General features: G+C 53.6%; 3 protein-coding genes and 1 pseudogene across 9 annotated transcripts; 2 read left to right on the forward strand and 2 right to left on the reverse strand.

Moving 5' to 3' along the window:
• The first annotated feature begins 10,011 nt into the window (after window positions 1-10,011).
• On the forward strand, window positions 10,012-27,525 carry MFGE8 (milk fat globule EGF and factor V/VIII domain containing). Of its 6 annotated transcripts, none has more exons than XM_036355697.1 (9): window positions 10,012-10,196; window positions 12,961-13,083; window positions 13,551-13,685; window positions 16,268-16,497; window positions 17,387-17,542; window positions 19,013-19,157; window positions 23,824-24,011; window positions 26,394-26,549; window positions 26,726-27,525. In XM_036355697.1, exons 1-9 carry the CDS (start codon window positions 10,124-10,126, stop codon window positions 26,864-26,866), a joined length of 1,347 nt encoding a protein of 448 aa, XP_036211590.1. In that variant the 5' UTR covers window positions 10,012-10,123; the 3' UTR covers window positions 26,867-27,525. The 6 variants fall into 6 exon arrangements, with proteins under 6 accessions (XP_036211590.1, XP_036211591.1, XP_036211595.1 ...); XM_036355698.1 differs by having other exon boundaries at window positions 23,827-24,011; XM_036355701.1 differs by having other exon boundaries at window positions 10,014-10,196; window positions 16,316-16,497; window positions 23,827-24,011.
• Window positions 27,526-29,647: 2,122 nt separating this feature from the next.
• Window positions 29,648-38,074, forward strand: HAPLN3 (hyaluronan and proteoglycan link protein 3). 2 transcript variants are annotated; one of them, XM_036355833.1, is made up of 5 exons: window positions 29,648-30,250; window positions 32,052-32,202; window positions 33,423-33,791; window positions 35,392-35,694; window positions 37,561-38,074. In XM_036355833.1, the coding sequence occupies exons 2-5, from the start codon at window positions 32,082-32,084 to the stop codon at window positions 37,848-37,850; spliced, it is 1,083 nt and encodes a 360-aa protein (XP_036211726.1). In that variant the 5' UTR covers window positions 29,648-30,250; window positions 32,052-32,081; the 3' UTR covers window positions 37,851-38,074. The 2 variants fall into 2 exon arrangements, with proteins under 2 accessions (XP_036211726.1, XP_036211727.1); XM_036355834.1 differs by lacking the exon at window positions 29,648-30,250 and adding an exon at window positions 31,788-31,842.
• Window positions 38,075-40,337: 2,263 nt separating this feature from the next.
• Window positions 40,338-71,863, reverse strand: ACAN (aggrecan). Its single transcript, XM_036355819.1, has 12 exons — window positions 71,492-71,863; window positions 69,891-70,065; window positions 68,758-68,885; window positions 67,864-68,157; window positions 58,386-58,411; window positions 53,140-53,230; window positions 48,908-49,021; window positions 44,636-44,794; window positions 43,893-43,975; window positions 42,746-42,890; window positions 41,398-41,580; window positions 40,338-40,514 (listed from the first exon to the last, which is right to left on the reverse strand). Exons 1-12 carry the CDS (start codon window positions 71,775-71,777, stop codon window positions 40,438-40,440), a joined length of 1,761 nt encoding a protein of 586 aa, XP_036211712.1. The 5' UTR covers window positions 71,778-71,863; the 3' UTR covers window positions 40,338-40,437.
• Window positions 71,864-113,245: 41,382 nt separating this feature from the next.
• LOC118679297 lies at window positions 113,246-113,336 on the reverse strand (annotated as a pseudogene).
• Between the last annotated feature and the right edge of the window lie 27,403 nt (window positions 113,337-140,739).

Here is a 140,739-nt window from a genome sequence, read left to right on the forward strand (position 1 = left end):
AGGAGCACCCCATTCCCACGGCCTGGGAGGATTTTCACGTTTATCTACCTATCTGTATGCATCAACTTGCTTCCACATCTCAACTCTACATCCCCAAACACAAAGATCCCGCGAGAATGTCCGCTCCCCCTCCCCCAGCTACACAGGGGCCGAGAAGGAAGAAGACCGCTCGCAGCTAAGAATTGCTAAGAATTTGATCGGGCCTTTAGAAGTGGTCATTTCAAAGCTTCCGCCAGTTCTGTGTGTGTGTGTGTGTGTGTGTGTGTGTGTGTGTGTGTGGCTGAGAGTAGCAGCCTTGAAGGGTCTGGCTGGTTGGGACCCTGTCTGGTGCCTGGCAGGCCTTGGGGCTGGAGGAGCAGGGTGTGAAGTATGAACTCTGTATCTGATTCAGCAACGCTGAGCTGGGTTATTGGAGAAATGAGGCTTTTCTGCAAGTCAGGAACCTTGCTGGGGAGACTTGGAAGAGTCTGGACTTGGTGTGCCAAAGCTCCCTGGCCAAAGACCAGCACTGTCTGGCGGAAGCCCCCAGGGCAAGCATGTCAAACTCACAGCCCGCGGGCCACATGCTTATTTGGCCCGTGTTAGCCTTTGAGTTTGACATGCTTGCCCCAGAGCGTTAATCAGCATTCTAGATTCTAGAAAGACAACTATGGACTCTAGAAACAAAATTCTTAAAAAAAAAACCCAAATACCTTTGCCCGGCCGGTGTGGCTCAGTGGTTGCGTGTCGACCTAAGGAGGCTAAAAAGCTAATTCCAATGTAACCCTGATATTTGGGAGGCTAGCTTTCAGAATCCATGCCAGCCAGCCCAGTGTACATTCTTGATAACCTGCAATTAAGTCATTACTTCTTTTCCAGAAACTGGTCTTGCAGAACCTGTTGCGAGGCCATGAAACTGTGGACAAAGGGAGGGTTATTAACGCTGGCGCCAGGCCAAACCATCAGATATGGCCTGGAGACCCCCAACACCTGGGGGCTTTCTTGCAAGGCCGGAAAAAAGGATCAAAAGCATAATCCATATTTGCGGGACAAAGACCACAGGGAGATATAAAGAGAAGCCCCCTGCATGTTACTTTACTCAGATATGGAAAGCTTTTCCCTGAGTCCACTGGTGCATTAAACAGTGTCCCTCCTTTTCTTTAAAAGCGTCGCTTGGTTTTTCTTTGGTCTTCCGCAACAGACATGTGAACCAAGGGGGTCACAATTTGATTCCCGGTCAGGGCACATGCCTGGGTTGCAGGCTGGATCCCCAGTAGGAGGCGTGCAGGAGGCAGCCGATCAGTGATTCTCATCATTGATCTTCCTATCTCTCTCGCCCTCTCCCTTCCTCTCGGAAATCAATAAAAATGTATTAAAAGAGGGGGTAGGAGATCAACTGAAGGACTTGTATGCATGCATATAAGCATAACCAATGGACATAAGACACTGGGGGGTAGGGGAGGCCAGGGGATTGTCAAGGGCGGGGGGGAAAAAAAAAAGGACACATATGTAATACCCTTTGTAATACTTTAAGCAATAAAAAAAAAGAAAAAGAAAAAAAATGTATTAAAAGAAAAAGAGAAGACAAATATCTTTGACCTGTGGATGTGCTGAGGAAGGAGTGGATTCTGGCTGAAGGCCCCTGTCCCAGGGAATTCCTCTGCTGAGGTTGGTAGAACCTTGGACAGCACAGCGGGGAGCAAGGCTGGGAAAGGAGATGTTAATGTTAAAAACTATTGAAACCTGTAAAGAATTTTTGTGAGTTTATTTGAGCCAAACTGACGACCTATGCTGGGAAGCAGAAGCTCAATGGATTGAGATAATGCTCCGGAGAATGGTGGGTTACATCTGTATTTGTACACTGCAATCAAAGGAAAGGGACTTAGGTGGGTTACATGAAATCCATGTTATGCCCAGAATTCAAGATCCCCAAGAAACCATGCCAGGAGTCAGTCCGATGCAAAAGCAGAAGGTCCTTTATTGAGTTAGCTAACCCGACCCGGGCCTCCAGTCGATGCAGCGACCGGAAACCGAGTGAGACCCATGTGAAAATCCGGGCTTTCATAGTGAGGGGAGGGGAGCTGGCTGTGGCCCTGCCGATTGGCCAGGCGCAAGTCGGGTCTTGTTACACAGGATGTGGTCATCTCTATGGCGCGCACATCCCTTGCTTGTCATTGGTTAGTTCAAAGAAATCCTGGGCGTGGCCAGCAGGGGCCTGGGCTCGGGAAGAAGGCACTTTTCTGAGCACATGGCCTCTGCCCCAACATGGAGGATCCAGGGTAAGATGGAGGGCGTAGCCCTCGCCCTTTCAATCCACTAGTGATAGATTAAGGAAGTGGGAGAAAGCAAAGGGGGGGGAGGAACCCCTGGGATAGGATAAAAAGGGAAATGATGGACATATGCTTCTTTTACAAAGATGGATAGAGGATAGTTTAACATAATTAACAATTGATAACAATAACCATGAGGGAATGTCAGGTGCCCTTTGTTGGGCCCTGTGGGGTCCGGAAAAAGGGAAGTTACAAGTTACCCAGACATTTTTCAGATATGTTATCTTAGAGGCAAAAAGACAATGGGCTCAGTAAAGGTCTAAATCAGCCGTGGGCAAACTACGGCCCGCGGGCCGGATCCAGCCCGTTTGAAATGAATAAAACTAAAAAAAAAAAAGACCATACCCTTTTATGTAATGATGTTTACTTTGAATTTATATTAGTTCACACAAACACTCCATCCATGCTTTTGTTCCGGCCCTCTGGTCCAGTTTAAGAACCCATTGTGGCCCTCGAGTCAAAAAGTTTGCCCACCCCTGGTCTAAATTGATCTTTGTCGGTAAATACTGGCCTAGGACATGACTACCCACTACAACCTGTTTGTAGTTAAATATTTAATTTTCAGACCATCCGTTGTGGTGACTTTAGGTCTCTGAGTTTGCAAGACCGCCATGCAGGCCTCCCCTGAGCTGGTCAGGTCAGCATGTGGCCCCTTTTGTCCACAGAGACACCCCCAAGGGTCCTGTGAGAAGGGTTTCATGTCTTAGGGTCAAAAGGTTGGGAATGCTAGGTGAGGTCATTAGGGGCTCCAGGCCCTGCTGAGAAGATTTAGTACAAACCATTGTTAGGAAGGAAAAAAACACACCATTTCCTCTACCCTCTTGGGTTCTGTATCTGAGCGCCTGTGAATTACATTTACAAAAGACAGATTAACAAGAGAGTAGACTTGATTTACACACAGGCTTGCTCAATGATGACTAACTCCAAGTTGGGGTGAGAATTAGGGGCTTGTCTGTCTAATTTAGCCGGGGAAAGGGAAGGGAAATAAAAAGCTTCTATGGGCCCTGGCCGGTGTGGCTCACTGGATAGAGCCTCGGCCTGCGGACTGAAGGGTCCCGGGTTCGATTCCGGTCAAGGGTACGAACCTCGGTTGCAGGCTCCTCGCTGGCCTCGGCCCTGGTCGGGGCTCCTGCAGGAGGCAACCAATCGATGTGTTTCCCTCTTGTCCCTCTTTCTCTTTCTACTCTCCCTAAATAACAATGAAAAAATATCCTGGGGTGAGGATTAAAACAAAAAAAAGCTGTCTCTCTCCTTCAGGGCCATGAAACTAAGGACCAGATGTATAGTAGGGTGACACTCACTCCCTTTCCTGGGAGTAGACCGCCCCCCCAAAGAGGGAATTGATGGTGGTCCTAATTTCTCAGAAGTTTCTGTTTGTGGTCAGATAGGCAAGTTTCCAGAGGCTTTTTTTTGTATCTGTTGAATCTCAAATGTCTCCAGCTTAAAATCTTCTTTATACCAACTCTAGGCTTCTTTTTTTTTTTTTAATATATTTTATTGATTTTTTACAGAGAGGAAGGGAGAGGGATAGAGAGTTAGAAACATCAATGAGAGAGAAACATGGACCAGCTGCCTCCTGCACACTCCCCACTGGGGATGTGCCCGCAACCAAGGGACATGCCCCTGACCGGAATCAAACCCGGGACCCTCGAGTCCGCAGGCCGACGCTCTATCCACTGAGCCAAACCGGTCAGGGCCAACTCTGGGCTTCGAAATGGGTCATCACACCACACAGTTTGGCAGATGCTCAGTGAATTTTTTTTTAAAAGATATTTTTATTGATTTCAGAGAAGAAGGGAGAGGGAGAGAGAGAGATAGAAACATCAATAATGAGAGAGAATCATGGATCGGCTGCCTCCGGCACGCCCCACACCGGGGATCAAGCCCGCAACCTGGGCATGTGCCCTTGATGGGATTCGAACCTGGGACCCTTCAGTCCTCAGGCCAGCGCTCTATCCACTGAGCCACAGCGTCTAGGGCCCTCCTAGCTTCTTACTACCCTGCCTCACGTCCAGCTGAGGGATGAGAAGAGGGGAGGAATTGGAGAGGCTGGTGCTGGCGATGGTGGTGCCGATGGGGTTAGCCCAGGGGTGGGCAAACTTTTTGACTCGAGGGCCACAATGGGTTCTTAAACTGGACCGGAGGGCCGGAACAAAAGCATGGATGGAGTGTTTGTGTGAACTAATATAAATTCAAAGTAAACATCATGACCTAAAAGGGTACGGTCTTTTTTTTTTTTTTTTTTTAGTTTTATTCATTTCAAAAGGGCCGATCCGGCCCGCGGGCCGTAGTTTGCCCACGGCTGGGTTAGCCACTGACCAGCTCTCCTGGCCTGGATTTTACTGACACCTCGCCCGCCACCCTGCCCAGCCTGGGCCCTTGTCCCAGGCCTTCCTGAATTCCACTTCCAGGAAAGGACTTGATGTTCTTCTGGCAATGGCCTTGCTCTGGTCTCAGGCGTGAGATGATGAGGTGTCCAGATGTCCAGCTGGCCCAGTTAGAAAGGCTTTGATCAGGGCCCTATAAAAATAGATCTTTCTAAGGCCTTTCTTTCACTTCCTCTCTACTCAGCAGAGCGAGTACCCATCCAACCCAGGTGTGGGCGTGTTTCTTGTCCGCAGCAGATGCAGGCTGCTAGAACCGTTCTGGGCCAGCGAGGCCACTCCCCTTGGTGCCATTAACCCCCTGGGAAGGAAGAAAGGAGACAGACTCTGAAGGAAGAAAATAAAGGTCCTTGCCTGGCCGTTGTGGCTCAGTGGTTGAGCGTCTAACTATGAACCAGGTAGTCACGGTTCGATTCCCAGTCAGGGCATATGTTAGGGTCACTGAAGGAGGGACACAGGAGGCCAAAAGGGGTAAAGAATTATGCATTTATCAGGTCACCTGGAAAACCAGATGGGCTGAGCCCCAAAATGGCACCAGCCCCCAAAGAAGGGGAGTCAGAGGTTTTTAAAGGACTCTAGGCAGGCTTTTTTTCTTTTAAAAAAAATATATTTTATTGATTTTTTACAGAGAGGAAGGGAGAGGGATAGAGAGTTAGAAACATCAATCAGCTGCCTCCTGCACTCTCCCTCCTGGGGATGTGCCCGGAACCAAGGTACATGCCCTTGACTGGAATCGAACCTGGGACCCTTGAGTCCCCAGGCTGACGCTCTTTCCACTGAGCCAAACCGGTTAGGGCAAGGGTCCTCAAACTATGGCCCGCGGGCCACATGCGGCCCGCCGAAAACATTTATTTTTTTACTTCAAAATAAGATATATGCAGTGTGCATAGGAATTTGTTCATAGCTTTTTTTTTTAACTATAGTCCGGCCCTCCAACGGGCTGAGGGACAGTGAACTGACCCCCTGTTTAAAAAGTTTGAGGACCCCTTGGTTAGGGCTCTAGGCGGACTTTTGCTGGGCGGAGAATTCTCTGTGCAGGTCTGGATCCTGGGAAGGTACAGAGGGGAGAGATAATGGCCTTAGCAATTGGAATGTGGTCTAAGTGAAGGGGAATGTCCTTTGTGAAGTGGTCTAAGGGTCAGTTCCCAGGGGAGGGGTATTGATTCAATTATTTGATCAGACCTAACACCGGGTGGCAGGCTCAATCCTCCGTAGGGGGCGTGCAGGAGGCAGCCGATCAAGGATTCTCTCTCATCATGGATGTTTCTATTTCTCTCTCCCTCTCCCTTTCTTTCTAAAATCAATAAAAATATATTTAAAAAAAAAATAAAAAGAAGCCCTAGCCAGTTTTGCTCAGTGGATAGAGCATCGGCCTGCTGACTGAAGGGTCCTGGGTTCAATTCCAGTGAAGGGCACATGCCCGGGTTGCGGGCTCGATCCCAGTAGGGGGTGTGCAGGAGGCAGCCGATCAATGATTTTCTCTTATCATTGATGTTTCTCTCTCTCCCTCTCCCTTCCTCTCTGAAATCAATAAAAAATATATTTTAAAAAAGTAAAAAGTAGGTCTACCTGGTTTGGCTCAGTGGATAGAGTGTGGGCCTGAAGGGTCCTGGGTTCGATTCCAGTGAAGGGCACATGCCCGGGTTGCGGGCTCCATCCCAGTAGGGGGTGTTCAGGAGGCAGCCGATCAATGATTTTCTCTTATCATTGATGTTTCTGTCTCTCTCTCTCTCTCCCCCTCTCCCTTCCGCTCTGAAATCAATAAAAAAAATATATTTTAAAAAAAGTAAAAAGTAAATAAAAAGAAAAGGAAGGAGCCTGAGGAGCAGCTGGGCAGGGGTCATCAGACAGGTAAGACGTGAGGCGGGGGCTTGGATCCAGCTCTAATTCTTGTGCAGCAGCCGGTGGGTGAGAAGATTTGTCTGGAGGCCGCTCAGCTGTGAAGAGGGGACCTTTGGCTGGTTCTGAGTGTCCGGCTTCAGGCGTCAGAGGAGAGGAGATTAGGGTGGGGTAGTCGCCAGAGACATCAGGGAGGACAGTGGTTAATTGAAGCCCCAGACGAAGCAAGAAAATTCCCATAAAGGAACCTCAGAATGCCACCCACCTTTCTGGTTTCAGCGAGAAAACACGTTTGCGTTTTTGAAACTGAGAGTGTATTTATTCCCCAGCACTAGCCCCTGGCCCTTGGCCTTTGGCTTGGCAACAAAAGAGGGTTGTTCGGTCCCTGGGCAGGGATGTTTGCTCACAGAGCATGAGTGCGCCGAGCAGCGGCTTTGGGAAGGAGGGTGTGCGTTTGCAGGCCGCGAGTGTCAAGGCCGTGAGTGTGGGGCCGCTGTGCTATTCTGCTCAAGCTCATGTGATGTTTGCGCTCCCAAATGCTGGAGAGCAGAGGGGGAGGGGCGGCCCGGCAGCCTTTTCTCTCCTCTTTACATTGATGGAGTTGGACAGTGTTGACCAATAATTGTAAACCAGCCTCTTAGAGATCGTTTTTTTTTAAATATATATTTTATTGATTTTTTTTTACAGAGAGGAAGGGAGAGGGATAGAGAGATAGAAACATCAATGAGAGAGAAACATTGATCAGCTGCCTCCTGTACACCTCCTACTGAGGATGTGCCCGCAACCAAGGTACATGCCCTTGACCGGAATTGAACCTGGGACCTTTCAGTCTGCAGGCCGACGCTCTATCCACTGAGCCAAACCGGTTAGGGCAAGATAGGTTTTTTTTTAAAAAAAAAAAAAGAATATTTTTTTATTGATTTCAGAGAGGAAGAGAAAGATAGAAACATCAATGATGAGAGAGAACCATGGATCAGCTGCCTCCTGCAGGTCCCCTACTGGGGATGGAGCCCACAACCCAGGCATGTGCCCTTGACCGGAATCGAACCCGGGACCCTTCAGTCCGCAGGCCGACGCTCTATCCACTGAGCCAAACCGGCCAGGGCTGGAATGGTTCTTTCTACCACGCTGCACTCTGAGGACACTGGTGAAAGGCTTCCATCTCCAGAAGTGAAATTGCAAGTAGAGTTATTTTTGTTGTCCAGCCCCGAGACTCTTTTCCGGTTGGCTGTTGGCTGTATTCCATAAAATGCTTGATTTCATGAACTCTGAGCAGGTGCTAGCAAACACTACACATTTGCGTATAGCTGGCTGCAGCCAGCACATCTATATTTTCTGTGTTAATTGCCAGAGTGGCCGTGTAAGCATATTCTAGAAGGGGGATAAAACCAGTCACTGTAACAAGATGCAAATCAAACACATTTTTTTTTTAAATAATTTTATTTTATTTTTTTATTGATTTCAGAGAGGAAGGGAGAGGAAGAGAGAGAGATAGAAACATCAATGATAAGAGAGAATCATTGATCGGCTGCCTCCTGCACGCCCCCTACTGGGGACCAAGCCCGCAACCCAGGCGTGTACCCCAGACCGGAATCGAACCTGGGACCTCTCAGTCCGCAGGCCGACGCTCTATCCACTGAGCCAAACCAGCCAGGGCCAAACACATTCTTAAAAAAAACCCAAAACATATATATATATTGATTTCAGAGAGGAAGGGAGAGGGAGAGAGTTAGAAACAGTGATGAGAATCATTGATCAGCTGCCTCTTGCACGCCCCCTACTGGGGATCGAGCCCACAACCCGGGCATGTGCCCTTGACCGAAATCGAACCCTCGAACCCGGGACCTTTCAGTCCGCAGGTCCGATGCTCTATCCATTGAGCCAAACCAGCTAGGTCTCCAACACATTCTTTTTTTTTATATATATATATATATAACATCGATCAGCTGCCTCCTGCACATCCCCCAATGGGGAAGTGCCCGCAACCCAGGTACATGCCCTTGACCGGAATGGAACCAGGGACCTTTCAGTCCGCAGGCCCCATGCTCTATCCATTGAGCCAAACCAGCTAGGTCTCCAACACATTCTTGTCCTCATCCTCGGCTTGGCCTACAAGTCTGGTGCGGAGTAAAAAATCACGGCAAACTGCTAGTACCTGGCAAATTTTGTCCTGGACACGAATGGTGCGATCACAGGCAATGGCCATCATTTCGCAGCAGCTTAGCTTTCGAAGCATTTTCTCACTGTGGGAAGAAGAGCTACTGAGTAGATGTTTCCTCACCCATCTTTTCATTCCTCTTCTACAGATGCTCTTCAGGGATGCAAATGCATCGGAAACGGCCTGCGGGCGGCACTGCGGGGACGGGAGGCCTGGTGCGTGGCGCCTCGCAGCAGCCAGGTGCCCGCGAGCCGAGCCGGGAGCGTGCGGGGTGGCGGGGTGGGGGTGGGGGGGCGGGGGGGATGGGGGGGCGGGCGCCCGTGGCGCTCGGGGCAGCCTTAGGAGAGGGGCGAGGGGACGGCCGTTGGGGCCGGTTCGCCGTAGGCAGGCGGCCGTGGAGGCAGCGCAGCGACCGCTCGTGTTTTCCTGGCGTGGAGGGGTGGGGTGTGGGGAGAGGGGAGGGGGGCGCAAGGGGAGGGGAAGGGCGGTTGGGAGAGGGCCGCCGCCTATCAACTCCATGTCAAAGGATGCTGCTAGGATGTGCTGTTTCCTTTGAATACACATCATGTGAGTTTGTTGTTTTTTTTTTTCTTTTTCGGATATATTTTTATTGACTTCAGAGAGGAAGGGAGAGGGAGACAGAGATGGAAACCTCAACGATGAGGGAGAATCATGGATGGGCTGCCTCCTGCACGCCCCCTACTGGGGACCCAGCCGACAACCGGGGCACCTGCCCCTGACCGGAACCCAACCGGGACCTTGCTCTATCCACTGAGCCACACCAGCCAGGGCCACCTGCGTAGGATGGATTCCTCCACGTGGAATTGCTAAGCCTCTTGGGCTCCGCGCCTGTCACTTTGACAGGGATTACCCGGTCGGGTCGCTCCCTGGGGAAGCTGAACCAATTGGCACGCCCTCCGACAATGCCTGCTGGGGCCTGTTCGCCACAGCCTCCTGCTGACAGGGGCTCCTCACCTCCTCCTTGCCATTGCCAATCTGATAAGTGAAGCTGGTATTCAGTGTGCTTGCAACTTTCCTTAGTATGATGCATAGGGTTTAGCTATTTAAGTCTAAAGTAAAAAAAAAAAATACAGCTAAAACCCAAACAACTCCATCTGCGCTCTGCCCTGTCCAGTCTATTTAGACGGGCGCCAGGTCACACCAACCCCAATCCAGAGGCCGGGCGGGCGTGGCCAGGCAGGAGGTGGGAGGCGAGGACCCCTGGGTTCCCGCCCCCCCCCATCCCGCCCTCACTCCCTGCTGCGGAGCCCCGCCCCGAGTCCGCCCCTGGCCGGCCGGGGCGGAGCTCGCGGGCCAGTGGGAGGTGCAGCGCTGCCTGATTTATTCCGGTCCTGGAGCAGGAGTGAGAGCCCGCGCTCTGTCTGCACGTCCCGATCTTCAGTCCCGCGCCGGGTCCCCCACTTGTGCGCACCATGCCCGGCCCCCGCCTGCTGGCCGCGCTCTGCGGCGCGCTGCTCTGCGCCTCCGGCCTCTTCGCCGGCTCCGGTGAGTGATCGCGCCGCCCTCGCCCCTCCTCTCCGCTCGGAAGTTCGGCGCGGCGCCCTCCCTCCACCTCCACTGTTGACAAACTTGGGCAGGGAGCCTTCGCGGGGCCGAGGGGCGTCCTCCCCCCGGCTGCGCCCCCGCTGGCGGCCGCGCTGCGCTCGGCCTCTCCCGCGGTCTCCGCACCGGGGAGTTTTGATCGGCGAGAGAGGCTGGGGCGCCGGGCGGTGGCTCGGGACACGGGGTGACAGCCCAGCCATCCCCGGGGAGGTGGCTGCAACATAACAAAGGAATCCGCTGTGGAGGGCCTCTCTTTCCCCATCTGTATCGTGAGGCCATTGCACCGTGACCGCCCTGCGCGCGCGCCTTGCCGCTGCAAGTTTCTCGGACTCCGGTCCTGATCAGTCTCCGGCCAACTAACTACCCTCCCGGGCAGCGAACTCCCTCCCAAGCCCTGGCCGCTGGTCCGATCCTTGGAGATTTCCGCCCGCGCGCGCGCGTGGCGTGGCGCGGCGCTCACCAGCGATAAGAGGAGGGAGGGCGGGGAAGTGGGTGGGATGCCAGGGCTCTAGGTGGGGCCCGGGAGAGGATTCCCAGGCTGGGGAAGGCCTCGGAAAAGGGCTGCGGCCGGCCAGGCTGGCTTCCTGTCCGGACTCCTTCCGTGGCCTTGGTGTGCTGTTGTATCTTCCCTGGTCCTCCTCCCCCGCCCAGGAGGCCTCCCTCCACCAGCCGGGCCTCCCGCAGGCGGGTCCTGGGATGCCCTATCCCCTTGGCGGCGGGGCCCCGCAGTCCTCCTCCTCCAGGACCCGGGAAAGGAGGTGGGTGGGCGACCCCTTCAGGCGCCCCCTCCATCACTTCCAGGACTGACTGATGCCAGAGGGTGGGCGGGTCACAGCGGAGGCCTGGCTTTGCCATCCGTGACAGTCTGACCCCTGACCCCGCGCCTGCAGCAAGAAGCCTTTGAGGGCATGCCAGGCTCCCACACACTGGGGAGAGCTGGTGGCTCCCCTCAGTAACCCTTAGAGACCTGGGTCTTGTCCCTTCCCGTTCCTCTCAGTCCCCGCAGCCTGGAGAAATGTACCAAAAGGGCAGGACCCTGAAATCCCAAAGGTGGTTAAGTTAGTCGAGGTGGGGGGTGGGGTGGAGGGGGTGACCTGGCTTTACCTGGGACCGGGAAGTCCCCAGGCTGCTGTGCCCCAGGTGAGTCAGTCTAGGGCCCCCAGGGGAAGGAGGCACCTTGTCCCCATCTTTTCCCTTTTCCCCCCTGGACCACGTGGCCCGGCAGCCACCTGGGAGGGCGAGGAAGCGTAGTTGGACTTTGCTGGGACCGGAGCCCAGGACTCTGGCCATTACCAAGGCCCTGTCTGTGCCCGAGCCGCCAGCCGCCGCCCGCCAGGTCAGGGGAGGGGATTAACCTGCTATTTAAAGCCAGTGACTAATAGCGCGTGGGGAGCCGCCTAAGCTCCAGAGGAGGCCCGTGCAAAGGTGGAGTTCTGAGGGCTCCGTAGCTCATTAACGGTATTCCCTTCCCTGCAGCCCGGGCCCGGCTCGCGGGGATTTTGGGGTTCCAGGAGGAGGGCCCTCCAGCCTGGCATGGCCAGACTTGCGGGGAGGAACAAATGTTTCTCGTGTCTTACCCCGAACAGGTGTGGGGCCCGGGGGAGCCCCCTGGGAACGCTAAGGTCAGAAGCCCCTCCTCCAGGCCTGGCTCACCCCGTTCACCAGGGTAATCGTGCACATCGGCCACCCAGGCAGGCCCCCAGTGGAGGCTGTGATGTCCTCGCCAGCCCTCCTCCCACGTCTGAAGTCCTCGTCCAGTGTGTCTCACATCTGCCTGCCCTCCTCACCCCCTCTGCCTTCCTTTCTCACCTGGAGGCCTGGGGCAGCGACCCCGATGCTCTCCTGGTCCCCTAGATCCCTGATCCTGTCACCTGTCCACTCAGCAGCCAGAGGGATCTTTGTGTCACTCCCAAGTGCCTCCCCAGCCCAGGCGAGGCCAGCCCATCTCGGCAGATAACAGTTCCCTTCTCGGAATTGGAACCAGGGTCCCCATCCCCCCGACCCCAGTGAGGACCTCTGATTTGCTTTTTCCTGGTGGGTCATGGTAGGGAGGCTGAAGGAAGGTGGTGAGCCCTAGGTGTGCAGGTAGAAAAGTCTAAAGTTGTCATTCTTACTGTCCCTTCCAGTCTGGTCCCAGTCCACTTGGTTAGCTGTCTTACTGGTCTCCCAGTGTACCCGGCTCTCTGTGCTTCTACCTTTTTGTTTTTTGTTTTAATAAATAGATTTTTATTGATTTCAGAGAGGAAGGGAGAAGGAGAGAGAGAGAAACATCAATGATGAGAGAGAATCATGGATCGGCTGCCTCCTGTATTGCCCCCTTTGGGGATTGAGCCTGCCACCCGGGCATGTGCCCTGACTGGGAATCGAACCACGACCTCCTGGTTCATAGCTCAGTGCTCAACCACTGAGCCATGCCAGCCGGGCCTGCCTTTCTTTAGCATGTTCTCTCCTCATTCCCCTGCTTGGTGCACCCCTCACCCCGTCTTTTAGAATCGCAGTCTCCCTGGCAGAAACCACTGGAAAGTGGCCCCTTGTGTAGGCTCACGGGGCCTGTCACCCCCATTCACTGGTCCCCGTGACGCCTTGAGGCCCGGGCTACGCCTGATTTCTCTGTCTCGGGGGTCCAGCACTTACGTACATGGTAGTGGGCCCCCCAAGCATTTACTGTGCGAAGGAATTTGTTCCTGAGCTGGAGCTGCCGCTGCAGGTGACTTCTGTGACTCCATCGAGTGCCTGAATGGTGGGACCTGCCTGTCACAGGACGAGCTCCCCTTCTATTGCCTCTGCCCCGAAGGCTTTACGGGGCCCATTTGCAACGAGACTGAGAAAGGTACCTGCAGTGGGCGGCACCTGCCTCCCTCCGCCTCCCCTCGCTCCCAGTCTCAGCCCAGGCTGCTGGGGTGAGCCGGTCTGTGTTGCAGTGGGCAGTGTCCCCCGCACCTGTCGGTTGTCAGCCAGCATTTCCCTGGAACCTGCCCCGCGCCCCCCCCTCCGCTTCAAGCCCCTTGCAAAGCTGGGTGCTTCCTTGATTTGGGCTGATCCACCCACACACGACCCTCCTTGGCCCCAGGCTGGCTCTGGCCCCACCAGGCAGGGTGTGGGGGGGGAGGAAGGGAAGGCCTGGGAGAGGGAGGTGGGCAGTGGGCGGAGCTTAGGCAGAGGGTCCCTTTGGGCTAGGTCCAACGGTTGCTGTCTGTCTCTTTGCTGTCTGCCTCCGCCAACCCCCTGGCCTCCCCCCCCCCCCCCTCCCCCTCTTTCCTGATCACCTGCCCATCTTACCTGCCTCCTCTTACCCAGGTCCCTGTTTCCCAAACCCCTGCCGCAATGATGCCGAATGCCAGGTGCTTGATAAGGAGGCACTCCGTGGCGATGTCTTCCAACAGTATGTCTGTGAGTGCCAGCAAGGCTACACGGGCATCCATTGTGAGAACAGTGAGTATCTGGGGCCTGCCCCGTCGGCGGGGGGGGGGGGGGGGGGGGGGCGGGGGGAGGGGGAGCGGGGGGCGGTGACCCTGAGCCACAGTCCTGGCAGCCAGGCCATGTCTGGTGTCATTAGCCCCTGTGTCAGGGCCTCCTCTGGGTAGATTGAGGGTGGGTCAGAGCCTACGTGAGGCCATAGGATGGGGGCGGGGTTTGGTTGCTCCTCTCCTGGCTTCTTTCCTGGGGCTGCAGGCCAGGCCAGGTGTCCCTGCAGGGGGAGCGAGGGGGGATGGTGGCCCCTGAATCATGCGAGCGCCGTTTCCTGGGTCCCCATGAACCAGATAAAGAGCATCAGGGTTAAGTGTTGGGGGTTTTCTTTCTTTTTTGTTTTGTTTTTGTTTATAGACTTTTATTGATTTCAGAGGGGAAGGGAGAGGGAGAGAGGGATGGAAGCATCAATGATGAGAGAGAATGATTGATTGGTTGCCTCCTGCACACTCCCCGCTGGGGATCGAGCCCGGAACCCGGGCATGGGCCCTTGACCGGAACCCAACCTGGGACCCTTCAGTCTGCAGGCCGATGCTCTAACCACTGAGCAACCCGGCTCAGGCAAGTGTTGGGGTTTTTCTACCAAGAGGGGAAAAGAAACACATTTTTAATCTTTTGGAGCCTGGGGAGGTCAGTCAATGAAGCTTGGGCCTCAGGGTCTGACAGCTCCTGGCCCATGTTTGACCTTCAGCTTCATTATGGAGTTGAGGAGGGCGGGGCCTGGGGAGGCTGGGCTGGCCCTTTACATCAGCGGTTCTCAACCTGTGGGTTCTCGACCCCTTTGGCAGCCGAACGACCCTTTCCCAGGGGTCGCCTAAGACCATCCTGCCTATCAGATATTTACATGACGATTCATCACAGTAGCAACATGACAGTGATGAAGCAGCCACGAAAATAATTTTATGGTGGGGTCACCACGTGAGGAACTGCATTTAAAGGGCCAGAAGGCTGAGAACCACTGCTTTACAGTTAGAGGCCCAGCATAGCCGGGCACATGCAGAAAGCTGGCCTGCTTGCTTACCCGGCAGCCGCAGAATGGGCCTGGGTGGGCCCAGCTGACACCGCCCGCCGTGGCTGTCATGGCCTCCCTCCTGGTCAGGTGTGAAAAGTCCACACCCAGGCCAGGGGTGGGTGCGGGGGTGGGGCGGACTTCTCCAGTCCTTTGTGTCTGTCCCTGGGCATCCTGGGTGGGGGGCAGGAGGTTGTCCTCAGACAGACGAGGGGACACGTCAAGTTTGCTGGGGCCCTGTCGGGGGAGCAGGTTAAATGATGCCCTTCACCTCACAGGCATGGGCCCTGGGCCGAGGCCAATGTGTTTGACATCCTGGGTGCAGGAATGTGTGGGGGGTGTGTGTGTGGGGGGTGAGGGGGGGCTCGCCATGCAGACAGCCCTGGGTGGGGGACAGGTGGGCCCGCTAATTACTGTGCTGGGCGCCGAGGTAACCATGGGTGTGTGCCTGAGTTGGAATTACCCACCTAGCCTCCTGTGCCTTCTGGCCTGGGGTCTGCCCTAGACGGGTGGCACCTGGGCGAGGCAGGAGGCATCTACAGAGGCTGAGCAGCCCCCCAGAGGGACCTTTGTAGCCTCCCCCTTTTTTTTTTTTGTTAATCCTCACCCGAGGCTATTTTTCCATTGATTTTAGAGAGAGTGGAAGAGAGAGGGAAAGACAGAGAGAAACATTGATGTGAGAGAAACACATGGATTGGTTGCCTCTTGCTTGTGCCCTGACCAGGGCCCGGGCCAGGGAGAAACCTGCAACCAAGGTACATGCCCTTGACTGGAATCGAACCCGGGACCTTTTGGTCCGCAGGCCGATGTTCTATCCTTTGAGCCAAACCGGCTAGGGCTGCAGCCCCTTCTTGTTATGTGCTATGTTTCCTGGGAGCCTACAAGGATCCCACAAGCCTCAAGAATGCATGTTTGAGCCCTTAAGGGGGCAGGCACATGGGGTGTGAGGATAGGCTCAGCCACTGGCGGCTCTGACCCTGGAGCCCCACTTTGAACCCCATTCTCCCTGCATGAGCCTGGGGTGCGGCGGTGTAGGGTGGCCTGAACCTGGGTTCCCTGCTGGGAGCCAGGAGATCGGCTCACCCCTTGACCACTTCGCTGGGGTGATGGTGAAGGCGATGGGGCCTCGCCAGGGGCGGTTGGGCAGGTGGCTGGGGCAGGACCAGCAGTTGGAACGGGCAGAGGGTCCGAGAGAAATAAGAACGGCCTTCACGTCCCACCAGAAAACTCGTGCCATATGGGGTTCTAGAAGACTCCACACGCATTTGCTTATGGGTGTGCTTATTGCTTTGTGGACAGCCCACTGCCATCTGAGGTGCCCCTTCTCCCAAAGCCAGGGGAGCCAGGGGCGGGGCTGGGTGCAGTGGTCCTCCTGATAGGACCCTCCAGCTGTCAATCACGGCAGCCTCAGGCATACAGGCCTGGGTGCTGAGCTTGCTTCCTCACCGCGCATCCTTTCCCGTTGTCCCCTATGGTCTCTGCTCTGGGTCCTTGGCGGAGGCCACACCGTCTGCCTTTTTATTCTCTCGTCCTCTGGGTCCCGCCTGCGAGGGTGGCCACCCGACTGCCGTCTCCTTCCCTGCAGGGTGCGCCATGCCGCTGGGCATGGAGACGGGGGCCATCGCCGACCGGCAGATCTCCGCCTCGTCCGTGCACTGGGGCTTCATGGCTTTGCAGCGCTGGGCCCCGGAGCTGGCCCGCCTGCACCGCTCGGGCATCGTCAATGCCTGGACAGCCAGCAACTACGATCGGAAACCCTGGATCCAGGTATGGAAGTGGGGGGGGGGGGCTGAGGGGGGAGGGGGGCATGATGGGAGGAGAAAAGGTGAGATGAGTGTGCCTGCATTTGGTCACCGTGGGAGGGTTCATCAGGGAGTCCAGGTATCAAGGTAGCAGGTTCCTCCAGATCAGTGGTCGGCAAACTGCGGCTCGCGAGCCACATGCGGCTCTTTGGCCCCTGGAGTGTGGCTCTTCCACAAAATACCGACTTCTGCGCATGGGCCACGAAGTTTTGATCGCACTGTCCGTGCGCGCCCGCACGTGGTATTTTTTTAAAAATATATTTTATTGATTTTTTACAGAGAGGAAGGGAGAGGGACAGAGAATTAGAAACATCGATGAGAGAGAAACATCGATCAGCTGCCTCCTGCACACCCCCTACTGGGGATGTGCCTGCAACCAAGGTACATGCCCTTGACCGGAATCAAACCTGGGACCCTTGAGTCCACAGGCCGATGCTCTATCCACTGAGCCAAACCGGTTAGGGCCCGCACGTGGTATTTTGTGGAAGAGCCACACTCAAGGGGCCAAAGAGCCGCATGTGGCTCGCGAGCCGCAGTTTTCCCACCACGGCTCCAGATGAAGTGTCTGTAAGTGGAGAGCAGCCTTGGGGGGCTTGGAGTAGGTGGGCGGGGTGAGGGGGAGCCAGCCTCAGGCTGTGGAGGGGCTGTTTGCACTGGATAAGGTCTCTGGGGGCCTTGTCCATCCTTCTGGGCTTCCCAGAGCACTGGGTCCCCAGACCTGAGAGGGTGGGACGAGAGAGACTCCATCCACCATTTATCCTGCTTGCACTGCCCCTGCTCTGGGTGGGGGGAGAGGGGGAGGTAGAAGGGACGCGGGAGTTTTAAGTGTCCCGTCCTGCCCACCCTGGGTCCAGGTGAACCTGCTACGGCGGATGCAGGTGTCGGGCGTGGTGACGCAGGGCGCCAGCCGCGCAGGCAGAGCCGAGTACGTGAAGGTGTTCAAGGTGGCGTACAGCTTCGACGGGAAAAAGTTCAAGTTCATCCAGGACGACGGGAACTCAGGAGACAAGGTGAGGCCGCCTGGGCCGTAAGGAGGGCTGTGGTCGCAGCCCGGGGTTCCAGCATTGTTCGACGGCCCCCACTGAGGCGAGGGTGGGTAGCCTGGGTGATTGGCCATGAGGGGAGCGGGGTCTTGAAGGGCATCTTTGCTTCCAGAAATTGGGAAACCCAGATTATTCCCATGTTTTGTGGTTACAAGTAAATCGCCTCACTTTATTTATTATCATTATTATTTTTTTTCTTATCCTTTGGATATATACCCAGAAGTGGGATTGATGGAGCGTATGATAGTTCTATTTCTAATTTTTTTTAAATGTTTTTATTTTGGTGTTGTTAATTCTCACTCAAGGATATTTGTCCATTGATATTTTAAAAAATATATATTTTATTGATTTCAGAGAGGAAGGGAGAGGGAGAGAGAAACATTAATGATGAGAGAGAATCATGGATCGGCTGCCTCCTGCACGCCCCACACTGGGGATGGAGCCCGCAACCCAGGCATGTGCCCTGACCGGGACTCGAACCATGACTTCCTGGTTCCACACCTGCTGGGCTCCATTGGTGTTTTTTTTTGAGAGAGAGAGTGGAAGGGAGTGGGAGAGGCAATGAGAGAGAAACATTGATGAGAGAGAGAGAGAGAGACATTGATTGGTTGCCTCTGGGGCCAAGGATTGAGCCTGCAACCTAGGTACGTGCCCTTGACCAGAATGGAATCTGGGACCCTTCAGTCCATAGGCCGGTGCTCTATCCACTGAGCCAAACCAGCCAGGGCAATAGCCCCACTTTATAGATGAGAATAGTGAGACTCAACAGTGACCTGTTGCGGGGGTGGGGGGGGGGTGGAGGAGGAAGGGGTAGGGGAGCTGGGGTGCACTCTGAGCCTTCAGTGCCACCACGTACAGCCGTGCAGCTGGCACGATCAAGGATATCACTAGCAGGCGAGCCCATTCACCACGGGGACATATGTTTGTGTGCTTCTACCTGTGGGAAAACTGTTACAATAAAACGCCTTGAGAAAGGAGTGTCCTTTCCAAACTCGCACAGGCACCGTGGAGATTGATAGGTGGCCCTGTGTGCAAGACAGGGGTTCGTGCCCAGGCACCGGGATGACCAAGGAAGGTGCGACAAGGGGGCGTGGCCAGGGGAAGGGCCAAGTCCCTGCTAAGCCCACCTGCCCGCCCCCTAGGCCCAGGAGGAAAGGGGCAATCCCAGGAAGGGGGCCTGCCCCCATTGACCGTCCCTCTATTCCAGTGGTTCTCAACCTTCTGGCCCTTTGAACAGTTCCCCATGTTGTGACCCAGCCATAAAATTATTTTCGTGGCTACTTCATCACTGTCATGTTGCTACTGTGATGAATCGTCAAGTAAATATCTGCTATGCAGGATGGTCTTAGGCGACCCCTGTGAAAGGGTCGTTCAACCGCCAAAGGGGTCGCGACCCACAGGTTGAGAACCGCTGCTCTACTCGAGTCTCTCTCCTAGATATTTATGGGGAACGTGGACAACAATGGCCTGAAGGTCAACATGTTTGACGTCCCTCAAGAGTTGCAGTACGTGAGGCTGATGCCCGTTGGCTGTCACCGGAGCTGCACCCTGCGCTTTGAGCTCCTTGGCTGCGAGGTGAATGGTGAGTGCTGGCGGCTGGGGTCCACCCCAGGGGCTGGCCTCTCTTCTCAGCCAAGCTGAGCTGGGCAGGGCTGTAGCAAGGCCCAGGGCCCCGGCTCACACAGCAGAGGCACACGAAAGGGGTCACCCGGCCGTCAGCGGCCCTGCCCGGGTATGATCCTCTCTGTGCCAACCCATGGCATTCTGGTGGGGAGAGGACAAAAGAGACGCCACTTCCGTTCTCAAAGTCTTGTCACTTAATTCTGATTTGTCCACTGCTCGATTCCCAGTGCCTAGAACAGTGCCTGGATAAATACTTGATGAAGGAGTGAATGAATGAGGAAAGTGAGGCCCAGATAAATTGTTAGTTTTTTAAAAAAATATATATTCTTATTTATTTCAGAGAGGAAGAGAGAGGGAGAGAGAGTTAGAAACATCCATGATGAGAGAGAATCATGGATCGGCTGCCTCCTGCACGCCCCACACTGGGGATCGAGCCCGCAACCCGGGCATGTGCCCTGACCGGGACTCGAACCGTGGCCTCCTGGTTCATAGGTCGATGCTCAACCACTGAGCCACGCCGGCTGGGCAAATTATTAGTATTTTTAAAAAATATATTCTTATTTATTTCAGAGAGGAAGAGAGAGGGAGAGAGAGTTAAAAATATCAATGATGAGCCGAAACCGGTTTGGCTCAGTGGATAGAGCGTCGGCCTGCGGACTGAAGGGCCCCAGGTTCGATTCCGGTCAAGGGTATGTACCTGGGTTGCGGGCACATCCCCAGTGGGGGATGTGCAGGAAGCGGCTGATCGATGTTTCTCTCTCATCGATGTTTCTGACTCTCTCTCCCTCTCCCTTCCTCTCTGTAAAAAATCAATAAAATATTAAAAAAAAAAATATCAATGATGAGGGAGAATCATGGACTGGCTGCCTCACTGCATGCCCTTGACTGGAATCCAACCAGGACCCTTCAGCCCGCAGGCTGATGCTCTATCCATTGAGCCAAACGGGCTAGGGCCCAGATAAATTATTTATCAGGGGCACACAGCTGGCAGGCATTAAAACTTGGTCTAGATCCCTGGGTTTCTGGCATCTACCCATCGAGTACTTTTACTCTCCACACTTCCTGTCCCTCCCGCCCCGCAAAAAACTCCGGTTTGTCTGCCTTTAAGAGAAACAGGGGCTTCTAGGGTAGCTGGTGCTTCCTGCTGCCATTTCCAGGGACAGTCCCAGACAGAGGAATGGGGACAAGAAAGGGACGGGTTTCCTCTGAGCCAGGAAAAAACCGCGCCATTGGGGGAGGCCAGGGTGCAGGGGGCTGGGCGGCCCAGCTTCCCTGTCTCTGCTCAGCTGTTTTCTCTGAGATCCAGGTAGCGGGTCCCGCTTTTTTGCAGCCACAGTGCCACCTGCTGGCCACTGGCGGAACTGCAGGACTTATAAGGCCGATTGCCTTTCTCGTGTTACCCCAAGACCCACCCTTTGCGCCCCCTTTCCCCTCCGTGGCACTTCTTCCTGCGACCCCCATTTCAGATACCACCCAGTACCATTCAGAGCTGACGTCTGTGTGCCTGGCTGGGTTTAGGTTTTTTTTAAAAATATATTTTATTGATTTTTTACAAAGAGGAAGGGAGAGGGATAGAGAGTTAGAAACATCGATGAGAGAGAAACATCGATCAGGTGCCTCCTGCACACCCCCCACTGGGGATGTGCCCGCAACCAAGGTACATGCCCTTGACCGGAATCGAACCCGGGACCCTTGAGTCCGCAGGCCGACGCTCTATCCACTGAGCCAAACCGGCCAGGGCTAGTTTCTTTGTTGTTGTTTTTTAAAGTGTGAACTTAAGTCTGTGTTCCCAGGGCCACTACCTTTTGAGCCTAAGTGTGTAAGTGGGGAGTTAACGAATTGCCTTCTGGGTGCAAAAGGTGAAGGGATTAAGTTAAAAACAAAACTAAACAAAACACTCCTCGACACCGACAACAGAATGGTGATTACCGGCGTGAGAGGGGGGTGGGCAGAGGGAGAGGAGGGTGAAGCGGGGATAGATGGTGATGGGAGGAGACTGGGCTGTGGTTGGTGAACATACAACACGGTATGCAGATGCTGTATTACAGGATCGTACACTTGCAACCTAATTTTATTAACCAGCGTCACCCCAACACATTCAATACAAATTAAAAGAGAAAAAGACGTTGCCTTCTGCCCAAAGGAAATGCTGGCCGTCGGTAAAGGGCAGAGGCAGTTTCTGGGGGTCCCGACTCTGGGTCCCATCCTTGGAGTCCCTTCCTACTCGCTGTTCTAGTCTGAAGCCTTAGGCCAGCGGTTCCCCGTGTGGGGCACACGCCCACAGGGGGGCAATCTGATTTTTAAGGGGGGGCAATTCCAGAATGAGTTTTTTTTTAAAATATATTTTTATTGATTTCAGAGAGGAAGGGAGAGGGGTAGAGAGATAGAAATATCAATGATGAGAAAGAGTCATTGATTGGCTGCCTCCTGCACGCCCCCCCCGCCCCTCCCATGGGGGATCGAGCCCACAACCCAGGCACGTGCCCTTGGCCGGAATCGAACCTGGGACCCTTCAGTCCGCAGGCCGACGCTTTATCCACTGAGCCAAACCAGCCAGGGCCGAGAATGAGTTATTAACAGTGAATGTTTTGCATTTCCTCTGGTTCTAGGGGCCTCATAGACAGTCTATAAATAGACATGGTGGCATATTTATGGATTTCAGTTCTCTATTCTATGTTTCGAAACTGTATTTGCTGTTTTTTCCTATCACTTCCTATTACTATTTTTTTAAACAATTTCTTAGTGATTTCTTCCTCCGTCCTTCCACTGTCCTTTCGTTCTTTTATTTTTCTCTGTCATGGGTGCCATGTTCTTTGGAAGCTTGTTTAGACCAAGTTCATGGCCTTTGAGGCTTCCTCCACGTGACTAGGAGCTCACTTTTTGAATAATAAGAATTACAGGTCGGGGGGGGGGGCATAGGATGTCAGAGATGGTGGGGCGTGGCCACAGAGAGGTTGGGAAGCACTGCCTTAGCGGTTACAGTTGCCTGTACGGTCCTGTCCCAGCCGGCTCCCTTCCAGGCCGAGATAGGCTGAGCCTGGCCAGCCAAACAAACGAGGATGCCCTGTCTCCTTCCCTGAGGGCTGGGCCGTCTCCTTGCCCTGCTAGGCATTCCAGTCGGCTGGCTCTCCAAGCCCACTGCCCCCCCTCTCCCCTCCCAGTTACCCCAAGGGAGACCAGCTGTGGACTGGAGATTCCGCCAGATGTGAGACACACCCATCCCTCCCCTGGGAGTCTTCAGCTATTCTGAAGGGCACCTGAAGGTGCACGCGACTAGTGGAAAACAGCCCGGCACATGCCTGAGTGTTTGGGGCAGGCCTGAATGAAACCCAGGCCCCCTCTCGAGGCCCGCCCTCACAGGCCTGTCTGACAGTATGCCAGCTGTCGGGCGTGGAATCTTCTAGGCCAGTGATGGCGAACCTTTTGAGCTCGGCGTGTCAGCATGTTGAAAAACCCTCACTTAACTCTGGTGCCGTGTCACATAGAGAAATTTTTTGATCTTTGCAACCCTAGTAAAACAAAGACTTCTATTTTTGATATTGATTTTATATATTTAAATGCCATTTAACAAAGAAAAATCCACCAAAAAAATGAGTTCGCGTGTCACCTCTGACACGCGTGTCATAGGTTTTCGCCATCACTGTTCTAGACGCCGACAGAGGGTCTGCTGGGCAAGGATCAAGGTTGGTCCCTGAGCCCCAGGAGTTCTGATTCTTTGACTTTCTCCGGCTGGAAGTCCTGTTCACGGCTCTGGGTGGGCGTGTGGATGGTGGAGACGATGTCACAGCGTGGCGTGGCAATCAGGAGTTTGAGTGTGGGGCTTGGTGCACAGTGTTTGTCTCTCGGCCTCAGTTTTCTCGCCTGTCAAATGGGGTGGCTAATATCTTCAGGTTTCTGTGTGGGAGATGAATTGACCGAAGTGAGCACTGAATCAGTGAGATGGTTGTTACTTGTGTCCTGGATGATCATCCCAGGACTCAGCAGTACTGTAGGAGTGATATAGGAAGTGCCGAGAGTCCAGAGGAGGGACAAGTCCTGCCCAAGTGAGGTGATCAGGGCAGGCTTCTTGGAGGAGGTGTCTCACAGGCAGGCCTTGAAGGAGGGTGGGAAGTGGTGGGTCGATCAGGGCCTGCCCTGGTGCAGAGAAGGAAGAGTAGCAGGTGATCGGTGAAGGGCAAGTCGGGTAGGGGTGGGAGCTGAGGGCAGGTGGCTGAGGGAGGAGTGGGTGGGCGGGCAGTGAGAACGAAGGATGGTTAATTTAATTTTTAAAAATATTTTTATTGATTTCCGAGAGGAAGGGAGAGGGAGAGAGATAGAAACATCAATGATGAGAGAGAATCATTGATCGGCTGCCTCCCGCACGCTCTATGCTGGGGACTGAGCCCGCACCCCAGCCAGACGCACCGATTGGGAATTGAACCCTGACCTCCCAGTTCACAGGTCGATGCTCAACCACTGAGCCACACGGGCTGGGCAGGACTGTTGATTCTAAAAGGCAGAAGGAGCTGCTGTCCCAGAGGATGCCAGGGGCTGGTGGGATCCACACACTTCTCCCCACTTCATTGCCTGGTGCTCACACCCCTGGGAGCTGGGGGACCCTAGATCTACCAGCCCCCCCTTGTTAGCAGGATGTGATGAACCCCTGGGCATGAAGGACAGAACCATCCCTGACAAGCAGATCACGGCCTCCAGCATCTACAGGACCTGGGGCCTGAGTTCCTTCAGCTGGTACCCCCACTACGCGCGGCTGGACCAGCAGGGCAAGTTCAACGCCTGGACCGCGGAGAAAAACTCTGCCTCTGAGTGGCTGCAGGTGGGCCCGGCTCCGGGGGCGGGATGGGGGGGAAGGGGGGAGCGGGGGGGCTGCCAGGTCTCTGACTTCCTCGCGGCCCAGGCTTCCGCTCCCCAAGAGGGAATTTCTGAAAAGTCTTGTTTGTTTGCTGTTTTCTCCTGCCATGTACCCCACCTCCCTCCTGATTCTGTGAGATCGGGGGGGGGGGGGGGGGGGGGGCGGAGGGAGAGCAGGGGAGCTCACTGCTGCTTCAACGGAGGCCTGCAGCCCTGGGGTAGTAAGGGTGTGTGTGTGTATACCTGTGCGTGGGTGTATATCTGTGTGTGTGTATCTGTGTGTGTGTGAGTATCTGTGTGTATGTCTGTGTCTGTATATCTGTGTGTGTCTGTGTGTATATCTGTGTGTGTGTCTGTATCTGTGTGTGTGTGTGTATCTGTGTGTATGTCTGTGTCTGTATATCTGTGTGTGTCTGTGTGTATATCTGTGTGTGTGTATCTGTGTGTGTGTGTGTATCTGTGTGTATGTCTGTGTCTGTATATCTGTGTGTGTCTGTGTGTATATCTGTGTGTGTGTCTGTGTGTATATCTCTGTGTGTGTATCTATGTGTGTGTGTGTATATCTCTCTGTGTGTGTATCTATGTGTGTGTGTGTATCTCTGTGTGTCTGTATATCTGTGTGTGTATCTATGTGTGTGTGTCTGTATAACTCTGTGTGTGTGTGTCTGTGTATATCTCTGTGTGTCTGTATATCTGTGTGTGTATCTATGTGTGTGTATCTGTGTGTGTGTGTGTGTCTGTGTATAACTCTGTGTGTGTGTGTCTATGTATCTCTCTGTGTGTCTGTGTATATCTGTGTGTATATATGTGTGCGTGTCTGTATATCTGTGTGTGTGTCTGTGTACATCTCTGTGTGTCTGTATATCTGTGTGTATGTCTGTATATCTGTGTGTGTCTCTATCTCTGTGTGTGTATCTGTGTGTGTGTGTGTATCTGTGTGTGTGTGTGTGTGTCTATGTATCTCTCTGTGTGTCTGTGTATATCTGTGTGTATATATGTGTGCGTGTCTGTATATATCTGTGTGTGTGTCTGTGCATATCTGTGTGTGTGTATATCTGTGTGTGTGTCTGTGTATCTGTATAAGTGTGTGTATGTGTACGTGTCTGTATACCTGTGTGTCTTTCTATCTGTATGTGTGTCTGTGTCTGTGTATGTGGAGGGTGTGTGTGTGTGTCTGTGCATATCTGTATATCTGACCGTGTGTGTCTGCCTGTCTGTATGTCTGCCTGTCTGTGTGTCTGCCTATTTGTATGTGTGTCTGTGTGTGTGTGTGTGTGTGTCTGTGTATGTGTGTGGGGGTGGGGTGGGGGTGTGTTGGTAGGGGGAGAGCCACCTCCACTGGCTGCCCCAGGGAAACCAGGCTGAGCCCATGGACGGCAGGGCAGGGTGGAGGAGGCGCCCCAAGACAGGCACCTTGGGGCTTCCCTGCCTGAGCACAGAGCACTGCTCTCTGACACGCTGTCTGAGAACAGATCACAGGGTAGCCCCCCGGGTTTCAATGAAACTGGGAACCACGAGAATCGCGAACACCAGAGCATCGCTCATGTCACAGATGCGGAAGCGGGGTCCTCGCAGTGTCAGGAATTGCCTGGGGCTCCCCTGCTGGCTGGCAGTGGGTGGAGTTTGCACCCTGGGGCCTGGGGCTGCCTGTGTGGGAGCAGGTGGCCGCTCCCCAGGCTGGTCAGGGCCGGGATCAGGCCTGCCTCTGGGCCCCAAGGAGCACATTAGCCCGTGGAGCCGGGTTCTGTGAGGCGCTGCCTGCCTTTGGGCTCCTCAGGACCCAGGTCAGGCTGTGGTCAGCCCCGCCGGGGCCCCCGGGAGCACTTTATGCTGAGGGGTTGGCCAGGGCCCCGACTCTGAAATGTGAGCTCCGTTGCAGTGAATTGCCTCATTGACAAAGTTGGTGGTACTTACTTTTTATTTTTTATATTTTTATTGATTTCCGAAAGGAATGGAGAGAGAGAGAGATAGAAACCTCAATGATGAGAGAGAATCATGGATCGGCTTCCTTCTGCACATCCCACACTGGGAATCGAGCCCGCAACCCGGGCATGTGCCCTGACTGGGAATCGAACCGTGACCTCCCGGTTCCTAGGTCGACGCTCAACCACTGAGCCACACCGGCCGGGCATATTTATGCCCATTTTACAGATGAGGAAACTGAGGCTGTGAGGCCAACATCCTCCCTGACAAGCGGCTTTCCCCAAACTGCACTTCCTGTCTCAGCGTGTCTGCCTTTTCCCACTTTACCGGAAGGGGTGCAAGCGAAGACAATGTGGTTGAAGACATAGTGGTTGATTTTATTTTCTGGGTTTTTTTGTTTGTTTGTTTGTTTTTTCCCCTGTAGATCGACTTGGGCTCTCAGAAACAGGTGACCGGCATCATCACGCAGGGGGCCCGAGACTTCGGCACCATCCAGTACGTGGCGGCTTACAAGGTGGCCCACAGTAACGATGGCCTGAAATGGACCGAGTATAAGGACCCGGGGGCCGAGGGCAGCAAGGTGAGTGTCAGCCGCCTGCCCCTCGCCACTCCACGGTGCGGTGCCCTGCGCGTTGGGCCTCTCAGGGGAAGGGGGCAGCCCTAGAGGGCCTCTGAGGGGAGGGGGGCAGCCCTGGAGGGCCTCTGAGGGGAGGGGGGCCAGCCCGGTGGCCTTCCTGACACCTTCTCTGTCTCTAGATCTTCCCAGGCAACTTTGACAATAATTCCCACAAGAGGAACATGTTTGAGACGCCCTTCATGGCTCGTTTTGTGCGCGTCCTGCCCGTGGCCTGGCACAACCGCATCACCCTCCGGGTGGAGCTGCTGGGATGCTCGTAGGTCTAGCTGATGGGACCGGATGGCCTGTTCTCCTGACCTTCTGTGGTCCTGCTGCCTCCTCCACCCACCGCCCGCCTGATTGTAGTGCCGTGGGGGGCGGGGAGGGGGGGTGAAGATGTCGGTCACCTCTCCCTCCCTCTGTCCTCCTCACACCTCACCTCCCACACGCCCGCCCCACCTCCCACCTGCCCCTGGCGCCCAACCCTCATGCCAGGTGAGCCGCAGGCAATTCCTGGCCCTGCCAGACTCCCTCTTCTACACTTGATCTTGCCAAAAGGCCGAGAGCCAACCCATCCCATGTTCTTAGGCGCTGTGGGAGTTGAGTAGGTCTGGGATTCCAGCCTCTGTTGCCAATAGCCCACCTCCCACCCCCCACATTCCCATGGCCCTGGAGGAAGGGCCCCGAGGCGCCAGGCTGGAGTAACAGACGCCTGCCGCTCAGCCTGGAGCCATGATGCAGCCATTCCCGATGCCGCCACCCAGAACCTCTGACACTCCCACAACCTCCCTGGAGACCCCTCTTGACCCTTGAGCTGCAGCCTAGAAAGACAGCAGGGGATGGGGTGGGTCCATGGACAGACGGGGAGGAGGTGGGCGGGCCTGGGCGGCCCCCCGAATGCACAGGCAACTTCCAAAATATATTTATGTCACTGCCTGGAGCTCTTGCTGCGTGGTTCTTCGTCCTCGTGCCGGTCCCCACCCTCAGCCTCAGTTTCCCCAGAGCCTCAGCGTGCTCCTCACCTGCCCGACTCCACGCTGCTTCCCAGCCGGAGGAAGGAGGAGGCTGCTGGGGGCCCACAGGGGGCCAGGACGCTGCCAAGTGGGCGCAGGGCCTCCTGGCTGAGCGCACTGGTTTCTGGGAGGTGCTGGCGCATCGGCTCCCTGGGCAGGGGCCATCAGGAAGTGGCCAGTGGGGGCAGCGCAGGCCAGCGCCTGGTGATCTGGGAAAGGGGCCGGCCACAGAGGAGGGAGGGACCGGGCTGGATGGAAACGGGGGCGGATGAAACCACCCTAGTTTTGGAGGCCTCGGGGCACAGGAGGAATTTTCCAGCACAAAATTGGGGAGCCAGGCTGCCATCCACAGAGGAGGCGCCTCGCCCCTGGGCGGCAGGTCTGGCCACATGGCTGCCAGAGGGAGGGTGTGGCTGTGCTGGGGCCTCACCAGGGAAATTCATCTGGAAGTGGCTCCTTAGAACTGGCCTCGTGAGGACTCGTTGGCTGGGCAGGGACAGAATAAGGGGCACAGGCCGAGGGCTCTAGATGAATGGGGGTTGTGGGGCTCCCCTCTTCTGGGGGTCCCCTGGCCCACCCACTCCTTCCTGTGTCACTCTCGGATTGGGTTTGGGGCCATTGATTTCAGAGAAGAGGGAGGGGGAGAGAGACAATCATCAGTGATGAGAGAGAATCATGGATCGGCTGCCCCCTGCACGCTCCCCACTGGGGATCGAGCCTGCAACCTGGGCATGTGCCCTGACCAGGAATCAAACCCTGACCTCCTGGTTCATGGGCCGACACCAGACTTCAGAGCCACCCCAGCCGGGCTGGAGCCAGTCTTTCAGCATGGTTGCTGGCCACGGGACTCCCTCCAGGGAGCATTTCCTGCCCCCAGCTCCCACCTGCTGCTCAGCCTTGCCCCTCCCGGGGGCGTTAAACTCACTTTGCTGTCACCAAGCTGGCCTTCCCTGCGGTCCATCCCTCTCCCCACACCTGTGGCCGTCAGCACTCGGGCCTGTGGGCCTGCCTCTCCCAGGAGTCTGGTCTCCTTTATGGTCCTCGTTTATGTTTATGTTATTTATTTTTTTGTTATTCCTCACCTGAGGATATTTTTCCATTGACATTTTAGAGAGAGTGGAAGGGAGAGGGAGAGACAGAGAGAAACATCCATGTGAGAGAGACGCATCGAGTGGTTGCCTCCTGCACCTGCCCCGACTGGGGGCCAGAGCCCGCAACCAAAGTATGTGCCCTTGACCGGAATCGAACCCGGGACCCTTCAGTTCACAGGCCGATGCTCTATCCACTGAGCCAAACCGGCCAGGGCTGGTGCTTGTTTAAACATAATGAAGTGATAAGGAGCCTTGGGTCTGAGGTTGGACAGCCTGGCCCCGAGGAACGATCAATATTGAAATCTCTGGGCCTTAGCAATAAGAGGGCCGACTCCATGGCCTCCTGGGGACTAAGGGAGGGAGGGTACCCATGCAAAGCGGTGCCCATGGGAGGCCTCAGACCCTGGGCATCCTTGTCAGAGAAGCTTGCAAGAGTGTCCTGATAGGTACCCATGTTCTACGTATCTCCCCTCCAACCCATTCTGCACACTGTGGCCAGCCATCTCTTCCTCACAGAGGAACCATCAATGGCTCCCTTTTGCACATCAGGCCTGGCCCTCCCTCCGGTGCAGGCAGCCCCAGTCACTGCAGCTCTGCTCGGCTGTGCTCCCCGCCCTCGTGTGTAACACACACAGGCAGGCATGCACGCGTGTGCACCCAAGCGGGGTCTTGGCGTGTTTAGGAAGAGTCTCTGTGCTCGGAGACCCTGTGGCCCACCCCCCGCAGTGGTTCTCAACCTTCCTAATGCCGCGACCCTTTAATACAGTTCCTCCTGCTGTGGCGACCCCCAATTTCATTGTTACCAGTTGAACATAATGAAAGCATAGTGATTCATCACAAAAACAATATGTCATTATATATGTGTTTTCCGATGGTCTTAGGCGACCCCTGTGAAAGGGTCGTTCGACCCCCAAAGGGGTCGCGACCCACAGGTTAAGAACCGCTGCAGGCCTAAAGGCTTTTCTGCTGAGCAAACTGTCAGCCCACGCCCCCTGCTGGTCGGGACAGGAAGGAAAACACCCTCCCGAAGGTGGGGGCGGCCATAGCCCACGTGCAGAGGGCTGGGGAGGGGTCCCCCTCCCCGCTTAGTCGCACTGTTTGGGGTAAGCCAGAGCGTCCTCATGGGACCCCCCTCTACAAATGCTGCTCCACCCCCCCACTCACCTGCCCCAAGGCCTCCGCTCCGGACACCCCCTTCACAGCCCGGCCAGCAGCCCCGCCGGTGGGGAGGTCCCCAGCGACGTCTGGAGCGCAGGCCACCTCCTCCCCCTGGGCCCGGCCCTCGGAGGGAAAGGGGCGTGTATTCCTTTAAGGGGCAGGCCCGGCGGGAGCGCGGGGGTTTGCCCGCAGCCGCTTCCTTTCTGGCCGCTCCAGGTCCCCCGATCCGCCTGTGTCCTCGGACCCGGAGAGCCCGCACCCCCCGAGCGCGCGGGCCGTCGAGGAGCCGCGGGGGACGGTGCGTTCCTCCCTCGGGGCTCCGGGGCTCCCGCGGCCCCCACGCGTCCGCGGCCGGGCGGCTGGGCTGTGAACACGCGCGCGGGGCGCTCGGGGCGCCAGGAAGGTGAGAGCGCGCGGGGCGCAGGCCGGCTGCGCGGGACCCGCGTGCGCGCCCCGAAGGGGCACCATCAGGGCGCACCCCGGGGCCTCCGGGACCGCCGCCCGGGCCCAGCCCCCTCCCCGTGGGGGGCCGCCCGACTCCTTCCCACCCCGTCTTGTCGGGGCCCTGCAGCCGCCAGCACAGCGCGCCACGCGCCGGGTCAGCCTCGGGGCATCTGCCCCACGCGCGGTGCGGGGCCACGGGAACCCGGGGGTGCGGGTGGAGACACCCCGCTGGCGGGCGGGCGGACCTGCAGCCCCAGGGCAAACGCGAAGGATGCCCGTCGGTTTCAGGCCTCACTTCCCTGGGGTTTCTGCCCTGAGACCCGAAAGGGCAGGGAGGGGGCAGGGGGGAGTCCTGGGTGGGAGATGGGGCGCTCAAGGGGGGGAATTCGGGGCTGGTGAGCGCCCAGGAAGGAAACAGCAGTGGCCTGGGACCCACCCAGCTCCGTCACCAGCCTGTGACCCCGTGTGGTGGCCAGCGCTGACCCTCCGGCGTGCCCCTGCTCCCTGCCGCAAGGGGAGGTGATGGAGAGGCGCCCCAGCTCCTCTCCCGGGCCCCAGGGCTGGGATTGCTAGTAGGAATCACCCCCGGCCCCCACTTTCCCGGGCCGCAGGTCTCAAAGGCATTTGCAAGCCTTGTCTGAACTGGGGGGGCACCCAAGTCAGATTCCTCCCGGCGGCGGGATGCTGGAGACCCGCAGGGCAATGCTGCCCCCTGCTGGCGTCTGGGGGACTCGCACTCTGGTGGGCTCCATCTGCGTTCCAAGTCGGGGTTCAGGTTATTCTAGCCTGTGGAGGGGTCCCCAGGCGAGCAGTGCTGGGAAAAAGCCAAGGCTGGGCCGTCAGGAGACCTGAGTTTTTTCCCCTGAGCTCTACCTGCTTCCCAAGGATAAAACCCTGGCCTCAGTTTCCCCAGCGGGAAAGAGGGAGGAGAAAGAGTCCCCGAGATAATGTAAGACGTCTCTTTGTCAACCGTTCACAGTGGTCATAATAACCAATATTTTGGGGCGCTTCTCTCTGCCAGGCAGTATTCTAGTCCTCTGCCTTAATCTTCTTTTGTTGCTGTTGTTAATCCTCACCCGAGGATATTTTTCCATTGATTTTTATTTTTTATTTATTTTATTAAAAATATATTTTAAACAGAGAAGAAGGGAGAGGGATAGAAAGTCAGAAACATCAATGAGAGAGAAACATCAAGCAGCCGCCTCCTGCACACCCCCTACTGGGGATGTGCCCGCAACCAAGGTACATGCCCTTGACCGGAATCGAACCCGGGACCATTCAGTCCGCAGGCCGACGCTCTATCCACTGAGCCAAACCAGCCAGGGCTTTCCATTGATTTTTAGAGAGTGGAAGGGAGAGGGAGAGACAGAGAGAAACATCGCTGTGAGAGAAACACATCAATTGATTGCCTCCTGCACGCACCCCAACCAGGTCAGGGGCTAGAGAGGAGCCTGCAGCCAAGGAATGTGCCCTTGACCGGAACTGAACCCCAGACCCTCTGGTCCGCAGGCGGACGCTCTATCCACCGAGCCAAACCAGCTAGGGCCCCAGGTGAGTTTCACAAACAAGGAAACCTGCCCAGAATCACAACCAGTAAGACCCAGGCTCTGAGAACAGTGCTCAGTGCGTGGACGATGCTCCTCAAATACCTATTAAGCGGGAGAATGAGTGGGTGCTGGGACCCAGGGGTCCCGGCCCTCTGAAGAGGGGCGCCTTTAACTGGCTTGCTTTTCTTTTCTTTTCCATTTGCCTGGCCACAGCCTTGCCCAGGACACGCTGGCGCTGCCGCCATGGGCCGCCTGCTGCTCCTGGTCCTGCTGCTCCCGCTGCCCTGCGTCCCCGGCCTGCCCTTCTACAACGGCTTCTACTACTCCAACAGTGCCCACGGCTGGGACCCGGGCCTCGGCGGAGGTGGGTGGCGTCCTGGGCCCGGCTTTTTGCTTCGAAGGATGAGCAAGACCTCCCCTGGCTTTGCTGGGAAGTGCAGGTTCCAGGCTGGGATGGAGGACTGGCTATGGAGCCGGCAGCCTGGGCCCTGGCAGCCGACCAGCGTTGTTTCTTTCTTTCTTTTTTTAAAAAAATATTTTTATTGATTTCAGAGAGGAAAGGAGAGGGAGAGAGAGAGAGAGAAACATCAATGATGAGAGAGAATCATTGATGGGCTGCCTCCTGCACGCCCCCTGCTGGGGACCGAGCCTGCAACCTGGGCATGTGCCCCGACTGGGAATCGAACCGTGGCCTCCTGGTTCATAGGTCAAGGCTCAACCACACAGCCGTGGTGGTTTGGCACCAGCCTCGTTTCTAAGACCAGCAGAAAAGACGGCTCAGTGACTCTGTGCTTGGAGCCCCTTAGATGCACTGAAGGACGGTCTCTTCTGCTTTTTGTACTTTCCCAAAGTCCTGCCAGTTTGTCAAGATCCAGCTTAAAAAAGGTGACCTCTCCGTCCAACTGCATGGCTCCGTGGTTGGGAATCAACCTATGAACCGGGAGGTCAGGGTTCGATTCCCCGTCAAAGCACAAGCCTGGGTTGTGGGCTTTATTCCCCAGGAGGGGGCGTGCAGGAGGCAGCCAATTGGTGATTCTCTCTTATCATTGATGTTTCTCTATCCCTCTCCCTTCCTCTATGAAAGCAATAAAAATACATTAAAAAAAAAAAAGATACAGTACTTACAATTGCAGTTAGGACTCATTTGGAAAATCCAGTCTAAACACACCCCCTTTCTCAAGATCCTTCATGGAATCAATTTGCACAGTTCATTTTGCCGTATAAGGCCACACTCGGGGATTAGGACCTGGATATTTTGGGGAGCCATTCCTTAGCCTACACACCCCTTTTCTCTGGAATTTATTGTGCTGCCCAAGCACTACTTGAAGGAGGTTTATGGAAACTTCTGAATCATCACAAACTTAGGGGCTTACGATGCTTATTTTGTTCGTGATTCCACGGGTTGGCAGTTTGGCCTGGAACACTCATGTGCCTGCAAAGCCACAGTGGCTATGGGGAGGGGTGCAGCACTGTGGCTATTCTCGCCATGTGTCACGGAGGTGGGGCGGGAGGAGGGGCGGCCCTTGTGGGGGTACAGATGATCTGCAGCGGGACCCCCTCTGCGCCCATCCACCTCTCCCCCAGGCCTCTTCAACGGCGTGAAGCTGGTGGTGGAGACGCCCGAGGACGCCCTGCTGTCCCACCGGGGGGCCAACGTGACCCTGCCCTGCCGGTACCGCTACGAGCCGGCCCTGGCCTCCCACGGGCCCGTGCGCATCAAGTGGTGGAAGATGTCGGAGAACGGGGCCCCGGAGCAGGACGTGCTGGTGGCCGTCGGGCCCAGGCACCACTCCTTCGGGGACTACCGGGGCCGCGTGCACCTGCGGCCCGAGGGGGAGCGGGACGTGTCGCTGGAGATCCGGGACCTGCGGCTGGAGGACTCGGGGCGCTACCGCTGTGAGGTCATCGACGGGCTGGAGGACGAGAGCGGCGTGGTGGAGCTGGAGCTGCGGGGTGAGACCCCCAGTGGGGCTGCGGGATGCGGGGGGGGGGGGAGAGGGAGGGGGGGCGAGGGGAGGGCACCTGAGAAAGCAGCCGGAGGAACTTGGTGCTTTAGGCAGATAAACATTTTTATTTTTTTAAATTTAATTTAATTTAATTTTTTAAAAAATATATTTTATTGATTTTTTTACAGAGAGGAAGAGAGAGGGATAGAGAGTTAGAAACATCGATCAGCTGCCTCCTGCACACTTCCTACTGGGGATGTGCCCACAACCAAGGTACATGCCCTTGACCAGAATCGAACCTGGGGCCCTTCAGTCCTTAGGCCGACACTCTATCCACTGAGCCAAACCGGTTAGGGCAACATTTTTAAAAAATATATTTTTATTGATATAGAGCAGTGGTTCTCAACCTTCCTAATGCCGCGACCCTTGAATACAGTTCCTCATGTTTTGGTGACCCCCAACCGTAAAATTATTTTCGTTGCTACCTCATAACTGTCATTTTGCTACTGTTATGAATCGTCATGTAAATATATGATATGCAGGATGTATTTTCAGTGTTACAAACTGAACATAATTGAAGCATAGTGATGAATCACAAAAACAATATGTAATGACATATGTGTTTTCCGATGGTCTTAGGTGACCCCTGTGAAAGGGTTGTTCGACCCCCAAAGGGGTCGCGACCCACAGGTTGGCGACCCACGGGTTGAGAACCACTGATATAGAGGAAGGGAGAGGAAGAGAGAGAAACGTCAAGGATGAGAGAGAATCATGGATCGGCTGCCTCCTGCATGACCCCTACTGGGGATGGAGCCCACAACCCGGGCCTGTGCCTTGACCGGAATCGAACCCGGGACCTTTCAGTCCGTAGGCTGACGCTCTATCCACTGAGCCAAACCGGCTAGGGCCAGATAAACATTTTTTAGAAAAATATATTTTTAAAGATTTCAGAGAGGAAGAAAGAGAGAGAGAGAAACATCAATGATGAGAGAGAATCATGGATCAACTGCCTCCTGCACGCCCCCGTACTGGGGATCGAGCCCGCAACCTGGGCATGTGCCCTGACTGGGAATCGAACCGTGACCTCCTGCAGGCTTCATAGGTCAACGCTCAACCACTGAGCCATATCGGCCGGGCTAGGTGCCTGATTTTTTAAAAAGTCACTTTGGAGCAAAAAGGGTAGGCAATTACTATTCTTATTAGTAGTAAATCCATCCAAATTATATGTCCTTTGTCAGATCAGTAAAAAATAGAACCTAGTTTTCGGTGTGCCGCAGAAATTTAGTAACTAGTTTATGTGTGCCAGGAGACGGAAAAGGTTGTCAGTGGCTGCTTTAACACACAGGAGGTGCGTGCGGAGAGCCGCTGTTTGCCGGCTGGCTCTGGAAGGAGCTGTCATGTAGCATCTGCCTTGGGCTTGGACAACTTCAGGAGGGGACAGCTTTGCTGAGCTTTTCCGAGGGACTGTGTGTGTCCTGGGGGGGTGGGGGGTGGGGCATCTGTCCCCATGGAGGTGTGGGGGCAGGGGACTGGGGACTGGGTCTCTCGCCAGCGCCAGCAGGGTCAGGCCCACCCCTCCAAGCCCTCCTCCCTCCCTCCCTCCCCAGGTGTGGTGTTTCCCTACCAGCCCCCCCAGGGGCGTTACCAGCTCAACTTCCAGGAGGCGCAGCAGGCCTGCGAGGCCCAGGAGGCGGCCGTGGCCTCCTTCGAGCAGCTGTTCCGGGCCTGGGAGGAGGGCCTGCACTGGTGCAACGCGGGCTGGCTGCAGGACGCCTCGGTGCAGTACCCCATCACGCTGGCCCGGGGGCCCTGCGGCGGCCTGGGCCTGGCGCCCGGCGTGCGCAGCTACGGGCCCCGCCACCGCCGCTTGCACCGCTATGACGTGTTCTGCTTCGCCGCTGCCCTCAGGGGTGAGTGGGGTGGCCCTGCACAGCCTGTGGGTGGCGGGGAGCAGGGGCACCTCCACCTGGCGAGAATGGCCACAGTGCTGCACCCCTCCCCGTAGCCACTGTGGCTTTGCAGGCACGTGAGTGATCCAGGCCGAACTGCCAACCCGTGGAATCACGAACAAAGTAAATATCTTAAGGCCCTAAGTTTGTGATGATTCAGAAGTTTCCTTGAACCTCATTCAAGTAGTGCTTGGGCAGCAACATAGATTCTGGGAGAAAAGGGATGTGCAGGCTAAGGAATGGCTCCCCAAGACATCCAGGTCCTAACCCCTGAGTGTGGCCTCATATGGCAACATCAGCTTTGCCGATGTGACTACATGAAGGATCTTGAGAAAGGGGGTGTGTGTAGACGGGATTTTCCAGACGAGTCCTAATTGTAATTGCAAGTACTGTATCTTTTTAAAAATTTTAATTGATTTCAGAGAGGAAGGGAGAGGAAGAGAGAAAGATAGAAACATCAATGATGAGAGGGAATCACTGATCGGCTGCCTCCTGCGTGTCCCCCACAGGGGACGGAGCCTGCAACCTGGGCATGTGCCCTTGACCGAAATTGAACCCGGGACCCTTCAGTCCGCAGGCCGACACTCCATCCACTAAGCCAAACCGGCTAGGGTAGTACTGTATCTTTTTTTTAAAAGAAGTATTTTTATTGCCCTAGCCCGGTGGTCGGCAAACCGCGGCTCGCGAGCCACATGCGGCTCTTTGGACCCTTGAGTGTGGCTCTTCCACAAAATACCACGTGCGGGCATGCACGTACAGTGCAATTGAAACTTCATGGCCCATGCGCAGAAGTCGGTATTTTGTAGAAGAGCCACACTCAAGGGGCCAAAGAGCCGCATGTGGCTTGCGAGCCGCGGTTTGCCGAGCCGCAGTTTGCCGACCACGGCCCTAGCCGGTTTGGCTCAGTGGATAGAGCATAGGCCTGCTGACTGAAGGGTCCTGGGTTCAATTCCGGTCAAGGTCACATGCCCAGGTTGTGGGCTCGATCCCCAGTGGGGGTCATGCAGGAGGCAGCTGATCCATGATTCTCTCTCATCATTGATGCTTCTCTCTCTCCCTCTCCCTTCCTCTATATCAATAACAATATATTTAAAAATGTATTGTTATTGATTTCAGAGAGAAAGGGAGAGGAAAAGAGAGAGAGAAACATCGATGATGAGAGTTTGAGGGCTTTGATGCAGCTGCTCACGCCAATCATTTGTTTATTTATTCATCAAGCAGTGCCTGGGTTCCCACAACGGGCTGGGGCCTGGACTAGGCTCTGGGCATCGCAGAGTGGTTTGTTTCATGGGAAGACCTCTGACTCAGCGCCATACCCCAGGCATCTAGAAAAGTGCCTGGCACATAGTAGGTGCTCACTAAACAACTGAGCCAGCGAGAGACTCTGATTAGTCCAGCCCTGGTGGGGTGCCCTCCCAGGGTGCAGTTAGGGTAGCGTTGGGGGAGTATAGATATGACAGGAGGGACCCCAGCCCATAGCAGGTGGGGTGAAGCTCTTAGAGAGAGTGAGGACTGGGCAGGTGCCCCCCAAAATGTCTAAGTAGATGCCCACAGCAACCGAGGTACAAGCCCTTGAGTGGAGCCGAATCCAGGACCCTTCAGTGTGCAGGCCGGCGCTCTAACCACTGAGCAACCGGCTAGGACATTGCCCCCATTTTACAGATGAGGAAACTGTGGCACAGAGTGGTCAGAGCCCATGGAGGCTCCCTGGGCTCAGAGAGTAGACAGATCTTTGGGGTCTGGGTAGTGATGTCTGGACTGGCGGACGGTACTGCAGGTCCGGCTGTCTCCTCCGCTGCCCGGCCCTCACACCCCACTTTCCCACAGGGTGGGTGTACTACCTGGAGCACCCCGAGAAGCTGACACTCTCAGAGGCCAAGGCGGCCTGCCGGGAAGACGGCGCCCAGATCGCCAAGGTGGGCCAGCTCTTTGCCGCCTGGAAGTTCCGCGGCCTGGACCGCTGCGATGCCGGCTGGCTGGCAGATGGCAGCGCCCGCTACCCCGTGGCTCACCCACGTCCCACCTGCGGGCCCCTGGAGCCCGGGGTCCGAAGCTTCGGCTTCCCAGACCCGCAGAGCCGCAAGTATGGAGTCTACTGTTACCGTCCTCCTCACTAGAGCCGGCCACAGCTCTGTGCCTGCCTGGCCCTTCCCCCCAACCCCTCACGGCTGTATTTACTAAATGGATCATGTTCCCTATTGCTTTTATACTTCTCAACTTAAATAAAAATATATATATATTTTTATTGATTTCAGAGAGGAAGAGAGAGAGAGAGAGAGAAACATCAATGATTAGAGAGAATTATGGATCGGCTGCCTCCTGCATGCCCCCTACTGGGGACCCAGCCTGCAACCCAGGCATGTGCCCCGACCGGGAATCGAGCCAGTGACCTCCTGGTTCCTCAGTCAACACTCAACCAACTGAGCCACACTGGCTGGGCTCAACTTAAATTAAAAAATAAAAATTACTGTTTTTGTAAAGCCAACAGATCCCCAATCCTCCCTTTGCTCAGGTGGACACCCCAAGGCTCCTGTACCCCTTTTCTCTGGGACATTTGAGGTCTGTGGCTCATGAGGACTCTGATGCCCAGAGTGGACAGTGACACGGGGACCAGGGCATGGTGGCTGCCGCTCTCCCTCCGCCTCAGCCTGGGGGTTGGGGGGGGCACCCAGGGGCTCTGAGCTGGGCTTTGACCCTTGCAGCCTCCTGTCCCTGTGAGGGGCTAGGGCTGGACGGGGCCCCAGGCTCCTGAGTGAGGTCCCAGGGAAGGGAGAGATGCCCCTCCACCCCGCTTCCCCTCTCTCAGTTCAGAGTCTGTGTTTTGTTCTCATTTCCCCCCAATTTGGTGTGTGTGTGTGTTTTAAATATATTTTATTGATTTTTTTACAGAGAGGAAGGGAGAGGGATAGAGAGTTAGAAACATCGATGAGAGAGTAACATCGATCAGCTGCCTCCTGTACATCTCCTACTGGTGATGTGCCCACAACCAAGGTACATGCCCTTGACCGGACTCGAACCCGGGACCCTTCAGTCCGCAGGCTGACGCTCTATCCACTGAGCTAAACCGGTTGGGGCTGGTGTGTGTCTGTGTGTGTTTTTTGGGACAATGAATGGTGCTGACCCCCTCCTCCAGCCCAGCCCTCCTCTGTCCCGCTCTGCATCACGGTCTATGCGTTCCACCAACCGGCTCCTCCATGGGAGCAAAGTGTGACATCGAAGGACCAACTATGGGCCCGGCCGGTGTGGCTCAGTGGTTGAGCGTCAGCCTATGAACCAGGAGGTCACAGTTCGATTCCCTATCAGGGCACATGTCCAGGTTGGGGACTTGATCCCCTGTGGGGGGTGTGCAGGAGGCAGCAGATCCATGATTCTCTCTCATCATAGATGTTTTTCTCTTTCCCTCTCCCTTCCTCTCTGAAATCAATAAAAAATAAAAATAAATCATTTAAAAAGAAAAATAGGACCCTCTCTCTCTCTCTCTCTCTCTCTCTCTCCATCCACTCACCTGTACTCTTGGAAAATTAAAGCACAGCAGGGCAACTGTCCCAGGCTCTCTGAACAGATAGGATTCCCACCCATTTGGGGTTATTTATTTTTTAAAAATATATTTTATTGATTTTTTACAGAGAGGAAGGGAGAGGGATAGAGAGTTAGAAACATCGTTGAGAGAAGCATCCATCAGCTGCCTCCTGCACACCCCCTACTGGGGATGTGCCCACAACCAAGGTACATGCCCTTGACCGGAATCGAATCTGGGACCCTTCAGTCCTCAGGCCGACGCTCTATCCACTGAGCCAAACCGGTTAGGGCCCATTTGGGGTTCTTTGATCAAAACCTGTCCCCACGACCACCCGTCCTAAGGCCCCCTTCCGTAGACCCTAGACCACGGTTACCTCTTTAAATTTTAAAAAAAAAAAGAAGGGAAAAGAAATAGATCTCTTCCAATGTCTTTATTATTATAATTATCATAATCTTCAATTTTCAAAAATATAAATAGGTGCGCGGAACCCTGGTGCCTGCACGGTCCCGGGGGGGTGGGGGAGGGAGGGGGAGGGGCGGGGGCGCTCCCACTGGGAAGGAGGTGCCCCCACCCAGCCCTGCCGAGAGAGATGACACCTGCTAGGGTGGCAGACCAGGTGAGGGGACGCCAGACTGACGGACAGAAGAGGGACCCTTGGAGGGAACCTGACCCCCACGCAGCGGAAGGCTCCTGGCGGGCTCCCCGCAGGTACATTCAACTGTGGCTCTGGGTTCTTCATGCCCTGGGCCTCTGCCCCTCCAGCTCCCCCTGCCCCTCCTCCCTCCTCCCTAGCTCTCCCTGGAGGTCAAAGAACCAACGATTGCACTGCTCTTGGATAAAGTCAGCAAACAAAAAATAATCTTCTTTATTTAACTTAACCCCTCCCTGCTCCCTGTCCCTGCACTGGTCCCCGGAAAGGCACAACGGGAGGATAAAGAAATGTCCACGGGTTACAATACGTCTGCTTTGCTTTGGCATTTTTTTTTTGGGGGGGGGGAGTCAAATGCGTTTTTTTTGGCCGTTGGGGGGTGGGTGGGGGTGCATACACACTGTGGGATTTCCTTTCTTCCTTCTTTAATGGGATTCCTTATATGGCAGAAAGCGACAAGAGGACACCGTCTGAGGGGGCGCGTCAGCCTGCAAGGCTCTGGGCTCAGCATCCTGGGCTCGGCCTGGGGCTCCTCTCAGTGGGCCGTGCTGGGGTGGCTCCTCCGTGGGGCCCGGGAGCTCCGCTTCTGTAGTCTGCGCTTGTAGGTGGCGGCTGGGGGAAGGGAGAGGGGACAGTCTTGGTGAACCCCCGGGTGGGGGGAGGAGGGGGGAAGGGGCCCAGCCCAGCCCCTCCCTGGCCAGCCTGCCCACTCCCTGCAGAAACCCAGGCTAGTGAAGGCAGCCTGAGGTTTTTTCTACTTTCTGAGCTTTCTTTTTCTTTTTCTAAAAAATATATTTTTATTGATTTCAGAGAGAAAGGGAGAGGGAGAAAGAGATAGAAACATCAATGATGAGAGAGCATCATGGATTGGCTGCCTCCTGCACACCCCCTACTGGGGATTGAGCCCAAACCTGGGCATGTGCCCTGACCGGGAATCGAACCCAGTACCCTTCAGTCTGCAGGCCAGTGCTCTACCCACTGAGCTAAACCAGCTAGGGCCCTTCTGAGTTTTCTTTTTGTAAAAAATATATATAGTTATTGATTTCAGAGAGGAAAGGAGAGAGAGAGAGAAACATCAATGATGAGAATCATTAATAGGCTGCCTCCTGCACGCCCCCTACTGGGGATCGAGCCTACAACCCGGAATGTGCCCTGACCTGGAATCGAACCCGGTACCCTTCAGTCCGAAGGCCGATGCTCTACCCACTGAGCCAAACCAGCTAGGGCCCTTCTGAGTTTCCTTGAACCAACTTGGGCTAAGGGGCTTTGGCTGGGGTTGAAAAGGGGAGCAGGCTGCCTGCTTTCTCCTCTGTCCCTGGGGCTGGGGGGCGAGGGGGGGCAGGGACAGGTGACCTTGCCCACAGATGGTGCTGCCCGTGAGGGTATGGGGTCCCCAGGAGAGGGCCAGCACCTTGGTGCTCCGGGGCCAGGAAGGGGGACCCGGGGGTGGGCTGCAGCGCGGTGCCCAGCCGGGGGCGGGAGGGGCGGCGCTCACGGTCTGTGCAGGTGATCCGAGGCTCCTCCCATTGCCCGCTGGGCAGGCACCGGATGGTGGGCAGGTGGCGCTGGACGAAGCCCTCGGCGCACTGGTACCGCACCAGCGCGTTGATCTCGTAGCGGTCCTTCTTCTGGCCGAACGTCCTGGCGTGCTCCACCACGGGGGGCTCTCCGCAGGCCACTGGGGGGCAAACACCCGTCAGAGGGGGACCTCAGGTTTTTGTTAAATCTTTATTGTTGGAAGTATTACATATGTCCCCCTTTTCCCCCCATCGACCCCCTCCAGCCCCCTCCCCCCCACTCCTCACGGCCCCATTGTCTGTGTCCATGGGTTATGCATCTATGCATCCAAATTCTTGGATTGATTACCTCCTACCCACCCTCCCTCGCCTGCCTTCCCTCTGAGATTCCGCCCTCTGTTCCATGCTTCCATGTCTCTGGATCCCCTCGGTTCATCAGTTTATTTTGCTAATTAGATTCCTCGCACGTGTGAGATCACGGGAAACTTGGCTGTCTCTGACTGGCTTGTTTCACTTAGCGTGATACCCTCCAGGTCTTAGGGGGGCTCTAGCGAAGACCCCCGCCCACAATGAGCCAGCGTGGTCCCCTCTGGCTGTGACGAGACAGCCCGGAGCCCACGGCACGTGGCAGGGGCGTGGAGCCCGCACACCCAGCCTCGAACCCGGAATTGACCCTCTCTGCTAAGGGTGTTTTCATGCAGCGCTCAGAATCTGACCATCTGGGCTTCCCCGGTGGTTTAGAGCGAGCAGGGAGGGAATAAAAGGAGGGTCTTCAGGGGACGAGGAGAAGACGGAGGGTGGGAGAAAGGGAGAGGAAGAGGGTGAGAGCCGGCAGATCGGCTGGAGCTGTTCATGAAATCATCCTAGTGCCGGGAAAGTGGGGCCGAAACGTTCCCTAGCAGTGGACTCGCTCCTGCCGTTGGCTCTGGGAGGCTGATGCGGGGAGTGGCCCCCAGGACAGTTCCAATCTGGCTGGTGGCGATGAGGTGACAGCAGCAGCCAAGACACAAGGACCCTAAAGTCTTTTTGTTGTCGTTAATCCTCACCTGAGGATATTTTCCCATTGATTTTTAGAGAGAGTGAGAAGGACGGGGAGACACACAGAGAGAGAAACATCGATGTGAGAGAGACACATCGACTGGCTGCCTCCTAAACGCGCCTCGACCAGGCCTGGGGATGGAGGCACCGAGGTCCGCGCCCTTGACCGGAATCGAACCCGGGACCCTTCAGTCTGCAGGCTGACGCTCTATCTACGGAGCCAAACCGGCCAGGGCTGGACCCTGAAGTCCTGCTTCCTCCCGCCTGGGCCCTCTCAGGCCGGCTTACCTGTGCCCTTCTTACACGTGAAGGGCAGGTGGTAATTGCAGGGCACGTCGTTCCACTCGCCCTTCTCATGCCAGATCATCACCACGCAGTCCTCTCCGGAGGCAAAGAAGTTGTCGGGCTGGTTGGGGCGCCAGTTCTCAAATTGCTGTGGGTGGGAGCGGGGCAGGGGTGAGGCGGGCACAGGAGCCATGTGGCTTGTCTGGCCTGACCCGCCCTTTCTCTCCCATCATGCCCCAGCGGCCTCTCCTCTCTCTCTCTCTCTCTCTCTTCTTGTTAATCCTCACCCGAGGATATTTTTTCCATTGATTTTTAGAGAGAGCGGAAGGGAGGGGGAGACACAGAGAAACATTGATGTGAGAGAGACACATAGATTGGTTGCCTCCTGCACGTGTACCGACCAGGGCCCACACCACCTAGGAAGAGCCTGCAACCAAAGTACATGCCCTTGACTGGAATCGAACCCAGGACCCTTTGGTCCACAGGCTGATGCTCCATCCACTGAGCCAAACTTGCTAGGGCTTTAAAAAAAAAAATTATATATATATTGATTTCAGAGAGGAAGGGAGAGGGAGAGAGGGACAGAAACATCAATGAGAGAATCATGGATCGCTGCCTCCTGCATTCCCCCTCCTGGGGTTCGAGCCTGCAACCCGGCATGTGCCCTGACCGGGGATCGAACCGTGACCCCCTGGTTCATAGGTTGACGCTCAACCACTGAGCCACACCAGCCGGGCCGGGAAGCCTTCTGGGACGCAGGAGCAACTTGAGCTCCTAGAGACAGAGCATTTACTATGTGTGTTGTTCATTAGGTGACTATGGCGTGCTGTCTGTCTGTGTCTTGGAGTCTACGCCAGTCCTTCGTGGGCCCAGGCGCCCTCTAAAGCTTCCGTACGTCTCTCAGGGTGCTTTGCCTTCATTCACTCATTGCGACCTCCTTTCCCTCCTTCCCTCACGGGGTCATTCGCGAGATGAGAGAGACCCCCGCCCCGCCCCTCCCCCGCCCACCCCCCTCCCGCCCTGAGTGCCTGGAGCGGCAGCTGCTCTGGATGTGGCTGGAATGTCTCTCTCTGGTGTCTCTATGCCCCTCCTTGGGGTCGCCCACTCTGCCCGCGACCCCACTCTTGCAGGGGCCCCTGGCAGAACTCACCAGGGAGTGTCCATCTGACCAGCGGAAGTCCCCTTCGATGCTCCTGTCGTTCAGGCCGATCCACTGGTAGTTTTGAGCATTGTCTGCAGAGAGGACGCGGGTGTTGGGGTGGAAACACCCTGGGGATGTCTCAGACACTGGAGCTCACAGAGGCGGAGAAGATGGGGGTGGCGGGAGGGGGGTGCGCTCCGAGGAGCACGCCACCCGCTTCTGAGGTCCGGACAGGGGCACGTGCGTGATGGGAGTGCCTGCGCCCACCGCCCCCAGCTGGCACAGGCTGGTGACAGCCACAGGGTTACTCTGGGGCTGACTTATTATTATTATTATTATTATTATTATTATTATATATTTTATTGATTTTTTACAGGGAGGAAGGGAGAGGCATAGAGAGTTAGAAACATCGATGAGAGAGAAACATCAATCAGCTGCCTCCTGTACACCCCCTACTGGGAATGTGCCCGCAACCCAGGTACATGTCCTTGACCGGAATCGACCCTGGGACCCTTCAGTCCGCAGGCCGGTGCTCTATCCACTGAGCCACACCGGCCAGGGCAGGGGGTTCATTCTGATAGATGCTGGGCTGTCCTGGGTGCAGCAGGAGCCACTGGCCCCAAAGACCCCTCTCTTCTCTCTCAGGCTGAGGGAAGCCCTTCCTGCCCTCCCTGCCCCACCCCTGCAGCCTCGCTGGGTCCCAGTCTGCCGGCTTCCAGTTCCCCTCCGCCTTGAGACCCCACCGCACTCACTGTTGACGAACTCCTGCTCCTCGGGGGTGAGGATGCTGCTCAGGTGGGACTGGTGCTTCCGGCAGCGGCTCTCGGCGTCCACCCAGCTCTCGCGCTCCGGGAAGTGGCGGTAGCAGTGGCCCTGGAACTTGGTCCAGCCCTCCTCGCACAGCGCCTGGTCTGCAACACAAGTGGGGGGGGGGTGGCTTGACGGGAGGGGCCTAGGCCGCCAGCCTCATGGCACAGACTCCTGTGTTCGCCCTGCCTTCCATATCACCCCCTCCAACGAGGGGGAGGCCCAGCTGGGTGGGGCTCAGGGTGGAAGCCAGGGAGGCCTGGCCCTGGCCCCTGGGCCCTGGGTGCAGGTTCCCACCCTCAGAGAAAAGCCCGGGATCCTTCCCTCTCTCGGCTCCTCCTCCTCCCCCAACCTCCCCAGCTTCTCTCCTGTCTCTGCCTGCTCTGGGGGAGGTGGGAAGGTGGGAGGCGGGAAGCTTTGAGGCTCTGAGGGTCTCTAGGGAGAGAGGGGATTGCGGGGAGGGTGTGAAGGCGGCAGCAGCAGGAGGCAGAGCTGGGGGCAGGAAGGACCCTGGGGTGGGGACAGAGGAGCAGAAATAAGTGCTTTGCGTCCAAAGAGGACGCAGAGCTGCAAGTCTGTCTGTCCATCCGTCCGAGCTGGCTCTGTTCAGTGCACCGTGTCTCCCTCTTAAAGGGCCAAGCAGCCAAGACGGGGGTCCTAGCTTTTGATTTTCTCTCGGTGGCAGGTGAGGAGCGGGGAGGAGCGTCCCTCCCCACAAAGCTCTATGGGTCACGGGTTCTGAGTTCGGAGGAGGGGCTGGGCATGGGGCTCCTGGTGCAGGAGTGGAGCTCCCGGGGCAGCCTGGGGGGACAGCCAGGCGGGGGCGGGGGGGGGGGGGGAGGCTCTCAGGCATGGGTGGGAGGGTCCTGATGTGTGCGTCTTCCCAACTCTGCCTCCGGCCATCACAGCGGCATCTTGCAATGGGCCCGGTGGGAGCATGCTCCCTCGGAAACGGGCGGCTGCTGCACGTGAGGGCTCCCCCTTCGGCTCCGAGAGCCCAGCCGGCTGTTAAACATTTGTGGGCACAGCGCTGGGCGGAGGGAATTCCCAGACCCCTTCTTTCCTTCTGCCCGGGGGGACCCCCCAGGCACAGGTGCCCCAGGGCCCTGGGCAGCCTCCCAGGGGGAGAGGACCAGTTGGGAGGGGAAGGAACTCGGGCTGGAGGGGTGCAGGCGTGGCCAATGGGTGGAACGGGGAGAGTGGGAGGCCAGCAGGCTGAGAGGAAAGAGGCAGAGCAGCAGGGGGGCCCAGGAGGGTGCTGCTGCTCCCAAGGGCAATGCCTTTGGGCAAAGGTCTGGAAAGAAGGCGGGAGGCCTCAGAGCTGGTGCGGCACCCAGGCCACCCCAGGGCTGGCTGTGCGGTCCATTCTTGGGCCACCTCAGTGTCTGAGGGCCCAGCTGGAGCAGGCAGCTGCTGCGGGAGAGCCAGGGCCATGCATGCAGGATGGAGGCCTGGGGCGGGGAGGGGGAGGAGGAAGTAGCCACAGTGTTGCAGGGGAGCTGGGAGTGGGAGAAGCAGGGGGACCAGAGCCCAGGCAGGAGGGCCTGGGGGTGATGCGAGCTCAGGATGGGACGGGAGAGGAGACGCAGCCCTGCTTAGCTGGGTGCCCGTGCCCAGGGCCCAGCAGGGCGGCTCTGGCTCCATCCAATGTCCTGTCAGGGCCCCGCCTCCACGCCCACAGGACATCCCCACTCCCAGCCTGGTGCCCGGGAGCTGTGGTCCGTACGGACCTTCCAGACCCTTCTCTCCCATGACAAATATGTTGCCATCCTGTGGAGAAAATGCTTATACCTCTATCCTCCCACCCCAGCCAGGACCCCATGCACCGAAGTCTTGGGGACTTGGGGTGAGAGTGGAGGATGGGAGGCTGCAGGGAGGAGGAGGAGGAGCACTTGGGCCTTTGCTTGCATGTGCCTGAAGTTCCCCCGCCAGCCTGTGACCTTGGCAATGCCTCCAGGAACATGCGATCCTCCTGCCTCCCACACTGCTTAGGACCAAAGGGGGACTGCCCAGGAGTTCCCACTGCTTTCTGCAAGTTTCTGGGATGTCCAGCCTGAGACTGCATTACAAGTGGTTTTTGCCCAGCTGGCGTGGCTCAGTGGTTGGGCGTCGACCTATGAACCGGGAGGTTACTGCTCGATTCCCGGTCAAGGGCACATGCCCGGGTTGCAGGCTTAATCCCCAGTAGGGGCATGCAGGAGGCAGCCGAACCATGATTCTCTCTCATCATTGGTGTTTCTCTCTCTCTCTCCCTCTCCCTTCCTCTCTGAAATCAATAAAAATATGTTAGAAAAGATGGTTTTGCCCTAACCGGTTTGGCTCAGTGGATAGAGCGTCGGCCTGCGGACTGAAGGGTCCCAGGTTCGATTCCGGTCAAAGGCATGTACCTTGGTTGCGGGCACATCCCCAGTAGGGGGCGTGCAGGAGGCAGCTGGTCGCTGTTTCTCTCTCATCGATGTTTTTAACTCTCTATTCCTCTCCCTTCCTCTCTGTAAAAAATCAATAAAATATATTTAAAAAAATAAAAATAAATAAAAAAGATGGTTTTAAGCCCCTGAACACTTCCAGTTCTCTATGGGCTGTTGCTACTAGCAACCGTAATTCTTATCTCCCCCATTCTGAGCTGGGATGGCCCTGAGAGCCAGGACATGAGGCTCCTGGTGAGGGAGCGGGGGGCTCGGCCTGGCATGCGCCGCTGCCCTGGGAGAGCCTGGCTCAGGTGCAGAAGCAGAGGGACAGGCAAGGCCCAAGAGATGAAACTCAGTCCTTGCCCTTTGCACTGAGGCCCTGTTCTCTCTAGCCAGCCCTCCGCCTTGCACGGGGGAGGGAGAAAGGAAGTGTGGGCCGGAGTGGCATTGTCATGGCATCGGTCACCCTGGTGAAGAGGAGAGGGTGACAGGCAGCCGTCCCTGTCACCATGCATGACCGGGGCATGCGGGTGACGCGGGAGCTCTCAGGCAGGCAAACCGCAGCTCTGGCCAGAGAAGAAGGGGAAGGCAGCTTGGCCTGGGAGGCACAGTGGCTCCCAGTGCCATGGAGGGTGCCGCCGAGGTCCCACGGGCCACAAGCAGCAGACGCACGCTCATGCCCGTGCCCAGGCGAGGAAGGTCCCTGGCTGTCAACCCGAGTGAGAGTCAGTTACTCCCGCCCACGGCTTCCTTCAAGGCCAACACGCAGAGTCTGCTCTGTCCTCTTAGTCTGATGCGTGCACTGCCCTTGACGGTGCATCACCGTGGGCCTGGAGGCCCTGAGGAGGTTAGTGTTTTATTTACTTATTATTTATTTAAAACATATTTTTATTGCTTTCAGAGAGGAAGGGAGAGGGGGAGAGAGAGAGAGAGAGAGAAACATCAACGATGAGAGAGAATCATTGATCGGCTGCCTCCTGCATGCCGCCTACCGGGGATCGAGCCTGCAACCCGGGCATGTGTCCCTGCCCGGAATGGAACCTGGGACCCTTCAGTCCGCAGGCTGACGCTCTATCCACTGAGCCAAACCAACTAGGAAAAGATTAGTGTTTTAAAGGTCTCCCAGAGCCCAGCCAGCATGGCTCAGTGGCTGAGTGTTGACCTATAAACCAGGAGGTCACGGTTCGATTCCCGATCAGGGCACATGCCCAGGGTAGCAGGCTTGATCCCTAGTGTGGGGCGTGCAAGAGGCAGCTGATCCATGATTCTCTCACCATTGATGTTTCTCTCTCTCTCTCCCTCTCCCTTCCTCTCTGAAATCAACAAAAATATATTAAAATAGCCCGGCCGGTATGGCTCAGTGGTTGAGCGTCATCCTGTGAACCAGGAGGTCACGGTTCAATTCCCGGTCAGGGCACATGCCCGGGTGGCAGGCTCGATCCCCAATGTGGGGCGTGCAGGAGGCAGCCGATGAATGACTCTCTCTCACCACTGATGTTTCTCTCTCTCTCTCCCTTCCTCTCTGAAATAAAAATACATTAAAATAAAATATAGGTCACCCAGAGCCCCACATTCCAAAGTGCCGGCTGGCCCGGCCTGCACATCTCCCCTATTCTTAGATCAGCCACTGCCCCAGAGGTGGGACAGCAACAGAAGGAGTGGCAGTGAGTCGGGTGGACTTCTCTCTGGATGGACCGCGGGGGGCCCCCGGCCAGGGCCCGGAGCCTGTGGTTAGCAGGGGAGGGTGAGGGAGGAGGAGGGGGTGCAGCGGTTAGCAACATTAGCTGAAGCCGAGACGGCCGGCCGTACCGATCTCACACAGGTCCCCTCGGTAGCTGGGAAGGCATAAGCATGTGAAAGAGTCGATGGCGTCCACGCAGGTGGCTCCATTCACACAAGGGCTTGAGAGGCACTCATCAATGTCTGCAAGAAACCAAGGGCCACCATTAGGACGCCCGCCGGCGACGCGGCTTCGCGAGCACTGCGGCCTCGTTCCGGGTGGCCGGCCCTGCGGCTCTCCTGAGCCCTGGGAGGGGTGGCTGGGTTTCCTGAGAACTGTTGCTGCTGCTGCTGCTGCTGCCGCCGCCGCCATCCTGGAGCTGAGCCGAAGATGCAGCGAGGGGTCTCCTGGATGCATGTGGTTCTTGATCGGCAAGCTGAGTGAGCGTGGGGCCCGATTTCCAAGTGCGTGAGAGAGGTGGTGCTTTGAAAGCCAAATGCCTATTGGGGAGGGTGAGCGCGGAGTACCTCCAAGATGCCTTCTCTTGAGACTATTTCAAAAAGCTGTGGGGCCCGGCAGGCGTGGCTCAGTGGTTGAGCGTCGACCTATGAACCAGGAGGTCACGGTTCGATTCCCGGTCAGGGCACATGCCCGGGTTCTAGGCTCAATCCCCAGTATGGGGCGTGCAGGAGGCAGCCGATCCATGATTCTCTCTCATCACTGATGTTTCTCTCCCTCCCTCTCCCTTTCCTAAAATTAATAATAAAAAAAGAAGCCATGGGGGTCTGACGTGGCGTTGAGCAAGGACGTTGAAGGTCAAGTTCTTGAAGCTTGGCTAAGCTCTTCCTTTTTCCTCGCTTCCTCTGTAGCTGTGCGCCAGGGGCGGAAGGCAAGGCCATGCAACGCTCGAGTGAATAAAAAGGTCTGCAGAGTAGGAAACGATGAAAAAATGGCAGGATGGGACGTGTGCCTGGGAACCAGGAACATCTGTGGGTTGCGGACACCGTTCTTGTCTTCAGTAAATAAGTTTTTGGAGCATCTTCTGAAGATGAAGCCAGCATTGTTCTCTTGGGGTGGGGTGGGGGGGTGAGCCAGAAACCCAGCCCAACCCTCCCCTAGGCGATCTTGTTTGTGCCTAAGGATTCCGATGACGTGGACAACTCCAGTGAGTCACAACTTCAGAGGGGGTCCCTCCTGGCCGGTGGGAGACCCGTGTTTGAAGCCGGTCGGCGAGGCACTTAGTAAGTAGGTGGCCGCCCACCAACACCAGCCGGTGGGACACAGGCAGGTCGCCATCAGCCTTGCCTTCCCAGGCCCTCTCTTCCCTTCCGTTCTTCCAGTCCAAGATGTTCTTTCTGACCCCACTTCTTTGCAGGACTTGAATCGGTATGGCCTTTGCATCGAGGTTTTCTCCACTGGCCGAGGTGAGCACTGCATCTCCTAATCTCGTCTGTCTGTCTTTTCCTGCTGGTTCTTTCCTGGGCGACTTCCCCTGGGAACATGTTGCAAGGGACTGCAAAGCTCCTCTTGCCAGGAGATCAATGAAAGTCTGCGATGAATGGGTTCCGCGGGCTCAGGGGGCACCCGGATACGTGGTTCAGCCTGGGTATGTGCGTCTGTGCTACAACCTTCAGGACCCGACGTGTCTAGGGGGGCCTCTCACAAGGGCAGACAACACCTGACAGTCCTCTGATTAGAAGGCAAACGCACTTTCTTCTGGACCCTTCTCCGTGCCGCCTAGACGAGGGTTGGGTCTGTGCAGCGAATGGGTGGCCTGCGGGCGTCTGCCTCTTCCCGCGAACTTCTTAACTTCACGTCGGAGGAGTGCAGGCCGCGGACTAGGCACCGACAGTTCCGAGTCTGGAACTGTTCCAAGCAAAACCCAAATGCATGAGGGACGGACTGCAATCCCAGCATGCACTTGGGTTCCCAGCAGCAGCAGGAGCAGCAATAGGTCAGGCTGGTGGGCCGGCGGAAGCTGGGGGTGACCCCTCTCCTCTGTCCAGTAGCGGCGTCATTGCGGGAGACGGGGAGCACTGGGCGAGGGGGGGGGGATGAAGCAAATGTAGGCGCTAAAGCAGTTGTACAGAGCGGGGTGGGGGGGGTCAGGGGGGGCCTGTGGGCGGAGGAGCCAGATGTCAGCCCTGGGGCCTGTGCCCAGACCAGGAGGAGAGGGCGGGAGGGGCAGAGGCCCCGGGAGGTCCGGCCAGGTGGCTTCCAGGTGTTCCAGCAGCTTCTATCACCCCGCCCCCCACTCCCCCTCGACACTATGGCCTGAGGTTTCAGGGAGCAGTTTTGTTTTGTCTTCTGTGTGTGGCCAGGATACATCTGAGAAAGTTGGGGGGACGAAGGGGGCTGTACAACTCAAGGAGCCGGTTCCAGGGCTCAGAGGGTCTTGTGCAAGGCCCCTGGGTTCACACACGAGGAGGGAAGGAAGGGCGACCGTCCTGGAGTCCAGACAGCCTGTGGGTGTCTTGGGGGGTTCAGGGAGGCTTCGAGTCAGCATCCCGAGCAGGATGAAGAGGGCTGATGGCCCCGGATGGGGCTTTTTACAGCCGCCCTGGCCCTGCATGGCCACATCTTTCCGTGAAGGACAGTCAGGACACTGCTCATCTTCTGGAACCATGAGAAGGAGTGGGGCCGGCCCCGCTGTGAGCGAGCGCAGAGAGGGGACCCCAGACAAGGTGGCGGCAGGTGGGGACGGGGAGGGCTGTGGGCATCGGGCAGATGACATGAAGGAAGAGAGGAAAGAGAGGGACCCACGATGTCTCAGGAATCTCCCCTGAGCCACATGCTACGTCTCACACACATGATCCCCCCAACAGGCCTGTGGCAGGAAGGTCACTGTGCCATGCGACCAGGTAAGGAAACAGGTGAAGTGACCAAGCTACTCACAAAGCTGACTGGGAAGAAAGCCTTTTTAAAAGACATGGTCAGAGCCCAGCCAGTGTGGCTAAGGGGGTAGAGCATTGACCTATGAACCAGGAGGTCACGGGCCGATTCCCGGTCAGGGCACATGCCTGGGTGGTGGGCTCCATCCCCAGTCGGGGGCGTGCAGGAGGCAGCCCATCCATGATTCTCTCTCATCATTGATGTTTCTATTGCTCCCTTCTCTCTCTCTCTCTTTCTCTCTCTCTCTCTCTCTCTCTCGTCCTCTCTGAAATCAATTGAAAATATATATAAAAAAATAAAAGACGTGATTAGAGAAAGGCTGTCCTTACATGAGGTTAGTTAAGGTCCACTGTCACCTATTTCTAATGTCAGGGGCTCGGGGACGCGTGCTGTGACTTCTGATACCAGGGTCACACTTTTGCTTTCAGTATCAGGTTGGGGAAGGGGCTGCTAAGAATGAGCTGCTGGATCACACCTGACCTGAAGCCAGCCGTGAATCCCGGAGCTCGGGGACAAGCTCTGCGTCATTTCCTGCAGGGCACGACGGGGACCCAAACCCCACCCAGACCCATGCACGCAGGGACTTTCGTCGGAGAGGTCTGCCCTCCATGATGCACAATAGCCCTTCTGAGTGTCCCCACAGGGACCGTGGGGCGTGACCGGCGATCCCCAACACACACCCTCCTTCAGCATTTCTTTGAAGTCTCAACTTTTATCTTCAAAATTCAAGCACATGCCCTAGCTGGTTTGGCTCAGCGGATAGAGCATTGGACTGAGGACTGAAGGGTCCCGGATTCGATTCCGGTCAAGGGCACATGCCTGGGTTGCAAGCCCCATCCCCAGTGTGAGGCATGCAGGAGGCAGCCAGTTAATGATTCTCTTGCATCATTGATGTTTTTTTCCTCTCTCTCTCCCTCTCCCTTCCTCTCTAAAATCAATAAAAATATATTTTAATAGGAAAAAAACAATTCAAGTATATTTCGCATTCCACACCTCAAACCACCATCAGCTACACTAACTACTTCTCTGTTTCGTTACTTAGCTTGACTTTTTCCTCCTAAACCGCCATGTAGAACAGATGCCCTAGAACAGTGATGGCGACCTTTTTGAGCTCGGCGTGTCAGCATTTTGAAAAACCCTAACTTAACTCTGGTGCCGTGTCACATATAGAAATTTTTTGATATTTGCAACCATAGTAAAACAAAGACTTATATTTTTGATATTTATTTTATATATTTAAATGCTATTTAACAAAGAAAAATCAACCAAAAAAATGAGTTCGCATGTCACCTCTGACACGTGTGTCATAGGTTCACCATCACTGCCCTAGAAAGACGTGGCTTCTAGTCCCAGGTAGTCTGAGCAGCCTGAGGCCCAGGTGACCTCGGTGGTCCCCACCCTCCCCTGCCTGCATCCATGAGGGCCTTACCTACATCACAGTGCTCGCCAGTGTGGCCAGGGGGGCACAGGCATAGCACGTGTCCCTCCGTCTCCTGGCAGGTCCCAGGGCCATAGGGATCCTCGCCGCAGGACCTGGCTCGGGCTGCACCCCCCGGGGAGAGGCTAAGCACACAGCAGCCGGCCGCCTGGGGTGCGGCGCAGCCTCCCAGACCCCCAGGTTGGGGCACGAAGTCCCGTAAGCTCACGAGGCTGATTTGGGGTCAGCGTGTTTCTGGGGCGCCTCCTGGACACCTGGCCCTGGTACCCGGGGCCTGGGCACACAGCGATGTGCAAGGGACCCCAGAACAAAAGTCAGGGAAAGGCCCAGCTGCTGGTGCCCGGTGCTGGGATGCTGCTAAGGTGTGACAGTCACTACAGTCCAGAGGAGTCCCTTGGACTGGGGTCGGGGTGGGGACCCCGGGGCTCAAGTCAGGACTCAGCCCAAATGATACCTCGTCATTCCTTAAATTGTGCTGGTTTGAACCCTGCACAAAAGTAAATATTTGGGGATAAAGGCCACCAGGAGGTTCATTCTCTCATCCTATACTCACTCATGAAAAGGGGCCAGGAGCACAATTTCCAGCATTATTCAATAAACTTGCTTTATTGAGGCCTGCGGCCTGCCAGCCGCGAGTTTGACATGCTTGACCCATAGTCATCGTCCCTCTCTCTGTGCCAAAGACAAATAATCAGGTTCACACATCAATGTTCTCAAGATGGAACTTAATGGTAACCATCACTAATCTTTTTTTGTTGTTGCTAATCCTCACTGGAGGATATTTTCCCATTGATTTTTAGAGAGAGTAGGAGGGAGAGAGAGACACACACACAGAGAGAAACATCGATGTGAGAGAGACACATCAATTGGTTGCCTCTGCACATGCTCCAACCAGGGCCGGAGATCAAGCCTGCAACCGAGGTACATGCCCTTGACCAGAATTGAACCTGGGACCCTTCAGTCCGCAGGCCGGCGCTCTATCCACTGAGCCAAACTGGCCAGGGCACAATCACTGATCTCTATGAGTGTGTCCTGTGTGCCTACTCGGATGCTCAGCGCTCATTTTATACAGACAGTCTTCGGGTTACGTCGTACGTCGTTTTGTGGTTACGTCGCCATCTCCCATTTATTTATAAAAAAAAAGTTCCGTCATTTCGACGTCTGTACATATGTGCTTTATGTTTCTTATTATTTATTTACCACCAGTAAAGGTCAAGAATTGTTATCTTTCTTAAAAAATGTTTTTTTTTTACTGTTTTACTTCATGACTGCTGTCTATGTGCTCCCTGTGAGCGACGAAGGTGCTTATGTAGGTGGGTTCCGACCTACGACGAAAATCGCGTTACGTCGCGCCGTAGGAATGGATCTCCGACGTGACCCGAGGAGCTGCTGTATATATTTACATGCTGTTTAATCTTCCCTGGTCCTATTCCCATTTCCCGGGGGAGGCTCAGAGAGGTTAAGAAACTTGCCTGAGGCTGCACAGCTCATCTCTGGGGGAGCTGTGCTCAGAGACTTGAATCTACACCGCCTCCCACTCTGCTACCCTCTGAACTAGCCGAACACATGGAAAGGAAAAAGAGATGTCAGCCATACCTGTAGTGGTGGCCTCCAATCCTTCAGTCCCTTCTGCCGGAGCTGGGATGGAAGAAGCGTCCGTTGGGAAGACGGCAGTTTCGGCCGTTTGGGCCTCTTCTCCCGAATGCACGAGGCTTGAGGACTCCACTTCCAGATTCGCCTCTGCAGGGCGCTGGGGCTGCTGGGTCCATTCAAACTCCGGGACGCTGGTGCCGACGACAACACCCAACCCCGAGGCGTGACCAGACGGGTCCCCGCTGATCTCCGGCCCGCCTCCAGAAGCCCCGGGAGTGGCCGAAGGCCAGCCCGAGGTCTCCGTGGCCACATCATAGGTGGTGGTCGACTCTCCACTCATTCCCGACGGGGTGGAGCCCTCCGTGGGCCCTTCCTGGAAGGTGGAGGGGCTGCCGCTCACTCCCAGGCCTGAGGCTCCCTCCAGGTCAGCTTCGGGGAAGGCAGAGGTGGTTTCCCCCAGATCAGGGGTCCCTGAAGCCACCCCGCTGGCCTCAGGAGCGGCAGACACCCCCACCCCAGCCTCAGGAGAGGCAGACGTTTCGCTGCTGGATTCTGGGACCGATGACGCCTCGACCCCAGACCCGGGGAAGCTTGGCGTGGCTCCACTGAGGTCCCCCGATGTAGAGGCTTCTCCGCTGGACTCAAAAACCTGGGGGGTGTGTGTCAAAGGGGGTCTCTGGCCGAGTTCCTGGGAAACAGTTGGTTCTGTGACACCCTCCACGAATTCGGAAGTGATTAGAGTGACGTCGGGCAGTCCCGAGGCCTCCCCGCTGGTGCCCATGGCTGCAGAAGACGCCCCACTGGCATCCGTGGAGCCGTAAAAGTCCCCGCTGAAATACGGGGTGCTCGAAGGCTCGCCGCTGGGCTCCCCCAGCCCGGACTGCAGCCCGCTGAGGTCCGACAGTCCAGAATGGTCTCCGGACACATCCGGCGCTCCGGAATGGGCGCCGCTGAGTTCTAGAATGCCCGAGGGCCCCTCCCCTGCTTCTTGGGCCGTTGGAGGCTGGGTTACAGATTCCACCAAAGTCCTGTCGACGAGCGAGACGGTGGGGAAGCCCCGTGGAAGTCCACTGCCGTCGTAGGCTCCGGAGGGCAGGCCGCTCCCCACCTCGGCGCCGGAGGCCTCCCCGCTGACCTCGGCGTCTCCGCTGGGCAGGCCGCTGAATTCTGGAGGCTGCGACGGAAACCCGCTGGAGGCAATGGCCCCGGACGACTGTCCGCTCACGTCCACCATCCCTGAGGTGCCCGAGAGATCCGTCTCCCCAGAAGGGAGGCCGCTGAGTTCCACGGATCCCAAGCCTTCTTCTTCTCTAAACGGAGTTGGGGTCACCTCCACGAAGGTGCTGTCCACGAACGTAACGCCGGAAGCGTCGCCGCTGCCGCTCGTGGCGCCAGAAACCAGGTCGGGGATCCCCGAGGGGGCCCCGCTGAACCCGGGCCACCCCGAGGCCTGCCCACTGAGGTCAGGGACCCCAGACGTTTCTCCACTCGCGTCGGTCATGCCAAACGGGCGGCCACTGCCAAGGTCTCCAGAAGCTTCTCTGCTGACACCTGGCTGTCCGGAGGACTGTCCACTGAGCTCGGCCATTCCAGACGTCTCCTCCGGAAACCCCGACGGCTGCCCACTGAGCTCAAAGAGCCCGGATGTCCCCCCGCCGAGGTCAGGGAATCCTGACGGCTGCCCGCTGACACCAAAGAATCCAGATGTTTCCCCACTGATGTCGGGGGATCCAGATGGCTGGCCACTGAGTTCAGCTCCCGAAGGGAACCCGCTCGCGCCCCCGCTCACGTCCGACTCGCCGAAGGGCAGCCCGGATACCTCGCCAGCACCGCTCACGCCGACAGTGCCCCGCCCCTCCAGCTCGCTCGCCGTGGCAGCTGTGACCACTTCCACCAGCGTGGTATCCACCAGGGAGACCGTCGGGAGCCCCGAGGGAAGCCCGCTGAAGTCCGGCGAGCCGGAGGATGGGCCGCTGCCGAGGTCCGTGCCAGAATACTCACCGCTGAATCCGGAGGGAAGGCCACTGGCTTCCGGAACTTGCCCGCTTCCGAGAGTTCCAGAAGGTATCCCGCCCAGGCCCGAGTCTCCAGAAGCTGACCCGATCAAGTCTTCTTTTCCAGAAGGCAACCCGCTGAGATCCTTGGGTCCAGAACCAGAGGTCTCTAGACCCTCTCCTCCAGAAGGAAGTCCACCGAGGTCCTCTACTCCAGAGGCAGAAGTTTCTGGAAGACCCTCTTCTCCAGAAGGAAGTCCACCGAGGTCCTCTACTCCAGAGGCAGAAGTTTCTGGAAGACCCTCTCCTCCAGAAGGAAGTCCACCGAGGTCCTCTACTCCAGAGGCAGAAGTTTCTGGAAGACCCTCTCCTCCAGAAGGAAGTCCACCGAGGTCCTCTACTCCAGAGGCAGAAGATTCTGGAAGACACTCTCCTCCAGAAGGAAGTCCACCGAGGTCCTCTACTCCAGAGGCAGAAGTTTCTGGAAGACCCTCTCCTCCAGAAGGTAGTCCACCAAGGTCCTCTACTCCAGAGGCAGAAGTTTCTGGAAGACCCTCTCCTCCAGAAGGAAGTCCACCGAGGTCTTCTACTCCAGAGGTAGACGTCTCCAGATGAGTCTCACCTCCAGAAGGAAGTCCACCCAGGTCCTCTACTCCAGAGGCAGAACCTTCTGGATGAGTCTCACCGCCAGAAGGAAGTCCACTCAGGTCTACTCCAGAGGCAGAACCTTCTGGATGAGTCTCACCGCCAGAAGGAAGTCCACTCAGGTCTACTCCAGAGGTAGAACTTTCTGGATGAGTCTCACCTCCAGAAGGAAGTCCACCCAGGTCTACTCCAGAGGTAGACGTCTCCAGATGACTCTCACCTCCAGAAGGAAGTCCACTGAGGTCCTCTATTCCAGAGGCAGAACTTTCTGGATGACTCTCGCCTCCAGAAGGAAGTCCACCGAGGTCTACTCCAGAGGTAGATGTCTCTAGATGACTCTCATCTCCACTAGGAAGTCCACCCAGGTCCTCTACTCCAGAGGCAGAACCTTCTGGATGAGTCTCACCTCCAGAAGGAAGTCCACCCAGGTCCTCTACCCCGGAGGCAGAGCCTTCTAGACCCTCACCCCCAGAAGGCAGCCCCCCAACGTGAGAGGTGTTGGACCATGTAATTCTATCTTCCTCCCCCGAGGCCAGTCCACTTCCCACAGGCAGGCCTGAGCCCGCTGCTGAGGTGACACCACTGGAGTCAAGGTCTTCCGAGGGCTGCCCACTGGCGTCCGGGTGTCCTGAAGCTTCTCCACTGGCTGAGAAGTCACCACTGACTTCCGGTGCCCCGGATGCCTCCCCGGAGCCTGGCAGCTCCATCCCACTGGGCACTGGGGGTGAAGGTGTGAACAGCGGCTCCTGGGAGGGGGCTGGCTCCTCTGAGGGGGATGGCTCCTTCGAGGGGGATGGCTCTTCTGAGGGGGATGGCTCCTCCGAGGCCAAGGGCACTTCTGTGGCAGAAGGGCCTTCTGTGCTCTCCTCTGTGGCTGTGCTAGTGGGAGGCCATGTAGGAGGGACCCCTGGAGGACGAGAGGAAGAAAGACAAGGTGGGGATTTAGTAACTCTGCCCATTTTAAGCTCATGCAGAGAAGCCCAATTCCATTCCCTTCACAGTAACATTTTTCTTTGCCCTGGCTGGTTTGGCTCAGTGGGTAGAGGGTCGGCCTGCAGACTGAAGGGTCCCGGGTTTGATTCCGGTCAAGGGCACATGCCCGAGTTGCGGGCTTGATCCCCAGTGTGGGGCATGCAGGAGGCAGCCGACCCGTGATTCTCTCTCATCATTGATATTTCCATCTCTCTCTCCCCCTCTCCCTTCCTCTCTGAAATCAATAAAAATATTAAAAAAAAAATTTTTTTTCTTTCAAGAGCTCAGAGATGTGTTCAGACATTTTCTAATGGAACCTTGCACAGTGTCTCTGGAAAGAAAGGAGAAAGGGAGGGAAAGAGGGAGACCAAGAAACTCCCCAGCACCCTCAGGCTGTGCTTTGCGGGATTTTAGGGGGTGCCATCCACACAACCCACTGGGTGTGGGGGCCTGGCTTTGTGAGATTTGCAGCGGTTCTCAACCTGTGGGTTGCGAACCATGAAAATACACCCTGCATATCAGATATTTACGTGACGATTCATCACAGTAGCAGCATTACAGGTATGAAGTAGCAACGAAAATAATGTTATGGTTGGGGGTCACCACAACATGAGGAACTGTATTAAAGGGTCGCAGCATTAGGAAGGTTGAGAACCTTCCTAACTTAGGGGGTGCCATCCACACAACCCACTATGTGTGGGGGCCTGGCTTTCCCGGAGGGCTATCAAGGTCGCCCTTCAAGTACTTGCACATCCGCATCTCATCGTATCTAAACCCATGGTTCTCCAAGTGCGGTCCCTGGACCAGAAGCACCAGAGTCACCGGACAGCTTGGTAGAAAAGCCAATTCTCAGACCCCACCCCAGCCCCACGGAATCAGACTCGGGGGCGGGCCCAGCACCCCCACGATGCTGCTGCTCGATGGGGTGTGAGAATCATTCCTCTGAACCCAGCCCCCCGAGGCCGGGAAGGCCACACAGACCTGGCAGCGGCAAGGTGCCCGCGGGGGTGTAGGCCCGTTCCCATTCCGTGTGGTTTTCTGGCTCCACGGTGAAGTCGGGGACCGCAGTGGTCTCCTCCCCCGAGGGGACAGCAGCCACGCCAGGTCCCACTTGGGGGGTGATCCAGTCCTCCACGTCTGAGGGGGGTGTGGGCGTGCCACCCCGGTCTTCTCCGGGAGAGGGCGCAGCCGAGACACCTAGAAGAGATGTGGTGGTGAGGGTTCCTTCTCACCAGTGCCCCACCCCAGCTGGCCCTTCTCGAGGGCAACCAGGGGAGTCTGAGGGGAGCCAGGCCTGTGCACGCGCCTTTTTGGGCCTCGACACCCCCATCTCCATCTAGCAATCCAGAGAGATCAGTTTAAAAAAACACATATTTTCTATGATTTCAGAGAGGAAAGGAGAGGGAGAGAGAGATAGGAACATCCATGATGAGAGAGAATCATTGATTGGCTGCTTCCTGCACAATCCAGGATCGAGCCTGCAACCCGGGCATGTGCCGTGACCAGGAATTGAACCGTGACCTCCTGGTTCATAGGTCAATGTTCAACCAATGAGCCCCTGTGGCCGGGCCAGAGAGATCAGTTTTGACCTCCTCAATTAATAAGAGCCGTTTTGCAGCAACTACACTCTCAATATGCACATACCACTGGCACTTTATTTCAGGGTGGTATGGGGTATCTCTCCTACAGAATTTATTATACACTAGAGGCCTGGTGCACGAATTCGTGCACTGGTGGAGTCCAGTGGGCATGCCCTGATTGGGCCAATTGGGCTAGGCTGGCCAGGGGGAGGGGCCCTGGGCAGTTGGTGGGCCAGCCCCGCCCCTTGAATTCCTGGTTGATGGGATAATTTGCATATTACCCTTTTATTATATAGGATGCCAGGCATGGTTTAAAGGTGTTATGCATACCAGAGCATTTTATCCCGTAATCACCAAAAGAGATACTATATGTCACTTACGGATGAGGAAACTAAGACACAGAATTAAGTGACTTGCTCAGAGTCAATGGCTTTTTTTTTTTTTTTTTTAATATATTTTATTGACTTTTTACAGAGAGGAAGGGAGAGGGATAGAGAGTTAGAAACATCGATGAGAGAGAAACATCGATCAGCTGCTTCCTGCACACCCCCTACTGGGGATGTGCCCGCAACCAAGGTACATGCCCTTGACTGGAATCGAACCTGGGACCCTTCAGTCCACAGGCCGACACTCTATCCACTGAGCCAAACCAGTCAGGGCGTCAATGGCTTTTAAGTGGCGTAAGTTTGAACCCAACTGTATATCTGGCAGCATGCCCTCAGTGTCATGAGTCAATTAAAAGCATGAATTGCTGCCCGGCTGGTGTGGCTCAGTGGTTGAGTGTTCACCTATGAACCAGGAGGTCACGGTTCGATTCCCGGTCAGGGCACATGCCTGGGTTGTGGGCTCGATCCCCAGTAGGGGGCGTGCAGGAGGCAGCCGATCAATGATTCTCTCTCATCATTGATGTTTCTAGCTCTCTCTCCCTCTCCCTCTCTGAAATCAATGAAAACATATTAAAAAAAAATGAGTTGTTGATATTTAGTCAATAGAATAATTTGACTAAACTCATCATGAATATACTTTCAAGCAGGAGAGAATTTGATTTGTGTACAAATTATTTATGACAGCAAAGCTACCATTTATTGAGCATGTACTACATCCCAGGCACTCTGTCAAGTGTTTTCTGTGCACTATCTCAGTTAATCCTCAGCCATATCATGATTTTATAGATGTAGCAGAGAAACCGAGAAGTTAAGTGACTTGCCCAGAGTCACACAGCTACTAAGCAGCAGAACCGTAACTAAAATTCAGGTCTGGCCAGAACAGGTTTGGCTCAGTGGATAGAGCGTCGGCCTGCGGGCTCAAGGGTCCCGGGTTCGATTCTGGTCAGGGGCATGTCCTTGATTGCAGGCACATCCCCAGTGGGGGGCGTGCAGGAGGCAGCTGATCAATGTTTCTCTCTCATTGATGTTTCCGGCTCTCTATCCCTCTGTCTTCCTCTCTGTAAAAAATCAATAAAATATATTAAAAACAAATAAAATTCAGGCCTGCCCTGCCTGAATTCAGAGCCCAGGTTCTTACTGACTTCTCTCTCCTTATCTCTGGGAAACCTTAGAGCAAGCATGTCAAACTTGCGGCCCTTGGGCCACATGCGGCCGACAACAAATATTTTTGTGGCCCAGCCAATAGGACGGTATATAAGAAACGTTTTAATACAAGTTTTGTAACTTAATTTTTACAATATCCCGTTACACGTAATTTTTTTTTTAATTTTTTAAAAAATATATTTCTTTATTGATTTTAGAGAGGAAGGGAGAAGGAGAGAGATAGAAACATCAATGATGAGAGAGAATCATTGACTGGCTGCCTCCTGCACACCCCACACTGGGGATGGAGCCCGCAACCCAGGCATGTGCCCTTGGCCGGAATCGAACCTGGGACCCTTTAGTCCACAGGCCGATGCTCTATCCACTGAGCCAAGCCGGCCAGGGCCCGTTATACGTAATTATTAATAATGAACTACAACGTTCGCTAACGAGTGATTACTATCATCGTGTTGCATTCATTTCCCTTACATGCCTTACACGCAGGCGCACCATTTCTCTCCACTAATACCAGCAGTGAATATTTTAGCAGCCGATGGCCACGTCATTAGTCTTGTACTGATTTGTTTGGTGTGCGCAACAGGAAATATTTTGCTTTCGGAGGAAAATATAAATAGGTTTATTTGCGTTACACTTATTCATCTGTGCAGTTATTCAGTGTCTGGTACGTTAACGTTCAAGAAAAAATATTAATTTTTATTAAAATGTTCTATTATTTTATGTTAACGATGACTCGTTTGTTTCAGCCCTTTGTATTCAGCATGTCTCTATCGAAATAAACCTACGTTGCTATGAAAATGGAAGCTTTTGCTGTTTTGTGGCCCATGTACACGTAAACCGTGTTTATCTGGCCCGTGTGAGCCTGTGAGTTTGACATGCTTGCCTTAGCTCAGTGGTTCTCAACCTTCCTAATGCCCCGACCCTTTCATACAGTTCCTCATGTTGTGGTGACCCCTAATTTCATTGTTACAAATTGAACATAATTAAAGCATAGTGATGAATCACAAAAACAATATGTAATTACATTATGTTTTCCCGATGGTCTTAGGCGACCCCGGTGAAAGGGTCGTTCGACCCCCAGGTTGAGAACCGCTGCAGGATGCATTTGCCTTGGGGTCAAAGCCCAAGGTCATGCTAGCTCCACAGCTGCCCCTCCCCCAGACAGACTGCCGTTTTCTTGTTTAGATGGACAGGGGGAGTGGACAGGGGCCAGGAGGGCTCAGCCCCAGGGCGTCACCCCCCCAGGCAGAAGTGGGGGCTGGAGGAGCAGGGAGAACACCTACCGCGGAAGCAGAAGGCATGGTGCCGGGACAGTGGGTCCAGGAGGCCTGTCTGGTTGGGGTAGAGGTAGACGGTCCTCACGCCTGGCTTGTCCCCGCCACAGGCCGGCCGAGGGGTGACGATGGGGTAGCGGAGGCTGCTGTCGGCCAGCCAGCCGGCGTAGCACTTGTCCAGGCCGAGGCTCCAGGCAGCGTAGAGCTGGCCGGTGGAGGCGAGCGTGGCGTTGTGGGATTCACAGAACGCCAGGGCTTCCTGGAAGGTGAACTGCTCGGGGCGCGTGACGAAGAACACCTCCCCTGGGGGCAGAGGCAGGGGGCCAGGGTGACCCTTCACGCCCACAGCCAGTGCGGGCCCTGCTCACCCACGGGCGGGGCTCCCTCTGCCCGCACCCGCCCCGCAGCAGGGGTGGGACACCTGCCATGGCAGGCACCAGTTAAACACCCTGTCCAGTCCAAATTTTTGACCACTCCCCCCTTAGATCTCCCGGGACACTGGGGAATAGGGTGACCACTGGGGTGTCCTAGGAGTTGGGGACTTTCAGTGCTGAAACCGGCAAAGTTGTAGCCAAACTGGGAAGGGTTGTTCACTTACATTCCCTCCGGGCCTCCTTCCTAGCTTGCTTATGTATGTATGTATGTATTTTTAAAAAATATATCTTTATTGATTTCAGAGAGGAAGAGAGAGGGAGAGAGTTAGTAACATCCATGATGAGAGAATCATGGATCGGCTGCCTCCTGCACGCCCCCGACTGGGGATCAAGCCCACAACCCGGGCATGTGCCCTTGACCGGATCAAACCCGGGACCCTTCAGTCCACACAGGCTGACACTCTATCCACTGAGCAACACCAGCCAGGGCCTTTTTTTGTTGTTATTTTTTTCACTGCAGGACTTCTCAGAGCCTTTGATTTGGTCATGGGCATTGGGACTCTCCAGGAGGCAGATGGTAGGTAGATATTTTAAAAAATGGATTTATTTATCCACAAATTTGGGGGTGGGTGGATGATGGCTTTCCCCCTCCTTTTTTGTGTCTCCCCAACAGCCCCTCTGCCCATCTGGGGCCCAAAATGTGAGAACAAGGCCTGTACCTTCGAGCTTGTCCACGTAGCAGTAGACATCATAGGTTTCTGATGGTGGGCGCACACCGTAGGTCCGGACCCCCGGGCTGCTGTCCTTGTCGCCCACACAAGGGGTCCTTGGGCTCACAATGGGGTATCTGCAAAGGAGGGTGCGAGGGGCAGATGAGGGCCTGTTCAGGGTTGGGGGCTGCTGGGTGAGGCTGGCTGGGGACTTGGGCAGGGAGGGTCTTTGGAGGAATTCAAACCATGAAGAAGCCCCTTATACTAGGTGCAAGGTTTGGGGACCCCTGGGGGATTCCTGGCTTCAGAAGGGAGCCCACTGCATGGAATAGCATTGGGTCAAGCTGGAAGGGACTGGGGGGCTTGAGGATGGGGGAAATAACCTAGGACAGTGGTCGGCAAACTGCAGCTCACGAGCCACATGCGGCTCTTTGGCCCCTTGAGTGTGGCTCTTCCACAAAATACCGACTTCTGCGCATGGGCCACGAAGTTTCAATCACACTGTACATGCATGCCCACACGTGGTATTTTGTGGAAGAGCCACACTGAAGGGGCCAAAGAGCCGCATGTGGGTCGCGAGTCGCAGTTTGCCGACCACTGACCTAGGACTTTAAAAAAATATATTTTTATTGATTTCAGAGAGGAAGGGAGAGGGAGAGAGAGACATAGAAACATCAATGATGAGAGTGAATCACTGACTGGCTGCCTCCTGCACGCCCCCTACTGGGGATCAAGCCCACAACCCAGGCATGTGTCCTGACCAGGAATCGAACCCAGGACCCTTCAGTCCCCAGGCTGATGCTGACCTAGGACTTAACACCACCCTCTCTGAATATGCTTCGATCCTGGGGGGAGTCATTAAGGGAGCAGCCAGGAGTCACTGATTAATTAATTAATTAACCTGCCGTGTAGCAGGTGCCCTCTTTGCCCTGGGTGCAGGGCCAGGCTCTGGCTCCCCTAGCCTGACCTCTCCAGATGGGGTAGGGGCTGGGAGGGGAGCCCGGCCGGGCCTTCACCTGACGGTCTGGTCCTGCAGCCAGCCGGCGTCACACTGCTCGTAGCCTGCTTCGTAGGCGGCCTGGAGCTGCTCGGGCGAGGCGATGACCGCCCCGGTGCGCAGGCAGGCCTGCTGTGCCTCCTCGAAGGTCAGCGAGTAGCGGGCAGAGCCGGGGCGGTAGTGGAACACGACCCCTGGGCGGGGAGGACAGGGAGAGAAGGAGAGACAGAGCGGGCTCAGGGCGTGGACCGGGTGCCACAACGCCGGTGCCCACGGTGCCGGGTTCTCAAGGCTTTGTGGGCGTGGAGGGAACCCTGGCTTCTTGAGGAAGGGCCTCCCTTCACCCCTGCCTTCCTTCCCTCCTTCCGATCCTATTCCCAGGCCATGTGGACAGTGAAATTCAAATTCTATTTTATTTTTATTAAAACATTTTTTTATTGATTTTAGAGAGAGAGGGAAAGGGAGAGAGAGAGAGCGATAGAAACATCAATGATGAGAGAAAATCATTGATCGGCTGCCTCCTGCACGCCCCCTACTGGGGATTGAGTCCGCAACCTGGGCACGTGCCCTTGACTGGAATCGAACCCGGGACCCTTCGGTCCACAGGCCGACGCTCTATCCCCTGAGCCAAACCGGCCAGGGCTGGCCTATTTCTTTATCTGACATATAAGAAGGACCGAATCATAGAGGAGAGGCTTGTCCCAGGTCCCGTTGAAGGTAGACACCCCCAGGCCAAGTCCTTTCCACCTGGCCCCCCTCCAGCCCCCTGAGGAGTGGGCACTTACCTCCTGGCAATCGCGGCTGCCCGGGTACCTGGGTTTCACCCGGGGCTGCGGTCACCTGCACCACCAGGTCCTCGCCGGTGAAGGGGCCCAGGCCAGGTGTGGACGCCCCGGGAAAGGCCCAGGGCCTGGTGGCCTCTCCAGTCCCGTTCTCAGCCTCAGGGAAGGCGGTGGCCTCGATGTCGGGGGCCAAGGTGAGGGGTTCCTCGGGCTCCAGGGCCGTGGGGGAGCCGCCGAAAATGGGCTTCACCGTGAGGATCACGTTGCCGCGGGCTTCGCCCTCCGTCATGTTCCGGGGCAAGGGCAGCTCCACGTCGGGCCAGGTCACCGTCTGCACGGTGATGTCCTCTTCGCCACCCACCCCGAAGAAGTTTTCTGGGATATCGATAAAGTCTTCACCTGGGCACAGGGACAAAGGCAAGCGTTAGCCGCTCATCCTGGGCCTGAGAGGTGGGAGGTGAGCGTCGGCACCACCTCCTTCTCCGCTAGGGAAGGAAAGCACCCACTGTGTGCCTGGCACCTTGCTAGGCCCATTTTGGGGTCCTTGTCTATGTGACTACTCATGACTAGAGGCCCAGTGCACGAATTCGTGCACAGGTAGGGTCCCTCAGCCTGGCCCGCGATCAGGGCCCATGGGGGTCAGTGGGTTGGGGAGGGTGGTGGGAGGTTGACTGTCAGCAGGGGAGGGATCCCAGGAGGGCTCCAGGGCATGTCTGGCCCTCTCACCCAGTCCCGATTGGCAGGATCCCAGCAGCAAGCTACCCTACAGGTTGGAGCATCTGCCCCCTGGTGGTCAGTGCACATCATAGCGACTGGTTGAGCCGTTGACCAAAACACTTAGCTTATTACGCTTTTATTATATAGGATAGGAGACCAACAGTTTCCAGATTGCGCAAGAATGCAAAGCTGTCATAGCACAAGATATTAACCAATCATCTCACAGCTCCAGCATCTCTTCCGGGTCAATGCCAGCCGCCTGCTCACCTACTGGCTGAGTACCTTGCTGACCAGCCAATGGGGACAATGTAAATCTGCTGTAAAGGGAAACTGGGAAATCTCTCGAAAGATGCGGGAGCTCGTGAAACGGATGAAACACGGGAGAACTACTGCTTCTGGCAGATATGAGCCAGCTAATCATTCATGAAGAGACCACCCATGAGGGTGCAGCGACTTCCAAAAGGGTGGTCAGGATATGGAAAGGTCGAGAGAGGCTTTGGGGGAGACCCTAACCATTTTTGCAAAACTAATGCTTTTCATGGAAGATTGGGCTGTGGAAAGCAACACGAAAAGAGCTATGTCACTGTTGTCATAAAATGGTACACCTCTGTATCATTCATTTTTTCTGTCCCTCCAAGAATTAGCGTTTAGTGGTAATTATTACCTAGATTATGTACAATATAAGATAAAAAAATTTTTGTCTAAATTTTCTTTTGAAAAAAAAAAATTTTTTTTTCCCAAAAGATATTTTATTGGTTTTTTTACAGAGAGGAAGGGAGAGGGATAGAGAGCCAGAAACATCGATGAGAGAGAAACATCGATCAGCCGCCTCCTGCACACTCCCTACTGGGGATGTGCTCGCAACCCAGGTACATGCCCTTGACCGGAATCGAACCTGGGACCCTTGAGTCCACAGGCCGGCGCTCTATCCACTGAACCAAACTGGTTAGGGCTTGTCTAAATTTTCAAAATATAGCGCCTGCCAAACTTTCCCCCACTATTTTTTTTTTGACACAATCCATTTATTTTTTCCCTTTTTATTGAATTTATTGGGGGAGATACTGGATCCGCCCCCCTTTTCAGTAACACGTTGACACTCCTTTTAAGTGAACCCCATTGCAAAGGCAGATAACAGTGCCCCCCTGTGGGGACACGGTCTCAATGTCAGGCCCCACCACCTTGCATGTGGTGCCACCATCTCCCCATTAGACGGATGAGAAAACTGAGGCTCAAGGCCTTGGCTTTCCCACAGTTGCACAGTAGCAGGTGGCAGACTCTAAAACCCATGCTTTTAACCCATTCTGGGCTCATGAGACAGGCCGGATACCCCGCAGCCTCCAGCCACTGTACCTTCACTCTCCTAGGAGCCTGTGGAAATGGGCGCTGCTAAACCATGAGGTTCAGGTGCCCAATGACCCCTTGAAGGGGTTAAAAACCAACCCCCCTGTTCCCAGATCTCTTCCTCTGGGCCCCTCTTTTGCTGGCATGACCCCCCCCCCCCCGGCCCTCGGCCCCCAGCCCCCGCCGCACCTGTGTAGCAGATGGCGTCGTAGCGGGATGAGGGGTCGGGGTAGCCCGTCTGGTTGGCGTGCAGGTACACGGTCCTCACGCCCAGGAGGTTGCCGCCACAGTTGGGCCGGGCCTTGGAGATGGGGTAGCGCACGCTGCGGTCGGCCAGCCAGCCGGCGCTGCACATGTCCATGCCGCCCTGCCAGGCCAGGTACAGCTGGCCCGTGGTGGCCAGCCGGGCGCCCAGCCGTCGGCACTCGTTGGCAGCCTCCTGGAAGGTGAACTTCTCTGGAGACGTCGAATAGAAGACCTCGCCTGTGAAGGACACAGCGGCAGGGTGAGGACCTCCCTCCTACCCCTGGCCCGCAGCCTCAAGGAGGTCCAGGTGGTGCCTCCTGGTCTCTAGACCTTTTTTTTTTTTTTTTTTTTTAAAAAAAAATATATATTTTTTGTTGATTCAGAGAGGAAGGGAGAGGGAGAGAGAGATAGAAACATCAATGATGAGAGAGAATCATGGATCGGCTGCCTCCTGCATGCCCCACATTGGGGATGGAGCCCACAACCTGGACATGTGCCTGACTGGGAATCGAACCGTGATCTCCTGGTTCATAGGTGGACGCTCAACCACTGAGCCACGCCGGACAGTGGTGGCTGGTCAGAGCAGCGAGGGGCCTGGCTGGGAGGGGAAGTCCCAGGTGAGGGATCAGCGACAACCACTCTTTGGCTCAGGGGTGGCACCAGTTTGCAGGAGCCTGGGGTGACTGAGGCCTGGAGTCCCCCTGCTCCCCTCCCCCTTCCTCTATTCCCCATGGCAGAGGGGGTCAAGTGAGGGGTGCCCTGGGTGAGATCCCGAGTGTCAGCAGGGTGAAGGGGGGACAGGAAGGGGGCCCCTGGGGAGGGGGCAGGCGGCCTCACCCTCCATCTCCTCGGCGAAGCAGTACACGTCATACGTCTCGTTGGTGTCGCGGATGCCATAGGTTCTCACGCCGGGAAACTCGTCCTTGTCCCCGTAGCAGCCTTCCCGGGGAACGTGGATGGGGTACCTGCCAGGAGCCCAAAGTGGGGTGATTCACTAGGGGACAGAGGGGGGCTGTGCCCTTGTAGGCTCCTCCCGTGAGGGAGGGAGTGGTGACTCATTGAGGCGTGTGCCCGTGTCCGCCCTGGATGCGTGGACTATTTGTTTTTATAGGTTTTTGGTCCGCTTTACCGAACTGTGTATTTTCATAGCTATTGGTGATTAGATTCGGCCCCTTTACTGAATACTTATGGACACCAAACACATTCTATCAGGGGCCTGCAAACCTTTTCTGTAAAAGGCCAGAGAGCAACTATTTTAAATTAAAAAAAAAAAGTTTTTATTTCATTTTATTATTTTTTAAAAATATATTTTTATTGATTTCAGAGAGGAAGGGAGAGGGAGAGGGAGATAGAAACATCAATGATGAGAGAGAATCATTGATTGGCGGCCTCCTGCACGCCCCACACTGGGGATCGAGCCTGCAACCCGGGGCACGTGCCCTTGACCGGAATCAAACCCGGGACCCGTCAGTCCGCAGGCTGACGCTCTAGCCACTGAGCCAAAGCAGCCAGGGCATAAAAAAATACTTTGATTTTGGAGAGAGAGGAAGGGAGAGGGGCAGAAACATCGACTGGTTGCCTCCTGCACGCCCCCTACTGGGGATCAAGCCAGCAACCTGGGCATGTGTCCTGACCAGCAATTCTAGCCGGTGACCTCTCTGTTCATGGGTCAGTGCTCCATACTGAGCCACACCAGCTGGGCCAAACAGTTTAAGTTTTGGGGACGACGACGATGTGCATGTCATTTGCCTGGAGAGAATGCTGCTATAGGACAGAGCTGCTTGCAGCCACTCCCTCCGTGCAGGACACAATAACGAAGACCCGGGGCTGATCATCGGCTGCTTGCTGTAGAGCTGGCCAAGGCACCCCCACTCCCTCGGCTGGTCATGGTGTTGCACCGGCACCAGCTCGGGGCTGGCCACTGTTCCAGCCCATCGTCCACCCCACTCCGCCGGCGGCCGGGGGCCCACCTGACAGTCTGGTCGGCCAGCCAGCCAGCGTCGCACTGGTGGAAGCCGTCCTCGTAGGCGGCCTGCAGCTGCTCGGGCGTGGCGATGATGGCGCTGTTCTGCAGGCAGGCCCGCTGCGCCCTGTCGAAGTCCAGGGTGTAGCGCGTGGAGATGGCTCTGTAATGGAACACGATGCCTGCGGGACAGACGGGGGCCGGAGAGCAGGTCAGGCACAGCTTCCCGGAACCGAAGCCCTCACCGGACGACAGCCGTGGTCACAGGGGCCTCACAGTCAGCTGGTCGAGCCTCTAGCTCAGTGGTCGGCAAACTGCGGCTCGCGAGCCACGTGCGGCTCTTTGGCCCCTGGAGTGTGGCTCTTCCACAAAATACCACGTGCGGGCGCGCACGTACAGTGCGATTGAAACTTCGTGGCCCGTGCGCAGAAGTCGGTATTTTGTGGAAGAGTCACACTCAAGGGGCCAAAGAGCCGCATGTGGCTCGCGAGCCGCAGTTTGCCGGCCGCTGCTCTAGCTGATGCGTGACTCCCCTTTCCACATGTGGTCTTTCTGCTTCTGCTGGGATGCCCCCAGCCACGGGGAACTCACTACCTCACACCTATGAACACCTACGATAATTCTGATCATCAGAAAGTTTTTTGTTTAAAATTTTTATTTTATTCTTTAAAAGTATTTTTTATGTAACTAATTTCTGAGGGAAAATACCTTTTTTCCTTTCCTCCCATAACAAAATACAGAGCTATCAGATACCCCTTGAAAAACATGCATAATATACGTATATTTCCATAGCATTATATCATATAGATGATACATATGCAAAAATGTGAAGACTTTATAGAAAGGGGATCATCTAAAAGGCAATGCACAGTGGAGTTAAGATTACTTACATTTTATGGACACATACACACTTTAGTCTGCTTAAGCTGACTAGTGAAGTCATCTAGAAAGTTCTTTACGTGAAACTATAAAAGCTGTCTCCTTATATCCCCCACCCCCTCGCCCCACATTAGCTTTGGGGAAAAGACCCTTAGGGCCCAGGTACCCTCAGCCCAGCAGGATCCTGGTGGGAACCCTGTGTGTGACACCCCCCCAGGAGTGGACTGTCTTTGACTGGGCCTCCCAACAGGAAAAATCTGGTGCCAATCAAAGCCAACCAAGGACACGACCATGCTTCCTGGGCCACGGAGAGACAGGGCACCCGGGCGTCTTCAACCCTTTCTTTGGCTTCTAGGACTGAGAGTGGGGGTCTGGGTGGGGAGGTGGGGGAGGAAAAAAGACAGCTGGATGAAGAGCCAGGAGTCTGCTCCGGCTCACGTCCAGGGAGACATGAGGCAAGTCTTTCAACCTCAGTTAGCCTGTCTGTACAATGGGTACGCTCCCACGGCCCACGGAATCGCAGGATCGCGGCAAAGCACCACTTCCATGAGATGGTAGCCAGGAAGTAGCGACTCCCCTCCAAGTCCAGTTGACTGAGGTGCAAACGGGCCGGGGGAGGAGCTGGGGTTTGAGAGCCAGCCTGTCTGGGTCCACACGGGGAGGACAGTATTTGGTTCTTTTTGCAGGTGAACTAGGATCCCTGAGGAGGGGGAGAGGGGGGGCTCCCACCTTTCACCACGACCTCCACGGTGGCCTCGCTGTCCTCGATGCCATGCATGACCTCACAGCGGTAGATCCCGGAGTCATTGGAGCGCAGGTTCTGAATTTCCAAGGTGGCGTCGCTGGGAATGGCCGGGTAGTTGGGCAGCGAGACCTTGTCCTGGTAGGCGCCGTTGACCCGCACCTGCCCGTCCGTGGCCACCAGCAGCACCATCTCCTTCTCCTTGGAGATGCGGCTCCATTTGATTCTCGGGGTGAGGGGAGCGGTGGCGGGGGCGGTGGTCACGGGGTGCATGGGGTCGATGAAGTAGCAGGGGATGGTGAGGGAGGTCCCCAGGAGGACCCGCAGAGGGGACGGCTCAGGGATGCTGACACTCAGTGAGTTGTCAGGGTCTGTGGGGGAGACAGACTGGTTAGCGCCCTGAGAGGTCCACCCAGCTTTCCCTGGCAGAACCCAGTGAGCCCGTGTGTCCGTGTTGGGGACACACCTGTGCCATATGGAATTCCCAGAAAACCTTGCAACACCCCTCCCAGAGCAGCATTCCTCAAGACCCCTGGTGTCTGCACCTCAGGACAGGAACTATGGAGCCAGAAAAGGGGTTGCTGAGGAGGGCACGGGGGGACTTCAGGGTCAAGACCACGTCTCTGGCCCTGGCCGGTTTGGCTCAGTGGACAGAGCGTCGGACTGTGGACCAAAGGGTCCCAGGTTCGATTCCGGTCAAGGGCACGTGCCCGGGTTGCGGGCTTGATCCCCAGTGTGGGGCGTGCAGGAGGCAGCTGATCAATGATTCTCTCTCATCATTGATGTTTCTATCTCTCTCCCCTTCTCCCTTCCTCTCTGAAATCAACAAAAATATCTTAAAAAAAAAAAAAAAAGGACCACCTCTCTGTTTCTCAAACTAAGGTGCCTTAGGGGATGCCAAGCCACCGGATAAACAGGAACCAACTTCCTGAGTGACAGCTTGACTCCAAGACTTGGGGAAAAGTTATCTGGGGGTAGAAACATCGTTATGGGGAAGAAAAAAAAATCCACAAAACTTCAGAATGTGCCTCCCAGGATGAGGCCAGCCTTGGGCTTTATCCCGGCTTTGCCGGCGGACAAGTCAATTCTCTTCTGCTGTTGGGGAGGCACCAGAGAAGATCAGACATTTAGGTCTGCAAAGAGGCAGGCGGGGGTAGGGGTGCGATATGACCGAACTCCATAAAAAAATCATAGAGCCCTGGACAGTGGGGCTCAGACAGTTGAGCGCCATCTCATGTACTGAGAGGTCGCCGGTTCGATTCCCAGGCAGGGTACAGGCCCGGGTTTCGGGCTCCATCCCCAGTAACGGGCGTGCAGGAGGCAGCGGATTCTCTCTCTCTCATCTTTCTCTCTCTCTCTCTCTCTGCCCAAAATCAAAAAAAACATATTTAAAAAAAATCATAGAGAGATTTCATAGGGAAGCTGCTGTGGTTCACCCAATCCCGTTAGAAGTAAAGGTCACCCTGGAACAGGACAGAAAACAGCTTTCGGAAAAAACGGCCCCTTTCATGCCGAATCGGAGCTGCAGGGGAGCTTTTCCCCGGGACAGGCTGCAGGTTGGACATAAACATGCTTCAGATGCTTGTGGGTGACAGGCACATGCCAGGGCCAGGAACGGGGCAGCCAGGAATGTCCGGGGTCCAGCCCTAACCTTTGCATGTCCTGGGGAGTCACCACCAGGCCCCTCCGCACAAAACTCCCTTTGAATGCTCCACAGCACAGCGTGGTTTGAGAGGCGAAAGGCTGGGGGGGCGGAGGGGGGAGGGAGAGTGGTGCCAGCACTGCACTTTTTAAAGCTTTCAACCGCCCCCGGGCAACGGGCGTGTGTCTGTGTGGGCAACCCCCCGCCCCACTCCTGCGGGTTCCAGCCAGGGGCTGCGTACCCGTGGGTCTCAGGGTAAGAGGACACGGGGAGACCCTCGGTCTAAATATTTAAGAGTTACAAATCAAGCGGGCAGGCCGCTCAATAGAACACTACGTTCTAGCTTCCTGTGGGGCAGGGACACCTTTCCCAACGAAAGCCGGGTTCCACTGCAGACTTCTTGGATCCCTCAGCGTGTGGCATCGGTATGGGGGCCCCTCCTTTTCCCACCGCTGCTTTGCACGGCGAGGGGACCGCGTTCTTCCCAGCCTCACACCCCAGCTCTGTCTACACCCCACGCATCAGCCACCCCTTAACCTCTCCCTCGAGCCTTGGGGTGGCTCCCTCACACCAGGGGCGTGATCCCCGACAGAGGAGAGACCCAAGTGGTCCCGGAAGTGGCGTGGGTCCACGTGGGCAGGGAATTCTGGGCATCCTGGTACCGAGGGCGTGGCCTACAGGGGGGCATCAATCTGGATGACCATGTGTCGATGGCCGGACAGACTCCTCATCCTTTAGGGAGCACTGGGGCTGGGGCAGGGTCATGGTCATGGGAAGGGGTCACGGGGAGGAGCTCTAAAGTGCATGGCCCAGGCCCTGGCCGGTGTGGCTCAGTGGATAGAGCGTCGGCCTGCAGACCGCAGGGTCCCGGGTTTGATTCCGGTCAAGGGCACCTACCTCGGTGGCAGGCTCCTCCCCGGCCCGGGGCCCTGGTCGGGGCTCGTGCAGGAGGCAACCCATCAATGTGTTTCTCTCACATCGATGTTTCGCTCTGTCTTTCCGTCTCTCTCCCACTCTCTCTAAAACAGTGGTTCTCAACCTTCCTAATGCCGCGACCCTTTCATACAGCTCCTCATGCTGTGGTGACCCCCAACCATAAAATTATTTTCGTGGCTACTGCATAACTGTCATGTTGCTACTGTGATGAATCGTCATGTAAATATCTGATATGCAGGATTGTCTTAGGCGACCCCTGTGAAAGGGTCGTTCGACCACCAAAGGGGTCGCGACCCACAGGTTGAGAACCGCTGCTCTAAAACATCAAGGTGAGGATTCACAACAACAAAATGAATAAAAAATGAAGTGCATGGGCCAGAGCAGAGGCCAGAGCAGCGGCCTCTCTGCCAGGGTCTACGCGAGATCCGTCTCACTTTGGGGCGAGCCGGTTCCAGGGTCAGTGGACACTTTGTTGACGTGGCTCAGGGCTTGATGATCAGAAACCGACCAGGCGCCTGCCACACGCAAGGGACCAGGCGGGGGTGGGGGAGGAGGGGTTTCCCAAGACAGACGAAGACCTGTGTGATCACCCGGGGCTTCTCCCTGACTGTTTCTCAGGCAGTTTCTCTCTGCTGCTCCAGCTGGCCCTTCCCTGGCAGCCTTTTCTCTTTGGGTTCATCTATGTCTGGCCCCGATCCCAGGTTCAGTGTGCAAACCGTTCTAGGTGAGACCCCTGGAGGGGGTCCTGGGAAGGTGGGCACCTGCCTAGCCGCCCCTCCCCGCCTGCTCCCCCATCAGCTGTCCATCCCAGAGGGCACCTGGACGCATGCGTGTGCTCACACGTACAGATGCTCTGTCACCGCGGTTAGGCTCAATTTCCACAGGAAAGGGGACGGGCCGGGGAAAAGGCCAGGACGCGGGAGGTTCTATCCCCGGGACCAGCAGCACCGGGTTCAGGACCCAGAGCCCAGGCTCCGGTCCCGCTGGATGCATGAGACCGGCGTGGGAATGTTCTCACCTGAGACTTCTATGGAGACGGTGGCGGCGATGACCCGCAGAGTCACAAACACGAGGAGTAAAGTGGTCATAGTTCACCTGGAAGAGGGGAGGCGGAAGTGTTATTTGGGGGGTTCAGACGCAGGGAGGCCGAGGAGGGTCCCTTGACAAACGACCCAGGATGATAAACTTCACATGTGCCTGAGGCTGCTTGCCGGTCACTCCCTTGCATGGACCTGCATTGATTGCACCTGCCCCGCCCTCCTCTCCAGTCCGTGGACGGTTGGTCTTGGTTTAAGACGTGTTTGCATCACATGCCCTGGCTGGTGTTGCTCAGTGGGTAGAGCGTCGGCCTGTGGACTGAAGGGTCACCGGGATCGATTCCAGTCAAGGGCACATGCCCTGGTTGTGGGCTCGATCCCTGGTAGGCGGCGTACAGGAGGCAGCTGATCAGTGATTCTCTCCCATCATTGATGTTTCTCTCTCTCCCTCTCTCTTCCTCTCTAAAATCAATAAAAATATATTTTAAAAAAAGACATGTTTGCATCACAGATAATCCACAAGGAAGAGGGAGATGGTGGGTCTGCAACGAAAGACAAGGATGGAGTAAACACTCAGCTGAGCCTGTGGCACCCTGCACCCCCCACCCCCTTGCTTCCCCGTAAGAATCTAATGGCCCAGCAGGTGTCGCTGTTGGCTCAGCCACTATCCGCTGGGGCTGAGTGGATTCTCATCCAGCTGGGGGTTCCCCCATCCCAGGAATATATGGGGAGCAGTGGGCGGAGCCCAGGACTCTGAGGGACCCTCTTGACCTGTCTGACCTGTTTTTTTTTTTTTTTAGTTTTTCAAAATATATTTTTATTGGTTTCAGAGGAAGGGAGAGGAAGGTAGAGGTAGAAAACATCAATGATGAGAGAGAATCGGCTACTGGGGATCGAGGCTGCAACCAAGGTACATGCCACTGGCTGGAATAGAATCCGGAACCCTTCAGTCTGCGGGTTGACGCTCTATCCACTGAGCTAAACCAGTTAGGACTTAAAAAAATTATTTATTGATTTCACAGAGGAAGGGAGAGGGAGAGAGAGACAGAAACATCCACGATGAGAGAGAATCATTGATTTGTTGTTTTCTGCACGTCCCCTACTGGGGATCGAGCCTGCAACCTGGGCATGTGCCCTGACTGGGAATCGAACTGTGACCTTCTGGTTCTTAGGTCCACGCTAACCACTGAGCCACCAGCCAGGCGGGTCTGTCATTTCAGTGATCTTCCCTTCATGCTCTGGGTTCTACGGGGCCTGGGGGGGGGGGGGGGGGGGGGCACTGAGGTGAATGTGGGAGGTGTGTCTCCCTCACACGGCAGGAAGTCTGGAAAACCCCCAAGGCCTAAGAAACAGCCCCTCACCTCTCCTGGGGACTTTATCCCTTAGATCAGCGGTTCTCAACCTGTGGGTCGCGACCCCTTTGGCGGTCGAAGGATCTTTTCACAGGGGTCGCCTAAGACCATCCTGCATATCAGATATTTACAGGACGATTCATCACAGTCGCAACATGACAGTTGTAGCCACGAAAATAATTTTATGGTTGGGTCACCACATGAGGAGCTGTATTTAAAGGGCCAGAAGGTTGAGAACCGCTGCCTTAGATGCTGCCCTCAAAAAGAAACCAAAAACACACACAAAAAAACCTGGGGCTCCAGGTTCTGGCTCCGTGAGGGGTTCCAGTGGTCTCTCCTCCAGGCCCAGTGGGACCAGTCACGGCTGGGAAATAGCCCCCCGGGGGCTCCAAGGGTAAAGGCGTCCCCTTCACTCTGGGGAGGGGGCGAGACGTGTGGCTCCCGCCTTCCCCAAGCCTCAGGGATCCGCGTCCAGACACAAGGCCCGCCTGTCCGTCCTCCCTCGCAACACCCTTCCCTGGGCCGTAGCGAGTATGTTTTCGGAGCTACGTTTCCTCCCTGACTCCGAACAAGGCGGGCATTGTCCGCGATGCCGTGGTTCTCTGGGGGGCTTGGGCCGGCCCTGTGCTCCTCCCCGGTCTCCTCGACCAGCAATGAAAAGGGTGGGGATGTAGGGGGGTGCGGGGGGGGGGGGGGGGAGGTGGGTGGGTGTGGAGTGGGCCGTAAAACTAATTTTATTTATTTATTTTTTTAAAGACAAACTTTGGGATAGAAATATCGCCGACAAATATGCTGCCGGGTTTGTGTGTGTTTTCTTCGCTGCAAAGAAAATAGGGAGACATTCCATTCTGTCTGGGTTCCAAGAGTCCGGGCCTCACTCGGGCTTTTATGGGAGGACGGGGACCCTGCCAGGCCACCAACAGGGCGGCCATTCTCCGCGGGAGGTGGGGAGGGGATGGCGTACCTGGGGGGAGGAGGGGGAGAGGGGGCGCCGGAAATGAAGCGAAGGAAGGGCTTGGGGGTCAGGAAGTCAGAATGCTGCTGGGGGTCAGAATGCTGCTGCATGAAGGCTGGTATGATAGAGAGAGAGAGAGAGAGAGAGAGAGAGACAGACAGACAGACACACCGAGACCCATAGTTATAAACAGGGAAACCCTTCCCCTCATCAGTAGACTCTGTGCCATAATTGCCAACCTGGCCCGAGCCTTGGCCTTTACTCCATCAAATTATGGGGCTGGCCCTGGCCCGTTTGGCTCAGTGGATAGAGCGTCGGCCCGTGGACTGAAGGGTCCCGGGTTCGATTCTGGTCAAGGGCACGGACCTCGGTGGCAGGCCCCATCCCTGGCCCTGGTCCAGGCGTGTGTGGGAGGCAACCAATAGATGTCTCTCTTTCACATCGATGTTTCTCTCTCTCTCCCCGTCCCTTCTACTATCTAAAAAAAAAAAAATCAATGGAAAAACAAGCAAATAAACAAATAAATGTATTTATTGTGGATTGTTAAAAAAAAATATGGGACTGAATGGGCGGCTTACCCTCTCGCCTCGAACCCCTCAAAGGGCAGGGGAGACCTCCAGACCTAGTTTTGGCTCAGCCACTCACTGCTTTATTTTTTAAATATATTTTTATTGATTTTAGAGAGAAAAGGAGAAGGAGAGAGAGAGATAGAAACATCAATGATGAGAGAATCATTGACCGGCTGCCTCCTGCACGCCCCCACGCCCCCGGGGAATGAGCCCGCAACCCAGGCATGTGGCCTGACCGGGAATCAAACCAGGAATCAAACCGTGACCTCCTGGTTCATCGGTCAATGCTCAGCCACTGAGCCGCGCCGGCGGGGCCACTCACTGCTGTAATAACACAGGACCTGCCCCCAAAGGCTGAGTGAGATGCTGGGCCAGGCAGGGGCCCTCTCTGAGGGTAGGGACTGAGTCTGGCTCGGTCCCTAGCATGGGGTCTGGCGCTCAGCAGGCATCCCTCAATGCCGGGTTCCTCCCGCTCCCTGATGGCAGGCCTGGGGGAGCCTTGCCTCTCAGAAGGTGGGAATCAGGAGAGAGGTGAGCAGTTGTCTGGAGGTGAGCTTCTTGTCCTGGGATGAGGGCCAGACTAGGTTCTTTTTAAAAATATATATTTTATTGATTTTTTACAGAGAGGAAGGGCGAGGGATAGAGAGTCAGAAACATCGATGAGAGAGAAACATCCATCAGCTGCCTCCTGCACACTCCCTACTGGGGACGTGCCCGCAACCAAGGTACATGCCCTTGACCGGAATCGAACCTGGGACCCTTCAATCTGCAGGCTTAATCTCTATCCACTGAGCCAAACCGGCTAGGGCCGGACTAGGTTCTTTCCATAAAGAAGCAAACTGTCTTTGTTTCAGAAACATCACCAAACATCGGGGCAGCAGCGAGCACCAATCACCATAGCCCCCAACCCCTTTCTCCGACGGCATTCACCTGTGTTTTAAGGAGGTGTCTCCTGCTGGTGTCCTGTTTGCTTTTCCCACATTAATACAGTGGATCAAATGTCTTTTTTTTATTTTTTAAATCCTCACCCCAAGATATTTTCCCATTGATTTTTAGGCAGAGTAGAAGAGAGAGGGAAAGACAGAGAGAAACATCGATGTGAGAGAAACACATCCATGGGTTGCCTCCCGCACGCACCCTGACCAGGACCCGGGCCAGGGAGGAGCCTGCAACCCAGGTACGTGCCCTTGACCGGAATCGAACCCGGGACCCTTTGGTCCGCAGGCCGACGCTCTATCCACCGAACCACACAGGCCAGGGCTAAACGGCTTTTTCTCTGTTCCTTCAGAAATGATGACTATGGGGTTTTACAGTCACGACCTCCCTGCCAGGCATCCTGTCCATGTGGCTGAGGTCTCAGCCTCTGATTGAGAGAAAGGTGTTCATTCCTGCCCAGGGTGGCCCGTGCCGTGGCTGGGCAGCTCTCACTGTGCTCAACATTTTCCAAGGTGGCCCGGCCGCCGTGGCTCAGTGGCTGAGTGTCCACCTATGAACCAGGAGGTCACAGTTCGATTCCTGATCAGGGCACATGCCCGGGTTGTGGGCTCCATCCCCAGTAGGAGGCAGCTGATCCATGATTCCCTCTCATCACTGATGTTTCTGTCTCTCTCTCTCTCCCTTTGTTCTCTGAATCCCTAAACAGATATTTTAAAATATTAATAAAATAAAATAAAATGAAATAAAATAAAACGGGCCCTGGAGAGCCGGTACAAACCAGCTACCACACACCTCTGGTGCTGGGGACCTGGGAAGGGAGAATCCTGGTTGTCCCATCACGAGGCTGCACATGGACCGTGACCTTCCCACAGTCACATGCGGGGCTGGTGCGCTGGCACGAATCAATACAGCCGTGCACAGCGTCACGAGCAAGCGGTATACTTGTATCTCTAGCTGAGATGTATTTAATGCAGCACAAGAAGGGGCGACCTCAGCCCAGATGGTGTGGCTCAGTGGTAAGCCGCATGGTGTGGCTCACCGTACACTACTGGGAGGAACTAGCACTAAGTAAAGAGACAGCCTGGGGGAAGGGCCCTGGGTACCCCTCTTTTTCTGCCCCATGCAGCCTCACTTCCCAGTGGCCGTGTTGTCCTACACGAGTCCCAGGGGTCACTGGAGCTGACCCTGAAACCAAGGCCGGTTTGCTAGCCTCAGAGCCGGGCAGGGCAGGGCAGGGCCATGTTCGTCTCCACATCACGCACGGGCGCGGCAGTGCAGACGCAGCCAATGTTTGCTGGGAAGTGAACGGAATTGCCCCCCTGCCCTGACCCCGCAAGGGCTCCTGTGTCCTTAGCAGGTCCTGCCTCTGGGTTCTGACTGCTTCTACCACCGATTGTTGTTTTTTTAAATATATATTTTCATTGATTTCAGAGAGGAAGGGAGAGGGAGAGAGAGATAGACACATCCATGATGAGAGCGAATCATCTATCGGCTGCCTCCTGCACGCCCCCTACTGGGGATTGAGCCCATAACCTGGGCATGTGCCCTTGACCAGAATCGAACCCGGGACCCTTCAGTGTGCAGACTGATGCTCTATCCACTGAGCCAAACCGGCGGTTCTCAACCTTCTGGCCCTTTAAATACAGTTCCTCATGTTGTGACCCAGCCATAAAATTATTTTCGTTGCTACTCCATAACTGTAATGTCGCTACTGTGATGAATCGTCATGTAAACATCTGATATGCAGGATGGTCTTAGGCGACCCCTGTAAAAGGGTCATTCGACCGCCAAAGGGATCGCGACCCACAGGTTGAGAACCGCTGTGCTAGGGCATCTACGGCTTATTGTTTAATATAAGCTAGCTTCACCAGGTGGACGTGACCTCCTTACAGCTGAAAGTTAAGCCTTAAGTTGAAGAAAAAACAACAAACCCTTCTGTGTTCATTTACATTGAACAAGAATTTGCCAGGAACAACAAAAAATGGTATTAGACATCTATGCATTGATGAGTGGGTGGATCTTGGAATTGGCCGACCAGTAAGATTTGCCAGTCACCAGTGGCTCTGTGTCCGTGACTTCAGTTTTGGGGGCAGGGATTGGAAAGGACCAGGGTCACCCATTCCCCCAGCGTCAGCCCTCAGCACCATCACTTCTTCGCAGGCCACGCTCCCAACGCGTCTCTCCGAGACAAGACCATCCTACATCTGTGCATGAGAGCCGTGGCCTATGCACTCGAGATGGGGTTTGAAATCCAGCACAGGGAAGGGCACACGGAATCCCACCAAGGGCACAGCTGGTCAGAGTGGCGCCAACTGCACCTGCTAATTTCCCACGTGTTCTCAGCAGACGTGGTAGGATGGTGTGGAAAGGGGGAGCCAGGCAGCGGATTCCAATCCTCTCTCTGTCCTAACTCACGGGGATACGCATGGAAGCCCTCAGTTTTCCCATCTGTAAACTGGAACCACAATGCAAGCTTCACGCCCCAAGAAAAGAGTGAAGGTCAGGTCTGTGGATGCTAATCCTCTTTTTTCTATCTCCTCCCCATTTCTCTTCTTTCTCCCTTCCTCCTCTGATCACCCCCCTCTCTCTGTGTCTGTTTTCATATAATTGATGCCCTTACTCCTATTTTATTAATTGCTCCTAGATCTAATTTTTAAAAAATATGTTTTTATTGATTTTTTTTTTTAAGAGAGAGAGCGGAAGGAAGAGGGAGAGAGAGAAACATCAATGAAAGATAAAAAGGGATTAGGTGCCTCCTGCATGCCCCCTACTGAGGATTGAGCCCGAAACCAGGGCATGTGCCCTGACAGGGATTCGAACTGGTGACCTCTTGGTTCACGGTCGACACCCAACCACTGAGCCATACCAGCCAGGCAAATTGCTCCTAGATCTAATTTATTTATTTAAAAAATTATTTACTCATTTATTTACTAGTTCTTTATCATTGAAAGTATTACATATGTCTCCTTTTCCCCCCATTGACCTCTCCCAGCCGGCTCCAGCACCCCAGCACAGGCCTCACCCCACAATTGTCCCAATCCATGGGTTATGTATACGCATGCATACAAGTCCTTTGGTTGATCTCTTACCCACGCCCCCTCCTGCCTTCCCTCTGAGGTTTGACCATCTGTTCAACACTTCTATGTCTCCTAGATCTAATTTAAATGCTTCTCCCAAGGTCATTTGATCTACAAGAATAGCAAACAACCAGCACCCCCACCTTGGTTAACCTAGGGCTCACTTTGGCATCTGCCCCCCAAGTCTGTGTGTACATAGCCCGTGGGTTCAAACAAAATTGTGGCCTGGAAGGTAAGATCCTAATGGTACCCCCTGACCTCTCCAGGGGACACAAGGCCTGTCCCTCTCAGAGTATCTCTGTTGTCACTGAGTGGGGACAGCCACCCCCTCTCTACCCTTTGGCAACAATGAGTATCTTATCACCAGAATCAACTTAATACAGTGGTTTCATGGACTAGGAGTGGGCAGGATGGGCAGAGCAGGGAGCAGTGGGTAACTCCAGAGTCAGCGTCCAGGGGCAACACAGACGCAGAGCCACGCTGGCCCCTGAGGAAGGATGCACGTCCAAGGGGCTGGGAGTGAGGCGAGTCCAGGAGCTGGGAAGACAGGCTGACCATGGGTGTGGTGGCTGCAGCCATCCCTGGCCGGAAGCATCTGCCTGGATGCAGGTGAACACTTGTTAGAATTCAGCTCAAGTCTGGCTGGTGTGGCTCAGTGGTTGAGCGTCGACCTATGAACCTGGAGGTCACAGGCTCGATTCCCGGTCAGGGCATATGCCCGGGTTGCGGGACTGATCCCCAGTGTGGGGCATGCAGGAGGCAGCCGATCCATGATTCTCTCTCATCATTGATGTTTCTAGCTCTCTCTCCCTCTCCCTTCCTGTCTGAAATAAATAAACTCAATAAACATATTTTTTAAAAAAAGAATTCAGCCCTAACTGGTTTGGCTCAGTGGATAGAGTGTCGGCCTGTGAACTGAAGGGTCCCGGGTTTGATTCCGGCCAAAGGGCATGTACCTTGGTTGCGGGCACATCCCCAGTAGGGAGTGTGCAGGAGGCAGCTGATGGATGTTTCTGTCTCATTGATGTTTGTAACTCTTTATCCCTCTCCCTTCCTCTCTGTAAAAAATCAATAAAAAAATATTTTTTAAAAAAGAATTCAGCTCAATATCACCAACCTTTCGCCACGAATACCACCTCTCCCTTCCCTCCATGGCAAATTCCCAGTAAAACCAGTTTAAAGTGGAGAGATACGGCCTGGATGGTGTGGCTCAGTGGTTGAGCGTTGACCTAGGAACCACGAGGTCACAATTTGATTCCCGGTTGGGGCATATACCAGGGTGGTAGGCTCGATCCCCAGTGTGGGGCGTGCAGGAGGCAGACGATCCATGATTCTCTCTCATCATGGATGTTTCTAGTTCTCTCTCCCTCTCCCTTCCTCTCTGAAATCAAGAAAAATATATTAAAATTAAAATAAGTGGAGGGCTACGTGGCACGATGAATGGCTCCTGAGTCACTCACCGGGGACGTTAGCTTTGCCCTGTTCTCTTCGTGGAAAAAACCCTGGTACTGGGACCGGCCCCTTCCTGTTCCCAGCCATCCGTTCCAGCCCGGGCACTTGGAGGTTTTCTCGCATTAATTTCAGACGTTGTGTAAATATTGGACCTGGGTATTTGGAAACGGGTGTCTTTCAGCCCAAACTTTCCATCAGGCGCAAGCACCTTTCCTGGGGCGGGGATCTTGGGCCAAGAGCCGAGTTCTCCTACTCGGCGCTGACCGCGGGCCTAGCCGGGTAGAGAGCTTCTTCCTGCAGGGATTTGGGAAGGGGCTGGGGGCCCAGCGGGACTCCTCGGTGGCCTCCCTGGGTGGGAATTGAGCCCAGGCTTCAAAAATGACCTCTGGCACCCTGGCTCATTTGGCTCAGTGGATAGAGCATCGGCCTGCGGACCGGAGGGTCCCGGGTTCGATTCCGGTCAGGGGCATGTACCTTGGTTGCGGGCACATCCCCAGTAGGGGGTGTGCAGCAGGCAGCTGATGGATGTTTCTCTCTCATTGATGTTTCTAACTCTCTATGCCTCTCCCTTCCTCTCTGTAAAAAAAAAATCAATAAAAAAAATGACCTTTGGTGCCCTGGTTGGTTTGGCTCAGTGGATAGAGCGCCGGCCCGCAGACTGAAGGGTCCTGGGTTCGATTCCGGACAAGGGCATGTACCTCAGTCTGGGGAGGGGGGTTGGTTGGGGAGGAGGCAACCAATCTATGTGTTTTTCTCACATCGATGTTTCTCTCTCTCTCTGCCCCTCCCTTCCACTCTCTCTAAAATAAACTTAAAAACAAAACAAAACAGCCTTTGGCAAAGGTTTCTGGGAGTCAAGAGTCCTGGTGGAAACCACCGTTTGCCAGAAAGGGCCATCGGGTGCTCAGGGTCACAGCTGAATTCCTGGGCAAAGTGGACGAGCCAGGTGCCTGGGATGCAACTGAGAACCAACAAGGGGTGACTGGCCCAATCTCTTACACTTTTGGGGCAGATGGTCAGGTTCTTGGAGTTTAGTCTAGGCCAGGGGTGGGGAACCTATTTTCTGCCAAGGGCCCTTAGGCTATTTATAACATCATTTGTGGGTCAAACAATATTATCAAGTTAAAAATTAGCCTCCTATATTTGGTCAAACATTTCATTAACTCACTCCTAATGCCTTTCCAGGACCAGACCAAACGATTTCGAGGGCCTTACAACATAGCCCACGGGCCAGATGTTCCCCACCCCTGGTCTAGGGCCAGTCAAAAGTAACAAAGAAAATGGGTTATTTGGAGTTAAGCCTATTTCTTTTTAATATATTTTTATTGATTTTAGAGAAGAAAGGAGAGGGAGAGAGAGAAACATCAATGAGGAGAGAGAATCATCGATCGGGTGCCTCCTGCATGCCCCCTACTGGAGATCGAGCCTCCTGGTTCATAGGTCAACACTCAGCCACCGAACCATGCCCACCAGGCAATACTGGGCAGTTTTTAGAGGAAGTAGTGTGATGGGTGCTCATGGATAAGGGAGGCCAGGGATAAACAGGCCAATCACACGGGTGGGCACAGTCTCCTTGCGGAGGCCGACAGATGCTACGGGCAGTGGGTGCTCCTGCTGTCATGAGCGGGGTGCACGTGCTTGGTATGGGGCACCAGGGGGGCTTCCTGGAGGAGGCGTCAGCCGGCAGCGACAGTGGAGATGCAGTTTCCTTCTGACACACACCTCGCGTCATTCCCTGAAGCCGGGAGAGTTTCCCCATCGCCTCGAAAACAAAGCCAGGCTCCTTCGCCTAATCGTGGGGGCCCCTCAGAATCTGGCCCAGGTCCGAGTCTGCCTTTATTGGATCCTACACCGGTTGGACCTGCTCCTTTCTTCCTGCCTCTGTTCATGTGACCCCTTCCTCCTAGAATGCCCAGCGTGTCCCTGTCTGCCGAGGCTCAGATCAAACGCCACCCCCTCTTCGAAGCTCTCCCAGGGGCCCCCAGCAGGAGCGATCCTACATCCTCTCGGCTTCGGGAATCGTGCCATGGACAGAGGCCCTCCCTCTTGTGTTGGAGGATTTAGTCACCCATCTCAGCGCCTGTCCCACACCGTGAGCCCCAGGGTGGATCACACGGGCCCACCCTTGGATCCTTCCCCACACCGGCTGCTGTCCAACTCTCCCAAGTGGGGGGAGTTGGACAGAGGAAAGGACGGAGGGAGGAAAGCCAGGAAGTGCTGGGAGCTTCTCCCGATGACAGGCAGTCACTCCTTCCCCACGGAGGCCAGAAGGGAGCGCCCAACAGGGGAGGCCGCGTCCCTGCAGGGTGGCCACGGGGTGAAGAGGTCGTGCCCACTGTCCACTAAGCCGGCACTGAGCTGTCCCGGGCAGGACAAGCTGACCGGAGAGAGCAGGGAGGGGGCCATGTCACCTCCAAGCCCCACCTCTGGCTCAGTCATCTGTGGGACTCACAGGGCTCAGCAAAGCTGCTCTGCTCACCGCTACAGTTCATTACAGTAAAGGGACGCAGCTCAAAATCTGCAAAGGAAAGAGGTGTGCAGGGCAGGTCCGAGGGATCCCGGGCCGGGAGCCCCCCGGTTCTACTTTCCCAGGGGAGCCCTGAGCACAGCGCTTACTGGTGTGACAGCGCACACAGAGGACTGCCCATCGGGGAAGCTCGCCTGAGCCTTGCAGGCCAGGGTTTTCATGGGGGTAGGGGGGGGGGGGGGGAGAGGGTTGCTCACACAGACGTGGCTGACAGCCACGCCTCCAGAAGTCAGGTTCCTACCACATGACCCAAGACCCACCCCTCACATGACACTGTTACACAGACCACCCAGCGTGGCCCGGGGCCCCCCAGGTATTAAATAAGGGCTTAGAAGTGACCTCTGGAAGCCGGCCCCAGCTCCCATCGGCTCTCAAAGAGGAGCCTGACCCACAAGTTGCTGAGTGGATGTTCTCTGTGACGTCTTTCCCAGATCTGGGATCAGGACGTGCCAACGAGGGTCAAAAGCATGAGGTTTGAGCCTGGCCAGTGTGGCTCAGTGGTTGAGCATCCACCTACGAAGCAGGAGGTCACGGTTCGATTCCTGGTCAGGGCACATGCCCGGGTTGTGGGCCTGATTCCCAGTGGGGGGTGTGCAGGAGACAACCAATCAATGATGATTCTCTCTCACCATTGATGTTTCTATCTCTCTCTCCCTCTCCCTTCCTCTCTGAAATCAATAAAAATATATTTAAAAAAAAAGAATCAACCAATGAATGCATACGTGAGTGGAACAACAAATCAATGTTTCTCTCTCTCTATCTCTCTCAAATCAATCAATAAAAAAATAGTGGTAGCCCTAACCAGTTTGGCTCAGTGGATAGAGTGTCAGCCTACGGACTGAAAGGTCCCAGGTTCGATTCCAGTCAAGGGCATGTACCTTGGTTGCGGGCACATCCCCAATAGGGGGTGTGTAGGAGGCAGCTGGTCGATGTTTCTCTCTCATCGATGTTTGTAACTCACTATCCCTCTCCCTTCCTCTCTGTAAAAAACCAATAAAATATAAAAAAAAATAGTGGTAAAATAGACATAACAATATTTACCATCTTATTCCATCCCTGGTTAGCATAAACAGTGACGTAGGGGAGAGAATATATCATTTATTTAATTTGTGTCCCTGATAGAACTTGCTGTATATCTCACAGATGAGGCGTGGGGCTGAGACACAGTAGTAAGTCCACAAAGGGGGTTATGAGTTCAACTGTGTCCCTCACAAAAGACGCATTGAAGCCCTAGCCCCCAGCATCCGTGCATGGGACCTTAGTGGGAAAAAGGGCTTTCGCAGACGTAATCAAGTGAAGATGAGGCCATGAGGAGGGGCCCTTAGCTCAGTCTGACTGGCGTCCCTGGGAGAGGGGAAGACAGCCCCGTGAACACATGGACGCCCGGGGAGAACGCGGGGTGAGGATGGAGGCAGAGGTCAGAGTGAGGCGGCGGCAGCCAGGGGCGCCAAGACTGACAGCCACTCCCAGACGCCAGAAGAGACCGAGCTTGATAGAACCCGAGGGGTAGAACTCGAGGTTCCCAAAGGGGTAGACCCTAAGAATAGACATTCATGCCTCAAAGCAGCTGCTCCTCCATGATGACCCAGTGAAGCACCAGGGGCTATGAAGGGAAGCTGGGCTTGCTGTCCTGGACTATGTGGGGCATCTCTATGTGAGCATTCGATCTCGTTGCAGAAATTATTTTTGTATTTATTTATTTACTGACCCAGGGCGCCCCCTTTTTAAAAAAACATAATTTTTATTGATTTCAGAGAGGAAGGGAAAGGGAGAGAGAAAGTTAGAAACATCCATGATGAGAGAGAATCATGGATCGGCTGCCTCCTGCACGCCCCCCACTGGGGATCGAGCCCGCAACTTGGGCACGTGCCCTGACTGGGAATCGTACCGTGACCTCCTGGTTCATAGGTTGACACCCAACCACTGGGCCACACTGGCCGGGCAAACGTGCCCCAAATTTGAAGATGAATCCCATTCAATCAAATTCCCAGGGAAAAAGAAAATCAAATCTCAAGATTAAATCTATTTGCAAAGTAAAGTCCAAAGATGTGTCAACCCAAAGGACGCAACATCGGAAATGAAATGAGCTTTGGAAGCCCTGGCTGGGGGCCACAGCTGGTGAGAGAGTTGCCACGCCAAGGTTATGGGTTCTATTCCCAGGCTGGGCACTCACAAGAATCAAGCAATGAATGCATAAATAGGTGGGACAACAAAATTGATGTTTCTCTTTCTCTCTCTTCTTCTTCTCTTCCTCTCTCTCTCTCTCAAAATCAATCAATAATAATCATAAAAAAGAGAGAGTGACAAGCTACAAAGAAAATGCAACAAAATGCTGCTGGGCCATGGGCGTTGGGGCGTTTATCTTCTTTAAAACTGGGTGGTCAAGAAAGGCCTTCCCCAGGAGGTGACATTTGAACCTTTAATAAAAAATATATTTTGATTGATTTTAGAGAGAGGAAGGAAGAGGGAAAGAGAGATAGGAACATCCATGACAAGAGAGAATCATTGATCAGCTGCGTCCCGGGAGGTGACATCTGGACCTGAAGGGCCAGAGTGAGCCAGCCATGCGGAGTCCTGTGGGAAGAGCATCCTGGCCGGGGAGGCCCTGAGGTGGTGGGAATGCAGTGGAAAGCCAGTGGCTGAGGGTGGTGGGGGAGGGGAGGGTGGACTGTGGGTGCCGAGGGCAGGGGAGACCAGCTCCTGAGGGCTATGGGCCAACGAAGGGGACAAAGGAGATGGGGCTTTATTCTAAGAGTCCAGGACCTCATCTCTGCAGTCCCAGAGGGCTGAGAAGGGAGATGCAAATGACCTTCATTGACTGCGGTATGGCATAGGGCTGGTCATTCTACACAATTCGTACTTGCAGTGAGAAAGGACATTGGGACTTAGTTACCATTTCCCAGCCACCAAACTGGTGCCAGAACCTCACCTGGTGTATACAAGTCTTATTGACTCCTGTGGGGAACCCCCTTCCCCTCCCCGCCTCACCCCGCCCGGCATCCCTGAGGTCCCTTTATGTTACAGGAATCAACCAATGACTGCATAAATGAGTGGAGAGGAAGGAAGAGGGAGAGAAGAATCATTGATCTGCTGCCTCCTGCACATTCCACCTTGGGGATGCAGCCCACAACCCAGGGCATGTGCCCTGACCAGGAATCGAACCGTGACCTCCTGGTTCATAGGTCAACGCTCAACCACTGAGCCACGCCGGCTGGGCAAAATGTACCCTCTTAATCCATGACAGATGAAGTGATCGGAGAGAAGAGTGGGTGGGAAGACCTAGGTGGGCCAAGGGGGCTGGGGCTCTAAGCCAGGGCTAGGACCTTCCCTGGCTAACGAAGCGGCTCCTACCTCAACCCTGGCTCTACCTAGCTCTCCTCGCCCTCAGGAGTGGGTGTGAAGACGATCTAAGCCAGCGGTTCTCAACCTGTGGGTCGCGACCCCTTTGGCGGTCGAACGACCCTTTCACAGGGGTCGCCTAAGACCATCCTGCATATCAGATATTTACATGACGATTCATAACAGTAGCAACAAGACAGTTATGAAGTAGCAACAAAAATAATTTTATGGTTGGGTCACAACATGAGGAACTGTATTTAAAGGGCCAGAAGGTTGAGAAGGACGAAGGAAGTTCCAGGCTGACTGTGTGCACCTCAGGTGGGGGTGATGCCCCTGGATGTAGTAGAGAGGAGGGGGCACAGAGACAAGCATAGACAGGGCACACAGCTCCGAGGGCAGCCCTTGCCCCATAGTGTGCTATTCATAGGGACTTCCAGGGACCAGCGTAAAAAGTGAACATGGGGTCAGGCCCCAGGCCTTCTGCAGGGTGTGGAGGGTTGTGTGGTGGTGGTGGTGGTGGGGTGCAGCCAGGCTTGGAGAGAGAACTTGTCCAGAGGCAGGACTCAGGTGAGTCCCCACCCCCATAAACCACACTGAGTGCTCCACTTCTCCCCACTAAAAAACCATCCAGGAGCCCAGCCGGTGTGGCTCAGTGGTTGAGCATCAGCCTATGAAACTGGAGGTCATGGTTCGATCCCCAGTCAGAGCACATGCCCAGGTTGTGGGCTTGATCCCCAGTAGGGGGTGTGCAAGAGGCAGCCAATCAATGATTCTTTCTTATCATTGACTAGAGGCTTGGTGCACAAAATTCATTCACGGGTAGGGTCCCTAGGCCTGGCCGGTGATTAGGGCCGATTGGGGCCTTCCGGCTGCCTGCCTGGGCCTTCCTTTGATCTGTGTAGCCCACTGGTGGTCAGAGCGTGTCATAGCGAGCGACTGAACTCTCGGTCTCCCGGTCAAACTCCCACAAGGACACTTTGCATATTAGCCTTTTATATATATAGATTACATATATTGATGTTTCTATCTCTCCCTCTCCCTCTGAAATCAATAAAATATAATTAAAAAAAAAACTTAAAAAAAGCAATCCAGGAAACAATGGAACACATGGGGTCAGGCCCCAGGCCCTTTGCATTCCGCAGGCCAACCTTGAAAGGGAAGGTGGCAGGTCGGAGGTGGAAAAGGTGCGGCTGGGCCCAGCCTTGCACTGGGAGGGAGAGGGCTTGCTGGGGCAGTGACTGTGCTTGCGATGTGGGGTTTTAAGCCCTACCTGGTGGGGTCCCTCTTCCCCTGAAGGGCTCACGGGCCCTGGTGCAGAGCCTCCTTCCTGCTGCAGGATCAGGCCTGGCTGATTGCCTCGATCGGCACCTCTATAGGCTCAGGGAGGCCCTCACTCTGCTGTAGGAAGGAGAGTCCCCTTGTCAAATTCAATGTGAGACGCTGGATGGAGATGTAGATATCCATCAGCATCCTGAGACGCCCTGTGGGAAAGGGACCCGTTTTATTCCGTTTAACCCTTGGGGATGAGACCCTTTTGTCATGTCCTGCCTATGGATCCTGTCTTTTCGAGGAATGTTCGCTGGCACCCACATTGGGGAACCCTGGCCTGGCTTCATCTGCCTCTTGGGACAAGTGCACTTGAATCCAGGGTCAAGGACAAGTCTATGAAGGAAGCAGGAGCCTAGTCTCAGGCCGAAGAGAGGAGACAGGGCAGCTCGACCTCCTTACTCGCTGAAAAGGACACACGGGTGGCAGCGGCTGGAGTTCTGCTTGCAGAGAAAAGCAGCGAGTGACCCCCAGAGGCAGGGCTGGAGGGAGGGGCTTAGAACCAATCACACCCAGAGGAACAGCTTTGGGCTTTCAACGAGGGGTTCAGAAACTGAACTGCATCTGAAACAGCTGGGGTGCTTCGAATGCCGAGTCCCACCCCTGCCCCCAATCGAGCACCCTGGGGGGGCACATTTGGGCTCAGGCACCCCTGTTTTTCAAAAGTTCCTCACATGCTTCTGGTTCTAGGGACTGACGGCCTCTAGGTCCCCTTTTCAGTCTCGGAAAGCTAACAAACATCCACTGTATCCCCGAGTCACCCTAAAATCCAGGTGCTCCCCTGAGCCGCCCGGAGAGGAGGTCAAAGTGATGGGATTGGATGGTGGAGGAAGGGAGCACCTGGTTGGGGAAGGAAGTGATGGTGGGAGGTCAGACCAAGGTCCAGGGTTTGCTAGTTAAAAGGCCCAGAGTGGAGGCTGGGACAAGGAAGCCCTAGTTTTCTGAGGGAGATGGGACGTTTTTCTTATAAAGGGATTTCTTACCCAAATCAGCCCTGAAACCAGCAAGGAACTGGAAGGAACAGAGCGGGAAGGTGGCCCGGGGGTGGGGGGGAGGGGGAGAGGGGGTGGCCCCAGGAAAAAAATTTGCCCACAGTTGTTCTGATGGGATGGCACTGTGATCTGGTGTGTCCTTTTTTAAAAAATATTTTTATTGATTTCAGAGAGGAAGGGAGAGGGAGAGAGAGAAACCTCAATGATGAGAATCATTAATTGACTGCCTCCTGCACACCCCTACTGGGGATCGAGCTCACAACCTGGGAATGTGCCCTGACCAGGAATTGAACCCTGACCTCCTGGTTCATAGATCAATGCTCAACCACTGAGCCACACTGGCCAGGCCTGGTGCCTCCTTTTACTGCTCTGAATGTGACCCTTTCTGCTTCAATGCTTCATGATTCTAAGGAAATTAGAATCAATTTCCCAAATCCACCCCTCTGGCTAGTGGCTTTCAGTTAGGCCTTAATTTATTGTGACTTCAACTCCATGTGATGGAGCAATGGGCCCATTTTACAGACGGAAAAATGGAGGTACTTGAGGATGTGCCTCCATTGAGACAAGTCTCTGGGTTCCTGATCCTGATTTGGTCCTCTTTTCAGCAGCTTGGCCTTCCTTGGTTCTGATCTCCTACCTGTACCTCTTACTCCCCAGGGATCCCACCTTGGGGCTGTCATAACTTAATTGCTGTGTCTGCAGTGACCTGTAGAGGGTGCTGTAACCTGGCCTGGGTATACAGTGGGAACTAGAGGTTCTGGCTTCTGGTTTGCTTGTGCTGGAGGAGGGGCAAAGTGGAGAACTGCCCATCTGGGTATTGTTGGAACTCTCCTTGTCAAGAATAGAAAGGAATGTATGGTGTGATGGTCCATTCGTGTGTCCATTCATTTGGTCATTCACTCATTCATGACAGATGAAGCTACCAGAGAAACCATTCATTCATTCATTCATTCATTCATTCATTGTGTATGCCACATACTGGATAAGGTATAGGGCACACAAGATACAAAAGGTCCCTGCTTAGTCTTCATGGATGCCCCCACAAGGCACCTTCCCAGACAATAATTTCCTTCTGGATCTAGATCTGTGAGGGCTCACCTTAGCACAGTGGTTCTCAACCTGTGGGTCGCGACCCCTTTGGGGGTCAAACGACCCTTTCACAGGGGTCGCCTAAGACCATCGGAAAACACATCTATAATTACATACTGTTTTTGTGATGAATCACTATGCTTTCATTATGTTCCATTTGTAATGATGAAATTAGGGGTCACCACAACATGAGGAACTGTATTAAAGGGTCGCGGCATTAGGAAGGTTGAGAACCACTGCCTTAGCACCTCCCTCTTACTGCGAAGGAACCCAAGGTTCAGAGAAGTGAAGCAATTTCCCCCAAGTCACACAGCCGTCAGTGCCCAGTTCATGCGGCTCCAAGCCCGGTGCTCCTCCCAGTGCACGCACGTTGAGCAAACCCTTCCCCCTCTTCTCACCCCTTGCTGGGAGCTGTGTGTAGGAGGAGATGCTGACCTGCACCCGCCCAAACAGATGGCATTACTATGGCAACCATGCCCCAAACAGCAACCTTCTTTGGCCTCGTCATCGCATGTGATCACACCTGCTGATGCTGTAATTTTCCACCACGAGACCTTGAAAAGCTTCAAAAATAATAATACCTGCTCTTTTATGGTAGCCTTTGCTTTGTCTTGAACCCTCTCAATCATCCCACGAGCCCCATTTTGTAGATGAAGAGACTGAGGTTCAGAGAGGTTAAGGGACTTGCCCAAGAGCTCACAGCTGGGATTTCAGCCTATATCTGGGCTGCCAGAGTCCAAGTTCTTTCTACTTGACCATTGTCATGTCAGCTTTTTTCTTTTTTTTAAAAAAATATTTTTATTGATTTTAGAGAGGAAGGGAGAGGGAGAAAGAGAGAGAGAGAAACATCAATGATGAGAGAGAATCATTGATCGGCTGCCTTCTGCACGCCCCTACTGGGGATCTGAGCCCATAACCCCAGCATGTGCCCTTGATCGGAATCACACCCGGGACCCTTCAGTCCGCAGGCTGATGCTCTATCCACTGAACCAACCCAGCCAGGGCAGCTTTTTTCTTTCTTTTTGGGTGGTCCACTCTTTGCTGTGTGGCCTGGCCCAATAACTAAATGAAGGTTTGAAGCAGGATTTCTCAACTTGGCACTATTGATATTTGGGGCCAAATGATTCTCTAGAGTTGGGGGAGGGGAAGGTGCTGTCCCATGCATTAAAAATATTTAGCAGCAACAACAACAAAAAATAAATAAAATAAATAAAAACTAAAAATATTTAGCAGCATCCCTGGTTTCTGCCCACAAGATGCCAGTAATATCGCCCCTCACCCCTGGTGACAATAAAAATATCGCTACACGTGGCCAAATGTTCCTTGAGTGGGAGGAATAGCTCCCCAGTTGAGAATCAGTGCTTTATAGAAATGAGGGGTCGGGGTCAAGTTGATTACAGCCTGTCCCATGAGAGTGGGAACAGCTAAAGGGCAAGAAGAGTGAATTGCTGTATTCACTGCTGTGTTATCCACACCTAGTACAGTGCCTGGAATGTAGCAAGTGTCGCTGAGAGTTGAATGAATGAATGAATGGTTTCCATGGACATGGTATGTTTCAGGACGAGGGCCTGAAGGCCTCGGTTCTCATTCAGATCCTCACCGACCTGCTCTGGGTGGCATGAATCATGCACCTTCTCCTCTCTGGGCCTTGATCCCCTTTGAGCTCTCTTAAATGACAGTCATCACAGCTCCTGACGGCCCTGGACATCTGGGGTCTGGGAATGGCCATGTTGTATCTCAGAGACCCAGAGTTCAGGGGCTGAGAAGGGGCTGCCTCCCAGGCCAGACATGGCAGACCTGCCTAGTCCCAAGTTTCTCCTTGCTCCGGCTCTTCAAGGCAAGTCACTTGGCCGTAGCAGGTTTGGCTCACTGGATAGAGCATCGGCCTGGGGACTGAAGAGTCCTGGGTTCGATTCCGGTCAAAGGCACATGCCCGGGTTGCGGGCTCAATCCCCACCCAGTAGGGGGCGTGCAGGAGGCAGCCGATCAATGATTCTCTCTCATCATTGATGTTTCTATCTCTCTCTTCCTCTCTGACATCAATAGAAAAAAAAAAGGCAATGACCGGGAGACAGGCACTCCCCAGAAAAGCAGCCCTATGCAGGAGAGGTGGCTTCTTTTTTGGGTGTGTGTGTCTTAAAAACATGTAACCTCAAAGGTAACCAAATATCCAAATCGCGATGCCCAGCACCGCACACCCCGAATTCACCTATTCATGAGCCTCACAAAAAGCTTCTTTGGGATACACTGTAAGGCCTTTGAGAGGGAGAAAAGTCACCTCTCACAGGCCCAGGCTAGCCCACAGGGCCCGCCCTCCCAGCACACACACACACACACACACACACACACACACACACACACTCTCAGCTGCTTACAAGGAGGCTCTGAGTTTTTAAAAGTAAACTCCACCGTTTCCGTTCTTGCCCTGGATTCAACTTTTGAAGAAAGGAAGCGTTTTACCGTTCCCTACACATTCCCCCCCTCGCTGGCCCTCCCCTTGCTCCACCTCTCCAAAAGCCCCTTCTCTACAATCTCCACCCAGCTTCGACCATGCCCAGGGGTCCAGACCCCCTCGCAGGGATGGGGGTGTCCTGTGGGGTCCAGGTCTGGGGGATGGAGAGGAACCACCCCCCAGGGGAGATGCCATTGAGATACCACTCAGTGAAACTCGAACCAGTGCCCAGAGCACGGCCAAGGAGAGCCCATGAGCCTGTCCCCTCCACTTGCAAGCAGGCCTGTCCTCCACGCCTCGTCCCTTCTTCCCTGCTTCTGGGTCCTCTCCCTCCAGCTCCCCTTTCACTCCCACCTGCAGCTTCCACCCCTCACTGCCTTCCCTCCCAGTCCCAGTGTTGGGGCTGTGCCTGCCACCTGGACCCCGGAGACAGGAATTTCTCAGAGACAAACATCATCGGCGTCAATGTCTTTCAAACTTTCTTGACCACAGTGAGAAATACAAATATCAAGTCTGCATATATTTGTGTAGAGTATATACATATCCTATATAATAAAACCCTAATATGCAAATTGACCAAACGGCTGAACGACCGGTCGCTTTGACATGCACTGACCACCAGGGGGAGCGCTGATCAGCCAGAAGCCGGGCGCCTCTCCTGCCTCTGCTGCAGGTGGGCGGTAAGTCCTGGACTGCAACAGCCCCAGACTGTGAGAGGGATGTCTGACTGCCGGCGGACAGACATCCCCCAAGGGGTCCCGGACTGCAAGAGAGCACAGGCTGGGCTGAGGGGAGGGACAACCCCCCCCAGCCCCCCCGCCCAGTGCACGAATGTCGTGCACCGGGCTTCTAGTATATTATAAACGCACATATATTCACATAGGACTGTAAAATATATAACAAAAATAAGAGTTTCCAGCCCTAGCCAGTTTGGCTCAGTGGACAGAATGTTAGCCTGCAGACCAAAGGGTCCCAGGTTTGATACCGGTCAAGGGCACGTACCTCGGTTGCAGGCTGCTCCCCAACTGGGGCCCTGGTCGGGGCTCATGCAGGAGGCAACCAATTGATGTGTTTCCCTCACATCGATGTTTCCCTCTGTCTTTCCTTCTCTCTTTCCCTCTCTCTGAAGGATCAATGGAAAAATATCCTTGTGAGGATTAACAAACAAACAAAAAAGAGTTTCCAGAAACAATATTTATCCTTATATGGGTAGTACTATGAGATTATGCTCTCCTGTGTCGTAAAACCCCACTAAATTGGTTTCACAACCTACAATGGGACAAATCTGGTGTTAGAAGTTACTGGGGGAGCCCTAACCGGTTTGGCTCAGTGGATAGAGTGTCAGCCTGCGGACTGAATGGTCCCAGGTTCGATTCTAGTCAAGGGCATGTACCTTGGTTGCGGGCACATGCCCACTGAGGGTTGTGCAGGAGGCAGCTGATCGATGTTTCTCTCTCATCGATGTTTCTAACTCTATCCCTTTCCCTTCCTCTTAGTAAAAAACCAATATATTTTTTTTAAAAAGAAGTTACTGGGGGAGCAGAGATGGTCTAAAACACACACCCCAATCAGGGGCCTGAGGGCTTTCCCCTGACTCAGCTGTGGTCATACTAGTGCCCAAAAAGAAGGGCCCTGGAAGGGACCAGGTACTAGCAGGCATCATTAAAAAAAATCCACACCAACGGTTAGGACACACAGTCTTTTACTGGGAGAATATTCAAAATTGGCACTATCCTGAATTTATGGTTTGTAACCGTTAGGAGAGGAACCGTTAGAAGACTGGAATTAAGATTTGTGGTTCATGCTGAGTGCCGGACAAGGCACCCACATTATGTCTTTCAATCGTCGGTTTTCCTTCCCCCCCTTTTTAAAAAAAATTTTTTTTTATTGATTTCAGAGAGGAAGGGAGAGGGAGGGAGAGATAGAAACATCAATGATGAGAGAGAATCATTGACCAGCTGCCTCCTGCACACCCCCTACTGGGGATCGAGCCCGCAACCCAGGCCTATGCCCTTGACCAGAATCAAACCCGCAACCCTTCAGTCTGCAGGCCGACCCTCCACCCACTGAGCCAAGCTGGCCAGGGCTCCTCCCCTTTTCAGAGAAGAGGAAACTGAGTCAGATGTAGCTAGGTAACATCATCAAAGCCATGTAGCAGGTAAATGGCCCAGCTGGGATTCTAACCCGAAGCTGACCTGCCTGGCAGGCTGCTCATTCTTGGGGCTCTTCTCCCCCAATCCAGGGAGGTGAGTTCTCTCTTGGAGCCCCCTCTCTGACTGGGCAGTTGGACCGGCTGTTCTGGGCATGTGAGGACAGAGATCACCCCATTTTAGCATGCAGGGGTGTGGGCTGCCTGGGACGGTGTGTGTGTGTGTGTGTGTGTGTGAGTGAGAGAGAGAGAGAGAGAGAGAGAGAGAGAGAGAGAGAGGGAGAGAGAGAGAGAGAGACATAGTGAGCAGGGGCAAAATAGGGGGTCAGGTGTGGCTCAGACCAGATAGCTCGGATCTCACCACTCAAGCACACAGATTGCTGCCAAATGATTAATAATCTTTCCATCATCTCCCTGATTCTTAAATCCTCACCTGAGGATATGTTTTCATTAATTTTTAGAGAGTGGGAGAGGGAAAGACAGAGAGAAGTAACAACTTGAGAGAAACACATCGATTAGTTGCCTCCTTGCACGCGCCCCAACCCAGGGCCCTGGGCCAGGGAGGAGCCTGCAGGTGAGGTATGTGCCCTTGACCGGAATGAACCCGGGACCCTTTGGGTCAGCAGGCTGTCGCTCTATCCGCTGAGCCAAACCGGCCAGGGCCATCCCCCAATTCTTTACTCCTGTATTGACCAGAGGGCTTTTAAATACTAAAGAATCCCAATGTAAGTACGACTTTCATTGAAAATTCTAGGAAAAGAAAATCTTTTAAATAATCATAAATATCAAACAATTATTGAGCACTATGCTATGTGCTTTGCGTGGGGTCATGTCACAGCTACTGTGGGCCAGTACCGTGAAAGGCCTGGCTCCTAGGTGGCGCTCAGTAGATACGGGAGAATGAATGAACCTACCAGTGTCCCACTAGAACAGCGGTTCTCAACCTGTGGGTCGCGACCCCTTTGGGGGTCGAACGACCCTTTCACAGGGGTCGCCTAAGACCATCGGAAAACACATAGATAATTACATACTGTTTTTGTAATGAATCACTATGCTTTCATTATGTTCAATTTGTAACAGTGAAATTGGGGGTCACCACAACATGAGGAATTGTATTAAAGGGTCGCGGCATTAGGAAGGTTGAGAACCACTGCTCGAGAAACTGCCCATAAACCCATCTCATTTAAACACAACTCAATGCAACTGGAGGAATCCCAACAGTTCTCTGAGAGATATTTTTTTCCTTTTGATCATCCCTTCATCCGACACTTTTTAAACTTAGATCTTTTGATCCGTAATTTTTTTCTTTCAGGTTAGAAACATTGTTCCCCATCTCACTCCACCACTCCCGTTCCAGCAAGAGTTTGAGCTTCCTCCCTCATTGCCCTTCCATTCGTGGGCAGTCTCTTCCCCGGCTCAGTGATTCACAGGCCAACACGCCTATAGAGGCCTTCACGGGGCTTCCTAAACCCCTCACCCAGGGGCACAGGCAGCCCGATTGTTCCTTCTCCTTAGCAACCTAGAGAGCAAGGAAAGGAGACAAGGATTCCAGCCCAGACTGCTGCACTCTTAAATCAGGACTGCCCCTAAGCCACAGGGCGACTGTCACTGAGTCATCGCACATTTCTGGGTTCACTTTCCCTCATCAGGACACGAGATGGGTGCGTTTCCAAGGTCCCGGATCCCTCACACTGTGGGACACCCACCCCCTGCAGCGTCCAGGACCAGAAACCCCACCCTCAACCAATTCAGCTTTGCACCTCCCTTCTTTCCCCCCTGCCAGCCACCCCAACAGGACTGGAATTTACCCATCCACCCAAATTCGGGGACCTGGGAGGAAACGCTAGAAGGATCCCATCAGAATCCCGCTCACGAGGGCGAGGAGGAGAATGATGGAAAAGTTTGGGTTGCATCCTACCTCCCAACAGGAGACAAGCCCACCGCCAGTTTGCTGTGGCCTAGAACGGGGGTGGCGTTGACATTGACCGCCACCCACCCCGCGCCTAGGTTAGCCCAGGGTCCCTGCTCCGCCATCACTGGCTTCATCTGCGGAGGAACCCAGACTTGGAAACACTGCCTTGGGCCCTGGGTTCTCATCTCCCCTCCTTTTCCTGCCGAAATGCACCTTTTTGGGGGCAGCTTTGGCCGCTCACAGGTTCGGCCAATTCCTCCCCGCTTTCCAGGTGCCCTGTGGCTCCCGGACTAGGCGAAGTGGCCAAGGAAGTGGGGCCGAAGGGTTCTAGCCGCCTCTCTTAGGCACCTGCTGTATACCTGACCCACCACCCCGGCCCCCTCGTGCATCCCCCAGCCACGTGCCGGGGAGCCCTCTCCCCACCTACGGCGTACGCGCAGGGCCGGGGGCGAAGCCACGTGCCAGGGAGACCCCCTTCCCACTGACGGCGCACGCGCAGGGTCGGGGGCGAAGCCACGTGCCAGGGAGACCCCCTTCCCACTGACGGCGCACGCGCAGGGCCGGGGGCGAAGCCACGTGCCAGGGAGCCCCCTCCCCACTGAGGGTGCGCACGCAGGGTCGGGGCAAAGCCACGTGCCAGGGAGCCCCCTCCCCACTGAGGGTGCGCACGCAGGGTCGGGGCAAAGCCACGCACCGCCCGCAAGTAACCGCGAGAGTTGACCCCGCGCTTCCCAGTCCGCGAAGCCGGCTCCGCCAGCGATGGCTCCTCTCAGACCCGGGACTAAACACCCGGGACTTGGCGCCCAAGCTCCGTGTTCACGCTCCCTGAACTCTGGGGGCCCGGTGACCAGCGCCCCTCCTCGCGCGCCCCTCCGCTCCACTCGCGCCGAGTCTGCACCCGCCGGAAAGTTTGCTCGACGCCGCAGCGGTGAGGTGGCGGCCCCCGCGCCCCCCGTCCCTGCGGGGAGACTGAGGCAGCGCCGCCGCGAGCGCGGAGCGGCGTCCCGGGCGAGCCCCTCTCCGAGGGCCGGAGACCGTTACCTTGAAGAGTTGCGCTTCCTTCTGCGAGAACTTGGGTCCCGTACACCTGGCGCCGCAGCGGGGCTCCTGGGCCCGGAGGCCCGGGCTCGGGCTCGCGGGGCGGCGCGGCGGGGAGACGCTCTGCGCGGGCGCCGCGCTCCGGCTCCTGCCCGCGTCCTGCCCGCAGGTCCCTCAGGCGGCGGCGCGGCGGCGGCTGGCGGCGGAGTCCCGGTCGGCCGAGGGAAGAAGGGACACGGAAAGGTGCCCGGAGTCCCGTGGCCCCGCGTCAGAAGCGGCCGGCGAGGTGCGGAGAGAGACTGGAGCGGCGCGCGCGTCCTCCGCTCTGCGAGCCCGTCAGGAGCGGCGGGGAGGTAGGTAGGTGGGCGGGCGGGCGGGCATGGCGCGCCGCGACACATATACCCGGGGCGGGAGGGCGGGGAGGGGGCGCGCGCCCGGGGAAACCCCACCCCCGGGGACCCGGCGGGGGAGGGGCGGGCGGAGGCGTCTGGCGCGCGCTGGACCCCGGCTCCGGGCGGGCGGGCGCGTCGCTGGGGAAGCCGCCGGGCGCGCAGGGCGCGGGAGGAGCGCTCCCGCCGCGGCGCCGAGCCGCAGCTCCCGGCCCGCAGGAGGCAGGCGGCGCGGGAAGGGCCGAGGGCCGGTGTCTGCAATGCGGTGGGGCAGCTCCGCAGTCGGAGGGACCCGGGAGGGCTGCACCCGCACCGCTGCCCCGGAGGCCGGCCCGGGTTCCCGGGCGTCCCGCGCGCGGTCTGCCGGCTGCAGCTGGGCAGACACGGGCGGCCCCTACTCGCGGGCCCCGGTTTGCAGGGACCCCGCTGAAAGTTTGGGAGATGGGGGGCGCCGCCTGGCAGGGGAGAGCGGCGAGAGGAGGAGGTTAGGCGGCCGCGGGAGGTGTCCCGGGGTGGGAACCTCAGGGCTTCAGCCCCCGGGAGAGACCAAGGACACCTCCAAGGAAGCAGGGATTCTCCAGTACAAGGGGAGCTCCGGAGACCACCATCCTCATTTTGTTTCCGGGCAAAAGAAGAAAAGAACCAACAGCTTTTGAGCGCCTTCTGTGAGCTGGTTGCTTCATGCACATGAATACCTCACTTACTTTTCCCAAAGAGCTCAATATATTATAACTAGAGGCCCGATGCATGAAATTCGTGCAAGAGTAAGCCTTCCTCCCCCCATGCTGCTGGCACCGGTTTCCCTATGGCTGCCTGCAAGCACCTGAGATAGGCTTCCCTCGCAGCCCCGGCTTGTCCGGAAGGTCGTCTGGAAGGACGTCCGGTCTAGTTAGCATATTATGCTTTTATTGTTATAGATTGTTATAGATGCCCCCTCTTCCAAGATGTGGGAACTGAAGCTCAGAGAGTGATGTGTTACTTACTCAAGGTTGGGGGGTGCGGGTTTCAAACCCAAGGTCATGCTCTCTGTGCTCCGCAGGCTGCTGGCTCAGCTGCAGCACTTTTGGGGGGACCCAGGCCGGCTGATGGTTTTCAGGGCCCCTGTGGAGGAAGCTGGTGGTGCCCAAGATTTAGTGGCCTTGTTCAGTGTAGTAGAAACTGCTTGACCCCCTCATTGGGTGAGAAACGAATGAAGGACAAGAATTGCGTTCTCTGTGGGCTGTGCACTACAGAGAGAATACACCAAGTTTTTCCTTGATGAAAGGGATCTGCAGTGCCTCAGTTTCCCCACGGTGACTTCTCTGGAATTGTGTGGATATTTTACTGGCCAGCTCTGCTAGGGGGCAGGACTGGCCCTGGCTCAGCGCACCCCTCTCCCCCCAACCGCCCCCACCTTCCCTGTACGGGGCAATGAGGCCTGGGGAGGGCATGGTGCCTACTTCACCTGCCATTCCCTGGGACTGTGGCTCAGGTGTTCCATTGGTTGGCAGTCCTTGGCTTCACCCCTTTTTTTACCTGAGTCTGTTGTTTCTCCGGTCAGGTCTGAAACTTGCAGTGCTGACATGATCTATCTATAATAATAAAAGCACAATATGCTAATTAGACCGGGCGTCCTTCTGGACGACCTTCAGATGAACCCGGGGCTGCGAGGGCTAAGCTCCTTGCACAAATTCTGTGCATCGGGCCTCTGGTAGTGACTAAGAGTCCCTTTGGGGAAACAGAGTCTTCCCTCTCAGACAAAGAAATGGGAGGAAAAATCTTTTTTTTTTTTTAAATATATTTTTTATGGATTTTTTACAGAGAGGAAGGGAGAGAGATTGAGAATTAGAAATATTGATGAGAGAGAAACATCGATCAGCTGCCTCCTGCACATCTCCTACTGGGGATGTGCCCGCAACCCAGGTACATGCCCTTGACCGGAATTGAACCTGGGACCCTTCAGTCCGCAGGCCGACGCTCTATCCACTGAGCCAAACGGGTTTCGGCAGGAAATCTTATTAGTTCCTGACCCCAATGCCTGGCTCAGGGGAAATGTTCATTCCAGCAAAATAGAATCCTTAACATTCCAACAAGAGGGGTCATGGATTCTCATGCTAGTATATTTGCCTGATGCTCTACATGAGAACAAACCATGGCGTCTGTAAAATGGGATCATATCTGACATACATCCCAGGACATGGGGGATTAGCAAAGGACATTTAATTCAAGGACAAGAGATTAGTCAGGTAATTGATCTTTGTAATGAAGGGAATGAATGTTTATCGACCACCCATCTAGTTTTGTAATGGGGCTAAGAAATACATAATGGGCACCTGTTCTGTGCCAGACACTGCTTGATGCCGTTTCCTAGCAGGTGGGTTTTATTCCCATTACACACACTAACGAACTGAGTCTGGGAGGCCTCCCAGGTAGTGGTTGAGTGCAGGCAGGTAGACATGACTCCACACCGCCTGCCCTTACAGAAAATCCAGGATGAGGGAAAAGTGTTTGGACACTTCAAAGACCAAGTTCAGAGAATCAGTGCGGCACACCCCATCTCCCAAACTTTCAGCCATCTCCTGAGGAGGTTCCTTGCAAATCGGGTGTGGCGGCCTCAACTGCAGATCCAGGCAGAACACCTGGGAACACCGTCCAACCGTGGCGGTGGGCCTGCTGCGGCAGCTTTGCGGGTGCAGCCCTCCTGGGGCCCTCTGACCGGGTAGCATCCTTGGGTGGCACCTGGATGCCACCCTATTCAATGCAGGCAGGAGTCCTGTTCCTTACGTGGAATTTCTGATGCTGGCCATCCCTCCTCTGCTTAAAGATTTTACAGTTGCCTAATGCCTTTTCCAGGCTGCCTGACTCGATTTGCTTTCATGGGCAACTTCTAACCTCTTTCTGCTCAGCGTGTGGTCTACAGGTGAGCAGTGTCATCCGGGAACTTGTTCAAAATACAGAACCTCACGCCCACCCCAGACCTGTCAACTCAGAAATTGCCTTATAATAAGATCCGTCAGGTGTTGCCTATGCCTGCTGAAGTTTGAGAAGCACGGTGCTGGCATCACTCAGCAGGTTCAACCCCTTCCGTCACCAAATTGCGGAAAAGCGGACCTCAGAGCTGGGAAGGGTTCTTAGAGGATAGTGAGAACAACTCTTTCTATAGCATGTCATCCTCTCCCTGACTGGAGAATATCCAGCTCTACTTGGACATGCCCATGGGTTTGACTCCCTTCTGAGGCTGCGTTCCATTTTCATGTGGTTCTGTTTAGGCAGCTCTCAGCTTTGGTAAAAGCTCCTTGCCACCTCCTTGCCATGTCCTCCCCTGGCTTGTCCTGGTAAAATTGGTTTTTCTAATCCAAGTGTGGGACTTTATCTTTGCACCTCTTAAAAATTACCCTCATACATTCAAGTCGCCACTCCTGACCATCTTGGATCCCGATGCTATCACTACTAGAGGCCCAGTGCATGAAATTTGTGCACAGGTAGGGTCCCTAAGTGGTTGCCAGCCGGGGGCGCCGCCCTTTCCCCTGGGGCCACCGCCGGCCCCGCCCCCTGGTCCAACTCCTGGTCGAGGGGACAATTTGCATATTAGGCTTTTATTATATAGCATACGTGTTTGCTATTCCTCTCAGCCGCAGACCTTCTACCAAACTGACTAGTGTGTTGCTTCTGTGTCTTCACTCAGCCTGGGGCTGAGTTCTGTGAGCAGGGTGCTAGAGACAGCCTTCCCAGGGTCCATGGCTCCATACTTTAGTCATTATGCTGAGGTAACAAACACATCACCCCAAAACGTAGTGGCTGAACATGAGTCATTTACTATATCTCATGGTTTTTCTGGGTCAAGAATTTGGGAGTTTGGTCAGCCCGTTGTGGCTTGGGTTAGCTCATGGGGTTGCATTCAGATGTCAGCGACAGCTTCAGTCAGCTGAAGGATTAACTGTGGCTTGAGGATCCAGGTCTCAGGGAACTCACTCACATGGCTGGCAAGTTGGTGTTGGCCGCTGGCCAGTGGCCTCAGTCCTCCACACGGGCCTGCCAGGGGAGCCGCCTCATGACGTGGTGCTGGCTACGGCCACAGCGGGTGATACAAGAGGCCAAGTAGAAGCTACTGTGCTTTCATGGCCTAGCGTTGGAAGTCACACACTGTCACCTTCACTATATGCTATTGGTCATATACAGCCAGCCCTGGATGAGTGTGGGAGGCGACATACAAGGCCATCAGCGGAGGGAGATGGCTGGGGAGCATCTTGGAGGCCGACTTCCATATGGCACTAAACCGACGCTTAGAGGAAGGATGGCCAGTCTCCCAGTCCATCTAATTGTGTCACCACAGAGTGCTTGTTACGGTCCCTTAGGTGGGACACCATGTAAGTGACTTGCTAAGTTTAGTGGAAGGTATTTGCAGAATTCCTCAGAGCATCCATCCAATACCCCTGTATACGCAAGAAGTCTAGCCTGCTCTCTGGGACAACCCTTCTCTCCAAATTTTTTTAAAACTTTATTTATTGTCTAAAGTTTTATATATGTCTCCTTTTTCCCCAACTGACCCCCCCTCCCCCAGCCATTCCCACCCGGGCAAGCCCCCACCGTCCCAGTGTCTGTGTCCATTGGTTATGCTAATTTGCATGCATACAAGTCCTTTGGTTGTTCTCTAAACCCCATGTCCCCCACCATTTGTCTCTGGATCTATTCTTGTTCATCAAATGATGTTCATCATTATATCCCACATATGAGTGAGATCATGTGATATTTATCTTTCTTTGGCTGGCTGATTTCGCTTAGCATAATGCTCTCCAGTTCCATCCATGCTGTTACAAATGGTAAAAGTTCCTTCTTTTTTTATAGCGGTGTAGTATTCCATTGTGTAGATGTACCACAGTTTTTAATCCACTCATCTGCTGATGGGCACTTAGGCTGTTTTCAAATCTTAGCTATGGTGAATTGTGCTGCTATGAACGTAGGGGTGCATATATCCTTTCTGATTGGTGTTTCTGGTTTCTTGGGATATAGCCCTAGAAGTGTCTCCCAATTTTTATAGAACAGCATTTATTTAGTCTAAGAAGGTTCTCATGTCACCCTTCTGTGTCTCTTGTCACAGAGGAATGCTTGCAGCCCCTTCAGCTCTTACCTCTCACCATGTGGGCATTTGAATCCTACCGATGTGGCCAAAAATTGTTGAGTTTCAGAGCTACATCACACTTTTGGTTGATGTCGAAACTTACGCACAATTCAAGCCATCAGGCTGTTTTCATGATGGCCACCAAGAAAGGTCTCCCTGTCCCTCTCAAGCAATGAAACAGTTGAGCAGGGGGAAGATCCCTCTGTATTCAGTAGCGTGGGAAGTGAACCCCGGTTCTGGCACGGGGACCTTGGGCAAGTGTCTTGGGTCTTGGTTTTCTCACCTGTAAAATGGAGCAATCCGTGGAATGGCTGTGGGAATCGGAGTAAGAGATGGATGTCAGCACCTGGCAAATGATCTGGCTTGAGATGATTAATTGCCTTCCCTCCCCCTTTGACCGCCGTTTGTTGTCTCGGAGCGAGTACATTTTCTTCCGTGTGCTGCTTTCTGGGTTTGTAAAAGAAGCTAAAAATACTCACCTCGTATGAGTGTGGCGATGATAAATACTATATGTAATGTGTGTGGAGAACATTGTGGGCCTCTCTGGTAGCGAAGGGCCATAGAAACAGAAGAAAGAAAAGCCTTCTTATTGCAAAACTGGGCCAGGGAGTGGAGCCTTCTGGGCACGAGTGGAACATTTGAAAAGTGCAGTTTTATTAGCTTAACACTATGCTGGTGACAAACTCAGAGGGAAATGTTCTAATAATAAAGAACGTGGGATAAGTTAATGAAACACTTATAATTCTCCTAGGTCTGTGTGGAATAATGACGTACGCTAATAGGAAGGTACTCTGTCACTTGATAGAAGGTCAAATTTCAGGAAACTCTCATTTCTTTTTCTTTTTTTAAAAAAATATATTTCATTGAGTTTTTTTACAGAGAGGAAGGAAGAGGGACAGAGAGAAACATCGATGAGAGAGAAACATCGGTCAGCTGCCTCCTGCACATCCCCTACTAGGGATGTGCCCGCAACCAAGGTACATGCCCTTGACCGGAATCAAACCTGGGACCCTTCAGTCCGCAGGCCGAAGCTCCATCCACTGAGCCAAACCGGTCAGGGTGAAACTCCCATTTCTTAAAGATGCAGTTTGACTTTCCCCCCTGAGTTCATAGCAGATTCCATTGTCAGTACAACCCTGCCATGTATGAAAGGAAAAATTATGGTAAGCACTTTATTCATGAGTGTTTTTATCACTGAGAATACAGTGGGAATGATGGTGAGTGGGGTGTTACTGGGTTGATGTATATAATCAGCAGCATCACCATCATCACCACTACCACTGTCACCAGCATCACCACCACCACCACTATCATTGCCACCATCCCCACCACCATCATCACCATCGCTACCACCATCACCATTACTACCACCATCATCACCATCACCACCACCACCACCACCACCACCACCACCACCACTATCATCATTACCACCATTACCACCACCACCATCATCACTACCACCATTACCACCACCACCACCACCATCACTACCACCATTACCACCACCACTACCACCACCACTACCATCATCACTACCACCATTACCACCACCACCACCATCATCACTACCACCATTACCACCACCACCACCATCATCACTACCACCATTGTCACCATCACCACCACCACCGCCACCACCATTACCACCACCACCGCCGCCACCGCCACCACCACCACCACCACCATCACCATCACCATCACCACCATTACTACCACCACCACCACCACCACCACTGCCACCACCGCCACCACCGCCACCACCACCACCACCACCACTGTCACCACCACCACGACCACTATCTCCACCACCATCACCACCACCACCATCACCACCACCACCACCACCACCATCACCATCACCACTACCACCACTACCACCACCACCATCACCATCATCACCATCACCACTACCATTACCACCACCACCATCACCACCATCACCATCACCACCGCCATTACCACCACCACCACTACCACCACCACCATCACCATCATCACCATCACCACCACCACCATCACCATCACCACCACCATTACCACCACCACCACCACCATCACCATCACCATCACCATCACCACCACCACCACCACCACCATTACCACCATCACCATCACCTCCATCACCTTCACCACCACCACTACCACCACCACCACTACCACCACCACCATCACCATCACCATCATCACCATCACCACCACCACCATCACCATCACCACCACCATTACCACCACCACCACCACCACCACCATCACCATCACCATCACCATCACCATCACCATCACCATCACCACTACCATTACCACCATCCCACCACCACCACCACCTGTAACATTTTCCAAGCAGGTGTGGAGTAAGAGGAGGGTGGAGGATGCTTCCCAGGCGTCCAAGTCCCTGAGGCTCCTGGGAACCTGCTCACCTTCTCCCTCCCCGACCTTGAATCTTAAGTAGCTGCTTCCCATAAACCGACCCAGCTGTCCCTCCTCCGCCCCCTGCTTTAGTCCAGCCAGCGGAGTCTTTTGGGATTGAGCACCCACCCTTGTCACATACACTGGATGTTTTTTATTTTCTTTGAGTGATAAACATTGGCTCTTTCTGAAAATTTTTCATCCCATATTTTTACACAATGTAGTCTATGTAGACAACACATATGTACAAAATGAACAAATATCTTCTCCCTCAAATGCTTGCTAGAGATGAAGTACAAGATGGACAGACAGCAACTTGGTCATTTGAACATGACCCGCTAAGACATGGCACGACTTTTCACCATAAAACTTGGCCCTTGTTTGATAGCACAGTGGTGGGAAACAGTGATCTTGACATTTTACTTCTTGCTCTTGACCTATTTGGTTTCTTTATGTGTATTCCTTTAAGGGGAGAAAACCCAGACTACAAAAGGGAAATAAGCAGTGTTTAACTAGGTTATCTTTTGTTCTTAGGGCATTTACTTGTTCGTATTCTCATCTTGAAATTGTCATAGAAATAGGCATTATCAAAATGCTGGAGAGTGCCCTGTGTAGTCTCAAAATCTCAGGTTTAAAAAAAATGGAATGTCAGTTTCTTTTGGGCTATTCTTTGGCCATATTTGCTTGTTTGCTTATTATTATATAATATACATACCATAGAATTGATCATCTTATCATTTTAAGTATACAGCTTAGTGTTATTAGGAACATTCACATTGTATCTGGCTTCTTTCAGTCACACTAGAGCAGCCGTGGGCAAACTACGGCCCGCGGGCCGGATCCGGCCCATTTGAAATGAATAAAACTAAAAAAAAAAAAAAAAAAAAGACCATACCCTTTTAAGTAATGATGTTTACTTTGAATTTATATTAGTTCACACAAACACTCCATCCATGCTTTTGTTCCGGCCCTCCGGTCCAGTTTAAGAACCCATTGTGGCCCTCGAGTCAAAAAGTTTGCCCACCCCTGCACTAGAGAGTATATGCCCCACACAAAGGGTAGCTTCTTCCCAGAACCAACTGAATGTCGCCATTTAGGAATGCAGGCCCATTGCTGCTGGATCATGTAGTAGTAGTAGTAATAGTAATAGTTATTGTTTTTGTTTTTCTTGAGAAGCCAAATATCTGGATTTTTATGTAAGACCAGACGATGACTAATTAAAAAATTTAAAATCTAGGGTGTCTCCACACATTCAGGATAAGCAAAATGCATCTTCGCGTGGAGGGATAAACCATGGTGAATGAATAGAAAGGACGTTTGCAAGGAAGAATCGAAGACACTGGGTCTTATTGAGCGGGGAAAGGAACGAACCAGTGATGGCCTCCGACTTCCGAACCTGGATGGCTGGGAGATGCGGAGTCCCTGTGGCCATCACAGCCGGGAAGGGGAGAAGAGACATCCGATTCTGTTGTAGACAAATCTGGGTTTTCAGAAGTGGAGGGACGGCCTGGGGAGGCCGGGGCGGGGTGGGGTGGGGGGGGGAAGGCCAGCAGGCAGACAGAAACGTGGGCCTGGGGCCTGAGGAAATGCTCAGCCTGAGTTCCCACACATCTGGTTTTTGTATAAGAACAGGGAACATTAAATCCTATTCAAAAAAAATGCCACTGTCCTCTTTAATTGCACATTCTAATTAAGGGAGAAAATAGAGGGGCAGAAAAGGTGGAGGAGGAGGCTGCTGGATACAGGAATACTAAGAGAAACAGAGAGAGACCCAGAAATGCAGGAAGGGAATGCCAGAGACCCTGACACACCCACGGAAGAGAGATACATATCAGGGGGTTCTAGAGAAAAAATAAATATAGACAGATGCAAAGTGATGAACTTGAGCTGGCATTTAACTGTGTGGCAACAGCCTCTTGTGGGTTTTAGGACGTTGTCCCAATAAATACTAATGATTTTTTTAAACTTGCATGTTTGCAGCTATAGGCACAAATGAGGCTTGTTGCTTCTTGGCAATTACCCCTCGGCCCCAGGAAATGAGATAAACAGCGATGCTCATCTTCTAGACACAGGCCCCATCTCACCACTGAACTCCGTCCTCAGGTGCGATTTAGATCCCAGATCGAGTCAGAAATCCAGCCCCCTCAGAGTCACCCCAGCATTCTCGAGGACTCGTGGCTCGATAAGGGCCAAGTGTAGTTCGGGCTAGAACGTTCTCTCCAGAGCTGTGTCAGAGCCAGTTTAAGCTTCGAAGGATGAAGGGGGCGAGGAGAAGGGCATGATGAAATCCTTTCACCTTTGGGGCGTGTGGGTTACGTCATTGTTGCTCTTTCTGACTCCTGATTTTCTGCAGTTGAAAGAATAGGACCATCCAGTCTCACTGTAGTGTGTGTCGAGAGTAAAATGCTCAGCCAGTTTCTGAGTTGTGTGTCAAAGCCATAGTAGCTATCCAAGGAATACTTCCAGTTTAATTAGCAAACAGAACATTGACACATTAGAGTGACTTAAAGCCTTAACAAGCAAATATGTATATGTGAGAGAAAAATTTAAAGAAATTTATTGATTGATTTTGAGAGAGAGAGAGAGAAACACTGATTTGTTTCTCTTATTTGTTCATGCATTGGTTCATTCTTGTATGTGCCCTAGCCGGGGATTGAACCTGCAACCTTGGTGTATTGAGACGATGATGTAACCAACTGAGTTGCCCGGCCAGCGACTGTCTGAGAAAATGAATACTCAGTAAAACTCACTGATGAAGAGGCGATAGATGACAGATGCATAGTAGAGAAGGCCTAGAATTGAGTGGGACTAAGCAGGTAAGACTAAGGGGATAAGGGAAGACTAGGAATTAATTGGGGGGATGAATAAATAGACATTTACACTGGAGGGCAAAAGGGCTTTCTCCCCACGGCACCCCCAAATCTGGGAGCCGGTTCTCCCCTGTGCCCAGGGGCGCTGGGTCCCACTGCCTGTCCCAGTCTCACACCCGTGCGTTTTCTCCCCATCCCCGGCCCCTCCGCAGGCCTCGGTTGGAAACCGTGGCTTTTCCAGAGTCAAAAGCCAGAGCACAAGGCACCTATTCACCCTGCCGGGTTTGAAATTCTCCTCCGAAATTCCTCTAACGGCAGGCAAACGCCTTCTCGCCAGTACACTGTGCATCTTTTCAAATTTCAGACATAAACAGCAGCGTGGCCCCACCTGGCAACCCCCTCTCGCTCCCCTGATAAAAATAGAAAGGGCCGAGGTGGGGAGGGCCAGGGGCACAGTGGGGGGCTTGTGGATGAGCTGTTTGGCATGGGTGTTCCTCACCCTCTCTGCCTATTTTGAGGAGGGGTGTCTCTCCGGGGAGCGTCGAGCTGGATTCTCAAGGGGGTTTGTCATCCCTGGCACCTTGGCCCCTGCCGTTCCGGGCCCAGGACACAGCTCTGCGGTTGTGTGTTTAACTCGGTGTCCCGGGGAGAAACACGTTTACCTGCGGTCGTTGGCTTGGGCGTGGGTGTCCAAACTCAGGCGGCGGCGGGGGATGGAAAAAGCGGTGGGGGAGCCGCTCATTTGCAGAGGCCATGGGGTGTGAAGACGTTCGCGGGTCACCCGGTTGCACGTGGCGGAGTCCTGGGTGTGGTGTGAGTTGAAATCGAGACGGGCGCCATCCCCCCGTGCGCAGGTGAAGGGCCTTTGGAGGCAGTGAGGTGTTACTGGTGAAGAAGCAGGGGTGAGGGAGAAGGACGGGGTCCAACTGGCAAGTCCACTGAGTATGGGCCTGTGAGACCAGTTGGGGTTCCAGATGCACCATCCACCGGCGATGTGACCCCGGGCCTCAGTTTCCCCCTCAGTAAACGCGGGTCCTGCTGCTGCTTTGCTAACAGCCACCCGGTGCCTTCTGGTCGCACCCAGAACACCCGACTCCCTCACCTCCTCCTCCTCCTCTTCCCGCGGGCTCCCTTCCGCTTACCCTTTGAGCTCCATCTCATCTTCAGTTTGCACCTTAATGATCAGAGCGGCCTGTCCCTGAGCACCCCAACTTCTCCGTCTTCCTCTGTCTCTATTATAGCACCTTGTTCCTTTCCTCCCTAGCCCGGTCCACAGCCTGCTGGTGTGTAGTTTTATCTGTTTACTTGTGTACTGTCCACCTCCCTCTCTCACCTGACTGTGAGTCTCTCTCTCTCTCTCTCTCTCTCTCTCTCTCTCTCTCTCTCTCTCTCTCTCTGCATCCCTACCCTCAACATTACAGTCATTGGGAAATGCACTATAGAGGGTAGGGACGCCATGTCCAGTTAGCCTGTTTTCTTCTGGAAAGAGGGGAGGGCAGCCTCCTCCTTCTGACTCTTCCTCACCAGGTGTGCAGGACCCAGAGGCCCCACTTACGACATGTTTTGGGCCCGAGGCCTGTGACTTCCTCATGGCGTTATTCCTCGCCTCCTGGGACCAGATCTTGGAGGCCGCTGAGCTTTCCGAACACGGCTGTGGCCCTGCAGATGCACACGTTCTATCCCGGGACCCCTTGCAGGCTTACCTGCTCTTCTTGTTAGTGGGGAGCTCTGGTTGCTCCCCAACGATGATACAAGTGAAGAATGGAGTGTCTCCTGTGGCGAGAGCAAGGACGCAGGGAGGCGTTCCAGGCGCCCACAGGTTCCAGTGACCCCAGTTCATGACAAGTGATACACAAAGAGCCTGCAACCGAGGTACATGGCCTTGACCAAAATCGGTCAGTCTTCTAAATTTTAGTTATTTAAATGTGTGTATAGAGGCACCTCCCTGTGGTTTCAGTTTGCATTTCCCTAATGACTATAACGTTGAACATTTTTTGTTGTCTGTATCAGCCATTTATACGTACAACACCCTAATATTAGCGGAAGATCAGCAAGTACAACGAGTCACTTTATTTCTCGAACTATCTAAATAGGAACCAAATTGTATTTAGTGTAAAGTGTAGATCACTCAGGCGGAAGGTTGTCGACTTACTGACATCCTCCATTTTTATTTTCTTCACTTTTAAGGGTTAAAAACCAAACATAATTCTTCTGATGTTATTGCACAGTTCCTAGCAGCCGAAGTCTTGTCATTGGAAAATACCGAACGCTTCATGAATTCGCATGTCAGCATTGCACAGGGGCTGTGCTAATCTCTGTATCATTCGAGTTTTACTGTATGTACACTGTTAGCCTTTTTTAAATTTTATTTTTAAAGTTTTTAAACTAGGTTTTTGTTGGGAGAGGAAAGGAGAGGGGGAGGGAGAGAGAAACATTGATGTGAAGCATTAGGGATCGAGCCCTCAACCCAGGCATGTGCCCTGACCGGGAATCGAACCGTGACCTTCTGGTTCATAGGTCAACACTCAACCACCGAGCCACGCTGGCCGGGCCCAAAAGGCCTGATTTAACAGGTTTGGATTAAGGCCTTCCCTCCCCCCAAGGGCTTCCCCCAACTAAGGGCTGGTGATTCTTTGCTTAAGAACAGTGGAGGCATCCCCTCCTTTTCATTCATGTGTTCATTAGACACCAAACAGCTGAGTCTTCTAGTGAACAATGAGGTGTCACAGTGAACAAGGTTTGGTGGAGGCAGAGATGCCCAAACCGGCCAGTGCAGCCCCATGTGTGGGTACAGCCCCATGTGTGGGTACAGCCCCATGAGTGGGTACAGCCCCATGTGTGGGTACAGCCCCATGAGTGGATACAGCCCCATGTGTGGGTACAGCCCCATGTGTGGGTGCAGATGGGGGTCTATAGAGCCTGTGGGAAGAGTGGGTGCATCTGGTGGTCCTGGGTGCCACTGTAGATGCTGCAGTTTGGGGACCTCTCTTTGTCCTATGATGACACCCCCCCACCCATGCCAGTTAGAGTCCGAACAAGAGGCTCCTTCTTGAGCTTACGACGTCATGTCACGTTCCCCATGGACGAGGACTCTCTGGCTTTGTCTTGGGGCGGGCACGTCACGCTGTCTCCACACGCCCTGCCCTAGTGGAAAGTTCCGGTCTCTGGAGGTGCAGAGGCAAGGCCACTCCGTTGGCCCCTGTTGGCGCCCCGTGACCGCCAAGCTGTCCGCCTCACTTGGGCTTGGTCCACCCTGCCCTGTTTGTTTGCCGTCTGGGTTGCTCCTCTTCGTCAGACGGACTGTCCCTCCTGCCCAAGTTTCACACCACACCTGAGGCCCTTGGCCTTCCTCCCCTGCCCTCCCCCTACCCGAGTAGGGCTCCTGGGGAGGTTGTGCAGCCTGATTGCTCAAGATGTGCAAAGCCAGCTAAACAGGCAGGGCAGCTAGGCCCCGGCGACGCTGACCACACTCAGCTTGACGTGGTGTCCTCCTGGCCTGCGTGAGAGCCTTGCAGGTCTGCAGGGCAGGAGAACCTGTGTGTCCTCCAGAACGGACAGGACGGCTGCCCCTGGACCTGGATACGGTCTGCGTGTTGCGGGGAGGCAGCTGCGCTGGGTCTGGAATGGCTCGAAAGCGGTGGTTCGCAGCTCTGGCTGCCCCCGAGGATCACCTGCAGGACTTGGAGAGCACCTGGCGCCCAGGCTGCATCCAGACCAATTCAACCAACATCTCTGGAGGTGGTAACTGGGCAGCGGTATTTTAAAAAATATGTATTTTTATTGATTTCAGACAGGAAGGGAGACGGAGAGAGAGGGGGAGAGAGAAACATCAGTGATGAGAGAGAATCATGGATTGGCCACCTCCTGCATGCCCCCTACTGGGGATCAAGCCCGCAACCTGGGCATGTGCCCTTGACCGGAATGGAACCCAGGACCCTTGAGTCCACAGGCCAATCCTCTATCCACTGAGCCAAACTGGCGAGGGCAGCAGTGGTATTTTTTAAGTTCCCCAGGTGATTCGTGCATACTCCTATGTGTGAAAGCTGCTGACCAATACACCTTAGCCAGTTTGGCTCAGTGGATAGAGCATTGGCCTGCTGACCAAAGGGTCCTGGGTTTGATTCTGGTCAAGGGCATGTACCTTGGTTGCAGGCTTGATCCCCAGCCCTGGGCATGTGCAGGAGGCAGCCAAATCGATGTGTCTCTCTCACTTCGATGTTTCTACCTCTCTGTCTCTCTCCCTCCCTTCCACACTCTCTAAAAATCAGTGGAAAAATATCCTCAAATTATCCAACAAAAAGGGACCAATAACCAGTGAGACGAGGGGAGGCCGAGTGCGAGGGTCTGCAACGAACCCGGTTCACCTCTCTGGCCAACACTCTCTGTTCTGTTTCGTTTTTGATGAAAATTATGGGGGTATCACCCCCCTTTCTTTAAATTGCTATTCCAGGCTTGATTCATACTCTCCCAGTGTCCAGTTCTCAGATCACCTGTGGGTGTAAGACAGACTTTCTCTGGCCGGGGAACAGGGTGCGGAGGATGGAGGAGGGTTTGCCCGGCTGTGGCCTTAGTCACCAGCGTGCTGCTGTGAAGTCTCGGGCGGTGATGACGGGCGGGGCAGGGTAGTAAGTTGGACTAGGACTCGGGAGCTGGTTCGCCCGGTGGCACCACTCTCTAGTTTCACCTGTGCCCACACCCACTCACAACCTCATTCTCACCTTAAGCTTGCCATTCCCACAGGTCCTGGAATCAGGCGTCCTGCTTTCTGGCCCCAGGGGCCTCTCCTCCCATCTACCTTCAGCCCACCTCTACACACCCTCTGGGATCTTCACCTTTTGCCGCTCTGTCCCTCTTACTCAGCCTGTCATTTCGGCAACGCTTATGCCAGCCCACTACACTCCTGCGCCCTCACACCATGTTTCACAGAGAAAATGAAAGCCTTCACTGAAATTCTGCAACTCCCAAACCCACAGGCATCCCCTCTCATCCTCTCCTGGGCCTTCTCAATGTTACTGAGGCGCCTCCCTCCCCGTCTTCTCACCTGGGGCACCCATGCCTTCCCCCCACATCTTCTCACGACCTCACACAGCTGATCCCTTCTCTCTTCTGTAGAAGTAGCTCTGGCGGGTTTTACCTGTAGCTCCCGCATTTCCAAATCTGGTGAATTTTGCGGTCTTCTTGACCTCTCGGCAGCATGAGGCATAGTTGACCACACCCCGCCCTTGGCTGTCTCCAGCTTTCCTTCTGCATCTCTGCTCTCTGCCTCTCTACCCCCGTCTCCTTTGTAGAGTTATTCTTTGTTCAGGAACCGTTAACTGTAGACATCCCTAGACTAGGGAGTCAATAACGTTCGTCAACGCTCTGAATATTTCAGCACCGCTTGGGTGGGTTGCCAGTGATGCGTTAGGACAGTGCTTCTCAACCTTCCTCAGGCCGCGACCCTTTCATACAGTTCCTCATGTTGTGGTGACCCCCAGTTTCATTGTTACAAATGGAACATCATGAAAGCATAGTGATTCATCACAAAACAATATGTAATTATATATGTGTTTTCCGATGGTCTTAGGCGACCCCTGTGAAAGGGTCGTTCGACCCCCCAAAGGGGCTGCGACCCACAGGTTGAGGACCGCTGCGTTAGTGTGATTCTGGACAGATACAAGCAGCACAGCGGCCCAGCCACACCGGCGCGTCCCTCCACTTGCAGGGCAGGAGCACAGTTCTGCCGATGAGAGCTCAGCGCGGTTGTCACGGCTGCAGCCGAGTCTTTCACGTGACAAGTGGCTGTATCACGGGAAGTGGCGGCGGCGCTGCTACATCTCTTTCTGAGTGTCCGTCCCTTCAGCAGCGTCAGCTCTACGAGACACGGTTAGTCTCTCAGGGAGTGCAGCCTGATGACTTTGTCAGGTGCGTGTCTGTGGCTTTCTCATTTTTAGTTTGAGGAGCTGTAGCAACCGATTTTTTTGGCTTTTTAAGAGCTTATAATATGTACATTTTTAAATATTTATTTAATTATTTATTTTTGTTAATCGTCATCCGAGGATATATTTTTTTCCATTGATTTTTAGGGAGAGTGGAAGAGAGAGGCAAAGGCAGAGAGAAACATCGATGTGAAAGAAACACATCAATTGGTTGCCTCCTGCAGGTGTCCCAGCCAGGACATGGGTCAGGGAGGAGCCTGCAACCGAGGTACATGCCCTTGACAGGAATCGAACCCGGGACCCTTTGGTCCGCAGGCCGACGCTCTATCCCACTGAGCCAAACCAGCTAGGGCATAATGTGTACATTTTATTTTTAAAATATATTTTATTGACTTTAGAGAGGAAGGGTGAGGAGGAAAGAGATAGAAACATCAATGATGAGAGAGAATCATTGATTGGCTGCCTCCCGCATGCCCCTTACTGGGGATCGAGCCTGCAACCCCGGCATGTGCCCTTGACCAGAATCGAACCTGGGACCCTTCAGTCTGCAGGCTGACACTCTGTCCATTTAGCCAAACCAGCTAGGGCAGGGGTGGGCAAACTTTTTGACTCGAGGGCCACAATGGGTTCTTAAACTGGACCGGAGGGCCGGAACAAAAGCATGGATGGAGTGTTTGTGTGAACTAATATAAATTCAAAGTAAACATCATTACATAAAAGGGTACGGTCTTTTTTTTTTTTAGTTTTATTCATTTCAAACGGGCCGAATCCGGCCCGCAGACCGTAGTTTGCCCACGGCTGAGCTAGGGCATAATGTGTACCTTTAAAACAGTTGGCTCCTTTTCCTTTAAGAGAGCACTAGTTAAACGGCCCCATCAGGGCTGGCAGGGGCGAAACAAGTGCAAAGGGCACAGGATTTAAGGGGGCGCTCACTTCGCCACCCTGAGAGTGAACGCCGCCTTAAATTGGCCCCCTGACTGCCTCCCCTGTCTCCCTCTAGTCCTCTGCCTGGGCACCATTAAACTAGAAACATTTTGTCCCATAAGACACAATAAGGTAAATAGTTTTTATAAATCCATGAATAAACGAAGAGAGAGACCTGGGCTCTTCAATCCATAGCAGTTGGCAGTGTGGCTCGTTCAAATCGAACTGTGGCCTAAGTACAGAGTAAACACTGCACTTTGAAGACTTAACTGCGTAACAAAAGAACGTAAGGATGTCCTTAAAGTTTTTTACATTGATCAGATATTAAAATGATGATATTATTCAGTTAAGTAAAATGTACTATTTAATTTAGTTCCACCTATTTCTTTTTACTTTTGAAAAAAAAAATGTTGCCACTAAATTTTTAAAATTTCATAATGTAGTTCACATCCTATTTCTGTTCCACAGAAATCAAGTGGAAGACCTTGAGTTTGGCTGGGAATAGCTTAACAATGAAAGGAGATAAACTGTCCTTTAATCTGTAGCCAATGCAATTTCAATCGTGCGGGGTATGTGTGTATGTAACTTAGAAAAATCTGTATATATGAAAGCCTAAGCGACCGTTATGACTGAACTACTGGAACAACGGGTCGACCAGTCGCTATGACGCTCACTGACCACCAGGGGACAGATGCTCAACACAGGAGCTGCCCCCTGGTGGTCAGTGCGCTCCCACAGCCAACCCCCCCATGGACCCTCCCCCCTGCCACCTGGCCCCCCCTCCATAGGCCCTGACTGGGGGGTCAGCCGGCCAACTTCCCGGGGTCCCTCCCTCTGGCCGGCCGGCCCCCCTGATAGGCATCAACAACCCGCCAGGCCAAGAGACCCCACTGTGCATGAATTCGTGCACCGGGCCTCTAGTGGTAAAATAAAAGTCTCTGAGATGGGCAGTGTACAGAGGTGAAACCTGAATGCCTAAGAATTTTTTGAAGAGGTACTTTACCTCAGTAGACATAAGAACAGTAATTAAACCCAAAAGTCATAGCATTTTATCCTCAAATACTGGCCATTGTTAGCAAGTTGGATAACAGCAAGTGCTGGTAAGATGGTGAGGAATGGGCTCCCCCATGTCCTGTTGGTGAAAGCGTGAATGGGTTACGGGCATTCTGGAAACCAGTTGGCGATACGGAGTGGAACCGGGTGAGTATCTTGAAGGTCAATCCAAATCCCAGACCTATGAGCCCAAGAATTTCTTGCAAAAATCCATGAAAGGGTACGTACATGGGTGCCTGTCACTACATTATTGTGGCCGAAAGGAGGAGGAGGCACCCAGGTGGCCATCACCAGGCAAACGGACCCGTGTTGTGGGGGTGAGTGTGGGACTGCTGTGCAGGGTCCTGTATAGAAGGGCCGTATGGCAACATGGAGACACCTTCCAAAAAAGTTAGAAATATGTTGAACCTTTCACAGGAGCACGGATACAGGGTATCTCCCCAACATGTATACACACTTTAACAGCTGATAGCTCAACTTTGAAAATGAATTGTATTTTAATAAACACTGCCTTTACAATTATTCAAAATGTATGTATACATTTTGGGGGGCACCCTATATAAGTGAAAATCACAGCCCTAGCAGGTGTGGCTCAGTGGATAGAGCACCAGCCTGTGGACTGAAGGGTCCCGGGTTCGATTCCAGTCAAGGGCACATGCCTGGGTTGTGGACTCCTAGTAGGGGGCGTGCAGGAGGCAGCTGATCCATGATTCTCTCTCATCATTGATGATTCTCTCTCTCTCCCTCTCCCTTCCTCTCTGAAATCAGAAAAAATATATTTTAAAAAAGGAAAATCACATATACTCACTTACAGTGGTTCTCAACCTTCCTAATGCCGCGACCCTTTAATACAGTTCCTCATGTTGTGGTGAACCCCAATTTCATTGTTACAAATCGAACACAACGAAAGCATCGTGATTAATCACAAAAACAATATGTTATTATATATGTGTTTTCCGATGGTCTTAGGCGATCCCTGTGAAAGGGTCGTTCCACCCAAGGGTGTCTTGACCCACAGGTTGAGAACCGCTGCCTTCATAGTTTCTCAAAGGCACATGTATGTAGGAGAACGTGTATTAGACACATTTGCGTGTGGTTGTCAATGTGAACGAACAGGAGTGGATTGGGGAGGGAGAGGAAGAGGAGGAGGAGAAGGGGGCCGTGTATGAACAATGCTATGTATGACCTGTCCTTTGGGGGGACCTGAAATCCAAACATAAAAATAGAATAAAATAAAAGGATAGAGATGTCCTGACCAGTTTGGCTCAGTGGCTAGAGCATCGGCCTGTGGACTGAAGAGCCCCAGGTTCGATTCCGGTCAAGGGTATGTGCCTTGGTTGCGGACACATCCCCAGTGGGGGGTGTGCAGGAGGCAGCTGATCGATGTTTCTTTCTCATCGATGTTTCTAACTCTCTATTCCTCTCCCTTCCTCTCTGTAAAAAATCAATAAAATATATTAAAAAAAAAAAAAGATGGAGATTTCACCAAGGTGCCAACGTACTTGACTGGATCCAGAACATAGTTCCCTTGTCTTCTGGGGAGACTCCTGGGTACCCCACTTTTTTTCTTCTTCTCTCTCACAAAGAGGCGCTTGCCTATGGCCTCACAGGGTACCAGGCGTGTGTGAGGCTCTGTGAGCCTGCGTGGGGAGGACAGAACAGACTGAAACCCACTCCCCCCCCCCCCCCGAGGGGGTGGCCCGCTTCCCTGGTCCGGCCCGGGAGGCACCTCGGCCAGGCGGGCCGCTTGCGAGACACAGCGGGGTCTCTGTGCAGGCCTGAGGTAGCCCAACAGGAGCGGGGCGCTCCTCCCGGGCTGGGGAGAATGGGCTTCTCTGTGTGCGCTTGTTTGCTTTGGTTTCGGGCTAAAAAAAAAATGATTTCACACATAATTAGGGCTGTGGCAGCGAGATTGTGTTCGAGGTGCTTTTACTGGAAATATCAAGAGGAGGGACAAGGGAGGGCTGTGTTCCTCTCCCCGCCGCTGGGGCTGGAGGGAGGAGGAGGAGCCCAGCGGCTCCAGGGGCCGGGACAACAGGCAGTGTTCAGGCCAGGGGAGCAGCTCTCAGGCAGCCCGGCCCAGCTGTGCGGGGCTGAGGTTGGCTGTGGAGGTGGGCAGTGTGTGGGGTGTGCATTGGGGGAGGGGGGTGGGGGAGAGGGAGAGGTGGGGACTGCTACCCACGCCTCCCTCCCCTTCTCCCTGTCTCCATGCGTCCTCAGAGAAAGAAGAGTTGTGGGGGAGCAGGTAAAGGGTGAAGGAGGAGGCAAGGGGGAGAGGTGCAGGCCACAGGGGAGGCTGAGGGCTGGGGGACGCGACGTGGCAGGAGGGAGCCAGCGCACACGTCCACCCGTGTCTGCACAGGGAGCTGGCCCACGGGAGCAGCCCTCGGCCGGGCCTTGGGGGGACCCGGTTCTAGTCCTGACTCTGGATGTATCCCGGCAGGTCTCTGGGCTTTTCTGGGCCTCATGTTAGAGTCCATGAGACTCGGGCTGTAACAGCAGCCTTTGCAGAATGATATAGTCCAGTGGTTGGCAAACCGCGGCTCGAGAGCCACATGCGGCTCTTTGGCCCCTTGAGTGTGACTCTTCCACAAAGTAGCACATGTGGGCGCGCACGTACAGTGCGAAGTTGACTTAAAACTTTAAGTAAAGTTTGTTAAGTTAATTTTAGGGAACATGGTGGAGTGAAAGATGTAGTGTTGAGGATGGAGAAAGGCATGTGGAGATGGTGTGGACACACAGAGAGGATGAACGAAAGGAGACAGATGAAACAAGTACACAAGACGCGTGTGGATGGGAGAGTTGGAAGGGGCCGGCCTCAGCGAACGTACCGCCATCAGATTGAGGACGTTTTTAGCCAAGGCCAGCTTAGGAGTTACCCTGATTAAGTTCATAACAATGTACCTACCTGTATAGTTTCAGTTTAAAGAATTTGGCTCTCAAAAGAAATTTCAGTCATTGTACTGTTGATATTTGGCTCTGTTGACTAATGAGTTTGCCGGCCACTGATATAGTCCATCGGGGAAAAGATAAAAGGTTTGGGGCGCACCAAATACTCTCTCTTCCTCTTGGAGATGCACACTGCACATTGTATGTGAAAAGGCCCCAATAAAATCAAACTCTGTTTTCCTTGGAATTTGGGTAGCGAAATGCGTTCCAAAACATTTAATTACAGGAACAAACCTCCCCCTCCCCTTTTTGCATAATATCTATTAACACCTTGTGTGTTCCAGGGCGACGGCTGTATAAGAAACCATCCAGAACTCAGTGGCATTAAACAAACATGCTCACAGATTCGCTGGGTCAGACATCCGAACAGGACACAGAGGGGATGGTTTGTCTCCACAGCAAGCTGTTCGGGGCCTCATCTGAAAAGACTTGAAGACTAGGTGGCAGGTGGGGGGTGGCGAGACGGGGAGGGGGGAGCTCTTTAAGGCTGGAAACAGTCTTCACGCACGTGCCTGGCAGGTGATGCTGGGTGTGGTTGGGGCCTTAGCTGGGCTGTGAGCTGGAACATCTCCGTGTGGCCTGTCCATGTGCCTCAGGTTTAGCAGCCTGTGGGTCGTCGGACTCTTTACCTGGTGGCTCAGGGCTCCAAGGCTGGGTTCTAAGACACCAGGGAGAAGCTATTATTGGCCTTTAAAAAGGAATATATATTTTTTTATTGATTTCAGAGAGGAAGGGAGAGGAATAGAGATGGAAACATCAATGATGAAAGAGAATCATGGATCGGCTGCCTCCTGCACGCCCCACACTGGGGATTGGGCCTGCAACCCGCCCCAACTGGGAATCAAACTGCGACCTCCTGGTTCCTAGGTCAACCGCTCAACCGCTGAGCCACGCCAGATGGGCTGTTATTGGCCTTTTATGACTTAGCTTTGGGTGTCAAAGTCACATGAAGGAGAGCACGTGGGATGGGAGAGATTGTCATGGTCATTGTGGGACAATACAGTCTGAGAAATGGTGTGGTAAGGCTCTGAGGACGTCTAAGGGTGTCTGAAATCTGACATTCCACCAGGACTTCATCCTCTGGGTCCCACACCCCTATTCTCTCTCTCACACTCAGACCCAAATGGCCACTTCCAAGCACCTCCATGCTGCCCCTGGCCTTGCTCCTTCCCGGCCATGCGGCCCCCCATACCCTTGTAGAACATCACAGGCTATAGAAACCCAGTAGGACCTACCATCTCTTTGTTGTTCAGATTCTGAAATCTCTTTGGGTTGACTTCATTTCTTTCTAGGATTGACCAACCTCTTGTTGAAGGTCTGCCTCCTCTCTGCTTTGGGGAGGCCATCTTTCCCTGGCCACCCCTTGTACTTTACCCAGGTTTCCCCTCTTCTAAATGCATGTTCTTTCCCACAGAATTCTCTTGTTCTGAATCCATCAATTCAGATACAGCCTTAGTGATCAGCATCCTTTATGCCGGTTAATTACTTGAGAGAGACTACTGAGCACAGGACAAATCGTCTTCGAGTTGAAGGATGAATAGAGCAGCGGTCGCCAACCTTTCGGAACTCACGGGCCACCGGTGGTCTACGGACCATGGTTGGCGACCGCTGGGATAGAGGTTAGCTAGGTGAAGGGGAGGCGGTGAGGGGGAGCAACTTCCAAGTGTAGGGAAAGATGCTGAGGTAACAAGGAAGAAGGCAAACTCCAGGCATTTCAACACGGTCTAAGGTTGGGGGGTGGAAGACTATGGTGCAGAGATGTGAGATGCAGCTCTCGGAATAAACCATTCGGGGTCTTGGTTGAAGACTTGGGTTGAATCGTTCTCTCTGAAGCTCTTGGGTTTTATCGTAAGAGTAACCAGAAGGAGAGTTTCAGAGAGGAACGGGACTTGATGATTTCCAGTTTGAAAAGACACCTCTGTCATAGCTGGCGAGTGGACACGGTGTGAAGAGAGACCGCTGGGAGGTGATCTTGGTGTTGACACAGAGATGGAAACTCACCTTGTCATCCCCGGGGATGGATGGCCTGGGGCAGATATGTCGCAGACAGGGCCTGGCATTGGCGACGGCATTGTGCTTTCTCCGTCAGAGGGAACCCTGGGGAAGGGCCAGGGCCAGCTACCTCTGAGCCGGTTGTCAAGGAGGCAGTTGGATATAAGCACCTGGGATTCAGGGAAAAGGCCCAGGCCAAATACCTAAGCAGCGCAGTGAGCACCTTGTCAGGGTGAACAAAAGCTGTGGAGAGGACGGCTTTGCCCAGGGGAAGGGTACAGAGAGAGGAGAAAGAACCGGAGAGTGAGGAGGTGCCGGGTGATTCGTAAGAATTCTAAGTTAACACCTTCTCAGCTTCAGAACCTTTACAAGCCCTGGCCGCTTTGGCTCAGTGGATAGAGCATCGGCCTGCGGACTGAAGGGTCCTGGGTTCGATTCTGGTCAAGGGCACATGCCTGGGTTGCAGGCTCGATCCCCAGTAGGGGGCGTGCAGGAGGCAGCTGATCCATGATTCTCTCTCATCATTGATGTTTTCATCTCTCTCCCCCTCTCCCTTCCTCTCTGAAATCAATAAAAATATATTTAAATAAATATCTTGCTCCTTATTACATTTTCACCCTAGATTTACCATCCATGAATGCTTCTTGCCTGATCTACTCTTTACTATGATAGTTACAAAATGAGGATTTGCCGTGGCCGGTGTGGCTCAGTGATTGAAGGTCATCCGTCCGAGATTGCTGGTTTGATTCCTGGGCAGGGCACATACCCAGGTATCCCCAGTAGGGGGTGGGTGGGGTGCGTAGGAGGCAGCAGCTCAATGTTACCCTCTCACATTGATGTTTCTCTCTCTCTCTCTCTCTCTCTCTCTCTCTCTCATCAATAATAAAAACATATTAAGACAAATAAAAACATCCATCCAAAAACAAAAAAACAGAAATGAGGATTTAGTAGCTCCAACCCTCCCAACAAATTTAATAGTCAACTCTCAATATTCTGTTTTAACCCCGGGTCCTTCCTGTCCCCTGTTTGTTTATGTACCAATTTATTTTATCGGTATGGGCTCTTGAGTTCCTATTTTTCCCAAGGATTTCTAATTCATGACTGTGCTTAATTAATTACTATGTGGCTCTAGGCTTAGTCAGTGGCTGTCCCTTCAAGCTGGTCCTTATCATTTGTGCCCATCATTTTTTGAGCACTTACTTCCTGGCATAGCAAGATGTTCCCGGCTAATCTAAGATGTTCCCAGGCCCCAGGACTGGGACCGTATTTTTCTGTAACCAGTTAACTGCCACGCGTCCAAAGCAGAAACCATCCCCATTGCTTCCATATGCGCTGGAATATTTACCAATTTAAGTTACCACGATTTTCTTTACAAGCCCAGAGATGTCACCAACAAGTCTGATCTTAAAGTTGGGCGGCCAGAGTTGATGTGTGAGGTTTGCGGCTATAGATGTGCGTGGCGTACAACGGGTTAAGGCACCTTGGTTCCTTTTAGTGAAGAGACCAAACCCTAAGCACTAGGTGTGCTCATTGCTACTGGGGTGCCTTTGCTTCTGGGAATTGTGGCATATCTAAAGGGTGTCCCAAAATTCACACAAGATTTGAATTTTGCGTGAGCTTTAACAACAACAACAAAAAATAAAAGGCTAATTTTACTTGGCTTATTGAATCAGATTCTAATATCTGTTGCCCTTGGATTTCAATCCCTTCAATTTGATAAGCATCACCAAGTACTGGTTATGGCCCAGGAGCAGGGACAATGAAGACCAATGAAGACCACGGCTTTGCGTATGTGCCAGCAAAACCGTGGAGGCCATTTACCCGATGTGCTATTCCATCCATAACCCTATGCTGTATACTTTATGAATCAATAAAACATTTACAATTTTTAATTATAAACCTGTGTTTTCTATCAAAATTACTTCTTGTGTGAATTTTGGGACACCCTTTATAATAATAAAAGGGCAATATGCTAATTAGACTGGACGTCTTCCGGAAGTCATTCCGGACGTCCTTCCTGACGAAGCCAGGGCTGGAGGGAAGCCAGCCCAGGTCCTGGTGCCGTTGCTGGCAGCCGGGGAAAGGAAGGCCTACTCTTGCACGAATCTTCATGCATTGGGCCTCTAGTTTAACATAAAAATACAACATAGTAGAATTATGCTCTCCACCAAGAATGACGGGGTTATAAGATCGTATTCTCCCATAGTGCTCTGTGGTTTTGTCCGGGGGCATTGAAGCTATGGTCCTCTTCCACCCATCCTGGCAGCGGGTATCTGAGCTGCATTGGGGGAGAATTTCACAGGTCTTCGTTTGAAGCACATTGTGGTTGTAAAGACCAACCCAGAGGAGCCTTGTTGCTGCACCCGAGTTCCCCATGCCAGCCACCTCCTGATGACAGGGTCAGCATTTGAATAGCATGGGTTACACAAGTCCCCCTTCAGCCGCAAATGCCCCGTATTGTTTACCCAAGAACAAGCTCCTCTCTGTGACCTTGTCGCCCCGGCCCGGAGCTGACCAGACACGCTGACCTTCCCCATCTGGTCTCCCAACAGTAGGTCTTTCTTTGGCTCCTTTGAGCTTCTCCCTTTGCCTGTAAACAGTTGTAAAACACACGGCCCCTCCTGAGCTCAGCCCATTCCGCGCTGGAGAACAGCTCAGATGGGCTTTGATGCTGAAGGTGACCCAAGTCTAGTGTTTGGAGAGAAAATGTTCATGTGTCATCTTGTTATGATTACAGCCTAGATACAGTTTTTAAAGCTGCAGCCTCATTCTCTGACCCGAAGTGCCCTGGCCCTAGGAAGCCTACACATCTTCTGTAGGTTTTCCCCAGGGGAGTGGGCCCCTATGCCCTGGGCTGCCCTGAAGGTCTTACCACTGGGTAGAGGTTGGGTATTGGGTTTTGAGGAATGAGGCGTTGGGGCTCAGGAGGTAGGTATTAAAGCAGCCAGTTACAAGGAGCATCTTTGAGTCAATCAAGAAGTCTTTATTGCCCTAGCTGGATTTGCTAAGTGAATAGAGCGTCGGCCTGCGGACTGAAGGGTCTGGGGTTCAATTCTGGTCAAGGGCACATGCCCAGGTTGTGGGCTCAATCCCCATTAGGGGGCATGCAGGAAGCAGCTGATCAGTGATTCTCTCTCATTATTGATGTTTCTATCTCCTTCTCCCTCCCTCCCTAAAATATACCGTATGTTTCCATGTATAAGACACTATTTTTTTTCTAAAATCATTAGACTGAAAACCAAGGGGCATCTTATACATGGAAGTCAGCCAAGAAGGGAGCCGCAAGGGTGCGTAGCTGCCCGTACCTTGTCAAACAGGCTTCCTCCAATCACAAGCCTTATTGTTACTGACGTCAGCTGATGCTGCAATTGGAGGTGGAGGTGGAGAGTGTAGATGCAACAGGGACCGAGTGTTCTGAGTCCATAAAGGTGTCAAAAAATAAAAAGATAAATGCTGGTAAGTGATTGTCTTACTCTGCAAAATTCAAACTGAATGTAATCAGCTCTGCAAGAGAGCATGGAGAGAGAGCTGCAGAGAGACAATTTGGACCTCCTCCCATTGAGTGTAGGATCAGACAGCGGAGAAAACAGGAAGAACAACTTCTTAAGATGCCAAAAAAGAAGAAGGCCTTGAGAGGAAAACCAGCAAAATGTTTAAAATATCGATTTCTTAATTTTGGGTTGGAAAAGTGGGGGGCGCCTTATACATGGACAAATATGGTATACATATATATAAAAGAAGCTTTTATTGAGTTACAGCCCTGTGCTGGGAGTAGTGGGAGACAGACTAAGTCCAATTCCAGCCTTGAGGAGCCTTTATTTTATGGGGAAACATGCCCAACCAACTGGAATATAATGGGCTGTAGCTTCAGTATACAGAGCAATTGCTATGTCAATCCAAAGAAGGGAGAAGCTTCCTTGACTAGGAGGGGCCTTCCTGGAGGGGGTGGCATGCCCATGGGATCCTGAGGGTGAGGGGAAGACAGAAAGAATGGAGAGGTGAGGTTGAAGGTGAGCTTGGGGAGGCAAGACTCACCTGCATAGACCTGGCTCTTCCCTGAAGGCTCTGTGGCTGGTTTCGGCTGAGGCCGCGAAGGCTGGTGTTAAACACTGTGGGACACAGCAGCCAGATGGCTGTGGGAACCGGCTTCTCCCCATTGTGGGCACTTGCTGGCACCTGGGACAGGGCCTGTGCTCTGGTGTGCCCACTGCTCAAGGCAGCGATCTTCAAGGCCAAAGCCAGGAGCCCCGAGAAAGCAGTGGCCAGCACTCACCTCTCTGTCGGGCCGGCCTCAGGAGAGGAGCTCTCACATCGACTGAGGGGAGCGCAGTCCAGGAGGACATTTCTCCAGGGGGTATATTTCCAGCCGATCCGGGGCGCGGAGTCATTGCTCAGCCTGAGGAGGGTCGCTGCTCTCCTGTATAAACAACTTGTCTTCAGTCCGGTTTCGGAGCAGGGCCCCGTCTAGGACCAGATTCTGGGAATATGACTGTGTTTCTTCTCAATCGTGCTCCCGCCTCAGGGCCTTTGCATCTGCTGGTTCCTCTTCCCGGGTCACCGTCTCACCAAATACACACAGATACACACAGGCTCCCTCCCTCCTCCCCTCCAGGTCCTTGCTCATCTGCTCCCTTCTCCGTGAGGCTTCCCTGAGTCCCCTGTCCACGCTGCCCATTCCCACGCTGAAATTTCTTCTCCCTCTCTCTGTTTCTCCATTGCACTGAGCGACACTAGGCCAAGCATGTCAAACTCAAAGGCTAACACGGGCCCAATAAACAAGGTTTAAGTGTATGTGGGCCGCAAAACAACAAAGGCTTCCATTTTCATAGAAACGTAGGTTTATTTTGATAGAGACACGCTGAACACAGGGCTGAGATAAATGAGTCATCGTTAACATAAAATAATACAACATTTGAATACAAATTAATATTTTTTTCTTGAACATTAAGGTACCAGACACCGAATAACTACACAAATGAATAAGCGTCATGCAAATAAACCTATTTTTTCTTGTTCTTCGAAAGCAAAGTATTTCCTGTGGCACACACCAAACAAATCAGTCCAAGACGAATGACATGGCCATCGGCTGCTAAAATATTCGCTGCTAGTATCAGTGGAGAGAAATGGTGTGCCTGCATGTAAAACACGAAAGGAAATGAATGCAACAGGATTATAGTAATAAGTCATTAGCGAATGTTGTAGTTCGTTATTAATAACTACAGGCCCGATGCACGAAATTTGTGCAAGAGTAGGCCTTCCTTCCCCCTGCTGCCGGCACCGGCTTCCCTCTGGCACCCGGGACCCGGGCTTCCCTTGCAGCCCCAGCTTCGTCCAGAAGGTCGTCTGGAAGGACATCTGGTCTAATTAGCATATTACACTTTCATTATTATAGATTATGTATAACAGGATACTGTAAAAAATTAAGTTATGAAATTTTTATTAAAACGTTTCTTACATACCATTATATTGGCTGGTCCACAAAAATATTCCTTGTGGGCCACCTGTGGCCTGCGAGTTAGACATGCTGCAGTAGACACTCTTCCTTCCCCTGTTACACGCATCAGAATGTAAGCTCCATGAGGGAAAGTTCTGCTTTACAAGAGGTGCCACGTGCTGTGTCTACTGGAATAGAGAAAGGGTCATGGGGTACAACGAAGTGCAAGATTTAAAGGAAAAAACACACACTGTAGTTAACATTTGAAAGTATCACAGTGGCAATATGCTCATCCCCTAGTAAAATTTCTTTTAAAAATATTTTTATTAATTTCAGAGAGGAAGGGAGAGGAAGAGAGAGATAGAAACATCAGTGATGAGAGAGAATCATTGATTGGCTGCCTTCTGCATGCCCCCGACCGGGGATTGAGCCCACAGCCCGTGTATGTGTCCTGACTGGGAAAATTGAACCCATACCTCCTGGTTCATAGGTCCATGCTCAGCCACTGAGCCACACCGGCCGGGGTCCCTAGTAAAAGTTCTTGATTCTATTGATTATAAATTGTGGCAACATGGGTTGTGATGAATCAATCAGCCTGGAGGCAGAATGCTTGAGTTTGAATCCTGGCTCTACTACTTAATTGCTGTGTGACCTGGGACAAGTTACCTACCCTCTCTGTGCCTCATTTTTCTCACGCGTAAAATGCAAATAATAAGAACTGAATTGAGTTGTTATAAGGATTTTTTTTTCATTTTTCCACCCTTTAGTTATAAGGATTAAATAACTAAACATATGGGAAGCTGGGAGAACGCAATGAGCTCATAATAAGTGCTCAATTAACATGATTATTGTGGGGCATCAGGCCCTTGGGCTCAGTTGGAGACTTGGAAACCTGCTTGGGAAGATGGTTCACAGCCTGGTGGAGGTTTGAAGTGCTGTCCTGATCGTGTCTGGCTTAGTGCCTCCCTGGGCCTCTGCGTTTATCTCTGAATAGCTGCCATCAGGAGATGAAAGCTTCCACTTTTTCCCGTCCTGTAACAGGTAGTGCGGTCTGGCGTGGAAAATAAAGTCCCTCTGGGGACGTACAACTTCACATTCACCAGCGTTTACATGACGGAAGATGAAGTATTCATAATGAAAAATCAAATTGATTTGCTTTCAGAAAGCATAAGCCAGAGAACGCTAAATAGAATGAAGGCCGATGTAAAATCGATATCCTAGAGACAGCCTGCACACTGGCGGCCAGCCACAGAGTTCTTCCTGTATCGAGTGGAACAGGCGGCCTGCGCTGGGACAGGGGAGGGATTGGCCCAGGACCGCATTGCTGGAGGCAGACCTGGATCTAAAACCAGGTGATCCGCTTCCTAGTTGTGCTCCCACTCCATCCAGCCACCCGGTTCTCCAGGATGCTCCTTCTCGGGAAGGAGGCCCTTTCCTCGGAATCCCCCTGGACTTACTCTCCTGACACACAGATTCTGAAGGAACTCAGGTCTCCTTATCTTCCTGCAGCAGAGCCTGTGGCCCGGCTTAGCCTGACTCAGGAACCACAGCCCTGGGGCAACTTACTTCACTTTTGTAAACATTAAATGACTAGAGGCCCAATGCATGAAATTGTGCGCCGGTGGAGTCCCTCGGTCTGGCCGGCGATCAGGGCCGATAGGCGATCAGGGCCGATAAGGGCCATCTCGCCAGTACCCATCAGGCCAATTGGGGCCAGCCAGTGGGGGGAGGGACTGCGGGAGGTTGGCTGGTCGCAGCAGGTTGACGGGCTGTGGGAGGTTGGCTGTGGGAGCGCACTGACCACAAGGGGGCAGCTCCTGCATTGAGCGTCTGCCCCCTGGTGGTCAGTACGTCTCATAGCTATCAGCCGGTCATCCGGTCGTCTGGTCGTAAAGGTCGCTTACGCTTTTATATACATAGATTTCCCTTTTGGAAAATGCATAATGCAGCCTGACCTGCTGACTTCAAGGTGCAGTGAGGATTGGGATGTGATAATGTATGTCAAAGTGCATAGAATGTGAATGAACAACAGCAAAAACGAAGAGAGCGGGAGCGAGAGAGAGAGAGAAAGAGAGAAGGAAGGAAGGAAAGAAGGAAGGAAAGAAGGAAGGTCATAAAATGCTTACATATCTTTGGTAATTTTCCTTTTCTTTTCTGAGTTTTATGCAATGTTATGTAACCACGTGAAGACCTTTTATTCTCAGGCACTGCTGAGGAGGACATAGGAAAGTAAAGAATGAGGAGGGACGAGGGGATTGTTGACATTTGGGTTACATTACATTTAAAAATAACTTTTATTTTTTGGTACTATAGAGAGACCCATATTTGGTGGCATGAGTAGATTTTTTAGGACAAATTTAGCATGCTGCAATCTGCAAATAACTTCTAATTCGTTAGTTGCATCAGTATTTTTGTACCAGCGAAGTGGGGCTGATTTACGTCTGCTTTTAAGGAACCATTTAGAGCAATGTTGCTTCCAGTCTCGTTGAAACAACAAGCTTGAGAATTTTTAGATTCGAAAAAAAGCTATTTTCTGAGGGTGGTGAGATTCTAAATGTAACCCTCGTGTAAAAATACAGAAATGTCATTCCAAGTCACGAAATAAAGCTGCTAATAGGTCAAAGACCACATTCAAATGAAGCTGTTAATAAATATTTCAGTAAATGAAAAAGTCCACTTATTTGCTCAGCAGAGACTGATGGAGTTCAGTGGTTCGCCATGTCTCCTGCTGGGTGCTGGGTGCTGGGTGCTTAGTATTGTCAGACTTCACCTCTCTGTCCTTGGGGCTTTGTAGAGGGCATTCTTGCCAGGGGTGAAGCTTGAACCCAAGAGTGATAAGTTGCTGTGTTCCTGCAACATGGCAGCCGACTCTCACCTGTTCTGTGGCATGGCTGGGTGATGGCTTGTTGAGAAAGAAGCCTGTAAATTTTTTAAAAATATATATTTTCATTGATTTCAGAGAGAAAGGAAGAGGGAGTGAGGGAGGGAGAGAGAAACATCAGTGATGAACGAGAATCATCGATCGGCTGCCTCCTGCACGCACCACACTGGGGATCGAGCCCACAACCCGGGCATGTGCCCTGACTGGAAACCGAACCGTGACCTCCGGGTTCATAGGTTGATGGTCAGCCACTGAGCCACACTGGTCAGGGCTAAGAAGCCTGTATTTCTGGAGTGGTTTATCCTTACTCCTGAATTTCTTACTAGAGGCCTCATGCAGGAGTGTCTGGGATGCCATGGTGGTCCCACGGTTGGCCCAAGTCAAGCGTTAGGCCCCCCAGCACAATGGCACGCCAGAGATATCATCAGACTTGGTTATTCCAAAGTTCTTTGTTTTCACTTTCTACCTTGATGAAAAAATGAGCAAGTTTTACTTATCTCAGAAAAAAGACTCGAGCCATGAATGCTGTTTGGCCTCCATCCATAGTGATAGGGACTGGGTAGCCTTCCGGGAACAGTCCCAAACTGTATCCACCCTCGGGGGTTCAGACACACGGGAATGGGGTGCAGGAGCCGACAGACACTTACTGGCAAGGCAGATGAATATTTGAGGACATGGAGGGGAGTCCACCACAGAGAAAGGAGGACAAGCCACGATGAAACTGACTCAGCAATAGGGTTGAGTGTTGAAGATGACCAACATTTTATTTTATTTTATATTTGTTAATCTTCACCCGAGGATATTTTTCCATTGATTTTTAGAGAGCGTAGAAGAGAGAGGGAAAGCCAGAGAGAAACATCGATGCGAGAGAAACACATCGATCGGTTGCCTCTTGCACAAGCCCTGACCAGGGCCTGGGCTGGGGAGAAGCCTGCAACTGAGGTACATGCCCTTGACCGGAATCGAACCCGGGACCCTTTGGTCCACAGGCTGACACTCTATCCACTGAGCCAATAGGGCCCAACATTTTATTAATCACAGTAATTAATTAGCTGTGAGTTGATTCTGCCTGAGTCCAGCCACCCCTGGAAGTCTATATGTGGCTTGTGGCAGAGGGGGCTGTGTGTGTCTAACTCCTGGAGATCTAACCAGCTCTAACAGTGTATGTACCACCAGGCAGGACACAGGTGAGCTTTGACACCTAGGAGGGTCATAGAGTGCCGGGGTGTGGTCAGCAGCTCATGGGCCTGAAGGTGCCTGTCCCGGATGAGTGACAGCTGCGGGTGGGTAGGCGTGGTGTTGAGCGCCTGGGCGGGGAGCTGAGGTCAAGCATCAGAGTTTTAATTTGCATTCCGTTTTCTCCAGAGCATCTTGTCAAGTTTGTCAGTCATTCCACCTTCCTTTCCTTTGACTTGGATCTTCATAAGCTTTGCCCATTTTTTTGCTGTTGAGCTTGACGTTTGTTGACATTTAATAATCCTCTATAATAAAAGGGTAATGTGCAAATTGACTAAACAGCAGAATGACCAGTTGCTATGACATGCACTGACCACCAGGGGGCAGATGCTCAATGCAGGGCTGTTCCCTGGTGGTCAGTGCGCTGCCACAGGGAGAGCACCGCTCAGCCAGAAGCCGGCTCAGGGCTGGCGAGCGGCTGTAGCAGTGATAGCAGGAGCCTCACGGGCCTAAGCCATCAGTCAGACGTCCCCTGAGAGCTCCACACTGCTAGAGGGCGCTGGCCAGGCTGAGGGACCCCTCCCCAACCGCCCACTCCAGTGCATGAATCTCATGCTCCAGGCCTCTAGTTCCTTTATAAATTCTAGGGACTAGTCTGGTGATGGTGAACCTATGACACGCGTGTCAGAGGTGACACGTAAACTCATGTTTTTGGTTGATTTTTCTTTGTTAAATGGCATTTAAATATATAAAATAAATATCAAAAATATAAGTCTTTGTTTTACTATGGTTGCAAATATCAAAACATTTCCATATGTGACACGGGACCAGAGTTAAGTTAGGGTTTTTCAAAATGCTGACACCCCGAGCTCAAAAGGTTCGCCATCACTGGACTAGTCCGTTGTCAGTTCAATCTGCTGCAAATCTCTTCTCCCAGCCTGTGGCTTGTCATACAGGAAGTTCTAATTTTCATATTACCAATTTTATCAGTCTTTCACACATGATGGTTTGCATGCCTTTTTATGTCTTACTTAAGACATTCTTCCCAGCGCTAAGGACATACATGCCTCTGCTTTCTTGACGTAGTTCCAGAATATGAATTCTTCTGTCACCAGTGACTGTCGCTTGTCATGATGATTTTGAAATTCATTCTGTGGTGATGAGTGTGGCTATGGTGTGTTCAGTTTTACTGTGGTCCACAGTGTTCCATTGTATGAATAGATCGTGATTTATTTTCCATTCTATAAATGGACATTTCGTTTGTTTTCATTTTTTTTTGGCTCTTACAATCCTGAAAAAGAATTCTTGTACTATCTCTTGGGGGCACACGGAGAAGCTGCTGAAGGTGGGATTGTTAAGTCATAGGTTGTGTGAATCTGAACTTTACTAGGCTAAGAAAATAGCTTTCCAGATTGGTTGGATCAAGTTACACCCTCTGCATCACTGAGGAAGCGTTGACATGACCGCATGACTTCGCCATCACTTATCTTTAGTATTTCCTTCCTTCTGCCTTCTTAGGTTTAACTCTGTTTTTCTTTCTCAAATGTCTCGGGTCCTTTGCTGATTAATTCTCAGCCTTCTTTTGGAATCCAAGCATTCAAGGCTATACAATGTCTAGTCACTGCTTTGGCTGCATCCTGTAAGGTTTTAAAATGAAATCTTAAAAAACATAATCTTTTTTTTTATTGTTTAAAGTATTACAAATAGTAGTACATATGTCTCCTTTTCCCCCCACTGACCTCCCCCTCCGGCCTCCCCTACCCCCCCGCACATACCCACCCCCCTCCCCCCAGTGTCTGTGTCCATTGGTTATCCTTATATGCATGCATACAAGTCCTTCGGTTAAAAAAACATTATCTTTAACTTACAGAAAAGTTTCAAGTATTAAAAAAGGTATTTTTTTTTTTTAAAGTAAAGTACCAGGAAGAATTTCAAGTAAAGTGCAGAGAAGTATCAGAGACCAAGCTGGTAGGAAGGGTGTCTTTGTGCTTAGTAAATAATACATTTTTGCAAATGCGTTGTTACGTGTTCTTGAAAAGTATTTCTAAATGCTGGGTGCATAGTTCTATACATGTCCATAAATGAAAATTCATTGTGTTATTCAAATATTCTGTCCTCCCTAAATTTTTATCTGTTCAATATAGCAGTTATTGAGAGAAGTGTAATAAAAATCTTCCATTATGACTGAGGATTTATAGTTTTCTCCTTGTAATTTTCTCACTACTTGTATTACAAGCTTGGATACTAAACTTTTATGTTATTATAATTGCTATAGCTTCCTGGTGAATGACTCCTTTTAGAATTATGTAGTTGTTGATATTCTCAATAATGCTTTTTCTTTTAAAGTTTAATATAGCCATAACAGTAATTTTTTTTTTGTGGGGGGGAGGGGAGTGTAGTAGTATTTCTTGGTACATCTTTTTCAGTCTTATTTTCAACCCTTCTCTTTCATGTTTTGACTTTCTCTCGTAAATATTACACATATGGTTGTGGATTTATAAATTTCTCCTTTATAAAGTAATTCTATCAATTTTTAATTTGTGCACGTATTTTTTAAAGCAAATCTGGCTAACTTTTAAGAGGTGAGTTTAGACTTGTACCATCTATATATATAAAAGCCTAAGTGACAATTACGCTGAATGACCGGAACCACCGGTTGACCAGCCGCTATGATGAGCACTGACCACCAGGGGGCAGATACTCAATGCAGGAGCTGGTCCCTGATGGTCAGTGTGCTCCCATAGCCAACCTCCCGCAGCCCCTCCCCCTGGCTGGCCCCCCCTGCGGCTCCTCCCCCTAGCAGGCCGACCTCCTGCAGTCCCTCCCCCCTGCTGGCTGCCCCCCCACCCCCTATAGGCCTCGATCGCTGGCCAGGCCGAGGGACTCCACCCGTGCACCAGGCCTCTAGTTTGTAATAATTACTGATAGGGAGTTACTAGTTTTACCCTCTTATGGTGTGCTTTCTATTTGTCTTGCTTTTCCTATGTATCTTTTACCCCCCATTCTGCTTCTTCTATTGTCTTTATCTAGTTTTTTAGAAATTCCCCTCTATATCGTAAGTACTTAGTGAATGCTGGCTGTTATGATTTCATTTGGCTAGGAAAACACTGTGCTCTGTGTTACGAGGCAAGGGCGTGCATTTGCAAACCCTGGTTTCTCTTTATCTTAGCTCTCGGCTTCTGCACACTCAGACCCTGGCCTATCAGAGCTCTTACTCTGAAAATATACAGCTTGTATTTTACTTTTCCCCTTTAATGCTATATCATGACATTTCCCCCCCCCCCCCCCCATGCCTTGTTAATTCTATATACTAGTCTATGGATGGCCACGGCTTTGTTTCTAATTGCTTCGTTATTATAGCAATGCCAGGTGAACATCTTTGTGCACGGTGCTAATTCCTGTCCCCAAGGATAAATTCCTTGAAATCACTGCTCAGAAGGAAGACCATTGTCAGGGTGCCTCCTGCAATGTCACACTCCTCTTTGCATGGGCATTTCCCAGCGGAGGGTGACAATACCCCCCAGAGAACAGCCCAGCAAGTTCCTTCCCAAGGTCATGTTGGCCCCTGCGGGTCTGTTTTCAGGCAGAACCGAGTTAGGTCCAGGAGAAGGGGGCGGGGATGTGGGAGGGGGTTGAGGAGAGTGGGATCAGGTAGACGGCCAGGGTTCCTGGGAGCGCTGCATGGGTGTGGCTTGGGAATTGGGATCTTGGGGTGAGAACCTGAGAGACCCTCCTCAGGCTCCTACCTGCTTGTCCCTGCGGAGGCCTCAGAGAGTGCAGGACACTCAGGTGTCTCGGGTGTGCACAGCCCCTCGCTCCTGAAGGCCATGGGGAGGCGGGGCCAGGAGAAAGGAACCCCTAGCGCCCCCCCACCCCACCATCCCCCCACCGTCCATATTGGAAGTGCATTCGGCCCCTTCTGTGGGGAGAGCAGCCCAGGGACCCTGTGTTTGCCTTTGAGCCATTCCCCTGAAAAGCAAACTTGTGCTCAAATCTCTGCTGATTCGATGGATGATTTGCATCCCTCGGAGGCCTGGGCGCTTCTCCGGGAGAGGGAGGGCAGGTTGAGGGCTGAGGCCAAGACCCCAGGCTGCCTGCCTGCCTGCTGCCTCCACACAGCCAGGACCCAGCTGCGGCCTCAGGAATTCACGGGCAGCGAATCGACAGGGACCTGCCAGGAGGGGCCCGGGGCCTGGCTGTCCTACTGCCCATCTGCTGCACAAAGCCTGTCCTTGTTTGGGGGCCTCGGACATGTGTCCTGGGTCCAGACCTCCCGGGGTCCCCTCTGGCCCCTGTGTGTGCGTGGAGCCGAGTCCTGACCACGCTGGGAACGGACGTGTGGTCTGCCATGGACTCCTGGTCGGAGCAGGGTGGGGGGTGTGGGCTCTGCCAGAGCTCCAGGGGCCCTGCCTTGGGCTCTGGTCAGAAGGCCAGGCCTGATTGCTTGGCCCTTAGCTGGTGGGTTTCTCGGGTTGTGGGTCATGGGCATCCGCCTCCTAGAGAGGCAGTAAACTTGCCCTTGTCACTGGTTACCTCTGCAGTGGGCACGGATTGGGGTGCTGGGGTGGGGGTGGAGCGCGGGTCTTTATATCTGTGCTGACATAGTATCCCACCCTGAGCATGCCTCGGCCAGACTCATCCTCAGAGTGGACCTGCCAGCACACCCCTGCCACCTGCCCCTTCCTCACATACCCGCTCACCATACGCCATGGATAGTGGCCCCTTTCCAAAGCCTGGCGCATGGCAGTGTGGATGAAAGGGGCCACATGCTGACCTGACCAGCTCAGGGGAGGCCTGCATGGCGGTCTTGCAAACTCAGAGACCTAAAGTCACCACAAAAGATGGTCTGAAATTAAATATTTAACTGCAGACAGGTTATAGTGGGTAGTCATGTCCTAGGCCAGTATTTTCCCTGACAAAGGCCAACTTAGATCTTTACTGAGCTCATTTGTCTTTTTGCCTCTAAGACAGTGGTTCTCAACCTTCCTAATGCCGCGACCGTTAAATACAGTTCCTCATGTTGTGGTGACCCCCAATGTCATTGTTACAAATGGAGCATAATGAAAGCATAGTGATTAATCACAAAAACAATATGTCATTGTATATGTTTTCCGGTGATCTTAGGCGACCCCTGTGAAAGGGTCGTTCGACCCCCAAAGGGGTCGCGACCCACAGGTTGAGAACCGCTGCTCTAAGATAACATATCTGCGAGATGTCTGGGTAACTTGTAACTCCCCTTTTTTTCCGGACCCCTCAGGGCACAACAAATGGCACCAGGACATTCCCTCATTGTTATTGTTATAAACTGTTCATTATGTTAAACTATCCTCTATCTATCTATGTAAAAGAAGCATCTGTCCATCATTTCCCTTTTTATCCAATACCAGGGGTTCCCCCCTCCCCCCTTTGCTTTCTCCCGCCTCTCTAGTCTATCTCCAGTGGATTTCATGTCACCCACCTATGTCCCTTTCCTTTGATCGCAATGTATAAATATAAAGGTTGTCCCAAAATTCATGCAAGATTTGAATTTTGCGTGAGCATTAACAACAACAACAAATAAAAGCCTAATTTTACTTGGTTTATTGAATCAGATTCTAATATCTGTTGCCCTTTGGTTTCAATCCCTTCAATTTGATGAGCATTACCAAGTGCCAATGATGGCCCAGGAGCAGGGACAATGAAGACCAATGTAGACCAGGGCTTTGCGTCTGTGCCAGCAAAGCCGTGGAGGCCATTTACCCAATGTGCTATTCCATCCATAACCCTATACTGTATACTTTATGAATCAATAAAACATTTACAATTTTTAATTATAAACCTGTGTTTTCTATCAAAATTACTTCTTGCGTGAATTTTGGTACACCCTTTAGCTGTAACCCGCCAATCTCCGGAGCATTATCTCAATCTATATGTCAACAGTTTGGCTCAAATAAACTCACAAAAATTCTTTACAGGTTTCAATGGTTTTTATGTTAATAGCAGCAAGACCCTGACCCCCAGGGCATTCGGTACACCTGCGCGGCTCATGGTGATGGGCAGCCATCCTCCGCTCACTCCACTTAGCACCCATTTATTGAGTGCCGGCTGTGTGCCAGGCACTGTTCCAGGTGCTGGGAGGTCGTCAGTCTCTGCCCTCTGGTGCCCATGGCCTGACTCCAGTGCCTGTTCTCCGCTGCTATTCCATTTGGCAGATGACTCCCCACCGGCCGCAGCATTCCCTCCCTACAGATCCACATAACCGGTGCACGGGACTGACCGCCAGACCCATGCAGTTGTGCGCTAAGGATCCCCTTATCGGCCCTGATCGGTTTGGCTCAGTGGATAGAGCGTCAGCCTGCGGACTGAAGGGTCCCAGGTTCGATTCCGGACAAGGGCATGTACCTTGGTTGCGGGCACATCCCCAGTAGGGAGTGTGCAGGAGGCAGCTGATCGATGTTTCTCGCTCATTGATGTTTCTAACTCTCTATCCCTCTCCCTTCCTCTCTGTAAAAAAACAATAAAATATATTTAAAAAAAAAAAAAGGATCCCCTGATCGGAGACTGGCAGAGAGCACTGCAGCGGGAAGAGGAGTCCCAGGGAAGTGAGAAGGAAGGTGTGAGGACTGGGCAGTCATGCCAGATCGGCGTTAAATCGTACCAGGGCCTGGTTAGCAGTCAGCGCGGACCCGCCGTTTCTCACTCAGACCTGTTATTTTCACTCAGCAGATGCGAGCAAGAATTCACGTCCACATCCAGAGGGCGGGGGAATTAGAAAGCTGTGATCCTCAATGTCAAGGCTGACCCTGTTCGCTGAGTTCGGCTGGGAGTGGGGGGCTTAGGGGGCATGGCGTTGGCATGATCTGAACGCAAGGGCATTGGTGACAGACCACAGGCTGATTCTTTCTCTGGTTATAAGCTCTCCATTCTCACCTCCTTCCCTGATACCAGTTCTGTTTGCATTTCCCCCCTGCTCACAGCTTCGATGGCTCCCCACGAATATTGCATCAACTATAAACGTTTCCCACCAGGCACAGCTGTAGCATGGCCTTCCATCTATCTTCTCACATGATGTTTCGCACCTGCCCCCTAGCTCCAGCCAAATGGGTCAGCTGTTGCTGCCTGTGTAGCCCTCCGTCTTTGCACTTGATAATCATGTTAGCTCTCAGTGTGTGTTGGGTCCTGAGCTTTCCCAGTGCTACCAGGTAGCAAGAATTATTACCTGCCTTTTGACAGATGAGGAAACTGACACTCAGAATGATACCCGACCTGCCCAGCCGGCCTGGCTCAGTGGTTGAGCATTGTCCTATGAACCAGGTTTGATTCCTGGTCAGGGCACATGCCTGGGTTGTGGCTTGATCCCCAGTGTAGGCTGTGCAGGAGGCAGCCAATCATGATTCTCTCTCATCATTGATGTTTCTATCTCTCTCTTCTCCCTTCCTCTCT

The sequence above is a fragment of the Myotis myotis genome, unplaced genomic scaffold, assembly GCF_014108235.1.
Source record: "Myotis myotis isolate mMyoMyo1 unplaced genomic scaffold, mMyoMyo1.p scaffold_m19_p_23, whole genome shotgun sequence".
NCBI lineage: Eukaryota > Metazoa > Chordata > Mammalia > Chiroptera > Vespertilionidae > Myotis > Myotis myotis.

Coding starts and splice junctions, on each gene's coding strand:
- MFGE8 (XM_036355697.1), top strand. CDS start 10,124: ATGCCCGGCCCCCGCCTGCTGGCCGCGCTCTGCGGCGCGCTGCTCTGC. Junction 13,686..16,267: donor GGGCATCCATTGTGAGAACA/GTGAGTATCTGG, acceptor CTCGTCCTCTGG/GTCCCGCCTGCGAGGGTGGC. Junction 26,550..26,725: donor CGGGGGCCGAGGGCAGCAAG/GTGAGTGTCAGC, acceptor CTCTGTCTCTAG/ATCTTCCCAGGCAACTTTGA.
- HAPLN3 (XM_036355833.1), top strand. CDS start 32,082: ATGGGCCGCCTGCTGCTCCTGGTCCTGCTGCTCCCGCTGCCCTGCGTC. Junction 32,203..33,422: donor GGACCCGGGCCTCGGCGGAG/GTGGGTGGCGTC, acceptor CCTCTCCCCCAG/GCCTCTTCAACGGCGTGAAG. Junction 33,792..35,391: donor GGTGGAGCTGGAGCTGCGGG/GTGAGACCCCCA, acceptor CTCCCTCCCCAG/GTGTGGTGTTTCCCTACCAG.
- ACAN (XM_036355819.1), bottom strand. CDS start 71,777: ATGCACCCCGTGACCACCGCCCCCGCCACCGCTCCCCTCACCCCGAGA. Junction 53,231..58,385: donor CAGCCAGGGCAAAGAAAAAT/GTTACTGTGAAG, acceptor TCCTGCGGCGAG/GATCCCTATGGCCCTGGGAC. Junction 43,976..44,635: donor GGAGCAGGAGTTCGTCAACA/GTGAGTGCGGTG, acceptor TCCTCTCTGCAG/ACAATGCTCAAAACTACCAG.